This window comes from Haemaphysalis longicornis, unplaced genomic scaffold (assembly GCF_048455015.1).
Source record: "Haemaphysalis longicornis isolate Haplotype H1 unplaced genomic scaffold, Haemaphysalis longicornis Haplotype H1 scaffold_7, whole genome shotgun sequence".
Classification (NCBI taxonomy): domain Eukaryota; kingdom Metazoa; phylum Arthropoda; class Arachnida; order Ixodida; family Ixodidae; genus Haemaphysalis; species Haemaphysalis longicornis.
This window is the reverse complement of record NW_027526422.1, coordinates 108,978,176-109,122,354: the sequence shown is the minus strand read 5'-3', so window position 1 is coordinate 109,122,354 and position 144,179 is coordinate 108,978,176. Positions and strand designations below refer to the sequence as shown.

General features: G+C 46.0%; 1 long non-coding RNA gene across 1 annotated transcript; it reads left to right on the top strand.

Annotated features, from left to right (window-relative positions):
* The first annotated feature begins 71,700 nt into the window (after window positions 1-71,700).
* On the top strand, window positions 71,701-127,689 carry LOC144144823 (uncharacterized). Its single transcript, XR_013317343.1, has 5 exons — window positions 71,701-71,869; window positions 80,184-80,383; window positions 93,274-93,356; window positions 111,474-111,572; window positions 127,485-127,689. It is a non-coding gene; the product is annotated as an uncharacterized LOC144144823 (long non-coding RNA).
* The last annotated feature ends 16,490 nt before the right edge of the window (window positions 127,690-144,179 follow it).

Genomic DNA, 144,179 nt, shown 5'->3' with positions numbered 1-144,179 from the left:
TGTCAAGTTTTAGCGTGCCCCATCTGATGCTCCATGCCGTCGCACATACTGTGCAAGTTCTGGCGGGTGAGCTGATTCGCGTAGTCCTAAAGTTCTTTGTTTAAACCTCCTATTCTTCTGCGCAGGCTACGATTATGTTTCTGCTTACTGAGCCGTCTCTGTAGGCCATTCTTCGCTTCCCACATGTGCAGGAGCCTGCTGTCCGCCACTTTCAGTCCGGCTTCATCCGGGATGGTTTTAGTACCTTTTTCTACGCATTTGTGTATATTTGTGGGCCAAGACTTCATGTCATCAATTTTGTTACTCATGTTCTCTGCTCTTCTGATATCACGAAAAGAATCCAATTCTGTTCTTTTGACCTTGTTACCCTTTAATTTCGAAGGACCGGCCTTCACAGCGTGGCTGCAATATAGTGATCGCTTCCCAAATTTTCTTGAGTGTTTAGCCAATCAGGATCCGGCATGTTCTTGACAAAGGTTAAGTCGGGAGTGGTGTCGCGGCATACGCTGTTACCCCCACTAGTGGGATGAGCAGGATCGGTCACCAGAGTGAGACCGTGCTGCTGTGCGTCCATCCAGAGGTTTCGTCCTTTGGCGACCTGCCAACCATACCCCCCGGTCGGGTGAGGCGCGTAAAGTCACCTACTACGACGAGTGGCTGTCGCTTGACTATGTCTAAGACCTTACGGAATAGGGTTCCGAACCTGTGCCGTTTCCTGGGACTACTGTATACGTTTAGAACGAAAACGCTGCCTTCCCTTCCCTTTTTGTTCGGAATAATTTCAACGAGGACGTGTTCCATGGTGGCGACTCATCTCGTGTTCCATAACCTGTAAATTTCGTCTTACTAGAGTGGTGAATGGGCGTCTTATCGTCCGAGGCTTTACCGTAAGTTTTATGCCCGGATAATTTTGCCTGTGCCCCTGTCTCCTGCAGCGCTATTACGTCCGGCGCCTCTTGCATATTGGTGTCTATGAACTGCTGCAGCTTCACTCGTTTCCGGCGAAGCCCACGGCAGTTCCATTGCCAAATCACATATTTCTCGTTACTCCAGGCCATTGTTCGAGGTTGATTCTTCCTTGTTAAATTTGGCCATGTCTGCGGAAGTGGGTCTACTGTAAGGTTTTGAGGATTTGATCGGCCCAACGCCAGCCGGACGGGAATTCATAAGGGTAGCCTCTAAGGCTGTAAGCCGGGTTACCACCTTGTCAAATTAATCTTTATTGGCGTTGGTTAACTCAGAGATCGCCGCCTCGATCCTTGGGTCCATAGCTTCAAACCTGCAGTTAATACTCTGGTTCAATTGTTTTAGTTCTTCGGAGTCGTTATGTTCATTGGGTTGTTCACCCGCCTTTCTTTTGAAAGGTTCTGAAGAATCCCCATCACTCTGCATCGCAACTGCGACCGGCACAGTTTGCGATTCTTGTTCTCCAAATTCTATTGGCGCTGCAGCGGTTTGCGCACGAGTTTGCTTATCCGCTTTCAGCCTTACTATTTCTTCCTTTAAGATTCTGTTTTCATTGGTTACTTCCTCAAGAATTTTCCTGATCCTCACCAATTCCTGTTTTTGGGGGGAAGTCCCTGACTTTCTGTTGTCTCTGCTCGGAGCATTATGAGAGACCGCACCTGCCCAGCTCACCTTATTTGCATTGTCTTCTTTGTTCCTTTCCGAGGACTGCGAGCGACCCCTCCTGGTCTGGGGCCTGGAGCTACAGCAGGACCGCGATTGGGTCCACCTTGAATCCCTCTTGGTTTTTGGCTTCTACCGAGATCGATGACGCATGGAGTTCCGTTTTTCCGCTTCTTCTGGGGGAACGAGTCGGGGAAAGGAGCTGGACCGCTCTCTTCGGTCGTATCCCTTGTCTTTGATGGGATCTTGCTTGCTCGTAGCTCTGCTCACGTGAATTTCCCCGCGGAGAATCCCGGAGCTGGTTCTTTCGCCACCTTCTTTTTTCGAGCGCTGCTGGTGATCCCATTGCCGTTGCTTGAGCAAGTATGGTGTCCTGAAACGGTTGCGCCATTTTTGGTCGCCTGTGACGTGCGCTTGGCCGCAGATGGCGCATAATGGATGGCAATTGTGATCTGCCGGTGGGTCTTTATTCCTGCAGCCCTGGCAGTATGTTTCGCTTGGGCTGGGGCAGACGTCCGTGCGATGTCCGAGACGACCACAGGTGTTGCAGACTTCCACCTTCTTCTTGTGCAAGAAGCATCGATATTCCGCACCGCGGTAGTATACGTAGTGCAGAACCTTGGTACCTCCGAAGACGATAATAACTGATCTTGCCTTGCCCATTCGTCTCACCTGGAGGATCGCGGGGTTCTTCGAGTTGACCAGACTCTTTGTGATGTCTTCTCGCGTGTCATAGTTGGGTATATTGCGAATCACCCCTTTCGATGTGTCGTCCGCAGGTGCTACATACGCCGTCGTAGCATAGGTCTTGTTCCCGACTTGAATTTCTTTGATGGTGCAATACTTCTTGGCATTTTCCAAGGTTGGCGTACTCGCGACCATGATGTTCTGTCCGGGGTGAAGGCGAAAGATGTCGTTCCTCGCCCTCTCCGTCGACACTGCGGCGGCGCGTAACACACCGTCACGGAGCGGTGCGTAACTCACACGCGACGTGTTCAATCGGTCGCGTGGTTGAATAACTACCTTGATATCTTCTCTTGGAAGAGGCGGCAGTCACGGCTTCCGCACTCCCAGCTTGTTTTGGATCTTGTGCGCCTGCTCTCGGCGGGCGCCTTCCTGGGTTCGGGAGTCTCGATCAGTGAGCCTAGCCTTGGCTCGGCTGCTTCGTTGCTGCTGGCTGGTAATCCAGCCCGCGTCGTTTTCGTAGTCTTCGGGTAAAATTGGCTCGCCATCTACTTCCACGACTTCCATAATGCCTCCCTGGTTGTCGATTAGGCGGGGGCTGAGACTGCACTTTGGGCTGGAAAAGTCCCCGGCGGCTCGTACCAGCGCGCATCCAGTGTACACGCCAGTGCGCCCGAGCGTGCAACAGCGCGGGTCATGGCACGTGCCAGAGCGTGCCAGAACAGAGCGTTCGCCTCAGCGTGCGAGCCGTGGCCGTTGTAGGCCTTGTTGAGGTTAGCAGGCCTCGCCCGGCCGGCTGCAAACAAAGGCCGTACAATTTCGGGCGATTGTCCGTCCACCGAGTATTTGGTGTCCTCTGGGTTCGTCGACCTTCAGGAATACGCTGGAATACCTTTCGTGGGTCCACGTGTGGAATGTTGGCCACAGGAATGGAAAATCCACGGAGCTCATGTGGAGGACGTCAGATCTGCTTAGCCCCCTGGTGGCCGTCCCCACAAACGAGGAGTGAAGATTTTAGATACGGCGGTGCTTTCAGGCATTGTAAATTGAGAACTGCCGTTTTTGTCTGTAACTCGTACTTATTGTAGGTTACTGTACAACACAAATGTGTCATGTCAAAAAGGATGTCCTTAATGTCCAGGCTAGGTTCTTCTTCACCTGAACTGGTCGTGCAGAATTCGCTTGAGACGCCAAAGCTGCAACAACAAAGGCTTGTGCTTTTGCTTGATATCTTCTAGAAACGCTCCACAAGTTGGCGCCATGTAGACGGGTGCAGCCGCTTGAGCGGCATCAATCCTTTCGAAGCTAGGAGTGGGATTTCAAACCGTGGACTGACGCCAAGCTGCTGCCCAATAGCGGTTTTCAGTATGGAAGGTGACAACCCTTGCTGAGCGGCGTCCGTTATTCTAGACACACCTGTGTGCGAGACCTCAGCCAAGGGATTAGTCACCTTACCAACAGGAAAATAGAAAGTTAGGACCAACGGAACTGAAAGAACCGAGTGTTACTTCGTCTTCGCCGTGTCAACTCACCAATTTATCATACACCTTGTGAGCAATCTCGACACACGAACGAGGTTTCGTCCAATTGCCCTATCATACGAGTGCCATCAAACCAAAGCTCCAAAAAGAAAAGCGGGAAAGACAATACTTCTCTTTAGCCACCCTCCGCTGACGAGGGAAAAATGATTACGGCCTAGCTCGGCTACGCATAGTTATGCAAGTGAAAGCCTCCAAAGAACACTTCGCGTACGGAATCTTATATCTAATCTAATGTTGCGTACGGCGAGCTCTCACAACCGTCGTTTGGTCAGTTTCCGAAGCCGTCGTTCATCACTGTCGGCATTCTGCATTGTTCTCCCGATGGTAAGCTCGCCGGAGTTCCCGCTCTCCACTCCTTGCCGCCTGCCCCAGAAGCATGGTGCATTCGCCTCTTAAGAAGCCTGCATGCGCATAAAATTCAAAAGGAGCATGTCGCCAGCCAGACAATTTCATGCGCTGCGACCAGAAACGAAACAGAATTGTGACGCCGTAACTTATGCAACGACACAACGCAGGCAATAAATCAAAATAACAGCAAAATTCTTTGCGTGCCCTTGCCGAAGGTCCATCTCTTCATGTGCTCTCTACACTGCCCCGCTTTGTGGTGTTCCTCGTTCCTTCCATCCTGTCCGGTGCAGAAGCAGGTAGACAGCCACATTTTCACATACCAGCGGCCTCACAACATTCGCCCGCTTTTGACAGGCAGTCATCTCAACAGGTTCTCTCCTTTGTATCGTCATGAGCCTTTTTTTCAGACGCTCCATTGACACTCCAGAGAAATTCGACGCCAATTTTTTTCCGATATTGCTCATATACTCAGTCATAAATAATAGCTGGTATTCCTAGCGCTGTACGTCGCTTTCGTGACGCACTTAACAATTTACTCGTTTGTATTCAGCACTGCAACTTCCTTAGCTGAGCACTTTTTTTTTTCAACAACGCTTTTGCGTAAAGCGTTGTTCAAGTATTGCTAAAAGCATGGCTTTCCCCAACCACCAGGAATCAGTAATCTTGAGCGACTGCATTAATTTAAGAAGTAAAGGCGATGGTGAAGGTGTACTTCTCCCGCAGACATTAGGTTCACCTACCGTAAAAATGGCGTCTCGTACCCTGATTTTACGTTTTGCGAATAATGTTGCCGCTTATTATCATTTTACATGATTTTACAAACAGCTAACTGTTTTTCTCGCCCTTTTTTAACTTACCTAGTACTTACCACAAGCGCAGCAGTCGTTAGCCTATATGCACATTGCAGCCCCAATAAGTAGGTCAGCTACGAGGCGTAAACACAGAATAACCATCGCTGAGGCATATTTAGTAGTTATTTTAGCTGTATGACCCTACAAAGCCTTATAGATATTAGTGCCCAAATGTGGTTCCCGCTCACTTATCGCTTGCCCTTTTATTTCCGGCGACCTATCTTAAGGCTGGTAAGGCAGGTTATCCTGTCGGCGGTTTCGATCGACGGACCCCGAAATCAAGGCAATCCCTAAAAATTCTTGACTCGTCATAGGAAACTTCCAAAATGGGAAACGAGGAAGTCCTAAGCAGAATAGCAAAATCGAGTGCAGTTGATGTTTCACATAAAGAAATTCGCGCACGCACCCAGACTTGTCAAAATATGACCGAAAAACTCCTCAGTTTAATCTGTCCGAGTGATGATTCAGTCCGTCTCAATCATTTCAGTGTATCTTCGAACGGTGTTCATATGTTCAAGTGACATTTCACATTGCCCGCCATGTAACCCCTTAAATAAGTATGGAAAAATTCCTTAATATAAATGTATTCAGTGTCCGAATGCAGCCACTCAAATAATAAAGTCGGGTCTTACATAGGTTTGAGGATTACCTATTTCAGAATTAACCAACTGCCGTATTGTGTCTGATTACCTAACCTTTGAAAGCAGCTCGCACCATTCCAGACTGCCGGTGGAATTTTATTCATCCCTTTAACTGCTGAGTAGTATTTTGGGGGACACTTCGGTAAGAAAATCCCATTACACTGATGTATCGAGTATCCGTGGGGCTTTCTCTTCCTCTACACTGTTGCCTGTTTTAGTACAGGGAGAAAAGCTCTCACAGTAAATATTAGGGTCATTAAAAAGAGATGTTCACATCTCGCTTCCATGCTCTACATGCAGGTTTGCGTGAGGTAGGTTTGGGTTAACAAAAAAATGCTTATACAGCAGCCTAAATTGGTATACAATAAAGCTTCGTTCCCTTCCTGCTGTTTGCGAAGCCACAGGGCTAACAACCGTAAGAAAAAACAAGCAGAATGTCAACGAAGTCATTGTGCGAAGCTGGTAGTGCTTCTACCCTCTCTTTTGTGGCGAGCGTAAGAGGAGGCGTACGGAGGAGATGGTCAGGGCAACGGAATACTTGTAAGTGCTTGTCAGTTTGAGGGCCCATGTTTGTCTTGTCGTCGTCGCTGAGTCCTCTCCTTAGAACTATTTTTTGTAAGCATTACCAACGTGCCTGCCTTTATACTTCTGTTGCGCCGGCTGTGTTCTTAGTTGAAGCGGTGAATTTAAATATAAAAATACTTTTTTTTCTTAATCCTATGATATGAGTTATCTAGAGCTTGATGTTACTGGTAGCATGTCCCACACTCTATTATCGTTCAATTACTCGTTACTACAATAGCAAGCATTTAAACAACTTACAACGACCTACACTAGAACTACCCAGCACTTGTTTCTGCGCATGATGCTGTCGGCACTAATATTTCTGGAAAAATGCCTTTCTTAGCTCGAAATACGACCACTTCGCTGTGTGCGTTCAAAGAGATTATTACTATAAATGATCGTGCAAAACAGAAAAAAAGCAAGATTATTCGTAGCTCAAGACACACTAGACGACCACCATTTATAGGCAGTTATTTCCTCCGATATATGTCTCCAGGTCGCTCAAGTTGTTTCGTCAGGAGCCAATGCTATTTCGTCTCGTTCGGTAAATGGTTACCAATAAACATTTCAGATTAAGTGGAAAACGTTGGGAAACGATGCATGCGTAAATGTTTGCGGATTGTGCACAAAAAGTTGCTGACGGATGGTACATAAAATGGCAGAAACACGGACGACAAAAAGGCGCACTGTTCAATATAGAAAAGCTGTCCAATAATGCAACAAAATTCCTCATTTGAAAAAAAAAACTTCTGCACACACAGTACCGGAGTCGTAAAAAAAAAGTACAAAAAGTTTTGGCTGGTCGGTGCCCAGCCCAACGTTTTCCAGAATGCGAGGCGAACACAGAACAGCTGGATTATGCAAGGATGAAGGGTTAGCATAGTATTTTCGTACCAGAGGAACTTCATAACCGAAATATTTAATGGAGCATCTTCATGCTAATAGCGTGTATTTAGGGCGAACGACGGCGACTGGTTCAGCCAATCAGTCAAGGCAACCGCAAGAATACAAAAATGCCACAAAAAATATGACGACAATATTAGGGCGCAATATTACCGGCATACAAGCGGGCCTCTATGTACCACATCACTAGCATGCATGGAATGAATGCACGGCTTTCCACGGAACACCTGCAGTAAAGATTGTTGTGGTTTGTTTCCCCGAAGTCCGGTGTCGATCAGCAACCCAATCGCCCGGGCTCCGGTTGAATTGGCACGAGGCTCACAGGGCGATGGTGTTGAACTTCTAGGAGATGGTGACCGAATTGACCAACTCGAGGATTTTGTTGTTTTTGAAGGGAAACGAATAGTTTATAAACACCTGTTTACAGTAGGATAACTGGGTACATGAGTAATGAAAAGGGATCAACTTCAAGCTGCAGTTAGAAGCTAGCTCTAAGTGTGTACATGGAAGTCGACAGCCTAAACTACGTGTTACTATACTATGCTCGGAGCGTACACAAACGGCTCGAAAAACGACGGCCGGGACTCTGTTCCTGCTGCAGGACCCGTCTAGTTGACCGGTAAACAGCTGTACCCTAAACTTCCGACGCGATCCTCAAGACTAGCTCTCACTTAGGGGACTCACAAATCCCAACCTAGATTTAGCGGTCGAGACTCCTTGTCTCGCCAGGAACCTGCCTACCTGAGAGCTCAGACAAGAACACTTTCTAACGGCAAAGTTCGGCATTATAACACCTTTGTATTACTCTCTCGCGCGCGCGAACGCCCCTTTAGCTTGAAATCGTACATGCGTGAGGGAGGGCCCAAGTTTACATAGACAGCTGTCACTCAGCTATCTGCGGAATATTCAATAGGGCGCCACCGCATTCGGGTCCAAAGCCGGCTAGCGTGTGAGAAAGCATGCGGCGGCGAGTACGCGCTACTCCGAGGGGTGAGGGTGGAAAGCGGCGGCTGCGGAAAGCTGGCCCTTCCGACTACAGTGCGCAACAATGGGATCTCGCGGAAAAGCCGCCTTCGCCGCGCGGGCAGACGACGATAATTACTCCTTCGTTGCCCGCTACTTCAACAATTCTCGGAACTCGGCGGGGCCATCTGCATTCTCAAAGGGGATTATTCCCACGGCATTCCTCCGTCAGGACTAGCCGTCTCCCGAACGCACCCCGGGGAATTGACAACCACGAAGTATTGTCGGCATTGCTGTGCCGCTAGACTAAGCGGAGGGGATCTTTCCTTATACACGCGCGGTCCGGGCGCCTGGCCACTGACCCCATGAGTGGACCTTACACCTGCACTGTGAATTTCCTCAGTGCTGGGTGTGATTCGGTTGTCTCTGAACCGTTTTCACCAACGGCAACTTTGCATTATGACGCCACACTCAGTACCACTATTTCATTGCAGAAGCCAACACTATCGCTTTACGAATCATTATATAATAATTGCTCTAGTATCCTAAAAATTTTCAGTATCCTTTTGTGTGAAACACAAATACAAGCTAAGAAATTAACGTTAGTTTTATCACCACTTTAGTCCAAGTGACTCTCAGCAATTCAACCCATTTTCACGCCGTGTAAAATCTGCGAAAATCGCTGAACTGTGGTTATATTGTGTCGACTAGAGAGTGAAGCGTTGCATGCCCTGGAATGTCAGTTCCGTCGCTCGCAAGTTTTATGGTTTGCGAGAAGGAGTCGCATGCTAAACAGTTGTGGGCTCGGCGCTTCCTTTCTTACCGGGAGGGAGAGGAGCCCGCTCTGCCAGACAACTGCGTCCGGTATCGGTGGGGCTGGGAAGCGTTTTCTGTTTGGCCGCCGGCGGGTCTGGGGAGCTGCTTCTACCCTTGCTTGGCGCCCAACCTTTAGCAGACGGACGAAAATGCTCGACTTGCAATGTCTACGGTGTTAAAACATTAAAAAAGGTCAGTTTAGATATAATGTTGTTGCATTTAAATTTGCAACTTTTTTAAATCTAAAAATCTGACAAACCAGTCGTAAACTTAATGTAAAATTGAAAGTGGTGCTTGTATCCTACATGGTCGGTCTCTAGGATAACATCGTGTCCTTTCACTTGCATTATCGTACAAGGGTCACCTGACTACACTAGGATCTTTAACGCGAGTGTATTGAGAGCACCACAACTGTGCCATCAAGCGCCGCATATTGAGTTATTTTCCAAAGTTAAAGCTGCCGCACTTCACTGGGCAAAGGTTTTGTTTTGCCATTTCCCACTAGAATTATTCCCACCCCAATTCTTAAAAAAAGACGTTTATGATAGTGCTGGTACGACATCTTACGATTTACCTGAAGAGTGTTCGGCCGTCTACGTTGAACGCGAAATTCAGAACAACATTTTTTGAAAGAAAAGCTAAGCTTGGGCATGAAAAGGACGTGCCTCGAGGGTGCTTGAGGACTCAATGTGCACCAAATATTCACTAACTCCGTTTATTTTTGACTCGGTGGCTTTCATGCGCACCTGCCACAGGGTATAACGTCAGCGCCGCACACTAGACGACCTCGTGTTCCACCTCAGGTAACGCACTCATTGCCTGTCTTGGGTACCCGGGTTCAAGTATCCCGAGGAGAAAAATCCGCTTTCTGACTTTTTACAAGGGAGGCTATTTTCCATCCCGGACAACGACAATGGCGGTTATTCGAGGTATAGCAAAATCGAGGCTCCTCTGAAAACGTTTCCTTCAAGGCGCTCCCATGATGTAAAAAAATGCCACGTGGCCTAGTTCGTCACATGACCGCGGCCAGCGGAATCCAAACAGTGGCAAATAAGATTTCCGATATTCCCTTGCCCAAACAATCAACTTATTTCGTGGTATATAATCCATCCCCTCGTTCGATAACATAATAATAAGGAGGACCTAAAGTATAAATGCCAAAATAGCAGAAAAACAAAGCAAAAACTGCATTCAAAGTGAAAGTCTTAAAAATTGCCAAACAAAATAAGAAAGTTCATACAAACCCATGGCACTTTTATAGGATGACTAAAAAAGCCCCAGAAAAAAACAAAATTCCGCAAAATAAAATTCCGTGAATTCCGCAAACGCTGCATTAGGTTGACGTAAAGAAGATAGATAGCAAGAATCGCTACCCTTTTGGAGACAATTGTATAAAATTCTGCACATATTTTGTGTTCTGTTTAGTCGGCATAATAGATAAACCTAAGATATTCTCGAGAAGGCTAAAGGTTATTTTTGCTATATATAAGGGAGCGTTTTGAGTGCACTGTTAGCCAGTGACAGCCCTGCGTTCGGGTGATTATGTTACTCTTGTATACTTTAGCAAATTTTGCTTTTGTTGCAGCTGTTGGAGCAACGCATGAAATACCATGCAACTTCGACCATGTCCAGGATATTCTTGGAACAAAGTTAGATGGTTTGAGTGTGAGTAGCAGTCTTGCCAGCTACAGTGTTTCCGACTTGAATTGTGTGCCACTTGGGTGTAGGTCTTTTCGGTTCAGAGCGTTTCGGTACAGGGCGTTTCGGTACGGTCTTTTCGTTACACGGACTATTCGGGACAGGGGCGTTCCGGGACACGGGCGTTTCAGTACAGGACATTTGGGTACAGGACATTTCGTTACAGGGTGGTTCGGTACAGGTCGTTTCTGTACGAAAACAAATCCCAGCGATCGTTTGAGGCAACGAAATTCGCGTGCGTTTTTAACATGGGAGCTGCCACCACGCAAATCAAACCTGTTTATTATAGCGGTTGTTGCTCATATTTCTGCGTTATTTTAGGCCAGTAAAATTTCTGGCCATGCCAAAAAATGCCTACCTATTTAGGTAGCAGTAGCCAGAAAACTTATGCTCGTTCATTACTTCGTCTCTTTAGCTACAGTATAATCAGGTATTTCCAGATCAGGTATTTCCAGATCAGGTAATCAGGTACTTTCCAGAAACTACAATAACAGCATGTGTAAATAAGCGCCACCGTAGGGCCAACGAACCTGCATCTTTCCAACGTAATGACGAAGAATATTTTACAATATATTGGCATTCCGTATTTGTTGGCGTTGCTTTCTCCTGATAAGGCAATGCACATACCGAGTCATTATCAATTCATTACCGAAGGCACCTGTTGTACATTGTCGCATGCTTCCGTCCCGGCCTTATTGTCGTTAGCAGTTACTATGCTGGGTTTACTGTTTTTTTTTTTGTGAATTGCAAGTTGAAAGGTTCTTGCATGATATTCAAAGCTATCTATACAGGGTTTGGAAAAGAGGGGCTCGTTAGGAAATAGAGAAAGAAATGCCGGCAGTCTACAACGCCAAAGAAGGCATAGGGGAATGGTTAGACTATTTTTTACCGTTAGTGACGTTACATTATGTTTTTATTAACTACGTGAGAAAGAAAGAAAAACACGCGCCCAGAGTGGGGACAGAAACCATATATATATATATATATATATATATATATATATATATATATATATATATATATATCAAAGTTGCAGTCCTTATTGCCAGTGCTGTTTGGCGTTTTAACAGTGTTTTATAGTGCCGAATGAGATATGATTGCCTTTTTTTATGCAGGAATAAAAAATTGAAAATTGAAGTCGAGAAAAATGCGCCGTTTTTTCCGGAAGCGGGAATCGAACCCACAACCTCCGCATAACGCGTGCGGTGCTCTACCATTGAGCTAGTTCTGCGGCGACTCCTCTCTCGACTATACGGCAGGGTTTTGTATCTACGACTGCTCAGAGCCCAGTCAACTTGACCGGGCTCTGAGCAGTCGTAGATACAAAAGCCCGGTCAACTTGACCGGGCTCTGAGCAGTCGTAGATACAAAACCCTGCCGTATAGTCGAGAGAGGAGTCGCCGCAGAACTAGCTCAATGGTAGATCACCGCACGCGTTATGCGGAGGTTGTGGGTTCGATTCCCGCTTCCGGAAAAAAACGGCGCATTTTTTCTCGACTTGAATTTTCAATTATTTATTCCTGCATAAAAAAAAGGCAATCATATCTCATTCAGCACCATAAAACACTGTGAAAACGCCAAACAGCACTGGCAATAAGGACTGCAACTTTGATATGTGTCCTTACGGAATCTTTCGTCCCGTACGGCTCTGTTCTACTATATATATATATATATATATATATATATATATATATATTGCAAGGACTTGTCGCCTGTAATTTTCAGACGGTTCTGCCCGAAATTATACTTCTCATAATTTGGTCGGTTTTATTACTGTCAGAGATAAATGGCACCTGCAGCTCCCCACCAGCAGTATCTTTTACAGACGGTAGTCTTTCTTGGGCTCATTAAACGCTCCATGCATGCTCGATCCTTCCCTAGTTCCCGTTCGTCGAGCGGAAATCGGATAAAACAGGTGGCTGACCCCAGGGCGAACGCCCATCCAGACTCAGCAGCCCCTTCGGTCCAAAATCTCGGTCCAGAATAAAAAATTAACGGGTTTTAGGGAGTTTTGACTGCGTGAACATATCAGTTTTTTTTGTTTTCTTTTGTCTTTGGACGGAATCTCTAGGATTCATTTTTTTAAAGACGACACCTGTGCTTTTATTTGTGATTATTTAACGCCTACTTAATCCGCATACTTTTCAAGCGATTTCTTCTGTATATATTTGTTGAGGATAGTTCCTCGATCCCCTTTCATTTGTTTACTTTTCGCATAAATGTTTTTTGAATCGATAATTCAATTACGTAGACATTCTCTAAAAAAATTTCGGATAAGCGAAGTTCTTTTGCTCAAAAGTACCGAATGTGAACTTCAGAGGTACCAATGAGCCGCGATCCAACGTCGGTCCTATTCGGGGACGCTGCTTTGATGTGCATGATTTCTGCGGAAAATATTCTTTATGCACTAAGCGCTCTCCCGTGCTGGAAACACCCATCTTTACAACGCCTGCCCACCCTTAAAAAGAGTGGATTATATGCGGCTGGCCCGTGCAGCAGCATTAGCAACTGAAAATAGTGCTACGCAGCGGATGTGTTTCAATGTGGTGTGGGTACAGGTAACGGCACGGGTTGAATAAAAAGGGCATATCTCCCCTCAAGCACCCTGGATGAAAAAGGGAAGAACGAGGGGCTTTTTGACGGGCATGGTGCTCATATTCTTGTCCCCTAGACGATCCTGAACCCATGCCCGTGAATAAACCTTTCTTGATCTCCTCAATCATGTGCGCGTCATCGTAACATTCTTGGTCAAATACTGAGGGTTGTAGGCAACTAAAACCGCTGTCGCCGGCACCTATTGAACGTACCGCTAAACTGGAGTCTCACTCACGTTAGAAGCGATGGCTTCGACAGAACGCAACTTCCTGGCAACATGCTTGCAAGACGGTAACAACATTGAAAAGCGCGAACATAAGCAGGGAGGGCCGTAGAAGGCGTGGATGAAGAGATGACTCATTACAAAAGATCTTGTAACAAAATGTATCTGTTTGTACGCTGTGGCCATTGTCGTGAACATCACTTTCTTGCCGGCCGGGGAACCGCTGATGTATTGTGATGAGGAAGGGATGAGGAAGAGCTGATCCCATTAGCCTCGTTTCCCAAGGTAATAAGGAATCTCTTTTGCAACTCTGTAGAAAAAAACAGAGCTGAGCACATATCTTTTCAAACACCAGAAGTGCCCATGGTAGCATACACAACCTGCATTCAAGAAGAATGTTTGTTATCTCACTATATGACTTCAGTAGTTGGAGGTCGCAGTTTTAAAGTAAAGCTTTCTAGCTCTACCAGCCAGCGGTTCTTTCGTGACGTGCGGGACAACAAACTCCCAACGCGACGGAGATGGCGGTGGGAGGAAATGGGTGGGAGAGCGGAGGGTTTAACTCACGAAGCACGCTGTAGATGGCGCGGCGAATTCACCCAGCGTTGCCCTCCCGGAAGTGCCTGCTCAATGGCGGCGGCTTCGGCGGTACGGCTGTTTTGTCTACTTTAGCGACGGTTATTTTGGGCCTGTTTTAGCGCAGCGTAGCGCACATTGCACACTGCCTTCGCATGACTTTAATAACGTGTTAGACAGCACATCCAGGGTAACCTGCTCCCGACGAAATTAAGTGTTCGGACGGCAAACGTTTCAGGGCGGGAAAAGAAATCTGCAAACCACATACAGACATTTTGCCTATAGAGAAACTGATTGATTGATTGAAGGGTTTAACGCGCCGACGCAACGCAGGCGATGAGGCGCGCCGTAGTGGAGGGCTCCGGATTAATTTTGACCACCTGTGGATCTTTAACGTGCGCCAAAATCTCGTACACACGGGCGTTTTTGCTTTTCACCTCCATCAGAAAAGCGGCCGCCGCGGCCGGGAAACGAACCCGCGACCTCGTGCTCAACAGCGCAACGCCTTAGCCACTGAGCCACCGCGGCGGGTGCCTATAGAGAAACAATACGTCTTGCGCTCTGATTGCCACGAATGGGACTCCCTTTTTTAAATGGGTTAATGCCAAATTCGTTGTGTTTTAAGAGGTATTACGAAAGGTGAAAGTAGCAAGTGGTTGGGATAAATAGCGATCACAAAAGTTCCCTCAGCTTTAACGCAATTCTAAAACTTACTAAACTAACTAGTTTTAATCAACATAAATGGGAATCACAAAGCTTCCATGCCAAAGTGTTTCGGTGTCTGCGCTGGTGTTGCGTGGTGGGGTTTCCAAAGCTAGCACATCAGGATAGCTAGGTTCCGCTTTCCTTCGGTATACGCTCCTCTCCGTTTTCTTTCTCCCCACTCATGGCCGGGCTACAGCGGCTGCGTTGGCCGCTCTAGCCTGGCCGTGGCCGACACGGCTCCTGCGTTCGGGAGGCCTCCCCCGCGAATTCCATTTAACGGCTGTCAGAATCTCTGGTTCCACTCTCTCTAGAGCCACGTGTGAGAATTAAAGTGACGTCGCATGGGCAATTGTTGTTGGTGGCGTTTGAAGCTTTGCTGTCCCACCTTCTTCACAGCGCGGATTGGAGCTAATTTATTTTGAAAAATATATTTGCTCACTTCAAAAATTTAAATTAGCTTAAAACAAATAAAATAAACAGCATGAGTTTCAGCAGCACAAATTATAAATTTAGCGCAAGCTTTTTGTAAAGCTTCACTGTTTATAATCTCGTGAAATATCGCCACTATAGCAATCGCACATTTCAATCAATGCATCAACCTTAAAACTAAAATATTAATTAATAAAAATTACCGCATATCACTAGGCGATAGCGTTGCTTACAATGTAAAGATCAACCGAAAAAACCATGGGTAGACCAACTGGACCCGTCCAAGACAACATTTAACCATTCGGTTCCGAATGGGGCAATCGTGTTGTGGACGGGTCCAATTGGACTTCCCATGTGTTTTGTTCTATGGGCAGCGAAGTGCTAAGGGGCTACTTCTGTTTTACATAAGGTAGTGGAACTAGCCCTGTTTGATAAACATAAGAATGTCCCTGGAAGACGTGAGCAAAAACCCTTGCGATCCGGATGGGGAAAGTGCTATACTTGAAGGTGCATTTCTCAAAACGACAAGCAAATCTCTTTTCTTGTTGAGCGAGATGCATTAGCCAACTTTCTTTCAGGACGTGCATCGAGGTTTCACTTTCCCGAGATCACGCAAAGGTAAAACTCCCGCTTGTGTGACGGATCTCAGTATAAATAACAGACTCGCTATAACGGGCATATCGTAACCAGAAAACAACTAAAGCAAACAGCTTCAACGAAATGCTGTGTAAGCTTGTTCGCAGGAGTCGGCTAACTCATAATCAGCGCCAGCCGATATTTTAAGGAAGAAGGATGGCTCCGGGAAATTCTCTTTTGTGTACAGACGTGCGAACATTGTTGCAAACAGCATGTTTACAGGCTCCCACGCAAAGACGAGTTTGCCGATTCTCTCCACTTTGCGTCCTACTTGCAGTTCGGTACCCTGGGTTCCGCTTATATGACAATTCCCATAGGTACCCCCAGGGCGAAAAGAAGGCTCTTATGATTTGCGTTTGATTTTTTGGTGGAACGTATGCCGTTCGCTGTCCTTAATGCTCCCGTCCTGTTTGAGGTGTTGAGCGACACAATTTTGTAAGGTTGCATATCAGATATTGTTTTGTGTTACATTGAGAAGACAGTAGTTTTCCGCTGCACTTTAAATAGCACAAGCGTAACCTTTCAGTGTTCTGAGGAGCCCTTAAAAAGCCGGTGTTTCATAAATTCAAAGAAAGGCGTTTGAGCTAGGGCCCGCCCTACTTTTGGTATATGCAGTTGACAAACAAGATGTTAGACTTGACTAGCAGAAGATACCAGCTGTGAGAAATTTTAAGCTGCGCAGAATGCCCGCCACCCACAGAGCTTTTCGGGACTATGCTCCCACTTTCCTCAATTTGTGTTGAAGTACCAGGGCTGGCTGCTCTTCTATCCAATCTTTTACACCATAATGTGCCTTTCCGCAGGACACCACTATGCGGCGGCTTATATTCCCAACTAATTTTTCTACTCACGTCATGGTGAATACAACCGACAACTGGGGAAGGTAATATTCGTTGATAGCTTCTAAAAGCGCGCCCACACGAATGACGAAGAGAGGAGAAGCAAGACGATCACTTAATGGAAAACAGGGCGGGTTGATACTCGTTCATGCCCTCTAACACAGCGCACGGACTCGAGTTTAATTAGCGCGCGTCTGATTATTAGGCGGTAGTACAGTTGCTTCTTTTTGCGGCCCCGGACACTCCGTGCTTTGGAAGCATCTGGACCAGTACTCCAACATTTCGATCTTTGTGGTTCGACCGAAGTGGCCCGAACTCTGGTGCATCTAAGTTGGAGCTGTACTTCGACAAAGCCATCATCGCGGCAAAAGCACCTGCCGCTATGCCGGTCGCACACTCACCACGTCGGTGACAAATTATATAGTAACTGAGCAACAATGTTTAGATGTTAATGTTGCTCTGCACTACTTTTGCAATTACATATATAAATGCGCTTTCGCAATTGTCACAAACCATCACTATCTGTGTTTGATCTTTGTACTCTGTGGTATGCTCGCGTGGCCCTTACCCCAAAATAAAATACTTTGCTGTTTCCGACTAAAGGTGTCATCGCCATTCTGGCGCTGATCGCATAACCAGCGACCAGATTTATGTAACTGTAATTTCTAGGTCTATCCTGCAACAATTGTTAATACATCCATTTGCACTCAAGCCGTCCGGCGGCTTTTTGTGTGCCCACTGGCCACTTTGTTATCGCTGCCCACCAATCGACACCTGGTAAATGCTTTTCACTTCAGGGCGGCCCACTCTAAAAACCAAGTAGAGCTGGTACGCAACGTCTTCTGGATGTACCAGACCAGCCGAGTCCTTTTGTAGTGCGTGCTATGCATGACAACTTTTGTTCATACAGTGCACGGTACAAAAGATCGCGTCTCTCTGACCGAGAAGCGGGGCATGTGTGAAAAGAAAGTCGGCAATTACATAGTGTGTCACCGCTACACGCGTACTGCAACCACTCCACCCGGTCAAATTCAACCTGTGCAACCGCCTACAGCCACTTTGACAGGTTGTAATTTATCTGCTTGGCCCTTTTTATCCCAGGTCATGTGGGAACCCCTGTGTTACTGTCGCGTTGACCGTCTGACGTGTTACGCAGGACGTTACCCAGCTTGCTATTTTTATGTGCAGAGTACTTTATGCGCTCGCCTTGTACTCTGTAACAAACAAAGACTTACTCCCCAACAATGCACCTGCAACCTTGTACGTTGCTGTTCTCTGATCGCGTTGTCGCGGGGTAAATACCAACAAGGCATGTGCTGTCCTTCACTGATCGTGTTGGTGAGCTGATAAAAGCCATAAACGTTTGTCTTTCTGCTGGCTGACTATGCTTTCGGGCCCATAACTGTCGATAGAGCTTCGTATTGGCCTCGCACGAATGCAATTCGCACAACAAGACGCTCTCGTAGCAATATTTGGTCAGGTACTGTATGCAGTATCTTGATCTGAAGAATGCTGCTTCTTCCTCTTTCGGGATCATTGACCGTAATGCGGCAAGCACCGTATTTTAGCAGTAAAAGCCAGTGCACGGTGCTTGAGCAAAATCATCAGGAAATCCATTGAACCTTTTTTGTTAAAATGTACGTTCACTTTTTCTTCATCTTGGCACCTAATTAAAAAAACAAAATATCGGCCGTACACAGTTGCTGCTAAAAGGTTTTTATAAAGGGCACAGCAACGACTATACAATTATACAAGTTCGGTCATGGTTGTTCATTGATAGTGTGAAACTGCTCAAAGTACATCTTTTCCCTTTTTATGTACAAAACACTTCATTGTGGTACAAGCGGGAGCAAACACCGCAGTGGGCATACGGTTTTAGTGATGTATAATATTACAAAATCAAAATATATTCCTCCAGCCATGGACAAATTTATATTACGAAACAGTGTCATCAAGCATTGCTGGCTTTGGCTCGAAGAATCTAGCGACAACTCGCACGATTACGGATAAATTAAGGGGGTGGCTTTTAATCCCGTAGTAAACAAAATCAAGCAAAGCTGGTGGTCGTAAAGAATTTTATCACATATATAGTCTGTTCGCGCACTTCTTTTGCATTGCGACTTTTTTCTCATTAGCCAAACTTCGACATTTGCAGTTTTTTAACCGGACTGGAGAATATTGGTTGATGCAAGCAAACTACAATTTATCTGAAAAACTGAACGACTCAAGGTGTGTCAGGGCTCACCAAGCCAGACGAAAAAATCACGGGCCCATCATATGGAAGATCTTCGATTACAAACATATGAGCTCCCCTTACAGATTGCCTGAAGCAGTCACTAGGCACTGGTAAGAAGACACGTCATTGTGCTCAATTCACATGTTTTTCAAATGTAATCCTCAACAGCGCAAAAAATAAGCATAAAAATTGTCCTCACATGCAGATGTTGTAGGTTCCAAAATGGTTTATTATGCACAATGTGTAGAAATCTAAGCAGCATGAAAACAGGATTAAACACAAACAGTGGCCTATTTCGACGAAACATATATAACAGGAGTTTGCAGACCCCCTCGATTTGACATTTTGCCTAGAAATGTAACAAAATATTGATCAAGGTATTCTGCTTTGAAGAGAAATAAATTGGAGTTTTGTTTTTTTAAATACGCTCTGAGACAAATACGAAAAGCTACGTAAAATTTGGGGATTTTCGCTACTATTGTGAAGAACTTTACCCACCGATTCGTCGTCATCCTCATCGTACATAACTACTGTTCACGGCGAGATCCGCTCTTACAGACTTCTAATAATTGCTACATTTATAAAACGAATTACACTTACACCTGCGTATTTTTTATTCTATATTTCAATCCACTTTTTGGTACCACATGTTTACTTCGGCCTGTCAGCATTGTCGCAACTACTACGGGGATAAACATTCTACATTGACGGGGTAGCTTGGGTCTTTCTGCAAAAATCTAGCGCCCACGTATTCACCTTTCTGGATTAACACATGGTGTGACCGAGAATCTCATTGCTTTAGACGTTCACCTATCCCTACTTTTCTTTGGTAGCGGCAGTTGTCATAGTTACAATTTAGGGTATCCTCTAATTAATTGATGCATAAAAACTTGGGCTCCAGGTGCACCGCGGGGAAAAGAGATGTACAAAACAGAGGAACGTGTGAGCACATACGCATCACGTGGGAAAGGAAAATGTAAACAACAATGTCAGGACATCATTATACCATTTTCATAAAAACTTTCCTGTAAACTGTATGAACGATCAAATGAAGAGCAAGATTGGAGCAAGAAGAAACAGGTACAAAAGCAAAGTTATCGAGTAAGTGGAAAGTAAAGATACAAAACTGTATCAGAAAATATGCGCTTTTTTTCAGGGAATCTGTCCCGGTTCGGTATAGAAGCGATGGCGTGAGGAGAGTCATTCCAATCAAATATTGCATGAGGCGGAGCCCATGAATTGAGGCCAAGTGTTTTTTCATGGATACGCTTGAATCTGAATTGGTTGCTTACACGTGACATGAGTTAAGGCACTTCGAGGGGGACTTGGAATGGGATATTACTATGGACGTCTTTTTGAAACACACAGAACAGCGATCCCGCAAGGAATTTTTAATGACTATTATGTAATGCCCAGCTTTATCAGTGCTGTCATTGAATTACGATTATAGTTGCAACAAATGAAACGGGGGGCTTTCTGTCCGATGAGCTCGGTAAGTCTAATGAGTTCACCATAATTGATGAGGCGAATTTCAGCTGCGGTGGGCAGAATGCCAAGTACGACTATTTCAGCGTGGATATTTCCGCGTTTCGCAGGTTGCAGGGCACGTCTCGCAGTGTTTGAGATTCATTTGCGCAGAATGATATAATCTCAGTGAATCAAGAATGTATAGAGCTGAAACTGATGCCTAAATTTTTTTTAAATGTTGCTTGGGCACTGTCGGGGCAAAAACCCGCCCTGGTGGCTACACAACAACCATGGCAAAAGCCATGGTTGTTGTGTACCTTCACGAACCCCTGGCAGCGGCAACACGCCACTTTGGCAACTGCGTCTCGAACGCGATGCCCGTGTCTGACCCGCCCTGGGGGGAATCAGTCAGTCGCATATTCATCTCTTTTCAGTTTTTTTCCCTATCTCCGTTGTTAATCCTGTCTGGTGAAGTTCCGGCCTTACTTATACTACGGTATTTCACGCGGCGATGATTAACCCTGCGAAAATATTTCATTTCTGAGTCCAGGTATAGGGTTATGATGACAAGGAACGGTTAGCATATCCTGCAAAGGCATCTGGCCTTCTCGGTTGTTGTGGCGGGCGAGCGGTCTTGCCACTGAACTGATTCCATCTTCCTTGGCTACATTTTTATTCCACCAGAAAAAACTTTATGGACCTCCTAAAACTATTCGCACTTCGGGACTCGGTATCGAACCACATCAGGCAGCAATTAGCAAATATTTTGTTGTACACTGTGCCGACAAAAAGTCCCCAATCTGTGACCTCTCAGTCTTTTTTGTTGCCAAGTTAGTTATAAAACAAAGACAGGAAATATTACCATATCACACGGGTGTCTTCTTCAGACGTTCTTGTTAAACTATTGCAAAAAAACAAAAGCGATAACCTCCTGAAGCAAGAAAAAATCGCCGACTTGGCCGTGACCGTTACGCCGTATCACAGGGCAAACACTGCCCAAGGTTTTTTTCCGAAAAAGAACTCTGTCATGATGGAGAGCCAGATCTCCTTGTTGGGATGCGTGACCAAGGTGTTGGTGTTCGTAGAATGGGGCAGAAATCAACACCCGACACATCATTATAGCCTTTGCCAGCTCCGCCCTGCTGGAGACAATCAAGGCAACTATTATTACCTGTCGGGTACCTGCTGAAACTTAAACCCGGTGCGTTGCCTAAGTTCAACACTAGGGCAATGAAACACAATATTGCCCTGTTAAACTCACCTGTGCTACTTCTCTCCTCACTCCTCGATCACTCCTATGAATGCTGCCAAAATACAATCATGAAATGTCTGAACTGCAGTAGTTAGCACCCTACATATTAACGAGCGCACCTACCTTTGGAGAAACGAAACGAGATCATTCAGATGAATGTTACCGCAAACATCACTTTGCGGAGGCACACCAAAACCAAAAAATGTTTTCATCTTTTTAGGCTGACCAAATGCCGCCGGGCGGGGTTCCGGGCGGCATTTGGTCAGTACTCCGACACGCTGCAGCCTACTTTCTGACGTGTCGCTGTCTTCAGTCCCAGTTGAGCAGCCACCTCCACTTCGGCGACAGCTGCGGTGGCTGAGGTGGGCCCGCCACGACTGCCTTTGGCATCTGAGAATCTTGACGCTCCATCACCAGTGGCGACTTTGTGGAATCTGGTGACGACTGTCTCCGTCGGGAGTGGTTTAGCGCTTTCCGGTGCGGCTTCGCTGCTCCAAGCAAGCCTGAGGGCGGAGGGTGCATGGGCACAGGGAGCCTTTCAGCCACACACAACGCCTCACGGGCTCCTGTTGGGAAGCCTGCCACCACATCGGGAAGCGGTCGCCGTGGACCTTACAGAAACCCTACTACGTCCGCTCCTGAAGTACCTGATGAGGACATGAATACCGCATCTCCTTCGCGTGCCCTGAAAGGAGAGAGAGAGCAGGTGAAAATACTGCACGTCAAAAATATTCTCTTCCCCGAGAAACTAAGGCAAACCCTGACGGATCAGTGTAACTCGAAACATCCACTTTTAAACATTACAATTTAAGAAACACATACACATTCCAGACACTCATAGCAACAAATAATGGGTTACAAATGTATAATTTATCGGGACTGCAGGTGCCTTAGCAGAAAACTACACGATGAGTACAGGATACAGTTCTTCAATCATCGAAGTACAATGTTCTTACAATAAGCACAACTCAACAATAAACAAAACTCTCTGTACAGTTAGCTGGTATACTGAAACCAGACAGATTGTTACGCATACCATTTCATGGCACATCGCCCGAAAATCTTTGACTGGTAGCACCCTTTTATTACATACCATTGTTGACGCGGTGGCATTACGGAATGTATTGGCAATTAGGTTAACCACGATAAACTCGTTCGATATTTCACCCGACAATCGACTAACGAATGCTGAGTTTCAAGGTCTGGTAAATCAGCTACCCGAAGCCTACCCGAAGCCTACCCAGCTACCCGAATCAGCTACCCGAATTTTGCAACATTATTGCTTTCGCCGCGCTGTGGGGATCTCCTCGAAAACACGAGCAAGGTCGCCTCGTTGTGAAGTCTTTATTATCAGGAGCATGTTCGTATATCACAAAACAGCTTACATACTATATTATTGCACTAAACACCCACTCACACCTCGATATAGGAATTGGCTCTGCAGTTCTCTTTTTCTCTTTTGAGCAGGACGTGTGGACGAAAACATATGGCAGTAACCACACCGCTTCTCTACCTCGTCAACGTACCAGGCAAAGGCAAAAAACAGTTCTGCTTCCCATCAAAGGTATAATGATGCAACGGCTAACCGGAATACATTTACAGAAACACCTAAACTACCGTTTACAAATATACCATACATACACGTAGAAGAGGCTACCGAACTCCTCACGGCGCAGATCGTCGACTCCGCCGTAAATCCCGTTGCCCAGGTGAGAGGTGCGTCGCGCTACCCAAGGCTGCCTTGGTGGAACAAGGATTGTAGGTGCGCCCGAGACGCCCAGAACATGGCGTGCGGTATGCTTTGCCGGTGCCCCACTTCACAGAACCTCCTATCATTTAAACGCGCAAATGAGCATTGGAAGCTCGCTCGCCGTGAGACCAAACTAAATAGTTAATGCTCGTTCTTGACATCCATAAACCCACACACTGATACACACAATGTATGGACACAAATACTAAAGCTTAAAAGACATCGGACACATAACCTACCCCTGGTAAGCCCGACAGGGGACACACTACACGAAAATGTTCATGCAATACACAATATCCACAGAAGAAAGGCCTTGCGCGGCAATAGCAAGTCTAAAAGTGCTTACAGCTGTCAATTTGCAGTTCATGAGTTGAGGGCTACCATAGCATATGTAAGACTTCGTGCCCAGTTGCAGACACGATTACATACATGATAATAGAACAGCTATAGAACAAAATATGGCTTCCATGGAACCTTTCAAGGTCCTGGAGGGAGGCAATAGGTGTGGGGTTTCTGATGATTGAGAAAGAACCTTTGGTGTCTGCAAGTTGTCCCAACACACTGAAAAGCTGCCTGTGCAAGCTTTCGGAGAAGATATTTCACCGGAGCTCGAGTGTTTTTTGGAGTAGAATGGTCTTCTTTAGAGGGGCAGGCTGGATGTATGAGCGGGTGATCCAAGAACGTTGAGCTCCTGCCATTTCAGTGGTACATCAAAGATGCCTTCGTCCTCAGCTTTGTGTAACTGCCTTTCTTGCTATCGAGAAGACCCATGGCATCGCTTGGCATTACGGAATGCTCAGTGACGTGAGGTCACTGGGTGTTTTTGGCAACAAGTGAAATACCTTTTGTAGTTTCATTTCGGATTAAACATTTCGCGTTAGAATAGGTAGTGCACTATCAATGGTTCACCTGTAAGAAAATGGCTTGCTGCAAGGTAGAGTTTTAAGATGCACACTTTTTATAGTCAATATGAACCTTATTGGAAAGGCATTGCCACCAACAATATCTTAATAAGTAAATGAAAACGACGTCCAGGCATGTTTTAAATGGCGTGATTACTCAATATGTGAACGTCAAAACCTGCACAGCTCGCATAGAGTCTTCAAAAAACAGGGTCCAGAAGGTGCCAGTTCCCTCGAGTGAGGTGCTGAAACCGGGCTTCATAATACCAGCCGGCGTTGCTAGACCGATCGAACTATGATGCGTGCCATGCGGCTACACGTAACGCAATTCTTCTTGGATATCCGTAGGAAAATGTGCAGAGTCAATCAATCAATCAATCAACCTTTTATTTAGCCATCTTTTTATAAAAGAGTGCTGGGACAAGAACAAAAAGCCGCAGTACAGCAGCTTGACGAGGTCCTTGCCCCGTTGTCTTGGCAACGGGTACAGCGTATGGATTCGTCATAGATACAAAAAATACACTAAAACTACAACAAACGTGTACAGGTACAGCGTATGGACTCTCCTTTATAGATACAAGAAATACAGTAAAACTACAACAAACGTGTGACAGATACTACAGATATAGATACGTCATCGATGCTACGCTTTGCACACTAAGGGCAGAATTGAAAAGCACATACATTACCTATAATGCACAGCAATACTTAACGAAATATCAACCAGAGAAAATTGGGTGTTTGAAATTATACAAAGATACATAGGGCGCAGCCCGAGTCACAGGTATATAGGCTTGAAACGCCGAAATACAAGCCAATGACAAACACACAAAAGATTTTAGGCAAGGCCTCCATTTTTAATCATATGCGATTTCAATCGTTTCCTCGAAATACTACTTAAATCTACACCAATTCTGTGTAATTTGTTTAATAAACACGGTACACGATACTGCAATCTTGAAAATCCGTAGTTCGTACGCGAGAAAGGTTGTGACCACACGTTTCTCTCCCTAAAGCTATACGGTACTAGAGTTGGCTTATTTAGGTTACACAGGTCTATAAAGGCTTTGTTGTTATATTGGAAAAATTGTTTGCATTTGAGCATGAGGTTAGTTTCATATAAATGCTGAATCGGTACTACATTAAGGCTGCAAAAAATTTCGTAGGTATGCGCATGATATGGTACGTTAGCTATATTTCGGATTGCTCTTTTCTGCAGTACACCTAGCTTGTGTATGTTGGTTCGTGATGTTGTTCCCCATAGGCCTCCTGCGCTGCCCAGGGGGCGCTGCGCAAGTGGCTTCCGGGCAGTACTTCCGGGTAGTACAAAGCTGCGCGGGTCCCATAGGATCCCGTGTTGACAGAAGCAAAATGAGCTCGACGCTCCCGATTATTTTGCGACGTAGTCACCAGTTCATCCCCGACGCGTCCGATCTATTTCAGCGATCAACTTGGCATTAGGGGAAAAAGCTTTGCAGCGCTTAACACGTTTACAGCGCCGACGAAAGTGCCGGGACCGTGACGGCGTCTGCTACGCAGGTTCACCGATCGATCGTCGTACGAAGTGAAATTTTAAGTGAAATTTCTAGTTCAAACTAATACTCTAGGTGACAGAGACTTCTCAAAAACAGCCAAGAAGAGTGACGCAATCGGTGATGATCGCGCTTTAAAAAGCCAGCGAGTCGGCGGACCGCAGGCTAGCGGTGCGCCGCTCACTATGCGTGCACTATGCGTGCACTTTCATTCAACAGTGCTCGTTTGCGTCGCCGTTACGAATACACGGTGCAGCGTTAGCTTGCCGTTTTGTTGCGTGTCTCAGTGACAAATTGCCGCGACCGTCAGAAGCGTGAAATCTGTTTTGCGATTCCGAAATTAGTGGTCGGGCGAACTAAGAGGCCGCTCGCTTTCCTTCTTGTTTGCTCTCGCTTTACTTAATTACGCTCTTGCAGTATACATTCCCAGTTCGCACTTAATAGCCTAGAATGAGGGTCAGCAACGGCCGAGTTCCATGCACCCGACACGGCTGAGGGCTGGACGGCAAATCGGAAGGGGGGGGGGGAGGAGGGGGGCTTTGAATGCAAAGAGAAAAAATTCAGCGAATTTCTAATAATATTTGACAATAATCTGGCGAAGTGTGAAGATGGGGGTGCAATTCAACTGGAGGACGCCAAAAACTGGCGTGTCGGCGTTCAGATTCGACGAATCCTGCACTAGAAAACCAACACAGTCAGTGATGATCGTATGTAAATATTCGGGGCCCCGCGCCGTGTATGCGGCTGTGTTATGTTATGCTGTGTTATGTGGTGTTATAGAAGTACACATCTCTGCAGGCAGCGGGCGTGTGATTTGGTGCATGTTTTGCGTCCTTTAATAGCGCTTAATTTGTTTATTTGGCGCTATTGCCCCACCTACTCGCTAGTATACATGTACCCTCCCGTTCGTAAATCGTGCGGCGTAAAACGTTACGCAAGAATCATTTAGTTTGCGAAAATACGAAACAAAATTTCCACTCGTTTCAAAGGCGGTGCCAGGCCAGCAGTGTCAGCTGAGTCGGCTGCGCAATTCTTGCGTTCGCTTGCATGCTCCCGCTGAAGCAACCTTTTGCAGTTACCGCAGAATATAGGATGAGCAGCGTTCCGTGTTTATGCTACTCGTGAACTTTCCTTTGTCGACCGCACGTAAGAAGAAAAAACTCTAACTGTCGTCAAACAGCTAAACCACCCGACCTGGCGATACTGTCCCACGCCGTGACCATCGCGAAAGCTCGCTAAAAGAAAGCCGACAAATCGGCTTCTTTGAGCGGATAATATTTTGTTTAGCCTCTGCAACGACTTTAAGGGCTATTTCATACAATATGCAGTCATTTAAACTCGCCACAAAGCGCCACAACCAACTTTCACTCTGGCTTGTAATTGAAAACACATGGAGGGCGGCGAGGGTCGTCTGCTTTTGTACTACCCAGAGGCGTTGGCCGCTAGGGGCGCTGCATGTCGCCAAAACTCCAGCGCAGGAGGCCTATACAAGAGAACAATAACTTAAGTGAGAGGAAAATAATGCATGATAAATTAAAAGCTTAATCTTGGACGGTAACACCTGTCGTAATTTGCCCAATACACCACACGTCCTGGCCAAAAATCTAGCGGTGCGCTCAATATGGTCATCCCAAGTTAAATGGTTATTAAAAATTACCCCCAAAGTTTTAACTTCTGTCGACAACTGTATGTTCTCCGATCCAAGATAAATTGTAATATCTTTGTTAATACATTTTTGCGGTGGCGTAAATAGAAGAGCTTTTGTTTTTATTGCATTTATTTCCAGGGAATTGATTTTACTCCATTTTAATAATTTACTCAAGGCATCATTTGCTAGATTTTCAAGATAATTAATATCGCTAGACTGCAGAAACATACTTGTATCATCTGCATCAACTATGAAATGAGCATGCTCAGTAATATTGACAATATCATTTATGTAAATATTAAACAAAATTGGACCAAGAATGCTTCCCTGCGGAACACCTTGCGTTATTCTTTGCATGGTCGATTGTTCTGTTTTAATTGAAATGCATTGCTTTCTATGCATTAGATACGAACGTAAAAGGTCGAGTGAAACGCCGCGAAATCCGTAGTGTTGCAGTTTAGCAAATAGAGTTAAATGGTTGATCCGGTCAAATGCTTTTGAGAAATCCACAAAGATACCTAATGTTAGTTTTTTATCCTCAAAGCCGTTCAAAATTAATTCTTTTTGCGCCAACAAAGCTAACTCTGTCGACATTCCTTGCCTGAATCCGAATTGTTGCGCCGATATAACGCAGTGTTTTTCACAAAATGAAGTAATGAGCATACAAATAATTTTTTCTAAACCTTTGGATATAGCAGGTAGCACCGAAATTGGACGGTAATTTGATAGCTCATTTTTGTTTCCGGACTTAAATAAAACAACTACTTTTGCATGCTGCATTTTTTCAGGAAATACACCTGTGGATAAACTAAGATTAAAAACGTGGGTAAGAACCGGTAACAAAAGATCAAGCACGAACTTAATTGGTCTTATTTGGATCCCGTTTATATCACGTGCCTTACTGTTTTTCAATGACATAAAAGCGGTATAAACTTCTCCGGGAGTGGTTGGTTGAAAAAAGGCCGTGTGTGCGTTGGGTGTGTTTAAAAACGAAATTGCTTCTTCATTGTGATGGCTTGTTACTAAGGATGTGAAGTAATCATTAAACTTATCGGCTAATTCTTTTCCTTTGTGTAGTTTATTACCTATCGTTAACTCAAGCTCATCGTTATTGTAAGCGTTAGGTTTCAATAGCTTGTTTATTTCACGCGATAATAAATCACTGCGACGGCTCACTTCTGAGAACAGACCTTCGAAGTATGCATTTTTTGTATTTCTGAATAGCTTTGTCACTTGATTTCTATACTTTTTAAAAGCAGAGAAGTCAGCGGAATTCCTTGTTTTAAGAAACTTACGATACAACGCGTTTTTCTCGCGAATCGCTCTCAGACATTCATCCGAAAGCCACGGCTTCCGTTTTTTGTTGGACGTTCTAACCTTCTTGAACCGAAAACATTCCTCATATACAGTTATAAAAATACGCATAAAGGCATCGTAGGCTTCATTAGCGAATTGACAATGAAGGACCGAAGTCCAATCAATATTTCGTATTTTACCGCGAAAGTCAGCTAAAGTTCTACCATTAATTTCTTGAATAAGAAAAGTGCCGAAGTGCCGAATGCGCTTAGAAACCTGGTCACATTCCAGGAACATAAAGATAGGCAAGTGATCACCCAAGTTCGCAGCTATCACTCCGGACTCTAAACAATTTTCGGCCATGTTCGTTGCAAATAGGTCAATTAGGCTTTCAGATGAATCAGTAATGCGCGTGGGAGTCATTATCTTGTTTGCACAATGAAATGATTCTAGAAGCAATTGCAACTCTTGAGAAGTCTTGACAGTTTTGCCGTCTATGGAACGGATTCATAGAGCCATATACACAGAAGTGGCCAGTTCAACTCCTAGCGCTCGCATGGACGGCGTGGGATTAACGGCATGGCCTTTTAAGGTCAAGTTGAGGGGCGTCTGCAAAACATGGCGTGGGACCGTTCTATTTGGAATGGGCATAAATGTCGTCACTGAAGCCGATAGTCTCTAGTTGATCGTGGCTCTGCAATTCTCCGTTTAGTCTAGGGCCACCTGGAGGCCTGGCTGCTCTCGGTTTAGGTGTTTTATGTAGCGACCAGACTGTAATTTGGTCTGCAGATAAAAGAAAGAAAATGTCCAGAATGGTAGGTAACTGCCACGGTAGCGGAAGAAGTGCCACATAAACAATACTGGTGCAGACGTGGAGCCTTAAGGTGCATCCCGTTAAGCGCTGACATGGTGTACCCCTTATTTTGCGATTAGGATAGAAAACGTTCAACTTTCGGGAAAACACCGCTTCTTTTAATATCTTTTAATAACATAACATTTACAGCACCAGTTTACTAAAACATCATTAAAAAAAATTAACCCTTGTGTTGGCGCTCTTCGGCTATCATTGCCCTTGCGCCATAAAACAAATAGATACAATACAATACACTAACTGATGGTAGCCGAAAGTCCACCATCAGAAGTCCCACCATGGGAGAGCCAATGTGCCAATGTGGTTTAGAGTGTAAATTCTTATTAGACTAGTATTAACGACTCCTGCTCCGCTTTGTACCTTTCGGTATGGTGCGATCAGTAGCCACTTGTTCTTAACAGAAGCGGGAGGTATTTACATCAATTTCAATTACAATTAACGTTTATGTTGTAAATTAAGAAATCAAGAACAAGTCAGCGGCCTGCCTGTTTCCGCCTATAATTTTTTTTGCGCGCACACAACAATAATAACGCGTGTGCTCTAAACGCCTGAGTGATGTCTACGGTATATTTGTACGAGACATTTCACTACAGGGCGTTGCGGTACAGTATCTTCTGTGCACAAATCTTTCGGTACGCAAATGTTTTGGTACACGACCATTCCTTTACACCAAGATTTAAGCAGAGGAATAATTAACTTTCAAGCTTCTTCTGATTTGTTTCAACCCAATTCACCTGGGGAATATATTATATTTTTTACCAAATATATTAATTTCTGTATTGCTCGAGAACAGTTTCTTCTTCAAATGTTCAAATCTGATGGTTGGGAGCTGGGTCCAATTTTATGTATTTATTTTTGTATCTAATTTCTCTATTGGGATATTTTATTGAACGATTTTTTATTGTGCATGCAGCTATTTTTCTAGAAGTAGGGAATTCAATCCGGGCAGTCGGCTTAATTGGTGCATTTATAGTTTAAATCTTGCAGTATAGACTTGCCTCTGCATTATTAGCGGCTCTAGTGGGGCTTAGGTTGTCGCAGTTACAATGTCGTTGCGTAACTTTAAGCAACAATCACCAAGGGTTTGTGGTATTAAATCTTACGTCTGTTTCGCCACACTTATTTTTGAGCATTCATCTCTAGTGGACAAAGACTCTTCCCGCACGTTTCGCTCCTACTTTCCTACATTCTGATTTTCATTTCTGGGCCATTCTGGTCAAGTTGTTTTCTTTAGACGAATGTCACTAGAGCACAGGTGAGCTAGAACGCCAACCAGTGCCTTCCACGTTTTTATATGAAGGCGCGCAGTATAAATAGCGCATAAAGTAACGCAGCGCATCTAGAGCACGGGAATTACGCCCCCTTAGTAACTCACAAATATTATGCCCTTTTTTGTTCGGAGCGGTATCCAGGCAAACATTATCTTCTTCATTTATACGTGCAAAATAGGTAATGTCGTGTTCATTGTTCTGCAAACGTATAAAAATAAACAAGAGCTCTGCCAGGATTAGAACTCTGTTTCATATTCGATAAAGAACGTTTTTTGAACACAGGCGTAAGCTCTGCCATGACAGATCTACGCGTTTAAAAAATACGTATTTGATAAAAAGGTCCAATTCTTTCTCTGGAAGATAAAAGAAACCCCTCGAGCCGCAGTAGAGCAGTAATCACCATCATTCCTATCAGTTGCATCAGATATAAACATATTGTCTGTCGTTGCCAAGAACAAACAAAATACCTTTTCGAGCGCTTCACATAGCAGCGAACGTAGAGAAGTATATTTGCGGTCACCAATCACCGTCGCTTTCTCAAGTGAGACTACATTGTCATAGGGAAAAAACGCGACACGTTAGCCCACTACAAAAAAGAGCACAACGTGAAAAAACAGACACAATGTGAGCTCTTGAGTCTGTAGATTTGTCTCTGTGCTGCTCCAATTGAGGTCAACTTTTATGCGCCCTTACGACTCATGGTGCCGCAGAACGGACACCATCAACATTCTTACTGATCCTGCATTGAAGATGGTACATCCGCGGGCGCTTCGGCACACCCGCCCTCCTGCAACAAATGCCTTGCCGAGCGCTCGGCGGCAAGGCCTAGGTCGGCATTTCAAGATCCACGAACGCCGCCAAATGCCTTTCGCCGTTGCACGGCCTACTAGCTCTGCTGCTCGTTCGGACTGTTCTGGCGCGCCGGCAGAAGCTTTCTGGCTCGTTCCGCATTCGCTGACGTCTCCGCCTGCGCCTTGGCTTGCCCATGGGCATTGCCTCATCGACACCAAGTTCGCCCCCGAAGCCTTCTGAAACAGTCAAACTTGCCTCTTTGCATAACAGGCTGCTCTGAGGCACACGAACTTGTACGGCATCTACGCCGCGCCCTAGTGGGCAGAAAAAACGTCCGCTGGTATCACATTCTCACCGGAACGCCCAAAATAGAGGGGTCAACCACAAGCGCCCTACAATCCCGTCAACTGGCTTTCTGATCTTCTGCAGGTCTGAAAAAAGTACCGTAAACTTCTTAGAGAGAGCCCACCACGAAACTTCGCTCACCCGCTTTAAAGGGGAAATATTCAACATAATAAAAGATCCCCAAGATCGCTTACCCCATAAAATTTATGGGTTTAGCGTGGTTGAGTGAACAAAACAATAACGAATCGTCTTCATTCTGCACTTGACCCGAAATATCGCCCACTTCGTTTTGTTTCTTGATATCTCTGCAGTTTTGGTTGGCGGCGTGGCGAGTCTTTTCTACTTTTTTGCACTGACCCCAAACGTGTGCCCATTTTGTATGTTTCTTTTGATATCTTTGTGCTTTAGCTGCGCGTTGTTTCCGAACTTTACGGTAGTTGTGAAGGCAGGCTGCAGCTACGACATATTTAAACCGCCAAATCAGGTTACACAATGCACTCTTGACGTTTGTCTCGGCAGCACAGGCTTTAGTGGCTGCACGTACCCCCGTCCCACCAGAAAGACGTCTGCGTGGGTGCTACCCAGGAAGCCACCGCCAAGCTGCAGACCCTTGAATCAATACCGGTCACAAAAGCATTTACGTTTCCATTCCAAGCTAGCCACATTGCTGGAACCGATCTCAAAATCACGTTACGAGCGGAACTAATGTTGGCCAAGACCCAGCGACTCTAGGTGCAGACCTCCCCTGTCCAATTCAGAACATGGTGTCCGGCCGATGGGCAGGACGCAGCCGTAGATGACTCGAAACCTGACGTGAACCTTCTGAAATACCTGCCTGCGTGTCTTACTTTGGATGTATCCTTTGTGTTCGCGCGTAGCGCCCATTCGCGATATTCTGCTACAGGTGTTTACCTCGTGCATATATGACGGCCCCTTGTCCAACTCCTCTAAAGGACGCGGACATGGCGGCTGCGACTGCGCCAGAATATTGGTATTTATGATGCCACAGCAACGAACACGACATTACGTCAGTGGAGTGTCCAAAAAAGCCGTGAAAACGAGAAATCGCGGTAATCCGTCCCACACTCGCGTACAAAGAAAGCTACCCACAGACACGGCCACTGCGTTAACGCTGCCGAACGGATTGCAAGTTTTAGCGGATGAGCAGTAACAGACGAATCGACGGAATAAAATGGGTGCCAACCACTCGGCGTTCACACGTACACTAGTTCGGTGAAACACCGACGTCATCCGCCAGGCACTAACCGCGCAACAACCTCCTTTAACAACAAATTACGCAATATCGGGGCTACCCTCGTTCCTTGACCACCGATTCGCAGATCTAGAAGCAAAAATGCAGGATATCCGTCAATGTCGTGCAACCTTAGCGCGTAAAATACAAGGAAACACGTGACTCAGCATTTGCGACTTCAGTGAACGTCGCGTGAACTACGGTCTATGTGCACAACACCAAGATCGACTTGCTTCTCCACCTGCCGCTTCAGCGCCTCATTGACAACCATCTCCCGGTTCTTCTCACCTTGCGGCCACAACATTTCTCACATTTGTAACAGAAAAACTACAACATTTGGTAACGGTTTTTGTTGCACATCTGCGTCTATGATGTCTTCAGTGGTCCTTTCCGGTATGAATGCCTCTCCAATCCCACTAAGGCAAGAGTGGTGTACTTCAATAGAACTGCAGAGTTCTATCGACGTAGGTACGAGAGCTTGAAACTCGCCTCCACACAGGCGCGCTCCAAGTGTGGCTTTCCTCTTGCCGAAGACCAACTCAATGCCATGTATTACTGTATTCACTGCGTATTCTTTACCTACCATTTAGGATGGCCGTTGCAGCAATGCATATGGTCTATCTAGTGAAAAACGCCGCTAGGCGCCGCACGATGCAAACGCATCCCCAATCGGCTCCGACGTGAGGTCTTCGTCTCACTGTTTAACTCGCATTCACTTTGTCATTTCGCGCTCCGCGAGAACCGGCAAGTCGCAGAGATTACGAGGACACCAATATCGTGGCCATGGATCACAGGAACGGTTAGTTACAGCAATTTGTGAATTTGCCACGCTACCAGCTCTGCTAGGCCTGACAGGCCTAGCGAAGCCGCTGTCGCCGCCAGCGCAACATCTGCTAGCGGCCGCGCCAGATCCGGCGCATCGCCGCTCAGCGTAATACCTGTCATAGAAAACATCGCGGAAGGAGAGTACATGGACACCGAAGAACTCGAGCAGCCCGGGTGGGCTACAATCCGCCACCGCCAACATGCCTTACGAGACCAACCACGTACGTCTACTGAAGCCCTGAACACCTCGAGCGCCGCGCGAGCACCCAAGCAAGAGAAAAACCGACCCCCGCGTCGCCCGCCGCCTGCTTCGCTTCTCCTGGAGTCTGATGAGGAAATCGTCCTTCGCCCTCGAGGAGGACTTGCAGTGTCGCCTGTTGCGCAAGCCACTCTAGCCGACGCAATCCAGGCCCAGGCAGGAGTGGCGCTGAACCATGAAGACCAGATTCGGGTACATTATGTGGCTTAATATTACCTCATTATTAGTACACCGTCAGAAGACCGTGCCACCCGGTATGCCGGAATTAGGTTCGCGGTGCATCGCGGTCACCAATACGAAGTAGCCGCTCACGTGTCCGTGCCAGCTAACAACACCACGCGAGTTATCGTCAATGTTCCCGAAGACGACACCCCGGAAGAAGTGCACGACAGTATTTTGAATTATAACCCAGACTTACATATTCTTGACGTTAAATGTCTCAACACCTCCAACATTGTTCGAAATCATTCGACGGCCACCGAGTCCCTTTCTGGGTGCGATATAGGGCAACGACGTATAAGGTGCAAGCCATTTTGCCGCAAGACGGAAGCATGCCCAGCGTGCTGGCAACCTAGGCACCGGCAAGATGTGTGATAAAACATCAAATCCTCCCGCGCTGCACCAGTTGCGGCATCACGAAACCAACGGAGAACCACCGGTGCACTCCCCTGTGCATAGTGTGCGAGGGCCCTCACGTCGCGGGCTCTGCGGACTGTCCACGACGCTTTCAACCCCGCACGCGACGCCCATCGTACGCTCAGGAGGTCTCGGAACAAGGGAAATCAGCCAAGACTCAGAATTACCGCCCCACCCATTTCCTGGCCTCGACCGCGGAACCTGCGCCAACCACCCTAAATGCCACGCCTGGGGCACCAAAGAAAGAGAGAAACTTTCAGGGGGACAGTGCAAGCCTTGGAAGCAGCTGCCAAATGGACGGCTGACGAACTCATCGATACAACAGAGTACAAACGCTTCTGCCCTCATGACTAACCTACGCCACACGGCTACAACACCCACCGGCCCACCACAAACAGAGCAAGACCCTCAACATTTCCAGGTGAGCAGCCCACGTGTGGCTCCTAACAATCCCCCACCTCCAAATGCACCCCACTGTTCCCCAGACCTCCTTCGAGAACTACAGGTCATACTCGCCCAGATTCCACAGCTACGCCAAGAAAATATCAGCCTCAAACAGGACAACCTCGCTCTCGGCAACACTCTCGCCACAACAAAAAAAAAAAAACGCCCCTCCCGCACTCCCCACGCCTTTCGACACCGACATGGAGCTTGAAGCATCCCAAGCCCCTCCCCACAAATTTAAGGCCCCGCCACGAGAAAACCCCCAAACTCATAACGATAACGTAACAAATAACTGCCTCGGCTCCATTGAAGATAGTTTGACTAGTCAAAGGCCGGAATATCTTCAGTTACACCCCACTCTAGTAAGCACTCTACGCCTTAGAAGCTCCTGTAACAGACCACGGAGAAATATAGTCTTGTATGCGGGTGCTCAAAACAAACAATAGCCCAGCCCCGACTGCACAGGAAGTCCCTCTCCCCCGTTCTGATTTTGATAATGAGCAAATATAAACCTAATATTCTAGTCCGGCAGTGGAACTGCAGAGGGTTTGGTAAAAAACGCCAGAACCTGCAAATGCACATATCCACTCACGACCCGAGTCGCCCCATCATTGCGCTTCAGGAAAAAGGGCTCAAAGCAAAACTCACGGGCTACCAAGCAATACAATCCCCTACCAACATATTCACTCCTACCCTGGTGCACCGCAATGTCTCGGTTGAGTCCACCCTCATTGAGGGTACGGACATACCACATGATTTTATTATTCTATATCTTCCCCCTCGGCAAGCTCTACGCCTATACGTACTGAATGTTTACAGTAGCCCCAAAGCCACCACCCTCAATTTCAACTCTCTCTTTACTCATGCCATCCGAGCAGCACAGCACCACCCCCTCCTAATGCTTGGTGACAATAATGCTCCCCATCTCGTGTGGGGGTGCCATCGCACCACACCCAAACGCCGCCGTCTGTGGGACCTTGTCCAAACCAAACGCCTAACTATTGATACTGACCCGACCACCCCCACACGCATGGGAAACAGTGTGCAACACGATATTATGCCTGATCTCTCTCCCGCAACATCCGTTGCTTACGCTGGTAGAGCACACCGCATTCGCTCGGCCGCAATAACATTATTATTGCACTGGACCCCCAACCCATCCACGCGCTTGCATTGAAACCGCGTCAACAGTATCTTACTAACTAGCACCAGTTCCGCACAGAAAGTGAACAGATCCCACCGCAGCCTACCCCTAGTGCGTTCCTTCCCAGCGGGAAATTCTCAAAGCAATTTGAACCAGAGCTAGGCAAATCGTTCTTCGCAGCGTCTAACCAAGCCCTACCAGGATTCATGGCCAGGATTTCGGGACCCGGCCTCAAGCTTCGAAAGACTGACGCCACGTGGCGTACCGACATGCAAGAAGTTTTTTTTTTCTCTTGCTTTCTCCCCCCTCCCCCCTTCGACACGAGGAGCAGGGACTTCACACACTGTCCAGTCGCTTTCAACGCTTTTCCCCAAAGGGCAAGGTTTTTGCCGTTGAAATTCGCCGAAGCAGGACGGAAAGGAAAAGTGGGGAGCCCTCACAAAACGACCCAGGCATGGGCTCCAAGATGCGTAATTGTCACATGCACGCGCTATCACCAAGTGTGCCCGACCTTCCACCGCTACGAGCGAATGCATTCATACCAGGAGTGCGTCCTTCTTAACTTTGCCACTAGAACCGCAGCTATCCAAACGGCGGCCTACGAACTAGGCTCTATAGAACGTGATCTCCTCGATCAGCCGCTGGCGGCCCGCCGGCAGCCGATCACGGAACCCGCTTGTAGAACTCTACGCACCGGAATTTCAGGCTTTCTGGCACTTGGCTCGTACTAGAATCGATTTTTCATGTTTCTTTACAGATACATTCATTCATTCAGACGGTATCAAAGGCGATAATAGTTACAGATTACATGATTACTTCTACTATAGTATTGAAGTTCACTTTACGTCATGAACAAATTTCGCTTTTCTCACCATGAAAAAACACGTGTTCTGTTTTATTGGGTATTTCAGAAAAAAAAATAGAAAGTATATTTTTAATGTTGTATGGCTATTTTGAAGAGCTTGCCCCACAAGAACTATCAAAAAATGTCTGGTTATCTGAATAGGTTGTGAAGCGATGGTTCTCGCGGTGCTTGAAATACACAAAAACGATACTATAATTCTGTACAGCTTTACCCCCTTTGTTACCCATTTCATTTCGTTTCGTTTATTCATACTGTGAGCGCAGAAGTGTGCCATTACAGTGTGAAGTACAAAAAATTATTTGAGAAAAAATTACGTTACAGGTCATAGGACAATTTTTCGATGTTTTTGCGAGCAGCAGGTCGAAGTTATACATAACAAAAAAATGGAACACATATGGCGTGCAATGCACATGCGCAGAACAATACCATTTGGACGCATATTTGTATCTTGTAGAAAAGAAATGATTAGTTCCATAAGAATGAATGACGAGGGGTAGGAGGGGGCTGAACAGTTAAAGGAAAGCCCAGAAAGAGCTCGGAGGCCACAACCTCTGATTTCTTGAGGTAACCGCCGCCCCTCTATTCCGAATCGCACGAGACAAATACTGCGTTAACAAAAGAAGCCCTTTGGCAGAGCTCGTTATTCATCCGTCGCTATTGTGCTGTACATCTGAAAGCATCTTAGTTCGCTCCTCCAGCATCAAAAATGCGCAAACATTATAGAAAAATTGGAATCAACATCAATTTGAAGGAGAAAAGGTCGCGAGAATAGGAGGGTACTGTGGCTATCTTTACCTCGTATTTACACTTTAAAACAGTGTCTGTGAGAGCAGTTTCTACTAGGACTACGGTGGAGACAGCACCATGAACAGACATATATCATTAAAAAAAAAACAGGTGGCCTAAGCCAGAAAACAAAAAAACAGAAAATTGTGAGATGAAAACACGCGACATGCCGAGAAGCAAAGATGGGGAGAGAGATGAAGACGAACCAACCGGCAGCGTGGTGACGAACTTTCTAACTGAATTTTTTTTCTTTTTAATTTAATGAGGTAAGTCGGGAAGAACAGTAGGACGCGGCTTGGTAACCAACTAGAAATAAACGCCGTTCCGATAGAGTGCTGGAAATGCAGAAATCGGTGGATACTTTTATTAGCTGTCCATTTGTTGTTGTTTTTTCACATTGGATGCAGAAGCTCTGATTTTGTGGATTTTGGGGTTTAACGCATCGAAGCAATAGCTCGGCTATGGGGCACACCATAGTTAAGGGCTGCGCATAATTATGACCACCTGGGGATCTTTGACATGCGCTGCAATCTCGACACACGGGCGCTCTCGTTTTTCTCCGTCTTCGGAAAAGTAGCCACCGCGCCGGGAAAAAACCCGCGAACTTGGTATCAGCAGAACAACGTAGAGCCACTAACAGCGCCTCAGCCGCTGTGCCACCGCGGTGAGGTTGCACAAGCGCCAAAAAGCACCTGATAAGTAGACGCGGAAAAATGATTAATTATGTGCAGATACAAAAGCATAGTATAAAAAACCAAGCATATCATGGAATTCTCGCTTATGCGGCACAATGACGTGGTATGCTGCGAATCAGATGGGTAACAATTTCGAGGCGGAGCATCGCCATAGCAATTCCACCTGTTCAATGAACAGAACAAAAATTTACGGGGAGAAACGCTACGCATCACAAAAACACAGGAAATAAAAGGCGGTCTTTATAAGTGCTACAAGCTTGGTAAATAACAAAGAGCCGCCATGGAGACAAGCTTTTGAATTAAATAGCTTTGCGGAAACCAAAAAAAACGTAATACAAATTTTCCTAAATGAAAAGGTTAAGAAAAACAATTTTCGATTAAACGGCTTAAATAAAACGTACGTGGATAAAATGGCGTTTGATGAAAAGGCGTTGGATAAAAGGGCTTCCATGAAAAAGAGTTCGATAAAACGCTTTTGGGACCCCTTTGGGGGTTATCTTTATCGCCAGCACCACCGGCTCTGTGTTTTGCTAGCTGCCGCCGATGCGTCATTTAGTTTCTGCTTTGCTTTTGTGGCGCTTTTCTTTTAAGTAGCTATTGCTGCGCTAAATTACCTATTAGTAGCTATTAGCTAAAGTAGCTAGTAGTTTATTGCTGCGACTGAAAGGAAGCCGGTCAACAGCTGCGATATAGGTGAAGTGACGTCACTCATGTGGCCAAACATTGTACAGACCGAGAAAGACAAAAATATCTTGATGTAATTCCGAGCGTTATCTCATGGGTGTGGAGCAGCGGTATTTGTCTAGGGTACTATGTTGCCAACTTCTATGAGCACTGGTGGCACGCCATGAATCTTTGTGAACGCCACTTGCTGAAATAACCAATATTTTGGGGGTTGTAGGCCCAGCCTGTTGTGGTCAACGGTACTTTTAAATGCGAATGCATATCTTAGTCGGGGGTTGTCGTGCGTTGGCCGGCGTGCGCCTAGCAAAAGCTGTGGCGCGCATAGCAACTGGAGCACGTGGTAGCTCGGGCGGGAGTAGCGGAGGGCAAGGGGAGAGGAGGAGCGCGCTCGGCGTGTGAGGGCGCTCGCATCGCGGAGCTCGGGCGGAGTAGCGGAGAGTGAGTGGAGAGGAGGAGCGCGCTCGGGCATGTGAGGGCGCTCGCATCGCGGAGCTCGGCGGAGAGCGCTCGCGCGCGGGGCGGGCGTGTTGCGCGGGTCTCTCTCTCCTCTCCGCGTACCCTCTCTCCGCTCGCTGCGCTCGGAAAAATATATATAAATGCAGTGGAGCGCGCGCCTCTCTCCGTGACTGCTTTCCGCAGCGCACTCGTCGGTGCACCCAATGCATTCGCATTTCCGCACGATCACCTTCGGGGAGGTGGGGGGAGTTTTTTTACTTACGCCATTTTATCGAAGATATGCGCCTTTCATTGCTTGTTCACAGGTTTTAAATTTAGGGCCATCGTCCCTTTCTATATTGTCTTCTCGTTACTGTAAAATATGCCCCACTGATATCAGCTCTGGCGTGCCTTTCCCTTCTTTCGTGCGTGGGTGTTGGCGCTATTGTACCATATGTTTTTTTTCCACGAGAATGAGGATGAAATTTTTGTCTTATCCTCAATTTCCATGTTCATTATCCACTCAATTTGCTTCGAGTACGTATTTATACACAGATGTGTCTGGGACGTTTCGGTGCGCAAACGTCTTGGCTAACGGCATTGTGTGCTTCGTTGTTCAAAGCGGTCACTATTTATTTTCGCGGATTGTAGGTTATGGATGGAAATTTACTGCAGTAACTTAAATTTGTTGATTATTCATGCGTTTTGAAAGGTAATGTTTATAATTCCACCACTTGTATGTCTTTGTTTATTACTTTATATAGCTTAAATTAATACTTTTAATGTTCAGCCGACTGGTTGCACTTTTAGCTCTCCTTTTTTATTCCATTCTCGGGGACAGGAAGGGAAGGAGGGTTTTCGAGGTTTCAGGTTTTTTGTAGGTATTTGGGGAGAATTGGTCAGAAAATGCTAAAAAGAGTAGCTCCTAATCGTGTTCTGTAGAGTCTCGTGATTTGCTGACAAACAATATTATAGGAGCCGCAAAAAAAATGGCCCAGGAAGAAGTAATCTCCAAAAGAGGGTCCCGCAGCTGAGGCAGGGAAAAAAGGATCTCGACCAAATAACAATTTTGTTGAGGTTCCAGTGCGTATCTTTTTACACTAAAGCATTTGTTTGTCTATGCTTGTTTTTATATAGTGCGTTTTTTTACTAACGGCGTCAACCAAAGGAATTGATTGTAGCGTTTAACGCGCCGACGCAGCGCAGGCGATGAGGCGCGCTGTAGTGGAGGCCTCCGGATTAATTTTGACCACTTGGGGGCCTCTAAAGTGCGCCGAAATCAACTACGCCCGGCCGTTCTTGCTTCTAGCCTCCATCAGGAAAGCGACCGCCCCTGCTGGGGATCGCACCCGCGTCCTCGCGCTCAGGAGCACAACGCCTCAGCCACTGAGCCAACGCGCCGGGTGTTAAAGTAAGGAAACATGTGAAAATTAACGTTTATTTTGGCCTGACCCGAAACGAACACACTCGCGAACGGTATTAAAGGCTTGCGCGGTAGTCCCACCGACGTGTTTCAGACACCACCACGGCTAAACTTGTCTCAGCAGGCGACGTAGAAATTAGCGTTAGTATCAGGAATATAGCGAGCGACAATATTTCATTTCATTTATTGCATCCTTAAAGGCCCCAGGGCATTACATAAGGGGGGGCAACAAATACGATGTGAGGGTGTACAATTCAATATGAACAAATTATTATAAACAATACAGTTCTAAATACGCATGTGGTAGTTTGGTCAAGAATGACAACAAAAACAAATCAAACAACAAACAAAAGAAACGATTTGACTGGGAATTAGAGTACAAACTTGGCAAAAAAAGTTATACATACAGTACGCTGGTAGGATATATCTACAGCCACGGGTTATTGGGTGGAATCCAAGTGGGATTCCAATTTTGCGCGGAATGATGTGCGGTCAGGAGTGGCAACAATGGTGTCGGGGAGGTGATTCCAAAGTGTAATTGCTTGGGGGAAAAAGGAGTCGTTCATTGAGGATGTACGGCCGTTGATTCGTGCAATAGGGTTAGAATGGTTAATGCGAGAAGTTCTGTTAGGGGGCTGTGAAAGTTCGTGTCTTGATTTCGGGCGGAAAAAGAAACTGTGCAGGAGGCATAGGCGTGAGATGAGGCGCCTATGCCTCCTGCACAGAAGGCATATATTAAATGAAGTGGGTAAGATAATATCAAGGTCAACATGAGCTCGAAAGAGGGTTTTATAAAACGGCTTTTAAATTAGGCTTGTTTATTTACATGTTTATTAAATTTCTATTTTTGCTACCTACTTGTTGCTGCATTATTATATTTGCGTTATTTGTGTGTCCACTTTGCCGGTATAGTGTTTTTTCTTACGATGGAGGCTGTGAGCAGCCAACATATGGACATAAATTTACATATATAGCCTTTTTTGGTAATTTTTCGCCCTCAAATTCCCGCTTAAGAGTATAGTTTCTTTTGTATTGCCTTAGCTAATGCGTCATTTAAATGCAATTCAAAAACCACGAGAGCTTTCAATCTGAATGGAACGGAAACACCTTTCCCGGTGCACAGCAATAGATAACGCGCTAACCCGGCTATCTGGCCAAATACGATTGCTGCTTGTCGAGATAGGCAGCGAAATGTACGAGGGGGACTAAAGGCTGCGGGCGTCGCGCTGCTCCAGACCAATATACAGTGAGCGCACAAGTCGCACATGTCGCGCACATGTCGCGAGGTGGGGCCCCCAGCTGAACCTGGATCACGCAAATGTAACTGACTTCGAGACAGTTTGTGCCTTGTTGCCAAGGCAACCGATGTTTGAGATTGTCAAAGAAATTGCGCTCGCGCCAGCGCTAGAACGCTCAGAGCTGCGGTGGAGCATCTTTTAAGCATCTTTTGCCAACGTTGCCGCTCTCCACCACGCGTGCCCCAACTGAACTGGTCACATGATTGAAGGGCTTGGAAGGCTACCGATTGGGCGAGAGTGGCCAGAGTAAAAGGAGAGGGTTTTGTTGGCCGGTCCTGGCTGATGTGCCTACAGGAGGCGATGCACACACACACAGGTTCGATTGCTGACTCGGCTTAGCTGCAAGGTTCCTTCGGACAGTCAGCGATGTTACGACAATACAGACCTGCGGGAGGGCGACGTGCAAACCACTCGAAGTAAGTAAAAACACAGGGGCAAAGAACTTGGTTAATTAGAAGCAAATTACTGTCCACAGTAGAGCGCAACCGTGGTTGGTTGTCGCGCTACTTGCCGCCATGTTAGAAACAGCGGCCTCACGTACGCACGCTATTTTGCTAAAATAGCGTCCGCTATACTTCCGTCCGCTAAACGCGAAAGCTTCTTACCGTACGGCGCATGCACAGTGCAAACGATGCAAAAAATAGTGCTCGCTAACTGGTTGCGTACTGCTGCGAACGTCATGTTAAAATTCCCTTTTACTACCGTTCACATGCTATGGGTGCAGCTTGTCAGAACACGAGTGCACGCGGCTCGAGTGCGGCTCTGGTTTCCTCTGCGCCTTACCGTTCATCGCCACTCATGAAGCGATCCGAACAGGCGCGTTTTGTGCACGGGTTCTGTATCAATTTAAAATATATTTTTTCACCTTCCGCCGGTAGGAATTGTCACCGCCGCAATAAGACCCGGCACCAGCGGGCCCACATGTGAGACGGAGCTTGTAGGGGAGAAGCTCCTCTTGCTCGGGCCCTGTCCCGGTCGTACACGGCAGTATGATAATGATTGTGGCAGGATCCCCCTAGGGATTGGCCAGCCAAAGATTGGCCGAAGAGGCCAAAACGTTCAACGCGTTCGTTGCTACCCAACAAGGAGGAGAGGAAGAAGAAGAGGTTGTCGTTCGTCGCCCGCGAGCTCAAGATACCTCCGCATGTACGAAGCCCCCTCTGGGGCTGCCAAGCCTGTATTTATTTGTGAACTGAGTATATTTTTTACATCTCCGCGGCATCTCCCCCCAAGTGCTATTCGTTCAATCATGCCTGGATTGTATTTCTGTTAAGTTAAATGAGGTCATTCCGGTATCCACAATCGAGCGAGAAATTGAGTTTTACTTTTAAAACCCCTTCCCTTCCACTGCAAAACTTCTACCACGCTCGCTATTAGCCGCTATTTTAAATTAATATTTATCCAAGTATCCTGCTGCTGTGATTTATACTGATGCATCTCAAAATGTCGAGAATCTGGAATTGGTATTTTTTCACAATCTTTAGACTGGAGTTATTCGCTGCGAATCCCGGATTACACACCCATTTTTATGGCCGAATTTTTAGCAATAGCTCTCGCTCTATGCTAAGTACCGCAGCATGTATCAAAAATCATCATATTATCTGATTCGATGGCAGTTATATCGGCGTTAACTTCCTCTTCGGACTCTCCATTGTACCGCACACTATTATTTTTTGTTCCCAGGCACGTGAAGGAGGTACGCTTGTCTTGGGTCCCTGGCCATACGGACATCAGGGACAACGAGCAAGCGGACCATTTAGCTAATCTCGCCGTCACAGATCCCATTCAATTCGGAATTCCTAATCTGGCTCTATTTGCATCTGCGAGACTAAGACGATATTGGCATTTAGACGCCACCCGTTCCGATTCACTTTTATCATTTGAAGAGTTCCAACATTTAAAGTACGGGTGGAATATTCATTTTTGTGGCTCTCGGCAATGCGAGGTGACTTCACCGAGCTGCGCTGCAGAGTTCCAAGGCTTAATGTTTATCTGTTCAGATCAGAACTTTCACCTACAGAACTATGTGTGCGGCGCCAGGTCCCCGAAACAATCGAACATTTTTTCCTCGACTGTCGCCGTTTCTCAACAGCTAGACAACTGTTTTTGAAGGAGCCGATTGAGCGGTTGGGGTTGACTTTATCGATAACACTTATATTATCTATTGGCGCATCAAAGCTGGGGTTTGCAAGAAGGGATATATATAATTGCATTCAAAATTTTCTTTCTGCCTCAGGTCGTTTGAATTGCTAAACGGTGCTGATTAATGGGTAATTCGGGTTTCATTCACAACTAAGTTTCCTTTTACAGCCTCTTTCCGGAAATAAGTATTTTGAAGTCCCCACGTTTTTAACCGGTTTAGCCCTGGCCAATCCCCCCTTGAGGGTACGTGCCAAAAAATTTGAGGACATCATCATCATCATCAAGACTCTTGCTCCGGCCATGTCCCGTCCCTCGTTGCTGCCATACACGGCGGAATGATGATCATTGTGGCAGGATTCTCCTAGAGATTGGTCAACCAAAGATTGGCCGAAGAGGTCAAAACATTCAACGCGTTCGTTGCTACCCAACAAGGAGGAGAGGAAGACGAAGAAGTTGTCGTTCGTCGCCTGCGCGCTCAAGACGCGTACCGGGGGTACGCGACACAAGACGCTCTGCAGAAGGTGACGGCCAAGGTGGCTAAAATGTCACACACTGAATTTGCCAACTTATCCATGGAGATTCTCATCGTCCCAAACAAGCCCTACATAATCACCACAAACATCGACATCGTCGACGGGCTTGTCAACAGGGCGGTGGAAAGCTTAATGTGTCGAGTCTTTATATGATGTGTGGGCGAAAGTTTTACGGTTTTACCGATAAGCATTTTAGCTTCGCCCCTCTCATCATTCACTTCGTGGAGATGGGATTTTTCAACGTGTTTGAGATTCGCTTGGAGATAACAATATGACTAATGTTGAACGATCGCCAGTGGGTCAAATTAAATGGGCTAAATGGAAAATATCAAATTACCTATATTATAAACATTCTGTTTGCATGTCTCAAATAACAATAAAAAACGGTAAATCGTAATTTTTTTCCTTTCAGTTATCATTGGCTTTTATTTTACTATTTTATGTACAATTGCGGGACCTGAATTACTGTAATTATTATTTTATTTTGTGATAGGCCATATGCAAGAGTTGAAATGAAGTTCTCTGTAAACGCAAGTAGCGAAGGTTACAATCATGTGTCTTCTCGGATTGACAAAAGTAAGTACACGTATCTGAAATACGTATATTTTTCTTGGGGTTTTATAAATACTTCCTATATTTCTGGCACTAATTTTACGGCCATGCATTCGCACCAATAAAAAAATTATTTGAGCTAGCGAGACTCGTTTATTAAAACCACAGGGCCCCATTAGCTTGACCTTCCTCAAGAGGAGGGGTCACACTTAGTCACCCGAGACCCCATACGTAAACTGTGAAAAAGCTTCGTACGAGCTACTACGTGAAGCGCAGAATCATAGAACTTTGGCAGCCAAGACGTTTGCAAAATCTCTGGTCGATTTGCTTCTTTCTATGTGCTCCAGTGCTGTGCTGAACGCTATGTCAAATGAACTGGGTATGCGACCCGCTGCATTGGTTTATTATGCCCCACGTGACTATCTAACTCTCCCCTTTGAATTGATTGGGCCACAAAACAGTCCGCATAAATATAATTTCTGAAACGCTCTGCTAAGTGTCCATCACTTTCAAATGCCACCTGATCAATAAAACCAAAACCGATCTCTTCAATTCAATGTGTGACAACAATAGTCACAGCACCCCGCCAAAACCCCATGAACTGACACGGCAAGTAGACCGGACATAGACACATTACACGAACAGTTAAGGGAAGTCCCTACCAGAATTAGTCACCGCAGGATTTCTCCGGCGACAGACTTGCGTAAATCGTAACCCCATGCACTTTTCTATAATGTAGCGGTATCTGCATGACATTACAACGTGCAACCAAAACATGAAATATGCAAATTCCTCAAAGAACCGACTACACGTATAATGGTTTCATTAAGCACTTCGCACCCGTCTACTGCAATGAGCCCTGCTCAACCATAATGAAAATGCTTGACGTTTAAGCTCGAGCGGTAACTGTAAAAGCGAAAGTGAGCGGGAACGTCAGCTTTCCAAAAAAAGTGTTCCCGCTCTTTAAAGTTGAGGCCGACGCCTCTAGCAGGGAAACGCAGCATGATCTGGTTTTGGCAGTAGCGCAATAGACTGAAGGTGACGTATTCCTCCCGAAGCTCCCTTTCGGGTCTTCTCCTTCAACCAAATCACCCACCACAACTCGTTCGGTGCCTACTGCGTTAGCGTTGCGGTTAACAAACTCAGTTTTCCCAAACTAGCCTGCAGAAATACTGAGGGAGTGAGAACAACTGAGTACGCACAACGCAACACTTTTGAGAAAACACGATGGTCCGCAGCATAGCTCCCATTTACGTCCCACCACTTGTGCAAGCCCACCTCGGCATGGACCTCGTCAGGACGCCAACCATCATCGCTACAGGTGTCCGAAGGCACTATAAAAGTCGCACTGCCTCTATCTTCTCTAAAGGCACAGAGGTGGCGCCGTAACATTGAGTCCGAAAAGAATGGTCACATTTGTCGTGTCAATGACATAAACACAACTTCCTCGTACCAACATGAGCGACACTCGCGCACCTACCCAAAAAAATATCTAAAAATACGGCTGTACAAAATCAGGCACAACGAAATAAATGCGTGAGCCTTGTCCCAGATGGAGACAATCTATTCCACAAACATCAAACAATTATACTCGGAGTGAAAGCGCCGCGTCAAAAAGATGTACACACAGATATCCCAAAATATTCGGCTACAAAAGGATCAGAGTGTCGACCCATAACTGAACCGAATTGAAAACCGAAACCGAAGCAGTGTTTTCGCGAAACTGAAGCAGAGAACAAAATGGGATTTTTTAATCACGCTGAACCCGAAGTGACATGTAAACAAAACAAAATACCCGTTACCGATTCACAAAAAGATGTGGCGACCATCCACTTCGACTACTTCGTTAACTATTGTACCAGTAGGGTAGTAGGTGACTATCCTATGACTATGCTCTTTGCACCCACTAATGAAATGCGAGATACTTTGCGTCTTTCAATGCCTAAAAACACACACTCCCGTAACGCCGACCGCTTGTAGATAAGGCCTGTAAATGACAGTTTAGACAACATCGCACCTCTTTTGACTCACATTTATAATCTATAACAATAATCCGGGTTTTTTTCGGGCAACGTGCGAATTGTAAAGGCCATGGCGCTATTAAAAAATCAGGGAACCGCCATGTTTAACTGAAGGACACTTGCAATACTACCAATACTCTTTAACAGTTTAGAAAAGCTTCATTTTTATTCGCACATCAACATTATTTCTTAAAAGAAAAAACATCTTTAAACAAGATTCCCATATGTTTTTAAAAAATGAGAACAACAAAAACTGCAGGGTTAAACAACACACTTTATGATTAGACCAAACTGCATGATCATATCCTTATCAGATTTACGTACATACTTGATGTAGTTACATGTCTATACAAATGCTTACACTTTTCTATTCTTTCGCATCTCGTCTAAAATTTATCATGTCCTTTCGTTTGCAGGGAACCTATTCTTTTTGATTCTCATGTTTATTTTTCTTGTACCGTTCTCTTGTCACACCACATCTAATTTTCTTCCCATTATCTAGCGGTATACCAACCTGACTTTTAGAGTCTTGCAATACGTAAACTGTAGTTTTACTGTTTTATAATATTGTTTATTTCTTTGGTGCTGTATTGCTCCTATGTTGATTTTGTTTTCTGCTTGTTGCAAGCTTGAACACTGTGGGACTTTGGTTTGAGTCGTGCCGGTTCTTTTTATGGAAGTTATCTCTTTTCTTCCTTTCTTCTTTATACTTTCTCATCTAAAGGTTTATTTCTTGTTCTTTTTCTGTTTCCGCTCCACCGTGCTTCTTGTGTGCTTATGGATTTCAGGGCTTGTCAAATTGCCTTGAGCAGCTTTTTCCTTAAGAAACAGACTTTAAAATGAGGTATAATTTATTGAAAGAAAGCAATTTCAATTGCGTTTTTTGAGAAAGCGCGGGCAGTATCCTTCGTGGCTTTTCTTTTTCACGCAAGGTAAACTTCCTGTCCCCTCACTTACTCTTCCCTGCAGACCTGCAGAACACTAACAACAATATTAGCCGCTCTATACGTAGTTGCAACATGAGGTAAGGTGCGCACCTATGTGGCAGTGGAATGTGGTTGCAGGTCGCGCGTGCAGAGTGCAAGTTTGAGCGAAAGAAACCACGCAATTGTGGCATCCTTCAGGCGATACGAAACATCGAGTTAGGCCTCACTTTTCGGCGGATGTATAGGGACAATCAGGCAGCGCGATTCCTACACTGTGACACGGCACAGGCCCACGTCATCAACCTGCTGTCTTGTTCGGTTTTATAATTTGTCTCAGGCAGTCAACGGTTTGAAGGATACCCGTCTGATAGGAAGGTACCATTGAAACAGAAAGAGGGCACTGACCAAGTAATAAAAAAGAAAAACTTTAAAGACGTTTCATCTCCCGCACGTGATCCCTGTTCTACAAGGCTCCCGTGTTTGTGAACAAGGATACGGGAACAAGGGTTTGTGAACAAGGCTGCCGTGCGGGAACCGAAACGTCTTTTAAGTTTTTTTTTTTCGTTTTCATGACTTTGTCGGGGCCCTCTTTCTCTCTCAAAAATTTTGTATTAAAATGACAACACCGGAAATGTGTTATACGCAATAGTGGTTCAGTGGCTAACCCACTGCCAAGTATATATGTTTTATCACCGCCCGCCGGCCGTTTTTCTGAAGTGGGCAAAAAACATTGAACTTCATGCGTCGATGTTTTGAAGCTCCTTCGCGATTGGCAGGTGGTCAAAATTTTTCCAACGCACTTCACTATATGCGGTTAGCTTCATTATCAGGGGTAGTTCTGGAGCATCCAGAAAACCAATATAATCCGGGAGGTGTTTTAGTAAGAAAACAGGGAAGAAAAAGCCATATACTTTGTTTTAGGTCATTCAGCTGGCGTTCACGTGCAAAGAACTTCTCTTTTTGGTAGCTTTAGCTACGAAATAGGCACAAAACCAAGAATACAATTTTCTCTACAGGTGTCTTCTTTTGTGCAACATTTCAAATGCCCCAACTCGTTTCCCCTGCGAATGCAGCGCGCGAGATACTGGTATATTAAAAACCTTCTCTGTACGTGCAGAGCGGGATATTTTGTACGTGCAATCTCTCGGCCTACACTAACGACACAGATTCGTTACAAAGGTTTCCATTATATTCCTGCAATGTAGCTTACAGGGTCCTATTTCGTGCTTTATGGTTGCAAAAGTCCAGAAATGAAAGAACTTGCTTTTGAGGAAAGTCATAAACAACACCTGCGTTTCAATTTGTGAAATTAAAAAAAAATCTAAAATGGCCTTTTTACGTTGGCTTTTAACTTAGAACAAAAAGCCATACTTACCTGCCATGCAGTATGTATTATATCAAATCATCTGTTCTTCATGAAACAAATTCGAAAGAAGAACAGCAAATATGGAACAATACCGCTTGAAAAATTATATCCATAGCCTGTTGGGATTCAGAAAAACAGGACCCGATATTTGGCAATTCTTGCGCATCTCTCAGTGTAGTAATCTTTTATGGGATAGAAATGATTCCGCAAAAGAAACTGTGTAGCGATAGCTTGAATAGTTGGTATTACAGTTGCTAAAATTTCCATTTTGGTAGAATTCGTCCAATGCGCCAGTGACCTGAAGCCACTTCGGATTTTCTTTTCAAAATAGGTTGTTTCCTTTCACACTAGCTTTAGATATCTGAAATCCTGTGCACAGAACTCTACATATAATTTTTTTGTTTAAAGAGAAACTGTTGAGCGGACATGCCTGTACTATCTCTCAGGAAAACATCTTAACTTAGTCCCTAGGACTATTTCATTGCTCGCGGTGGAAGTGGCTGGTGAATCGTCACGACTTCATCTGGTTTTCTTATGATCTGCCCTAGTCGTTAGTAGTTACTTCGGAAATTGCACCACGGCGTTTGGTAAGAACCCTATTTCTCATTATTGTTTGTATTTTGCTTTATTGATCGATCTAAACTAATAATTATTTTTTCGCCTTGGCTGATAATTGAAGTCATTGATACGGTTTTCGGACCGTTTCAAAGCTTTCCAACCGTCTCGTGAACACGTTTGAAATGTGATTTAGTCGCACGGGAACTGAACAAAATCAAAATAAATTCTCCAAACCGAGGCCTTATCGAACCCGTATTCTTTCGGTTCAACGCAGTGAAAAGCACACAAACAATGCTATTGTGTCCCCAATCGTTAGAACTGGCCTCGGAAATTGTACCACTTCTATTGGAAAGAAGCAGTATTTCAAATTCTTGTTTGTATATTGGTTTTGTGGTTGCTTTAAACTAATAATAATTTTTTCACACCGTGATAATTCAATTCATTGAAACGGTTTGTGAACTGGTTAAAAGTTTCCGAACCGGTTAGTGAACCGATTTGGTACGTTATTTAGCTGAACCGGAAATGAACAGGAACAAAATGAATGCTCCCAAACCGGAGCCATAATCTAACCCGTATTATTTTTTTCAACGCAGTGAAAAGCACGCAAACATTTGCGCCGTCTTCGGTACTGGGGGAGTAGCAATCCTTCATCAGGTGTCTATCACGGACAGCATCCTTTTGGTACTAACGGTGATTGAAGCGTTCGCGGCCTGGGCAGTTGTTTTCAAGGGGCCTATTACTCTTCTGTATCTACGTTCTGTTTGGGTACCGCTTATCACTCTCAGAATTCCAATCCATCTATACGCCTGAAGGTTTTAGAAGGCTGTCAATAAGGCTTTATAAGGCTGTCTATTTTAGGAAGCGTAACAAAGAATGCAAGTCTGTCTGCTCCGTTTCGTGGGTCTCTACGTTGCAATTTTTTGTGGTCTCCACAGCATATCTATTTAAAAATAGCAACGGCTATATTATAGCGTCTCAAGCAACACACACTGATACTTCTGTTTGTCAGTTGGCTTTGGTGTTCTTTCCGCTCTTTTTGAGCGGGAAGGTTACGCGAATCCCTGCGGAAACAAATCCATTCAAGTAGTTCATAAAGACCTGAAAAACGTCTCGCATCTTCCATTTCGTATAAGGGGATGAAAGTTGCAGGTGCACGACGCAAGAGGTGCCAAAAATAAAACCGATAGTACTTGCAAATAAATCACCTAGGTGTCAAAAATGCTTGCAGCACAGATTCGCCCCATACCGCATACACAACTGAAGGCTCTGTCAAGGACACTTCTGGCCACAAACACACGTCTCTAGTAGGGCTTGGTAAAATAAAATGTAGACAATACCGTTATGCCCAGCAAAAGGCCAGGTGACGTTTCGGCTAGGTATAATAAAGTTCTAGTAGACACAGGGTGGTGTGAATGAATAAGCACCATCAGTCCAAGCTGGCGATCAAGGTACTGACGATGTAGACCGGAACCTGTTCCTAGCCACACTGTCATGTAAATGCGCGCTGTGTGCAGTTGTGACGGCTGTGCCGGAGAATATGGTTCTGGGTAGAAAGCGCAACACAATGGGTACATATTGAAACCTGGGCGTTTGGTATGCTGTGAATTAGGTGGAGCCGTGTGGTTGTGTATAGTGTGTACTTTCGTTCAGGTAAAATTTGGGTTTTGTGCAAGGGAGGTAATAGCAACGCAGAGAGCTGTTTACAGGGTAAGGTAGGGTGGGGATGCGAGCGGAGGACCACAATCATGGACACGGGGGCGGTATTAGGGTCACGAAGTCCTGGTGGGCTCCAGCAGATGAACGGGTTCATTACCTGCAATACCTGCGTGGCGACGGGTCTACTACACATGAAAAAGTCATTTAGCATTTTTTTAGAAGAAAAGTGCGGAACGAAAGTCGACGCCCTCAGCAAGGTCGTGGCCTGATCTGTTACAATCTCTATACAAATGGGTGTTTGTATCAGAGGAAGACATTTTAGCCGTCACAAAAGCGATAGCAAGAACTTGAGGTTCATCTAGAGAACATAAGGTGTTTGTAAAACGTTAGGGCGTACCTTCTGAAGTGGTGAAGGAGATCAATGAGTTTAGCTTGAAATGCCGCAAGCGTTAGCACTCAGAAGCTACCGCTACGTGTGTTCCCTTTATAGACGAATGCAACCGGAAACATACGACGCAATGAATAACGCTCCATATGTATACCTAGCGAGGAATCGGGTCCACGTTGATAAGGTAGAGAGTTTTGTGACCTGGGGCGGTATCATCGTGTTTTGTCCTTTTTTGTTCTATTTAAAAGTGTCCCTTTTGAGCGAGCCCTGATTGGCTAAATACAAACAACCGGATGTGACGTAACGCAAGCGCGGCGGACCTACTGCATTTGACCGCAGCTTCTTCGAGCAGGCGATTTTAATTTCAAACAGGCGGTTTTTGGAAGCAGTCATGAATGCGCCGATCATCGCCTTGTTGTTGGCTCGCCGGAACAAGCAGCCGAGAAGCAATTCAGACTCGTTCGATATGCCCCGAGAAGCATTCCGCCAGCATTCCCGCCTCCCATAGAGGACCGTGCGGTGGCTGTGCGACCAGCTCCGGGACGAACTCTGTCGGCGGACGTGCGGGCTCAGCGTCGAGGAGTAAGTGTTATGCGCCGTTCGTTTCTTCGGTACCGGTGGCTTTCAGTCAGCGGTCGTTAACGAAGAAACGATAATGCTGTCACAGCCCTCCGTTGGCATGTGCAACTACGCCACCACCATCACACAGTGAAATAAACTATCGTCTGCGAGCTAACTAGCGGTCATCAGGTGCAGTAGAATAAACGATCGTCTGCGACCTTGATAGCTGTTGAGCAGACGACCAAAATTACACAGGCACTCGGCAGGACATTTATAACCTTTTTTTGGTACTTTACACGTACACATACCAGCATAACGTTCGTAGACTTCACGCGCAACAGGTGCGTCGTTAAGAAACAAAAATCACCCCCATACACGTTTTTCGCTCATAGAGCACCACGAAAATGTCAACGACTTAACGCACCATTGCAGGTTCCTGAAAAAGCCCGCGTCAGCATGCCGATAGTGCGTTGATGCCAAAACACGTAACGGGAGGGTTATCTTGATGCACGGTCAGTCACCGACCTCAAAACGGAGTCCAACCGGGAAAACCTGAGTAGCCGCCGCATTGTTTACACTTCACTGTCACAAGGAAACAGGTGACCGAAGCTGACATCTTTGGACGTTCCTCCCCTTGCGGTGAAAACTTTCAAAGTTGTGACAAAATATTTCTACGTGTTTTGTTTTCACAATACGTTCAACTACAGATAAAAGATAGTCTGATATGGTTTTAGCTCTTTAAAATGCGTTTGCAAGAACCGTTACGTTACTTGTATCAAAGGCCCACTGCTTAACTGGAAGTACGTCACGATGAAAGGGACGCAAAACGGGTGTTTTCAAAAGGGACAGTTACGAGAATACCACCCCTGGAGGAATAATATAGGGGGGAGGGGAGGGCGGACATGGTCGGAAGTGTAGTTACTCGGAATTAAGGCGAACGCGCAGTGTCGAGTGTCGTTGTTTGATGGCTGTGGTTGGCGTTTATTACGTCGGAAAGCATACAAGGAAGACCAGCTTGGGCAAGCGAAACTGTTGTTAGATCGGAAGATGGAAGGAAACCTTCTTCCCCTTACGGATAAGAGCGTTAAGCTTGCCTGACTAGATGAGCGTTAGGACGACGTATGGCTCAGTAGAAAATTCCGGAGATTATGAGCTCATCGCTAGTTTGAGGGAGGCCGTGTTTTCAAGACAAACTAGCCTGCCCAACCAGCAGCATGAAGATGCGTCCAAACCATTATAAACAAAAGCCTTTACAGGCACTTTCACTGAGAAACTTGTGACGGTAAATCCGACCACTGGCACACCTTTACAGTCCGGCACAGATTTTCTGGGAATGCCCCCCTATTCAGAGTAGAGGCATAAGTAATGCAAAACATTTATTATCACCAGAAAAAGAAGACGCTGTCACCCAGCAGTGGTCCGGCCAGAGGGTCGAAGACTCCGCTAGGAGCCAAGGCATTCTGGCCGCCGTTTCGAAAACCACCAGCCATTATTACGTATTTTCTCTGGACAAAATAAAGAATAAAGTTACTTCTTGCTCCTACAAAACAGCCACGTAGACAGATCATAAGAACCACTTCATCAACGGAGTTTAGGGCAGCCTTACGCGAATCTAAATGAGTCACGGTTTGAAATAGTGACGTCACCCGCACAAAACAAGAACCTTGCACCGGTTAGACGCTTTGAAGCAGTAAAATTGCGAATCACGGTTGCGTTTCATAATATAAAAGAAAAAAAGTTTCTGAGGAATGCCTGCTTTTGGATGACATTGTGTCGATCTCCTGGGCTCCTTATTTTGCTGTTTAACAGATGTAGCTCACCAAAGGAAATACTTGGTGAAATTATTGTTGACTGGTTCATAATGCACGTCACGCAACTTTGAGAGCATAACATAGTGATTCACATACCTGACAAACTAAAGGTCTCTTTTGCGATTCGTACGAAACTGCAATAACTGACCTCATGCAGTTTTAGTATGTTACCTCTTTTTTGCAACATGCCCTGCAGAGAGATCGGAAAGAGATGCTTCAAGAAAGAAGATTTCCCAATAATTTTTATTTCTGATAGAGACGTAAGACACTAAACCTTTTAAGCAAGCACCGCCATGTCTTCTCGTAGTGCATAATATGCCCTTCATGGCCCTAAATTTGAATAAAGATGTCTGAATTTCTCGTACTGAAACACAAATATTTTGAAAAGAAAAATACAATTCAGTATATATACTTCATGAGCAAACTGCAGTCATAAAAAGAAACGTGAATACAAAATATAAACTACACGTAAAATTAAAGAACTACTATTTTCCAAGGTCCAGTAACGGTGCACTATTGGTAAACAATAAAAGGTCGTTGATTTGAACTCTGTTTATTCGCAGTTACAGTTAATTCGAACTGAATTTTGGTACCGCACAGCCCTGTATATTTCAATGGGGGAAAACTCCCGATAATTCCATGTCGGTATCCACAACGGTTAATTGGAATTTGGATCACCAATGTTTCCATCCTCCTCGCAGAATACGTCGGCTCAGGGTGATTACTATGTGTTGTAAATGCAAACCAAACCAAATTAACGAGAGATGCAAAACAACCAAACAAAAAAAAAAATAACAGCAGCACAGTGCGCGCGCTACGCGGTTCAACAGCTTATTTCGCTTCCGCACCGGGCGGAGCGCCGCCGGCGCCAGTTATCCGCTGCATGCCGTTGCAGATTTTGTGTGCCGCGGTTTCTTTTCTGGGCCTGCGAACCTGTACTGGGCCAAAATTGTGTAGTACGGCCTAATTCGCGATAACGAGTCTAGAGGTGGCTTATTTGTGTTTTGGCCGCGCAGTGTGGCGCGATATTCATTCATTCTAGTGCCCGCCCGCTAATTCGAACTCCGCCTAATTCAACAATTTTATGGTTCACTTACAGTTGTAATGAGCAAACTTTTAGTGTATTTGAAAAGCAACATTTCAAACCTTTGTCGCTGTAATTAGGCCAAGCGTCCACTTGACTTGCATGGAAAGAAATCACGGAATTTTTGTGTCCTAATTTTGTGTCCTAGACAAAGCATTTGTGGACACGAATAACAAAGCGTTTAAACCTTGCGGCCATGCCCCGACAATGTTAATTATTATAATGGTCATAGGAATACTGCAACTTGTTTAATTTGATACTTTTTGTCATTTTATGCACTCTAATTTAGGCACTGATACTACAACTATTTCGTATCATCAATTGCATACAACTACCCACCTCCAGCAATGACAAACTACTAACTAGCGGTAGGGCCACCTCCTGATTTCTCTTTACGCCTTATACAGGATGTTGTTACGGTAATTGGAACGCTTCAAAATTGCTTCTGAGTGATCCGCTGCTGGGGTGGCGGTGAAGCTTCACGCGAAGGTCGTATTTTGTGGTCTATTTTGTTTGACACCGGGAGCAACGAATGTAATTACCTCTGCTGTAGCTAAATATTCGTGGCGTCAAGAATAAGATGACCAATTTGATTATCGTGATCTCAGCTATTTAAAAGGTTTTGGTTATAAAATAATTGCCTGTCCTTTTTCTTTTGTTGACAGGCTGGTATGGATTCAACTTACCGCCGCCATCTTGGAATTTTATGTACACACAAGCTGGCTGTACTGTTGTAGAAGTTCTTTCAGAGGGCTCACGGGACCTTGGTACGTACCCCCGATAATCTCTGCTTTTCTAAGCACTCTGTTCGCCGCCTATAAATGCAATTTGAAATTCCAGTCAGTGCTATCTCAAGGCAAGTCACTAACTAAGGGTAGGGCCACCTTCTTATTTGTCTTCACGCCTTATACAGGGTGTTACTACGATAATTGGAACACTTCAAAAATTTTCCTGAGCCATCCGCTGCTTGGTTCACGCTCCAGCTTCACGCGAAGGTCTTATTTTGTAGACTATTTTGTTTGACACAGGGGAGCAACAACGGTACTTACCTGGTTATTACAAAACCAAAGAAAGATATTTTCCCCCTGTAGGAAAATGGCGGCTGATCTGAACGTGCGAGCCAGTGCAGGGTGATTTTGGTAAGACGGCGCTACATAGGGTCTGCAAAGGGTAACATACAAGGGGGATGCACGGTAGACAAGACCCAATTGAGGTGTCGTGCCTTCAGAAACTCAATTTCGTCCCTAGTTGGAGATGATCCAATAGGGTTGTTTAACAGCTTATACCAAACACAATAAATTATTCACACGGTTCATTGTTACCATGAGACGTTGGATTTGTTTCTTCACCTGCTTTCACAATTTCTGTTCGTCAGCTACCACATTTGGCTACTTGTTACCATGGGAAAAGCCAAATGAGGTAGCAGACAATCAGAAAACCAGGCGGTAAAAGCAAAACATAAATAAACCAAATACATGGTTCGCGGCAATACTTTTTGATCGTCTGCTACCACATTTGGCTTCTTCCTGCCTTGAAAGGAGCATGAATCCCCATTGTCCGTGTCACTCTGCATACCCCAGGTGCCACCGTTTTTCCAAGATCAGCTTGCACTGGCTCCCACGTCCAGATCGGCCGCCGTCGTCCAATAGGTGAAAATTGTTTTATTTATATTCACAATAAGCAGGGAAGTATCGTCGTTGTTCCTAGAATCAAACCAAATTTACCACAAAATACGACTTCATCTGAAGTTTGAGCCCGAACCGTGGTGCAATTCACTCAGGACAAAAAATTAGTGTTCGATTTCTCGTCGTAACGCCCTGCACAAAGGATATTTACCGCACGCCTTTCGTCTTACGCGTATCAATATTCACTTACCATCTTAACCAGAAATATAGAGCATTCTCATTGTGTTCCGGCGTAGGCACTATGGTTATTTATTAGGCAAGAACGTGGGGCGCTCCATGAGCGAAAAAGGCAGTGTGCGAAGTCACCTCAGTGAAAGAATTCTGAATATGCAAAAAAAAGGTTAGCACACGTTTACGTTGATACGCAAGCTTACAATGGACGCATGTGCTCTCGCGCTAGCTGTATGCAATCCGATTGGAGTCACAACATGTCCTGCTGAACGCATGTCGTGAACATTCTCTCGTGGCTACACTTCATAGATTGCGGAGGAAATTTTGACAGATAACAGAAAAGTCTGCGCCCTCTCTTGATCATCGTCGTGTAGTGGCCGCCGACAACAATACAGGTTGTCTTCAACGTCACGAAGGAAAACCAATCAGTTGACTCTCCATTGTTTGTGCATAGACATTTTCATGTTCGTGGAGATTTAAAGCGACTGAAAGTTGCGCAAGTTGGTGATACATTCTGGAAGTAAGCGCGAAAACACGACCCGTAAAACAAAATGCACAGGGTAGCGTGCCGTCCTATGTGTTCTTTTTTGCGTGTCATATTTTAGCGCTCATTAGTACCACCTCCCGGCACCACCTCCCGGCATAGCACCACCTCCCGGCATAGCGGCGGGTAATTTTTCTTGACGCACACGTGGAAAGTTTATTATCTGTGTCTCACACAGACAGATGGTGAGACGGAGGGAGAGGGGTACGTGGGCGGCAATGCAAAGTGAGCGAGAACTGTTAAATGGGACCGGTAATGGCGGTACTAGATACCTGATCTACTATTCGGGTTTACTCCAACAAAACGCTCACGTATAAAATTGAGATTTCTCTGCGGACATTTTTCCGAATATGCTAATGGGTTTAGGCAGCCTGAAACTGTGAAAATGTTATCGAAAAATCCTGCGTACAGCTCTGCAGTCGCACTTAAGAAGCACTGCTAAAATTGTCAACAAATTGACACACAATAATGAAATTCGCAAATCTAAGTTTATGAGCCGTAGCTGGTCCAAATATCACAACACGTCAGCTCTAAGCGACGTAGTAAAAAACGGCCCTTTGTAGAACCATTGCATAAAGCTTTTCACGCCACTCAGCTTTTAATGCGCACTCAAAACCGATGTAGCGTGTTGCATAGCAAAAGGTACGTCTGCTGAAATAGCAAGCTTTTCAACCCTGTTTTCTTAGCTTTTAGAAAGAAAATCTGTTTCAGATGGCCCGGTGCAATAGGTTCTGTTCGCATAAGAACAATGCAACGTCCAGAAAGACATTATTGGTCATCTCTATAACCCTGCACTGAACGCGGGTAACCACTGATCGCTCGTCTGCGAGAACTACGGCCACCGGGGGGCCGAGCTGATCGAACGTCGTTCACATGAGATCCGTGGATGTTCTTTTAATGTGGCTGATATTCCACACGTGGACCCACGAAAAGTATTCCACAGTCTTCCTGAGGGTCGACGCCCCCTGAGGACACCAAATCCTCGGTGGACAGACCATCGCACGAAATTCTACAGCCTTTGTTTGCAGCCGACCGGGCAAGGCCTGCTAACCTCAAAGAGGCCTACAACGGCCACGGATAGCACGCTGAGGCGAACGCTCTGTTCTGGCACGCTCTGGCACTTGCCGTGACCCGTGCTCTTGCATGCTCGGGCGCACTGTTGTGCACACTGGATACGCGCTGGCACGCGCCGCCGGGGACTTTTCCAGCCCGCAGTGCAGTCTCAGCCCCCGCCTAATCGACACCCAGCGAGGCATTATGGAAGTTGTGGAAGTGGATGGTGAGCCAATCTCACCCGAAGACTACGAAAACGATGCGGACTGGATTACCAGCCACCAGCAATGAAGCAGCCGAGCCAAGGCTATGCTCACTGATCTATACTCCCGAAACCAGGAAGGCGCCCGCCGACAGCAGGCGCACAAGATCCGCACAAGAGGGGGCAGGCCGCGCCTGCCTCCTCTTCCAAGAGAAGATATCAAGGTAGTATATGACCACGCGATGGCTTGAACACGTCGCCTGTCAGTTAAGCACAGCTTCTTGACGGTGTGTTACGCGCCGCCGCAGTGTCGACGGAAAGAGCGAGTGACATCTTTCGCCGTCACCCCGGACAGAACATCGTGGTCGTGAGTACGCCAACGATGGAAAATGCCAAGAAGTATTGCAGCACCAAAGAAATTCAACTCAGGAACCAGACCTATGCTAAGACGGCGTATGTAACGTCCCCGGACGACACATCCAAAGGCGTGATTCGCAGAACTCCCACCTCTCCTCGCGAGAACGCCTGTGTAGATGCGACGGATAGGGGGTTCACGTTGCAGCGTTGGACAACGGAGGAACGGCGCTGGAACGATGAAGCGGAGCGGCGCAGGCACCGCATTTTATAGCGCGCAGAACAGTGAGGGGACGCGCCGGCGCCAGTGCGTCTTCCGCGGCTATGACGCAACACAATCCACTTTATTCCAATCCAATCCAAATCCAATCCAATCCAAACGAAGCCAAGCCAAGCCAATCCAATCCAATCCAAGCCAATCCAATCCAATCCAATCCAATGCCCCTGGCGAGAGAGTGTGAGCGAGAGAGGGGGCGAGCGGCGAGAGAGGGGGTGGAAGGGGTGGAGTGGGTAGAGCACCATGTACCTTGCGTTCCTCCCGCAGGGTCGTGGGATCGAAACCAGGCGCCGGTAAGTATTATTTTTTTATATAGTGTAGGGGGAGGGGTGCGGACCTGTTGTTGAGAGCGAGGAGGGTAGCGTGATGCGGGAGAGGAGGAGTGGGGGAGAGGGCGCAACTGGATCGGCTGTTGCGGACGCCGAGGCACGCCGACAACGCCGGGTGACATCGTGAGTTAAAGAAATGCTCTGAATTTAAAACGAGAAGGGATCCAAGGCAGGCGCAATCGCGGTCCTGCTCTAGCTCCAGGCCCCAGACCGGAAGGGGTCGCTCGCAGTCCTCGGAAAGGAACAAAGACAATGCAAATAAGGTGAGCTGGGCAGATGCGGTCTCTCATAATGCTCCTAGCAGAGACAACAAAAGTCAGGGCCTTCCCCCAAGAACAGGAATTGGTGAGGATTAGGAAAATTCTTGTGCAAGTAACCAAGGAAAACATAATCTTAAAGGAAGAAATAGTAAGGCCCAAAGCGCATGAGCAAACTCATGCGCAAACCGCTGCAGCGCCAATAGAAATTGGAGAACCACAAACGGAAACCGTGCCGGTCGCAGTTGCGATGCAGAGTGATGGGGATTCTTCACCACCTTTGAAAAGAAAGGCGGGTGAACAACCCAAAGAACATGACGACTCCGAAGAACTAAAGAATTAAACCAGAGTATTAACTGCAGGTTTGAAGCTATGGACCGAAGGATCAAGGCTGCAATCTCTGAGTTAACCAACGCCATTAAAGATCAATTTGACAAGGTGGTAACCCGGCTTACAGCCTTAGAGGTTACCCTTATGGACTCGCGCCCGGCTGGCGTTGAGCCGATCAAATCCTCAAAACCTTACAGTAGACTCGATTCGGCGGACATGGCAAAATTTAACAAGAAAGAATAAAACTCGAATAATGGCCCGGAGTAACGAGAAATACGTGATTTGGCAATGGAACTGCCGTTGGTTTCGCCGGAAACGAGGGAACCTGCGGCAGTTCATAGACACCAATGTGCAAGATGCGCCGGACGTAATAGCGCTGCAGGAGACAGGGCACAAGCAAAATTACCCGGTTATAAAACCTAAGAAAAGCCTCGGACGATAAGACGCCCGTCACCAATCTAGTAAGACGAAATTTACCAGTTATGGAACACGAAACTGGAGTCGCCACCGTGGACCACGTTCTCGTCGAAATTATTCAGACCAAAAAGGTAAGGGAAGGCAGCGTTTTCGTTCTAAACGTATACAGTAGTCACAGGAAAAGGCACAGGTTTGGAACCCTGTTCCCTAAGGTGTTAGACATAGTCAAACGATAACCACTCGTCGTAGTAGGCGAATTTAACACGCCTCACCCAGCCTGGAGGTGCAGTAGGCAGGTCGCCAAAGGGCGAAACCTCTGGATGGACGCACAGCAGCAGCGTCTCACTCTGGTAACCGATCCCGCTCATCCCACTAGGGTGGGTAAGAGCGTATGCCTCGACACCACTCCCGACTTACCCTCGCCAAGGACATGCCGGATCCTGATTGGCTAAACACTTAAGAAAATATGGGAAGCGATCACTATATTGTAGCCACCACTGTGAAGTCCGGTCCTACGAAACTAAAGGGTAACAATATCAAAATAACAGAATGGGATTCTTTTTGTGATATTAGAAGAGCGGAAAACTTGAGTAGCGAAATTGATGACATCGAGTCTTGGACCAAGAATATACACAAATGCGTAGAAAAAGATACTAAAACCATCCCCAAGGAAGCCGAACTTAAAGTGGCTGACAGCAGGCTCCTGCACATGTTGGAAGTGAAGAATGGCCTGCAGAGACGGCTCAGTAAGCAGACACATAATCGTAGCCTGCGCAGAAGAATAGCAGTTTTAAACAAAGAAATTGAGAACTACGCGAATCAGCTCACCCGCCAGAAATGGCACAGCAAGTGCGACAGCATGCAGCATCAGATAGGGCTCGCTAAAACTTAGCACATCCTCAGATACCTAATCCATCCATAAAAGTAGTAAAACTACCCAGAAACACAACCTGAGTAAGATTATTCACACGTAACAGGGAATGGAGCAGGACTTGCTCAAAGAAATTAAAGATAGGTACATTGGATCTACCCAAAAGAATGCGCTAAAACGGTATACCGATAAAAAAAACACAGACCTTGACCGACCCCTTATGATATCTGAGATTCCGGCAGCTTTGGACAATCTCCGGACAAGGTCCACCCCCGGCCCTGACGGTATATCGAACAAAAGTTTAAGAAATCTAGATGACGGATCTATAGAAGCCTTGACGAAAAACATTAATGTATGCTGGGAAAGGGGTAGGATCACGGCAATGGAAGACTGCCCAAGTGGTCATGATTCCAAAGCCTGGAAAGAAATTTCAATTGGAAAACTTGAGACCCATCTCACTGACGTCGTGCGTCGGGAAGCTGATGGACCACGTCATCCTCAATTGACTGAACGCCTACATGGAGGACAGAGGGCTCTTCCCTCACACCATGATAGGTTTTAGTCTCAAATTGTCTACCCAGGACATAATGCTACGTCTAAAACATCAGATCCTAGACGGAGACGAGAGCTCGTCCTTAGACACTGAAGCAATTTTGGGATTGGACTTAACGAAGGCCTTCGATAACATCCCTCACGAGACCGTCCTAGAAAACTTTAAAAAACTGGAAGTGGGTAGCAGAACTTACGATTACATAAAAGACTTTCTCTCCGACCGGAAAGCTCATGTAACTATCAGAGGGGTCAGATGAGAGGACATAGAATTGGGTAGGCGGAAAACACATCAAGGTTCCGTCCTGTCGCCATTTATTTTTAATGTCGCCATGATTGGGCTGCCTGAAATACTAGATCGGATAGAAGGCTTGAAACACAGCCTTTACGCTGATGACATCACGCTCTGGGTCACCGGAGGTAGTGATGGTTGAATTCAGGATATTCTCCAGACAGCGATCGACGCAATCGATACATAAGTGAAGCCAAGAGGTCTAGCGCTCTCTCCGCAAAAATTCGAGTTGTTGCTCTACCAATCCGCGATGAGGCGTTGCAACCGTGCCTTGGAAGTCCCCTAAAATGAGGTTTTCCCTGATGGTAATCTTATTCCAGTTGTGACGAGTATCACGATTCTCGGCTTCAGAATTCAGCCCAAACGACAAAATACTGAAACCGTTAAAGCTTTGCAAAAAAGCGTCCATCAAACCTCCAGACTGATTTCCAGGATATCAAGCAGACATCTTGAAATGAAAGACGATAATTTTATCAGGCTAGTACAAGTGTTCGTCCTGAGTCCCATAGCGTACGTGACACCTTTCCTGAGACTAAGGTGGACGAAAAGATCAAAATTAATACCATGATAAGGAAATCACACAAACAAGCTCTCGGGATACCAGATACCACGTCCAACGAACGTTTTGAGGCGTTAGGAGTTGACTACACATTGGAGGAACTAATATAGGCGTAGAGAGTTGCCCAGCTAGAGAGACTCACAAAGACCTGGACTGGCCGTCATATTTTAATGACTCTAGGCATTCGGTACGAATCTCAATTGGGCCCCAAACGCGAGATTTTATGTGAAGTATGGGAATGCATACACGTCCCTTCTATAAGGAGGAATATGCATCGCGAACACAATAAAGAAAAAGTCGCGAAACAGCGAAAGCCTTACAAAAGAGATTCAAAAACTCCGAGAACGTGGTCTACGTTGACGCCGAGGAATACGCAGCCCGCGATGCCATGTCCGTGGTAGCTATCGATTGCAACGGCAATTCCGTAACTAGCGGCACGATACTGACGTCGTCGCCGGATGCGGCAGAAGAGGCGGTCATTGCGATGGCGATGGCCTCCACGATAGCTAAATTTATTGTCACCGACTCTAAAACTGCAATTCGGAATTTCGCAAAAGGACGGCTCTGCTCCGAGGCAATGAGAATTCTTGTAGACTTCAACGACCGGAGACAGGTCCAAATTGTGTGGACGCCGGCACACTCTTCTCTTCCGGTAACGAGAACGCTCAGGACGCGGCTCGAGTTTTGGCTAACCGAGCCGATCACGCCGAGGAAACATCTAAGCACTTCTCGGGCGCTGGGATGGGAAGGGACCGCATGGTATCGTACAGAGACATAAATAATCATTACAGATTGGAACGGGTTAAGCATTCTCCTCCTCACTGTACTCTCAACAAATGTCAGTCTGTAGCACAGTGCATCTTAGAGGTAAATACATTCCCCAATGCGGTCCTGTACAGAAATTGTTACCCGGGTCTCTACACGAGCGAGTGTTAGTTATGCACGGGCAGGACAGACCTGCGCCATATTATTTGGGAATGCCCCCACAAGAAGAATTCGTTAGGGGCTTTGCTGCTATTAATTTAGACCAAGGAGCAGTGGGAGATCGTTCTGTGCAGCTCTGATCCGGACGTACAGATCCGGGTTGTCCAAATGGCCGAAGACGCCGCCGAAGCCCAAGGGCTTCTGGGCGCCGACTGAGGGGGGTGAAGAGGCTCCGCCTCAGTTGCTTCAAAACCATGTTGGAAAAATAAATGTTGTTTCTCTCTCTCTCTACACCCTGTATTTGTCGGCGTTTCAAGTAAAAGGAGTTCTACGAGGCGGCTACCATTGGAGAGCGAAGTTTCCTCCTGCCGCGTGAGGTGTCTGGTTTCAAAAGGTGGATTCGCACGCCAGTGTATTATTCAGACTGCGCTCCCTTGTTTTCTAAAAAAATTCTCCTAAAATGCTTTAAAGCATTTCTTTGGCCATATTCTTCCCGTGCTCCTCCTCACTCATCACAGGTTTTGAACCGCTACACGAAGTCTACAAAACGGTGCGGCGTGGTCGTCGGAATGTTTAGAGGCTCGGTTGGTGGGCAGGAGTAGATGTAAGAAAATTTAAACGGCTCCTTTAAAAGCTGTGAAGGTGTAATGATATCTTACCGAATGAATGATGCGAAGTACTCACGTGTGTTTCCGGTTTGTGAGATATAGATTTTAAGGCGTATTCTGATATCCACGGTGTCTATTATCAGTTCTCAGAAACCAGCAGCAGGTTACCGTAGACATAAATCTACTTAACCGAGGCGGTAAGTTAACGGAGACGATGTCTTTATGTTTTGGATATTTTGCTGCAAAATAAGCGAAACACATTAAACAGAAATGCCACCCAATTTGAGGAATTTTATGCAAAACACATACTTTCTCATATACGTGCATGCATCTTACAGTTAGCGTTCTGTAGTTTTCAACAGACGAGTAAACTTTTTTGTATTTGTTTTTTTTTCCTTCAAGCAGCAAGCCCGAATATGGATTCAAAACAAGGTATCCTAAAAAAGCCTCGATGTCAATTGTGGCAAAAATGGAGCAATGGGGAGTACGAGCAAGGGTTTATGCAGAGCAAAGCAAGGAGAAACAAATGTTGCTACACTTTCTTCTTGAAATACTGCGACAACTCAACCATCAATCCTATATACGATCCGTACATCTGTAAATTGAAATATCATGAAAGAAGTTAATAATAAAGTATAAAATATCTGCACTGTCTCAACTCACCTGCGTTTATTCATCCATGACAATAAAGTTTTGAAATCGCCATTGCAACCTACAATAAAATATTGGTTTGGGGGTGCTGCGGGAAATTGGTGCCGCAGTGCTGCTCGCTAAGCGTCGTGTGTGCCATGTAACGAAGAATTTGTTATGCGAACAAAATCAATGGTTCTGAACTGAAATCCAAAAATATGCGCGCTGTCTCCTACGAAACACATAGGCAGTCGAATGTTCCTTCTATATCAAGTAGTGACAGTGGTGGAAGCAAAATGGATAGATAGACGCCAAGCCAGTGCTCCTCGTATGCTTTCTTCATCTGTCCTTCGCCTTTTTGCACGGTACCACTTCAACGTGGACAATAATTCGGACAGGCAATTTAGGATAATCGTTATTTGGGAAAGGGACAGGCAAGAACGGCCAATTTATTATAGCAGCTGGCCATGTAATCTCACACCGAACGGCAACAGTAATGGCCCTCAAGATTTGAATGCCGAAACCCGGATATCAAACACTGAGGTTAGTTCAACGGCCGCTCATCAACACAATGGCATAGCAGGCCGTGCAATCGATAGCTTTTGATTCTCCTTTGAAGCGCTGGCGCTTGTTTTCAAGCTTTATCTTGGCCTATCAGCAGATTTTTTTCTGAATTCTCAACATCGCCTTTTGTCTTCTTCAAGGTCTTCCAGGTAACATATACCTTTTCTCTTCCTGACGCTTTGTGTATTGGTAAAGTTTCCCTTACTGCATAAACGCCGCCCTCATTTGATATACAGAAACAAATACGTAGAAAGGGCTAAGGAATGGCTCCCGTATCCTTGCCGCAAAATCTGGCGGATTGCCTTGGCATCGGCCTAAGGAGGCTCTCTGCATGATGCCTGCGTTTTGTAGGCTTGTTCACATGGACAAAAATTTTAACACGAAAGTGTTTGATGCCGGGGCACACAAATCTCACCGATGTCATATCCGTCACGGAAATGACATCACCAGAAAAAGTTCTATTGCCGAGGTAGCGCTAGGTTTCGAGCCACGATCACTCTGGCCGCAACGGAAGGTGTGTAACGCTCTACCGACTCAGCCATGTAGTTTTTTTTCTTGATACCTGCTTGGTACAATAGAACAAAACAAAATGCATGCTTACAAACAGTACAAGGTGAAATAACACCAACCAATACACTGTGACCGGTGCCACTCAATTAAAACTGTCTCATGGTTACACGATAATCCAATACGTGCATCCACTTGGGCACAGCTTCCTCGAGTTTGCACACGTCTCGGATGTAGGCCACACTCTCAGTGAAGTAGTCCTTTGCAGCCTGCCCTTTTGCGTTAGCTTGCCTGGCATCCATACGGGGCTTCTATAAAATATGCAGCATCAGCACCATGAACCTGTCCAAAGGGACACCGTCTTCATTATCGGTAGGCAAGAATCGTATACCAAACGGTATGATTGGTAATGCCTTTGTAAGTGTTCTTTGAAGTATGTCCCAATGTAAAACGGCATCCGAACAATCCAAAAATATGTGCTGAACTGTTTCCGGCCTGTGGCAAAACACAGAATTTACGCCCCAAGGAACAAAAATGCCTCTTTCCTGCAACCGTTGTTTCACCGGCAGTGTTCTAGTGTCCAGCCGGAAAACCAAACTTTTGGCTGGTGCCTTCACCGGCATTTTTTTACTCGGTTTAGAACATTTATTGCAGTTCAATCATGACTATGGTTTGGTAGAAGGGAACCGGTAGGAATATTTGAAAAACATCTTTATACAGTTTTCTACGTGGTACACACCGGAGGAACTCAAGGAAAAACCACGCCTTTAAAAATTTGTATGGCCAGGCAACTTCACGCAGAAATCCTTGGCTGGTCCTTGGTACACCGCTTGCAGAAACAATGAACTATGGTAGTGCCTCTCGCTGTCTTATCTGTATCATTGTCCGTATGAAGCTGTTACTTTGGTCTCTTAGAAACAAAACCCTGAAACCACTAGTCTTAGAAATAAATGCACAAGTCGCAGACCCTCCGATTTCACAGAAAGAAACAAATTGTAACTCATGCCTGGGTAGCTATACGAAAACTCCTGATGTCCTTTCCTCTAACTTGTACATTCAGGTTGTGCTGCCTTCTAGGGGAGGTGAAGTGAAGTAGTGCGTCATGATGCTAATGAGAGCCGATAGTTGGCACGTCGATGGAGCAGCGTGTAGAAGCGGACGCTGCTGCATTAACCTGTCTGCCGCCTATGTGGAACGTCGCTTACCTTGCCGAGCACCGCCGCCACGTTTCACAAGCTGAGCTTGTCACAACGTAGGCGTCTGGCGAACACGCCACGGAGCAGGACCAATGTGGTCGAATCTTTGCCTTAGTGACCCGCCAGCTGGACGTCGCTCGCCAAGCACTCCCACAAGACTGCTTCCGACCCGCAAAACATGCTCCTTTCGCGGTAGCATGCTGTGACCACCAGACCATAGGTGGAAAACCGGTTCGGTTAGATTCGCATGGTTTGCAAGCGCTTCAGCTTTCAATCGGATTTACGCAATGCCCCGGCGCGTGTAATCCATTGTTTATTGTTGACGGGTGTAATGGTGCCATACCAACGAAATATAATTTCCGATGTGCAAGTTTAGATCAATGCACAATATACATTCAAATGCTTCGGCGAACGCACCTTCCAATGCTTCGGTAAACGCACGTATAATATTGCAACTTGTTTTCTAGGGGAAAGTGTCCTAATTGTTCTTGCGACTGCAGTTTAGTCGCAGTTAGTTTTGGTTTCTGGATTTTTCTTATATATAGTAAAATCCGCGACGGTCGGCCATCATTGTACTGTTTCTAGCTACCCACCACCCACAAGCTTCGTCCTCTTTGCTTTCCATATGGTGGCAAGAACGTTACTGAAAAATACAAAAACACATCGCGCCAGCCCTAATTTTATGGCACTGTTCTAAGCTCAGCACTAACAAAATGTTCTAACAAATTACGCGAACAGTGCAACGCGTGAATTGAGTTTAGCAAACCCCCTGCGTGTTTATTATTATTCTTAGATTGAAAGCGAGACCAAGAGCAAAATGACTAACCGGGGGATAGAGGGAAGGCATTTACGTGGAAGAGGTGGCAGAAGACAATCGTCTTTTGATGGCATTTGCAGCGAAGTGGGCAGATACAGTAACACTCTTTTTGTTCATCAAAATACACATTTCAAGGTAAAAAACTGCGTTTGTGTCAAATGAACGACACCTAAGGGTAACTGAGGAAAAATGTAGGGTAAAGTGAAACCGGTGCATTTTTTTCCCTGTGCAGTGAATGCCACCACTCAACAGAGAACCATAACGTTGTGAGATAATTTCGCTTTATGGCGGGGCCCCAGAAAAAGGAATCATTTATCAAAGGAAACCTGCAACAGCGTTGGTAAACCTTGGCCCTTTTTCTTCACCCAGTATATTTAAAATATATATTTAAAGGCCCCATAATTTAAAAAAACATCAAATAGCGGCTAATCAACTTGTCTGACGTTATTCAAGCGCACAATTAGCCAGAAAAAGCAAAGGTAAATGTTTGAGCCAGTATCTGGTTTTCGGAAAGCTGTACTGCAATATTATTTCACTAGCGCACCCTGTGATCAGCTATTCTGAATAATAGATGGGTGTGTTGACTAAATTCTGAAAAAAAATAAAATTCGAACTTAGTTTATAATTGTTTTAACGCCTTTAAAAGTGATGATACTCGTAATTCGTAAATGAGAGGACCGTAAACACTGATATGGCTTGTAAAAGAAAATTGTGATCTAGCGCCCTCAAAATATGATAGTAATTGCGTTCTTACCCAGCAATTGTATTTACTGGGACATCCCGTCCATCCGCACAAGTTAAACAAAACACGACTTCTTTTTAATATTATCTGTGCTACGTGTACACCAGGAAGGACAGAATGTATAGCTGCAGAGAAAGTGCAGTAAATTCAGGTAATGGCAAACAAAAGACTTCACAACTACGTATGAATTTGACATGTCATTTCTGGGAAGAAATGAAGCCAATTTTATGTGTGCACTTGTAAACATTGATAGCCTTCAAGCAGGAATTAGAGCGCAAGGAGGGCCTTCAATATAAAGGGTAAGCTGACAACGCACAACTAATCAAAATGTGTGGTGTGGCTTCCGAATGGAGAAGGAGCAATAAATGTCATGGCCAGAACTTGACGACACGAGAGAACAACCCCTTCGTACACGTGTCGACATGGATTGTTTCAAAAGAACAGCCCGGTGCTATAGAGCATTTGTCGAATTTCAGTGTCAATACTTGCTCAGTTCCCACAGCGGCGAGATTGTTTAGCTTGATACCTATACTAAAGTTTCTTCAATCCTGCAACCTAGCCCTATACGGCTTATCGAAAAAATGTGTTCACAGAGAGAAAGCTTCAAACTACAAGGCTGAAATATTGTAGCTGTAAACACCAGAGAGTGTGCTGATACAGACGTTCAGTTTGGGGAGCGCGGGAGTAAATTAACCCGAACATTTATGGAGATTTAAAAAAGACTTGCAAAATTACAAGTTACAAAATTGCAACACAGTGCGCCCACACGGACAGAACCACACACGCTGCTTAGAAAATCCCCGCATTCATTTTATCTTCACCCTACTGTACAGCTGTACTGTACAGCTGTACTGTACAGCTGTTCACTTTTCTGTACAGCTGGTTTAAATATCCGGCTAAACCAATGTACCCTTCACAGGCCAAACAAAATCAGCGTATAGTTACGCAGCGAGCAAAGTAGGAACGTGCCGGTATATTTACCTTTTCGTAATAAGCACTCTCTTTTTATTGTTTTCAGTGATTTGGGGGAACTGCAATTCAAAGCATTTTTACCAAACGTACTAGGGCCTTGTGGTTTAACAAAATAAATCAAGAAAATTAGCGCAGTCCTCGAAAACAAGACGCCGCGATGGCAGTCATATACTAATCTGTCCATATGTTCTTAGCATTTTTGGTCTAAGGTAAATACTGCACTAAAACTGCCTAAATCATGCACATGGGAGTCAGTACCTTTGCACATTTGTTTGGCTGTACAAATTGTTTTTCGCGGCGTTCGTAAACACTTCGGAAAGGTTCTGCGGATTTCATTTAATTTTTTATTGTGTTGATTTATGCAACATGACAATAGCGCCCGTACATTTTATGCCGACTTGAAATGTCAAATGACTCATGCAGAGATCGCCACATTGTCTTCCTTTCTGCTGATTGTGCATATTGACACAAATTTTAACATAATGGTTCACTTCAAACAGGCCTACCGTCGTGAGACAGACTTTCTGACCAGAAGAGCAATCTTAACGTACCTGGAGAAGGATGGAGGAGCTTTCAATCTTATTTTTAGCCGGCTTATTCGCCCCAGTTGTACCCATCGCTGGGGAACAAGAGAGCCAGTGCGCCAGCACTGAAAACATGGATGGATGGACCGTAAGTTGGTTTTTATTCCGATAAACGTGTTGGTGGGAAAACTCAAGAATGAATTAGATTATTAGATGCTCCTTGCTCGAGTTTTAATTGAACGTCAAAGAAGGTCCTCGCATTTCGAAGATTTTATCTGTAATAAAAGGTAGCTTTGTTTTGCGGCATTGCGGAGGTATAGCAAGTCTCTTGGACATATTTGTACTTTCTTGAATAACGAAGATATAAATTAAGTTTAGGCGTTTCTCTTCGGAAAGTATCTCTTGTAATCAGTTTATTTTTGTGCGGTCTGCTAAGGTTGAAATATTGTCACAGATCATATGCATCCTGCCATTTAGTGTAATTATATTTTTCAGAACCGCAGTGCACTCGTTTGCTTCATGACTGAACCGAGAACTGAGCACAGTAACACGTATCTGCTCAAAATTTTATAACATTAAAAAAAGTTGATGAAAAGTAGGCACCGTGCATTTTTCTTACATATTTTTACCTGTGCGCCAACCAAAGCAATGGGTGTTTCCTGGAAGCGACGTTGGTCATGTTGGTCATTCCCCCCCCCCCCCCCCGCCCCCCTGTTTACCATAATTTCAGTAGACATAGCCCGATAGTTTGAAGCATGATGAAGTTCGTATTTACGACCAACTTGCTAAGCGTCAATATATCAGTACCTGTAAAGATTGTTAGACATGAAAGAAGGCACCGCCTATATAAAGCAAACCCTGGAAATCTTTCGCCAAATTTTCTCAGCGCTTCCGTGGTCCTCTTCGTATATACTTGGATAATTATGAGCTATTTATACTGCGACGGATTCCCGGCACCAGCGTTTTCGCTGCATGAACAATGAAAGCTTTCGAAGTCCTATATCTGTTGAACAAACAATTTCCGAACTGACAAAATCACTGAATTTATTATTTGTAGCTACGTTGTTCATTGCACAAAAAAAAATTCCGAAATCGTAAGTTTATTGAATGAAGCGGTATTTCTATTGTCGGTGACACGCGCATTCGTTTAGTCCAAAAAGAAGGCAGGATTCAAGATACTAACGAGCACAACAGCTACATATGCACGTTCTGCCCTCTTTTTTTTTTTGCTGAAGAACGCCATAGTTTTGGGAAACCAACTAGCCTAAACTAACGCCCGTTGCTGATGTTTGCAAACATATAGTTACCCAAAAGTACATATAGCCTTAACACTAAAGTAATGTTACTCTGAGTCTTAGCTGGCCCACGGACTACGTAGTCCGCACGTGTAACCCTTAAAGTACGATTTTACAATAGTTGTTACCTGATTAAGCCGATTCCTATTACGGGTGTTGCGCTGTATGAACCGATATCGGGCACGTTTTCTATTCAAGCCTGGTTTCATGAGAGCCTAGACATTAACTTTGAAGCTCAATAATATGTCATTTGAACAAACAGCGCAAGGACGCTGGCGTACACCCGGTGTAGTAAAGTACGCCCGGTAAAGTACGCCGAGTTGCTAGTCAGCGCTTGTACGGTCTTCTTTCCCTTCTTTTGTCCGCGTCCTTGCGCTATTTGTTCAAATGATATATAGCCACGTATCCCAAACCCAAGCCTTAAATGGATAACATGCCCACTCCTGATTTTAATTGTTGAGGGTAATAAAATGAGCAGGCAGTCACATAATGTAGCAGCGTCATTTTCTCAGTGCCTGAAGCACAAGGGCAATTAAGCGCACGATTTGTGTTCAGGGTAGCATTCTGGGCTCGTTGGTACTCCATAATTACCTTAATTACACGCAAAGTTTTGCAGAACAGGTGGAACACTGACGAAGTGAAGACGGATAGACACGGCGCGTTAGAATGTTCGCCGTGTTTGCCGTCTTTACTTCTTCCGTGTCTCCCCTTTTTTGCGCAATTATTTCGAGTATTGGTGTTAACATGTTCAAAAATTCTGTTAAGGGCCTAAAGACAGTTTTTCACAATCGGGAATGTGGGCCTTGGAATTAAGTTCGTATATAAGCCGCAGCACGATCGGCGAGCAGAATAAAAACCTACCTAAAATGCGAACTACCACCTACCAAAAGAAAAGGAAGAATGCGTGGAAACAACCTGTGTTGAAGCAACCTACTTGCTCCTGAGGATATCGTGAAAACTGGAGCGAAATTTAGAATAGCACGAAATCTTTCACGACTCTCTATTCTCCACCCATGCCCAAGTAAACCCGTGTACACCCTCACACCACAGCGCTAAGACAATATAGGAAACACTTACGACAAGATGTAGGATTGTTTTCTGCTTGTTACCGGGCGAAAGGCCTACCTGAACCATGCTCCGCCGCCTTCATCGTGTGGTGTAGTATTGTAAATAGCGGCCAGAAAAAAGTTGCTGCATTGTTGTTGACCTTAAAAAGCCCAAGGCAAATAAAGGGACACTGAAGTGATTTGTCAACATTGCGGGATTACTAGCGCAAATTGTAGTCCGGAGTCCATAGGCCATTGTTTCGGCCACTCTGAGCACGTTTACGCGAATTTATTTAGTAGAAAAATCAATTCCAGTATGCTGTACTCCTCTCTGCACCCTCGCCCATTTTCTGTGGCGTTTTCATCTGAAGTCAGGAGGAGATGAGCTGGCAATCGGATGCGCCACTGCATGGCTCGCCGACCTTCCGACAGATTCAGTCGGCCCAGCGTTTAGTCCACCGGCCGGCGACGGGTCGTCGCAATTCGCTCGCTCAGTGGAAACTAAGCCACAATACGTTTGTGAATCGAAGAATGTGCCTTTTCTTACTTTTTTAGTTCGTACACAGTATGAATCTCCGAGTCCGGGTCGCTGCATACAAGCGCTGCACAAGTGCACATGCGGCAATTCGCTGACTGGTACGCTAATAGGAAAATCAAAGGCCACTTGAAGGCGGGAGAAGAGTCAGCGAAGTCAATATATGTACTAAGGAAATAAAATCAACTGAACCTTTTACCGTACGGCGTGAAACTAGGGGGTAGGAAGCCCTTTTTAGCTTTGGGTGAACAATCGCAGAGGTCAGCAGCACGAACACACATCTGCGAATGCTTTTCCATCTAAGAAATGCAATTGCTAGAACGTGAGATATTGTGGAAGTGTGGGAGACGCTTACTGCAGGAGCGCTATACAACAAATAGTCACCTAAAGTACTTGAAATGGTCAAATTATATAAAAGTGCAAACTTGTTGTACATTATATACCTTATATATCCAACCTCGGCAGCGCTCGCTCGTGGCCGAGTGGTTTGAATTGCTAGGATTATTGTTTTGCAAGTCGCAAGTGCAAATCCCCGCGGGTGCATGCTTTTTTTGTGAAGTTGATTTTTTCAGTTGCGGCCGATGTTTTCCAAACTGAGTTAACCATGTTTGGGCCGTAACCTTTACTGCTCCACGAGCGAGTTCGCAGAACGCGCGCAGACTGACACTGACGCGCTAGCGAGTTCTCGTTGGCGTGCTGTTGCCACGCAGTGGGCACAGGCCAGAATCAGCAGACGCTTGGCCTGGTGCGAACACGCTTTTTACGATACAGGCATGAGTGAGGCAAGCTCCGAATATGCGGGAAAAGCGCATGGCATTTCAGCGTCTGCGATGATGCGGAGGGGGTCATCCACTGCGTAGGCCTCGGCTAGTGATTGCTACGATTACACGCGGTCCTGGGAGGCTTATCTTAGGCATTTTACAGCAGACAACACGACAGAAGCGCGGTACGAGGATTTCTGTGATATCGGGAATGCCCATCTAACGATGCCGTCGGATGTCAAGCATGCTTTTTTTACAGAACCGAAACCGAAACTTGTTTGAATGCTAACCTTGGACATCGTCCAATCAAGGTCCATTTCCTCCTGTCGTCACAGCCTGTAGTTGGTGCGGCCGCCACAGACCGCACATGGTAGTTTTAGATGCGAAGTATCTCATGGTCGGGGCTATGTCCCTCCCTTGTTGTTGTCGTTGTTGTAGCGCCGTCCACACCCCCACTGCGCATGCTCGGCTTGCTGAGCGCCCGCTCCCTTCTATGGCTCCTGGAGCGACAGTGTTGCCGATGTCTTCCTGGGCCGGCACGAGACGAGTACGCTTCCCCTTTAAGGGCTCCTGGAGCGACAGTATTGCGAGTGTCTTCCTGGGCCGGGATGAGACGAGCACGCTTCACGCGCCTTCGACGTTTCATTGTCGTCGGCAGCGGCGTGCGTCGGCGAGTCTCGGCGGGCCGGGATTACAAGCAGCCCACAACCATCCGGGGAACGTACATCGACCTCATCTTCAGCAACTTTAGGGTTCATCTACAACAGTCCTTGAGTCTGAATTGCACAGACCATAAGGCGGTCATAATCAAAGCCGAACGCCAACCACAGTTCGACGTCACCTACGTTGAACATGATGAGGATAATGCTTAAATAAAGACAAACTCATACCACGTACAACGTTTCTCTCTCTTTCTTTCTCTCTCTCTCTCTCTCTCTCTCTTTAGTGCCTCTCCACTCTAACACCCGCCACCCCCCTCCAAGAAAATTACACCTTCTTTCCATAGGGGAACCCTGAGTGGTATGCTTAACAGCCATGGGGTCAATGCAGTTTCCCATTTCCTAGTTCCGGTAAGTGAAAAGTGTGGTAGTTACAATGGAAACTAAACGGTAAATTTACGGCAGCTATGTACCTCAACCTCACGGAAACGACGAACTGAAAACTAATGGGCACTTGAATCGACCCCATGCCTGCTTCGCATACTACTCAAGGTTCCCCTACAGGAAGATGGTGTAATTTTTTTCTTCTTTCCCGCTTTATAAAACAATTACTGCCTTATCAACCAGATAAACGATGAAATGTGTGGTAATTTGAGCCAGTCTACGCAGTGCCAGCAAAACCGGGAGCTTGACAAATTCCCTTCAGTGTCTCTTTAACTGGTTTACTGCATGGTTAGAGATGAGCCGAAGTAATATAGGAGCAATACCCTTAGGGCAAGGTTACAGCGCGACTCCACAGGGCGACATCATGGCTTCGTGCTCAACAACGAATGCGAGGTATCCACTTGAAGGATGATTTTATAAACTAAAGCCGTAACGGCTGCGCGGATTTTTCCATACTACTGCACACGGCCCTAAATTATTACATACACACACAACACTTTATCCACAGTTCGCGAGGGGCCGGCAGCAACGCCGATCTTTGAGTCTGAGAGAGAGGGGGCGGGAGGCGAACATCTATGCTGCGCCGTCCGCCCAGCCGGGACAGGTTTCTACATGAAGATCCGTTTGCAGCCGCCGAAATTCTCTGGCAAGTTGCGACCTGTCCGAGGCAGGCTTTTTTACACACTCGGACACTCCGCAAAACTTGAAGCACGCGCAAAAAAGGTATCGGCGCGCAAAATCGTAACAGCTTAACCGACGTGGGTCCGGCATACCGATAGGTAAAGGTCTTTAACCGCTGTCCGGGGGGATGCTCTTGAAGGGAAGTGCAAGGCAGACGCTCGACTGCTGTCCTTGGCCGAAGAAGACAGTGCTGCAGCTTCACCGGGCCGATCCTTGGACGAAACGTTGCTCCCAAGGACCGTCTCTGGCTTGGTGAAACAAGCAACAGATCAACACAAAAACGCTCACGCATCGCCGGCAAGTGCCGCGACCATTGCACACTGAAGCTTTAATAGCATTTTAGTTGCGACTAAATTACCCAATTAACTTACTAAACTTGCTCAGTTTGGATACAGCAGTAGAGTATGCAGGCACACGAACTTCAATGGTGACATTTTGCGTGATTGAAAATGTCCCACACATAAAAAATGTACACGCAAAGGGGAAATAAGCTTCCAGAAAAACAAGGCAAACAGTAAAGTTGGTTGTGTATATGCCACTTCTGCCCCTGAGAGCGGCAATTGTAGCTCTCGGCATCCTACTGAGATTTCCCTTTTTGAATTGCAACTTAGGTGTGCCCGTTCTCTGAAGGCTGCTACGACCGGTTGAGAGGACATCGGTCATTTTCCGAAACACAATCTCGAGACCGCGGAGTAGCTGCTCTACTTTCTAAGGGCACGAGCAAGGCGCACATTTTCTGGTTCTTCGAAGGCCATACGTTCCGCCAAAGCATGGCGCAATGTGGGCCTACTGCGCTGCCACTCGGCGTGCTAAAGCGATGAACAGGCGCCGCCAGAATGCAAGGACGCATTTCGTCTCGTTTGGTGTACCGCCTTTTTCGCTACACCGTCGGTGAGAAAACAGCTGTTTCCTTTCTCTTTCCCGGCTGCCAATGCTACGCTAGATCTGTGCTGCCCTGTCTGGGGAGACAGCTCAGCCACACGTGGCATCGGAACAGCTGGGAGCTCCGCTGGCCGTTGCTTGACTAATCTGTAGGTAGGACGCAATCTCCTGGCCAGCAGTAGCGGCACTCGTTGAGTCTGAGTGAGGGGGAGAGAAAACATTGGCTGCGGCGTTGGCCATGCCGGGATGGGTCCCTACATGAATACCCGTTTGCAGCAGCCGAAGTTGAGTCACCGCCATCGAGGCGCCTCGCGCCGCCCGTTCTGTGGCACGTAGTGTGACCTGACCAGACGCCACCTCTTTTACACGCCGGGGTACTCCGAAAAACTTGCAGCACGCGCAGACATGGTAGCGTTGCGCAGAATCGTAACAAGCTTACTTTACACTCAGAAATTAATTTGCGATGACGAAGCGATTGGCAAATATTCCGTAAACTGTCTTTGGTCCCTGGATCACTGACGACTGCTGTGGTGTATAAGTTTGAGGCCGTACAAGTCCGGTGTAAATGTTCGTACTTGTCAACATTCTGAACAAGAACAAGACAATGCGTACATATAAGGCAGAAAATCAATACGTAAGTGATATTTCCAGGGTTCATTTCTTTAAAAAATCATGTATGCTTAGTTTTTGCCATAGCAAATTAAATATTATAAAATGAAATAAAGCACTGTTTATCGTCCACACAATGTGCTACAAACGTCGCCAGCTCTTTTATTAAAATCAGCGAAAACGCCCTACGATATGCTGTAAAACTGTGGAAGCCTGTCAAGTCTTTTATTTGAACTAAACATTTTCGTGGAAAAATCAGCGAAGCGAATACTGGGTATGTCAGGTTGTGGATTTTGCATGAATAAGTCTTTACTCGCTGCGTTCCCACACAAACGTCCACATACATACCGCCCGGCAAGACAGCCTCCCTCATACGATCGCCGGGAAACGCAGTACGCCTCTGTGTCTGTGATCGACCCATCAAATAACGCCACGGAGGTTATTCCTGTGAGAATTCAGCTCCGTCCCGAAACTGTGAGATGAATCTGCATTCGTATCTCCACTACGAAACATCAGGTTGACGTACTCCTTGCGGCTTTACGCAATTTTCACAGCGCTCTTTGCGCAATTTTAAACAATCACAGGGCGAGTGTTGTTAAATTTGGGGATGTGTTCTACTTTTACTCGGCAGCGGTTGTACAAGAGGTGCAGGCTCTGTGTGGAGGAGGGGGGGTTGTGGGGACCCTTGTTTCCCTACGCATCACTTGCACATGTTTTCGTGAGCTGGTAGCCGCATTTTTGGGCAGACGGTGCGTCACGTAAGTCGTGTCCTCTTCATGACCCCGCGCGACGCGCCGAACCGGCTCGCCACGAACGTGTGCGCGAGGGCGCGAGGGAAGGAGGACCAGTTTGTCAGCTTCGTTTGCGCCACCCTCTCCCCGACCTGGGGACGACCTCTTCTCCCCTCCGAGCTGACCTGCGGGACGAACGAGCGCTCTGCCGGGGACTCGACTGGGCGATTTGGTGGAATCGGTTGACTCGGCAGTGCCTACTCCGAACGCCCCGATGATGGTAAACACAGTTGGCTCCACAGAATCTGCCGAGAGATTCTGCCCTGATCGGTCGCGCGGGATGCCTACCCTGCTCCCGAGGCCGTGATGACGGATATCGAGGTCTGAGTCCCGCGGCTTGAGCGAGCGACAGGAGCCACTGCCTCCCCGCAAGCGATAGTCGTGTTGTCTAGTATATGCCCCGTATCTGCCAGGCAATAAAGCCTCACTTTGGATTGCCGGAGCCTGTCTAGCGCATGTGAGTACCCGAACCCGTGCGTGAGTCTTCGGATTCCGCAGGGCAAGTGTACGTCGCATAGCGTTCTCTAGCAAAGATAGCCGGGGTCCTCTGCTATCCCGTACGTTAGACTACACAGTCGAGGACGTCATAGAAACTACATAGAAAGAGCTCATCTAGCCACATGCTGCCAAAGTACTGTAGGCAGTATTTCCTTCGAGTTGTAGAAATTTATAAATAATTCCAACGGTAAGAAATGCACGTGTTCATATGTTTTCGAAGTTAAGGCAGAGTGCAACAACTGTATGCTCATATATGTCAAGTTTTTTGCAGGCACGTTCCAGTTGCACCTGATTGAGAGAACATACGGTTTGCCAGGTGGTCCTACGGACGCTATATGCATGAAGGCAATATTTATCCCAAAATTCATCGACGAGAGTCAACACATTTTAGTCAAAGGATTTACTTACCGAAATATGAGCTCTACAATAACAATGCAAGAAAACAGCGATGTTAAACTATGGTAAGCACGTGCAGCTTTCACACTAACGAAATGTTGGTATTTTAATTTGACGCAATTGTTTCAATAACGACAATAAGAAATACACGTTTGCTAAGCTGCAAATCTCCCCACGTGAGAAGTGGAAATGTTGCATGCAATGTGTTTGAATTAAGAGGGCACAGTTATTGGAGTAGGTCCACTTTACAGTGAGCAGCATGGTCATTTCCTTGAAATTATTCTAGTCAGTCTTCAGAAGCAGCAACGGCCGTGGATAATGATTGTTTTCTGTTTAGGCAAGTTATGGTTCCTGGTGAATGTAACAATGGTCGTGCACAGTGCAACGTAGTACAGTAAAAAGCGGGGATAATTTGGGACGATTTGGGATTTTGTAACAGTTGGGAAACTTCTTTCGAGTTCTCGGCACAACACTTCTCTTCGTCGTTTAAAAATGCTCTAGATACACTGTGTGAAGAAATTTGGAAAGGGATAATGCGGAGAGCGATAATTCTTGCCTCGGCATTGTGGAATCCACTGGGAGCGCCGGGTCATGCTGAGAGTGTGCATAGGCGAATTACCCCAGCCCATCGGCATTATCTGACAAAACAAACTTTGTAATAAAGACAACGCTCGTGACACTCGTATTGCTCGCGTCGGAATACCACCGGCTCTTCGGTTGCCCTGCAAGCGCCTCAGCAAGCACGGTGCCCTGTTGCGTTTAGGTCTGCCTTACAGAGAAGAACCCTGCCGTTATCTACACAAATTCCACATTGCCCAGCCATGGCTTTTCTTTGCTGCGAAAAGAATTCGAGAGTCCTCGTAGCCAATCAAAGTGTTCTGTTGTGCACTCTTTGTCTAAAAAGATACAAGAAATGCAGCATTGACAGGTTGCCCGTTCAGAGACAATAGCAGGGCAATTTGGTGTTAAAAAAATCACCTATGCCCCACTGTTTCCCCAAAAAGCATGTCATGCAGTTTTGATCGGCGCACTTCATTGATATCAATGTACAAATGCATAGTTTCGAATCTTGTCCGTCCCAGAGGTAGAAGAGTATTGCAAAGTATCTTGTAGCGTTTCCCAGAAATTGATAACGGCGTTAAGTACGTATATATGCAGGCTCCTCCGTTCAATATAGTGTCACCCGCTCCAGGCTCATACCTGCACCCACTTACTCTATAACTATTTAGGTGATTAGCAAGAAGTAAACACGATTGAGTACTCGATCCGTACGCAAGGATATCATTTGTTACTAACATTACTCTATGCGAAAACAACACACTAAACATAAACCAAACAAAGTGTACATTTGAACAACATACGTGGGAGCTGTCTGCCCCATGCTAGGAATGCCATGAATCTTGCTCGTTACAGCAGCTTGGCGGTTGCTATGATCTGGATAAGCCCTGGAGTCCTGGATTTGCTTCTCCGAAAGACATAACCTCCGTTTTTTAAAGTTTTGGCTTCGTAAATGTAAAAGTGTCATTTGTGTGCGTATGGGGCGTCCGTGTGTGCGAGAAAAAATAGGAACGGAAACATTTATTGATAAGCAGAGACGATCCTAGCAGCGAGCTTGGCTTGCTACTTCCGCATGAAAATAAGAACAACAAAACTGGGGGAAAAGAGCGAATGCACAAACAGACGCATATATTTCAACAAACACAGAAACGTGAACGAAACCTTACAAACACAGAAACGCTCTAAAGATAGGCACTGACTATGGTTAAGAAACAATTACACAGAATTTTGTGTTTTTCTTTATGTGTATGACTAAGGGAGAGGGTAGGGTGTTCTTTATTCTCACATGTCTTGAAACTTTAAAAAAATTCAGTATTTTGTAAAAGTTGTTACTTACCTCACGTTTATCTTTGTCGTGCAGTAATTTCCGAAAACATTATTACAAAATATTATATATTGCACCACATGCTTGCTGATGATAAGCACAAGCAATACCTTACACATGGTCCTAGAAAGAGGCCAATATTTCCCTTTAGGGCAAAAGTCTAAAATTGCCCATTACGGCAAGAAGCCGCCGTCTTGTGTCTGCAACAAAAGCGGCTGCAATTGCGAAGCGTTCCCCGCCATCGGCCGTTCTAAACTTCTATAGCGCAAGCTTACACCTTCAGAAATGTTCTATTCAACGAAGCCTATCACACCACGAACTCAAACTCAGCAGTAGGAGATGTGGCCGAATTAACCCAAACAAGAGAATACAAAAGTTGATCACTCCGCAATCGTTGTCTTCTGCACCGTTACCCCAGGGCAGAGGAGCGCTCCTCTGCCAGCGCTCTGCCAGTAGAGGAGCGCTGGCGCAAACAAACACCGACGCAACCTTCGCCTTACACTACAAACCCTCCGTACTAAGATTGAGGCATGCGCACGCACTGCATTAGCCTAGAACCCATAGAACAACCCTTGTGACGAAATCCGAGGAAAGCTCTCCACTACGAATGTTTGGCACATCCTCCGTGCCTTACTCGACCCCCGCACTGCTAAGATCAGAATCTCACCACCAAACCACTAACTACACCTTTCACCAAGCCCTTTCACTAGCTAAACGTCATTCTCTCATAACTTTACGTGACTTCAGCGCCCCAAGTATAGAGTGGAGCTACTCTCACACCACTCGCAAACGTCGTTTACTATCTGAATTTATCCACTCCCTTCAAGTCACATTCCGCACCGACCCTTCCTCCCCCACATAAATTAACAGTGCCCAGCGTGATAAGACACCCGCCCTCACCTTTAGCACAGCACAACTCACCCATCACAGCTCCAGGACACCAGACACAATCGGAAGCAATCAATACATTATAAGCACATCTGTTTCCCTGACGCGCATCACCACAACGCCCCCACTCCACCACAAACATGCACAGATTGGAATATCTTCCGTACCGAATGCCCCCTCCGTTTAACTACCATCTGTGCCTCCAACCTGGAACAATGGACGACCCACCTTCTCTCAGCTAAACAATTTACAACAAAAACCATTGCCCTGCTCCTCCAGATATCTAGATAGGCACCTCCGTAACATTTGGGAGGCTTACACAAGCAGAGGAGCGCTGGCGCAAACAAACACCGACGCAAACTTCGCCTTACACTACAAACCCTCCGTACTAAGATCGAGGCATACGCACTCCATTAGCCTAGAACCCATAGAACAACCCTTGCGACGAAATCCGAGGAAAGGTCTCCACTACGAATGTTTGGCACATCCTCCGTGCCTTACTCGACCACCGCACTGCTAAGACCAGAGTCTCACCACCAAACCACTAACTGATAGCGGACACTCAAATCTCACCCAGCGCCCTATGCGACCGTCTCCGCTGCACACCCTCTTGGTTCTCCAAAATACACTGGCAACCCCAACCCACACCTCGGTGCTCCTATCACATTTGCAGAACTACACGGGGCGACCCAAGCACTGAAATGTAACTTCGTGCTAGGACATGACATCATCACAAACACCCTCTTACGACACCTAGATGAGGAGGCCCTCGAACACACTGTGGAATTCTTCAACCAACACTAGCTTAACCCCACCCTCCTCTCCACCTGTAAAAATTTCCTCCATACACAACCTTCGCGTGATCTCTCTCATCAACTGCCTTGGCAAACTTCTTAAACATGTCCTACACAAAATTATCACTGCACACCTTGAACACACAAAAACGTAGCACCTCAAAATGATCTGCTTTCGGCCCAACCTATCCACTCAAGACGCCCTAAAACAGTACCATCAAGATTTCCACCAACACCCCCCGCAACGAGACCACACCTCTATAGTCTCACTGGACCTCCAAAAAGCCTTTGGCAATGTCTGACATCATAGCATCCTTCAGGCAATTTCATCCGAAAACCCAGGCCTACACCTATGCCACTATGATTATAACTTTCTCACCCAACGTACTGCTACTATCCGATTGGGCCATGTTCAATCTAATCTTTTCCACGTGCCAGACTGCGGAACGCCACAAGGAGCGGTCCTCTCACTCCCGCTCTTACACCTCGCCCTAATCCCACTTGCCCGCACTTTCCTTACCATGCCCACACTACGCACACTGCGTGCAGATGACATTGCCCTGTGGGTTCACTCTGGCTCCGACCAACACATTGAAACAACACTCCATCACGGCCTCAACCAAGTCTAAGACCACATCGAACCTTTAGCGCTCCACTGCTCTCCACAAAAATCCGCTCTCCTGACTTTATGCCCCCTCGCAACGAACCCCCTTAAGCCCTCCCATCCCACTTTTTAAACACTCTGAACCAATACCCCCCACGCAGCAGCTTAGTCTTAGGCCTCACCCTAATACACAACAGCTCACCCGCACCAACCCTCCAGCAATAAAGAAATACGTTACTCGAACCACGCATCTCAATAAACGGATCGCTACCAAACGCCACGGCATCATCAACAGGACCGCCAACGCCTCGTACAAGGTGTTCTACTCAACCATATCTTGTACCGATTACCGCACCTTAACCTTACATCCACCCAACTCGACTTCCTTGATGCCCTCCTCGGGAAGACGTATAGGCATGGGAGATCCCAAATCACGCCTTGCATCCTCCCCTACAGAGCACTACGTTCTCAACGCTATAAACGTACTACCACCCGCCATCCCAATCACCCCACTTCCTATTCCACCTCACATCTCTAGCAGCATCAAAATACGCCCAATTCCTCGCCATATGCTCCCAACTTTCCATGCAGCCGGGCGACTAGCACCAGCCAACGCCCATACCAAACGATACCCACCATCACTATGCACACTATGCACTGATTCCACCCCCTACCCCCACAAACCTGCTCCCTGTGTAGCTGTTGTTGGCCAACACACACCCCCAAACGTCACAGCGGCTACCATTCTAACTACCAACACAGCCACGGCGGAGGAGGCACCCATGTGCCTCGCGCTCACCCAGCGCCTCACCCGGGAATTTTTCCTATGTGACTCTTAGCAGGTCATCAGAACTTTTCTGCGCGGTGGCGTCTCTCCTATAGCCTTGCAAATTATCTCCAAAAATTCTCCATCCGACGTCGTGATCCTGCTGTGGACACAACCCCACACAGGCGTAGACTATAATGAAGTGGTGCACGTACGTGCTCGCAAACTAATTTATCGGGTCGCCATTTTCACTACGCCTACACTCGATGCCCATACAGGCAAGCCAATCTCCCTCCTGCAATATAGGGATGTTGTCCTGTGCTACCACCTTCACCACCGCCAATACCCACTCCCGCACCCACACCTCTCACCGGAGGCAGACCACATGCTCCGCATCCTCCAAGGACCTTCCCACAGAGAACACAGTTGGTACACAGTCATCAACACCTCTTTACTGATCCTACATGTCCAGCCTAAAGGGCCCTCGACAGTTACGGCGATTTCGTCTGCGCATGCCCCGCAGACCCATGCCCCCCGTTCCCTCCCCTCACCTCTGGGAGCTGATGTTGCCCGACCCAGAGTAGTCAGGCCAAGTCATAATACCCCTAATACCTGATGCCGACAGACTAAAAAATGTATTCCTTCCTTCCTTCCTTCCTTCCTTCCTTCCTTCCTTCCTTCCTTCCTTCTGCAGCCACTTGCACCGCGTTCTGCGAGCGCAGGGATGCGTTCGCCGGGGTTTCTCTGCTACAACACCATGCTGTACCGTCGTATACGCATCGCATGTTTAAACTAACTGCGTAGGTAGCAATTATTTTTTAAAGCAATAAAAGAGGTTAGAAGCCTATTAACTATACGCGTGCCTGCGTGGTTTCTGGGGTTAGAAAAACGTTTTTTGCTGGAAAATTATATTTTCCCTAAAAAAGTGTGAAACGCACACTTGCCTAGGCATTGATTATTCCGATTGCCCGTGTCATAGAAACAAAGACCCATTAAAAACGTTTTGACCACTTGCAATCCTGTGTGCCGTACTTTGGCTGGCCCGGCGCCACTTTCACCGCTTAGGCCTCTACAAACGTTTCACGACCTAAGTAGAGTGGTTCTACGCGCGGATATAAAGATGAAAATGAGGCTTGCTCATGGTAAGAAATACGTCCGCACGAATACCGGTTGTTGCTTTCGCGAAGTGTGAAAGCTAGCAAAACTCCTCCTCTCCCTAATGATGAACTCCATTTTTTGTTCATTGCCAACATAAAATTTTTATTTTTTCAGAGTTTAAATTAAGTTTACTTGAAAGTAAAATCTTATCTACTGCATCCACGTCTCTCGTGAAAGTAAAAAACGGCTAGATATGTAACATTTTCGTCTTTTAGTGCATGATCTAGCTGTGGAGGCTGACACGAGGTTTTAGACCATGTTTACAGTTCGATCCTCGATGTGTAGTGAGGGGAAAATTACTGTTTGCAGGTAATGACTAGTAAAAATAGTTAGTAATTGATCTCAGCCCGTGCGTGGTTTTTTTTCTTCAAGAAGAGCGATATGATAGCCGAGCCACCGGCTAACCAAGCCTGCTTTTAGACATCGTAAGGGCAAGTAGCTTTTTAAATATGGACCCGCTTTTTCTTTTCCTGGCAATGCCAATGATTTCTACTCCAGCAGTTATTACTATGTAAAAAGAACTTTCGGACGGGCTACTTCATTTTGATTGATGGCAACCAGATGTCGAAATTGCGCTTATCTCCATTATCCTGAGGAAACTTTAGTGAAAGTACTTCTGTGGAAATAACAATGGCAAGCGCGACGCCACCCCGCGCATTTGAACGCTGCTATGAGCGGACGCCGGTACTTGCGCACCTGCTATCGTTGCATCACCTACGTTATGTCCGGCCCACAGTAATAGCAGCATTTTTTTAAGTTCCGGGTGCAGGGACGCCAATATTCACAACCCGTTTGCGTTCCCAGACTGATGTTTGAAATTCATTATTTCACATTTCCATTCTTTTTTATGTGTGCTTTTTGATTAAATTATTTTTACGTAGTCGAGAATTTCAGAACAGTTGGCCTTTAAACCTTCGTGATGATCGTGAGTGCTGCGAACCGATTCGCTACCTCAATTTTTACGCGTTAGTGTTAGCTTCTTTCATTTTTTCCACAGGCCACTCCACGAGAATTTTTGAAACCGTGGATCTAGTGTTCTATTTGCTACCGTAAAAATTAAGCATTCATGTTTTTTATAAAGAAACACTGCGAATATCCCTATGTATTGATGTTTTGCCTCAGATATGAGTAATGTTTTGTTCTCGCTCAACAAAGTTGACAAGTTTGAACAGTGCCATTGGCCTTAAATGTATACATATGGCTTCTTTACCGCGCTTTACGGCTTACGTGGCTTTTGTTTCTACGCTGCACCTGAAACTGCTGTAATTGTTGCCTGCTATAGACCTCCCGATAACATTCCTGATTTCGCAAGTACACTCACCTAAATGTTAAATGATTTAATTACTGCCTACCCCAACGCACGCATTCTTATTTTGAAGGATTTTAGTTATGCTGATATTGACCTGCTAAACCAAGTTACTGTGACATCAGGAGAGGCCTAAGCGCACGACTTTTTTGGTGTGTGCCTCAAATTTATCATAACAGAACTTGTGTCAGAAATAACCTGCGTAAGCAGAGTGCGATTTAATTTTATTTTATTATTTAATGATTTAATACAAACGGGTCACCCTGAAAGCCTTTCTTACATTTCTTATGTTCCAGAAATTAGTGATAAGAAGGTAATTCATGTTGAGATCTTCGAACTCAGGTCTTGTCTGAAAATTAACAAAAAACCATTCGTCTTTATGGCAAAGAAAATTACAAAGCAATAATTGACGCACTCCGCTCTTTCTTTCCGGCTTTTGAAACATTCTTCCAGAGAAGATCGGTGAAAGAAAAGTAAAACTATTTCCGGATAAAGTCCATATCTTGCGAACGATTATATACCCTAATTGATTTTCCACGCCGATACTCAAAAGCCCTTCTTCATCTGGACTTTAAAGCGCCTAGAAAAGTCAATCACCCTCCTCTTTTGGTAATCCAAACAGAAAAGAAGCCGGTGCGCGTAGGAAAATACCATGTCGCGAAGTATGACTACATACAAAAATACGCGATGCAAAACACTCTTTCTATAGATTTAACGAGACGAACATTCTAAAAAAAAAGTCACCCACAAAAGTTTATCGAAATCATAAAACCTCGTCCTACACGGTTTACTAACTTCACCGGTGATGCTGGCCGACCGGTCAGCTACGTTGACTGAGCGAACATCTTTAAACATGCATTTGTATCAGTGTTCACAAAAGGAGCGCACGCTTCCTTTTTCGTGGTGACTTCAAGAATCAAAGTTTTCATGCCATACATCACATTTTCCATATCTGGTATATTAGCCATAAAAAATTTAAAGCGGTCGTCCGCCACCGGTACAGATAATGTTAACTCAAACTCCTAAAAAAACACTGGAGGTGTCTCTGCCGAATATTTGCTTATTGTTTTCGCAGTCACTCGCATCAGGCCAACTACCCCAAGATTCGAAAAAGAGTAGTTCGCTCCAGTCTTCAAAGGCTGTAACTGGAACTCGTCTCTAAGTTTTCGTCCCATCTCTCTGACTACAGTACCCTGAAAAATCATAGAACACGTCACATTCAGTCACACTACGTATTTTTAGACAAGGTTATTTTTTTCAGCCTGCACAGCATGGCTTCCGCAAAGGGTTGTCATGCGATCATGCGAAACTCACATAGCACGTTTCTTTAGTGACCTTGATTGCAATCTCGGATAATAACCTTGAAACCAACGCCATATTTTCAGGTTTCACCAAAGGAGTCTTTACCGGGGTCCAAGAATTTTTACATCCCCGTTCTCAATCAGTCCAGTCCTTGTAAATGATGAGGTCTCTAATTATCTCCCAGTTACATCCGGTGACCTTCATGAGTCTGTTTTTTGGTCCCTTGGTATTTCTAATGTGCATTAACAACCTACTAACAAACTTTGCTTGTAATATCGCATGTTCGCAGATGACTGAGTTTTGCGTCCCACAGTAGCTAATGTTTCCGATAAAATTGGTCTCCAAAGAAACCTTAACTAAGTGCAGTGTTGTTATAAACACTGGCAAACAGAACTTAATTTTAACAGCAGTGAACTTATCTCCTTTGTTATAACGCGCATGTTAAACGCTGCATTAATACAAATACCTAGGCGTTACTTTGTGCTATGACCTAACTTGAACTCAGCATATCCGGACTACTGTCGCAGCAGCTAATCGGACTATCGGTTTCCTCAAACGTCACCTGCGCAACACACCTCATCATACAAAACAACAAGCTTATCAATCTTTAGCAAGCAGCAAGCTGGGTTATGCGCCGTCAATTTGGAACCCAGAACACGGGTACCTCATTACCGTCCTCGAGTCACTTCAAAACCGTGCAACTATATTCATTCACTCTTCACGTGCTTAGAACATCAGAATATCATCAGTACAAGTAGAAATCGGCATTTCACTTCCGTCTTCCCGCCACCGCAATGCTACTTTTTGCTTGTTCCAGAAAATTTTTTAACAGTCGTATTGCAATACAACAATAAATATCCCGACCATTTCGCAGATCCTATCGCATTGGCCCTGTCTTTCAAGTTGCGAGTCAACGTTCCCGCACCGTTACTTTTGCTGCCTCATTTTTTTTCTTCGTGCAGCACACGACTGGAATTACCGCCCTCACTGGATTGCAGTTGTCACTTGTCAATAACTTTTATGCAGAACGTCACAAGCCATCTTTCAAGCTGACTCATGGCTTTTTAGTATGTTTTTGTAACTACACCCATTATGTATTGTCCCTCCCGGAACCTTAAAAGGGACATTGACGTGAATTGTTCAGACTCCTGTTTTTGTTTCACTACGTTGACTGCCTCAGATAAACACGCTTCTCATTGTTTATCCGGGCGATCAGGTGGTATTTATTTGTTATGGTCTGAAAGAACCAACTAACAGCAGTGACGAAAACGAGGGGCTATTGGACTAGACAATGTGTAAGAATAAAATTATAACCAGTTTCGGTTTCGGTTCCGTGAAACAATTCTTGACATCCAAAGTTATTGTTATACGGGCATTCTCGATATCTCAGTAATCGGCATACCGCGTTTCTGCCTTGTTGGTGACTCAAAACAATCACTTGCCGAGGTATACGCAGTGGATGAACGCCCTCCGCGTCACTGGAGAAGATCAAATGCGATACCCTTTTCCCCCACCTTTGGTGCATGTCTGGCTCGTGCCGGTATCGTAAGAGGCGTGTTCGCACCTGGCCAAAGGTTGGCCAATTCGGGACTGTGCCCGCAAGCAGTCGGTGCTCATGGCAACACCACGCCAACGCGAACTCGCCAGCGCGTCCGTGTCAGTCTACACGTGTTGTGCGAACGCGCTCCTGGAACAATGAACGCTACAGCGCAAAAATGCCAAATTTCGTATAGAAAATCGTGCCCAGAAACAAATAAATCAACTTTAAAAAAGCACTATGGAGGATTCTAACTTGAAACTTGCAATACGAAACTGATGCAACAGACCACTAGGCCATGATCCTGCTGCAAGAACGCCGGAAGTATGGCGTATATAATGTATAGCTAGTTTACATTTTCATTTATTTTAGTACTTCAAGCAGTTTATATGACTATTCCTCGCATTGCATTCCAGCAGTAAACGACCCTCAAATTCCCACAGCGCCTCTTGTCTACCTTCGGCATTCCTTAGACGGAAACGCCGAAGTAATACTAGTTCACCCAGCGCAAAAATGTGCTACCCGCACCCTGATGTTACGCTGTATGACAAAAGTTTTGGTTTAATTTAATTCTTCAATACCTATATCAACTTCGCTGGCTCTTCTACCGCCTTCAATAGGCCTGAAATGTTTCTACTAGTGTACCACTGAGAGAAGCGTCACACGTGATCTTGTGTGGAGCGACTTGGACTTAGAGCTTTATACAGTCTACAAACTAACACGCTAAGGGCCCACATTTCGTCGCACAAACGTTCCGTAGCTTAGTTTCAACTGAGCGAAGGAATTGCGACGACCCGCAGGGGAAGGGGGGGGGGGGGGCGACTAAACGCTGTGCTGTCTGGTTTTGTGGAAGGGTTGGGTAGCCGTGCAGTAGCGCAGTCAAGCCAAGGCATCTGAGTTTGATGATAAGTAACGTTACCGGGAATAGTCAAGGAGGGTGCAGAGAGGAGGACAGCACTTTTTACTTGATTTTTATGCTGAATAAATTCGCGCAAAAGCAGCGAGAATGGTCGAAACATGGCCTAGAAACCCCAGACTACAATTTTCGCCAGTGATATTTACGAATCCCTTTAGTGTCCCTTTAAGGTAATGAAATTCAAATAAAGTAAATGGCTCTGGCTGTATGAACGTATCGCTGAAGCTCCTCATTAACTTTGGCTGAATTTATGGTGAATCGGGGGAAAAGACAGATAGATAGACACAGACAGACAGACAGACAAAAAGTTCCCCCTAAAAATAGGCCAAACAGAGTATTTTTTTATATTAAAGCAGCCAGACAAAAATATTTGATAAAGTGGTGATTCCCTAGCCACTTTCCGGCAGCTTGTGTATGACGTCGCAGAACGTTGTTTGTGCAATTGGTGGCCGAAGAACTAAGCCATCGCTAGGACACATGACTGGAGAATTGTAGCGGGGCCTCTTAGTGACGTTTGCTTGTGTCATCTGTATGCTTACATGCAGTTAGCACACTAAACATTTTTTTTTTCATTCTGACCCTTACGACGTCACTCCTGCTCACAACGACTTACTGTTGCGCAAACGTTGAACGTTTATACACATTTCTTGCGTTCTTTTTGTGTGTAAAAACGTCATTCGTGGCGGGTATGGAGCCTAATGAGGTAGTGAAGCCTAGTTCTTTCAAATTTAACATCGTTTTATTTTGTCTACATTGCCTATATAGGGCGAAGAACTATGAAACCTCAATTGGGTTCAACTTAAATTCAGGACGACTCAGTGAGCAATGGAAGGGAGAATGATAGGTGTAACATTAAGAGACAAGAAGCGAGCGGAGTGGTTCAGGTAACAAACGCGTGTTAGGGATATATTAGAAGAAACTCAAAAGAGAAAACGGGTGCGGTAAGGGCATGCAGTGTGAAGGCAAGGTAACCGTTGGTCATTAAGGGTAACAAGAGTGGATCCCTACAGAAGGCAAGCGTGGCAGGTAGCGGCCGAAAGTTCGATGGGCAGATGAGATCAAGAAGTTTGCGGTGATAAACTGGTCGAAGTTAGCACAGGACCGGGACAATTGGAGATTAATGGGAAAGGCATTTGCCCTGCAGTGGGGTAGATGGGATGGTGATGATGATGATAATGAAGATGAAACTGGAGAGGCCTAAACAGCGCGCGTGGTGAGCAGCAGATAACCATAAAATTTTCCCTGTTTGGTTCTATGGGAAAAAATGTTGGCAGGCACGATAATAGAAGCCGCCAGTGGAGCGGGAATAAGGCAAGTCAATAAAATTAATCAGTATCTTACTTCAGTCACCTACGAGAGCTGCTGAGGTCTAGTAGACGACAATGGTCCCACGAGTTGATTTCGCTAAATTTTCTAGCCAAAGCTGATATACAGGGACTCCTACTAGATTTACGTGCCAGAATACTCTCCTTCGTTACGCGTCTGCTTCCCATGCAAAGATTGACAGCCCTCTTCCTCAGCAATGCCCTGTTACCTATTAATTGTCGCAGGACACGGGGTTCACGTATCCATCGACCCTTATATGATTTTCCAGTTGTTAAGCTTGTGAAAATATCTTTGGGAGGCGTTTTTACTGTCTAATCCCAATGGGCAATGAGCTGTTAAAATATGCTGCAAATATTTTTAAATTTGAAACGATTTTGTGTTGCCAAAATGCGTGGCATTAGTGTTTGCTTTTCTAGTGATGAGGTTATACAAACTTAGTTTACTGAAATATTGCTTGCCCTTGTCGTTTTTTCTAGGCCTGTCGCACAAGTCAAAATGGTCTTTAAGCAGACTGAAGACACAACCGGTTATAATATTGTTCAATCAGAGTTTAAGCACAGTAAGTATATTTCAACGTAATTGACCAGATTTAGGGGAAATCCTCGAGGTAGAGTAAGATTTTCAGTAGGGAATTCTGACATCCACGTCAAATGCAACCCTATGGCTGCAAATGAATGCTGTAGTGCTTTCCTCCGCAGGTGAAGAAAAATTTGTCTAGGACCAAGAAGAAGGTTTTCTTCGACTGCAATGTACTTGAGAAAGTTGTACAGCATTCTTTTGTGGCCCTACAGCTGCATTTGAGCTGGATCTCACACTGTCGTTCACATTTCGAGTTAGCTGAGAACCACGCATGGTTGCTTTAATAATGGAATTTAACAAAGTAAAGTTGTGCCTCGCAATGCAATAAAAAAAACGCAAAAGTCAAAGAAACAGATGACACAGCACGTGCGAAGTCATCCGTCGGCGAATAGCATGCTGCGACCGTCTGTCTTCATGCATGTACCTCATAACGCTGTATTTGTACAACCATCCAATTGTATCGAGAACATTTACGACGTAAGTAAAAGGAAACAAACCAGTGTAGACAGTGTGACACCTATTATCTTTCAGAGAAGACTGCCGGGCGGGCCACCTAACAGAATGAGAAAAACGATGACCCGATTGAAATGGCGGAACAATTTTAAAATACCGCAGAGCACATGCACCATCATACCCACGTAAAGAAAAATTCCAAGGCATTGTTCATGGCTTTAACACTCACACTGTATTGATCCGCCGACACACACTTCTAAAAACAATTGAAGGCCTTGTATATGAAGGGGTACAGCTCGAGGCGAACTACCGGCAAAGTGCACTCCCTTTCAAAATGCGGTCAATCTTGCCTTACCAAAACATCGCGCTGTGTACCTTGATGAGTTGAGGGAGCAAGCCCGCAATGATCGCCAAGCACGCCGCATGCCTGGCTGTCTGAGTACGTGTAAAAAGTTGCTGCTTGGCGTTTAAGTAACTGCGAATGGTCTTAAAAACAGCTGCCCTAGTTTTTCTTGCAGGCTTCCCAGGCTGTCATTTGATTTATAGTCAAGAGTTCGACGAAAGTTCGTCTGGTCAGGTATCCCTTTCGTTAAACAGAGCTACACCCGTTCGTTACGTCACATTTTAGAATAAGAAGCGACTTACGGCTCTTGCCTGCTTAGTGTGATCAAGGAACCCGTAGGGGTTCCGAAACGTCTCTGTGTTTTCACCTTGACTTGGTCAGTGACCGCATCTTCGTCCTGTCATTTGATGGTAGTCTACCTCAAAGCAAAGGCACGCTGTTTTTGTTTTTCAATATAAAACCAGCTCTGCTAGCGTAAGTGTGGGGTCCCATGGAAAATACGTACTCGAAAGCTCGTACACTGCGAACCCAGTGCCCACGTTGCCGTTTTCAGTTCCACAGAAATTTCTAGGAACCCGAGGTTGTGACAATAGAATTGATGAAGCCGCAGCTACTAAAGCTGCAGCCACACGGAAATGACCATGCCACCTGTAGGGAGGAAGATAAGTAACATTTACAGTATTTAGAAATAGTTAGCAAACACTCCGGCGTTCATAGACCGTCTTAGCAAGCCTCAGTATGTTATAACGTCGACACGGATTCTGGTCCTTCTCAAGCTGGGACGTCTCTGCGCAACTGGAAAGTTGACGACCGACTAGGTGACGTTACCTCCGCTGTGTCTATAGCCTTGCACCTCCAGTGCAAGCTGTGCCCAATTTTTTGTTAGTAGCTCACGCCTCCCGGCTACAAATCCTCACTACCACTTTCTAGTGCGCTGTGGGCGATGCTGTACTCGATACACACACAGGGTTTCCATAAAGGTTTCGGGGATCTGGACGTTGAAATACGGCGCAGATATAGAACACAACTTTGCACTTTCATCTCCTTCCCGAACGTTTTTCTTCCAGAGAGCTCTAACTTAAGGCGTAAATTCTGGATGGCTGTTACGCTGTATAAAGTTTGTGTTAAAGATGAACCTGAAAAACAATCCATTGACGCCATGAACTGTCAAATACCCTTACGGAGATTTAGGCGGTCTTCAACGGCGTCCGTTCTTGTTCTTTCATGCTGAACTACGTGTCAGTGCGTGTCACAGCGTTACTCCTGAACGACGTGTCAGTGAATGTTACAGCGTTACTCGTGTGTCTTGTGGTTGGTTAAAGGCTCACTGGCCTACCGCTCTGAGGCGATATAATTAACAAGGGAACCTTGCTAGCCTCAGTAGGTGAAAAAATGGAAACAGCTCTAAACAAGCTCCAAATTCATTTGTCCCGCATTCAGCGGTCGGCTCCAAGTTACTGAATCGAAATATTCTCATGTCTCATCCATTGCTGGTTTGCCGAATGCCAGCTGCAAAGCAACGCGTCGTGCATTCTTGGGAGGGGAACGAATCCAGTTTCTGAAGGGTTAGCGTTGACTAGGTTGATGCCTTTGCTGCGTTCCCTCTGGGCCGCGACCAAAAACGGCTTCCGTACTTCACCTATCGTTACGCGCGCACGAAGTCGAAAGTTAAGTTGGACGAATTACGGACGGGGTCTTGCAAGAGGAATCCCTGGTTCACGCTGCTCCTGGAACCTGGAGTTCGCCGTGAGAGACCAGCGCCACTTTTTGCCGTAGCGTCGAAAAACGCAAGTTGGGGACGGAAGCCGTCTCGCTCACAGCTGGCGGCACGTTTTTTCGTTTTTTTTCTTTTTTTTTTTTTTGCGCGAGCGAGGTCTTCGCTCGCCCGGAGTTTTTGCCGTGGCAGTAGGGCCCGAACGTTTGACAGGTGGCCCTGCTGCTGATGATGATGATGATTAGAGGCGCTGACAGCGCCACCCGTGAAAGAAAATCGCAAAACTGGGCGGGACTTGCCCTGCTTGTGCATGTGGTGCACGCGTGTTGCCATGTTGTTTAAAAGCGCAACCGCTCGTTACCGAATGTTGGTAGTCATATGACACACACTTTCTTTGCGAGAAAATAAGTTCGTGCGAGGTGCGTCTAGTTTTATTAATTACCCTAATATGTTGATTTGTTCATTATTGATTATTCACAGATTGGCTTAAAAGTGGAAGTAATCCCACTGGGGCTTGCGAGAAATAAAATTAAAGGCATCGATGAGGAGAATCACGTGGGACAAATAAATATTGCTTACAGGTTATAATGCTGAGATGGTCACGTGAGTCATAGATTGGCCTAAAGTCAAAGTGATGCTACAAAAGCTTGTGAGGTATAGGGTCTCGATGAGGGAGATCACGTGGGACAAATTAAAAATCGCTTCCAGGTGATAGTCATGAGATAGTCAAGTGAGTCATAGATTGGGTTAGTAGTCCAGTGATGCCCTAGGTATTGTTACCACTTGCCCGAACGTAAGAAAAAAGTTAGACCTGCAAGAAAGGGGCTGATGGTGTGTTGATTAATTGTGCTAGGAATGTGTATTCGCACTGGTAGTGAAAGCGACGATCCAATCTGCACAAGATTGCTGCATCTGGAAGTCCAAAGTCGGCCACAAGTCACTTGGGGAAAGCTCCTATTTAAAGCTCGCCGCGAGCAGGCTTTTTCAGTTCATGCTTCCTTTAAGCTAACCTATTCTAAGGAAAGATTTTGTGCGTCTTCCATTTTCCTGGGGACTTTCTGGCCGGCATCTGAATAGCAACAGGATGAACTCTTCAGGACGATGGGCCACAGCAGCTCCAGGGCTTCGGAATAAGACTTTATCTACCGCTGCCCGATCACGAAAGGTAGCCAGAGCTCTGACCGCACCACCGGCAGGGGTCGTTTGTTTTCACGAAAAAGGGCTCTTTGGGTGTACTTTCACAAGAAATAAACATTTTTCCGAATTCAGTGTCAAAAAACTACAAAGAAATGCCCCCGATTAGTTTTTTTTTTTTAAAGCTCTTCTCCAGCCCTTTAAGAGCATGTCAAGTTTTTGATGTTCGGAATCATTTTCTTTTTTAATTTTCGATATTTTTCTTATAATATAAAACACGTTTTTCACGCCCTTCACCTTTTCATGGAAAGTTACGCCTCTACTGAGGTGGCATCTCCTTGCAATTTGAAGTAACGCTTTTTCTTTATATACAAATTAAATTCATTCAATTGTTTTACCCATTTATTGCTACTGTGTTACTCGTGGTTGATGTGCGATGTGGAACAATGTAGCCCCAACACAATAATGTACCAGGATGTTAAACATATCTATGGTGCTTCACCTTTTTATGGTAGTAAACAAATATATACATAACGAACCAGCGGGCTTCGGAAGCAGCTTTACATCCCCAACCAGTCTTGCAGCAGTAACTTAAAATACCACCCGCTCCAGTGTCTCAGTTATGCTGCTGAGCTCAAGGACGTGGGTTAGATCCCGGGCGCGGTGGCTGCTTTCACATGGAGGAGAAAAAAAGACGCGTTTATGTCGAGATTTCGTCGTGCGTTAAAGATAACCAGTGGGTCAAAAGTAATCCAGAGCCCTCGAGGCCCTGGTGCACAGCCGCGGCGCGTTAAATCCCCATAATTTGAATTTTGAACAGAAATAATAGAATAAGGCAGCGTAACTGCTTCCCTTGCAGCAAATGTCATAGGAAGACAGTAGTTTTCTGCCGCCCGTGCTTGTAACACCCCTTCTCTCCCCCCAACGTTGCTCCCGTGCGCTCACCCTCCCCATCATAGATGTAGTCGAAGTTTGCTCAATTCAATGCCATTTTCCAGCGTTCTCTCCATCTGTTCAGACCTTTTCTTTCTATGGCTCTTCTCCGCGAATTAACAACAGCCCAAAAAAAGCAACACACAGCGTCTCAAGAAAGCAAGCAGTGCTTGCTCCAAAGTAGTGCATAGCAAGCGTCGGGCTGCTAAGAGGAAAATAAACTCGAGCCATCATAGGGAATCTGAAAGGCAGGTGGAGTAAAAATGTAACCTTTTCCAGCAGTTCCATGACGGCACCTGATAGCACTGCAATACTTTCCTGTAGTGAAATTTGGTATAAACGACTTCATGCTGTAGAGAGTATGTTGCCAGCCGCCGACGGAGCGAGTGACGCCACAGTCACGTGATGCGCCGTTCAGGATGACTGTCACCAAGAATACCCGTGGCAACGTCACCCTTTTCTTAGGTAATACGCGGCGGAACAGCGCCGTGATGCGCCCTTCAAGACCTTTCGCGGGGTTACTTTTTTTAGGTAAGAGCACTATACTTTTTTTCTACTTCTTACTAGTGTAATGAATAAATCGGCATACATATATGTCAGTAGTGAGATACCAGTTTGTGTCGTCTCGGTATGACTATTCATAACCATCTGAATACTGGCGCCATCGCACCATAAAGATAAGGAAGGTTTAGGGGAGGATGTGACCACCTCTTTTGTGCAACAGGTAAAGCCATCCATCTTAGGCGTGTTCACTTCTTGTATTTTGAGCCCATTTTCTATTTTGTTCTCCTTTAGTCCCTTCTCGCTTCGTCTTCTCCAACTGCGCCTCTCAACCTGTGGACAATGGTTGGAATTGCTGTGACGTCTTCGATGATGTCTTCGATTGGTCGGTGCTTTCCCACACGACCATTACCACCTACAACACCACTACTGTCGATGCCCGGGCGCGTGAAAATAGGCGCAAATACCTCCACATTTCCAGCAATACGCCGGATGGATGGGAACTCTCCTAAGCGTTTCTCGATGACACTTTAAAGGAACACTGAAGTGCATTTGTCAAGCTCCTGTTTTTGCTTGCACTGCGTAGACAGGCTCAAATTACCACTCTTTTCATCGTTTGTGCGGTTGACAGGTTGCTAATTATTTTATAAAGCCCTAAAGAAGAAAACCTTCCATGCGCGGTCTGCGGAGGCCGCACACACTAAAGGCTGTGACATTGGGAGCAGGAGGACCGTGATTTGACGATGTCCAAAATTAGCATTCAATCAAGATTCGGTTTCGGTTCTGTAAAACAACATGCTTGTCATCCGATGTTATTGTTGGGTGGGCAGTCTCAATATCTGAATATTCGCCATACCGCGCTTCTGCCATTTTGTCGACTGTAAAATGCCTAAGATATTCGCCATACCGCGCTTCTGCCATTTTGTCGACTGTAAAACGCCTAAGATAAGCCTCGCAGGATGGCTTGGAAACAGAAATCACTAGCCGAGGCCTCGCAGTGGTTGAACGCCCTCCGCCTCACCGCAGACGCTAAATGCCATGCGCCTTTCCCCCATATCTGGAGCTTGCCTCCCTCACGCCTGTATCGTAAAACGCGTGTTCGCACCAGGCCAAAGGTCTGCTGATTCTTGCCTGTGCCCACTGCCCTCAAGCAGTCGGTGCTTACGGCAACCGCCCTCCAACGTGAACTCGCTAGCGCGTCAGTGTCAGTCTGCGCGGGTTCTGCGAACTCGCTCGCGGAGCAGTGAACGTTACGGCCCAAAAATGGTAAACTCAGTATAGAAAACATCCGCAGAAAACATGAAAATCAACATACAAAAAAAGAACGTACCCTCCGGGATTCGAGCTTGCCCCTTGAAAAATAATAAACCAAGCGCTCCAGACCGCTCGGCTAAGGCCCAGCGCTGCGAGCAATAGAAATATAGTGTATATGATGTATAACCACTTTACACTTTTATTTAGTTTTAGCGTTCCAAGCAGCTTAGGTGACCATTTGTTGTATAGCGCTCGTGCAGTAAGTGTCATCCAAATTTCCACAATATCTCAGGTCTACCAATTTCATTTCTTAGGCTGAAAAGCGTTCGCAGATGCGTGATCGTGCTGCTGACCGCTGTGCTTGTTCACTTAGCGCAAAAAAGTGCTTTCTGCTCCCTAGTTTTACGCTGTACGGTAAAGGTTTCGGTTGATTTTATTACATTAGTACCTATTTTGACTTCGCTGACTCTTCTCCCGCCTTCAAGTGGCCTTTAGATTTTACTGCAAGCGTACCAGTCAACGAAGCGTCGCATGTCCGCTTGTGCAGCGCTTGTGTGGAGTGACGTGGACTTGGAGCGTGATACAGTGTACAAACTAACGAAGTAAAGAACAGCACATTCTTCCATTCACCAACGTGTCGTGGCTTAGTTATAACTCAGCGAACGAATTTTGACAACCCGTTGGCGCTGCCTAATGAACTCATACTTCCAGCGAACATCAGCACAGGACGAAGAAAGAAAAGACGAAGCACACGGCGGAATAATCGCTGGGCTGACTGACTCTGTCCGAAGGTCGGCGAGCCGTGCAATAGCGCAGTCAAGCCAAATCATTTCCTCCTGACGTCACACGAAAACGCCGCAGAAATTGGCCGAGGATGCAGAGAGGAGGACAGCATTTTCGAATGGATTTTTCAAATAAACTCATGTAAACGCACTGACAGTGATCCAATCATGGTTTATGGACTACCGACAACAATTTGCGCTTGTAATTCCGCAATGTTTCCAAATCAGTTCAGTGTCCCTTTAATAGCCTATAGCCCGTGCTGCATGGTGCGAATTCACTTGCGAATTCGCATTTGCACACTGCTGGAACAGCAAAACGATCTACGGTATTTATTCGCATCAGGATTTTACTCGCGTAATGATAGCACACCTGAAGTTTGTCGTTCAAACTCGGTTCTTTTTATTTCCCACGCAATGAACGCACCCTGACCTTGACGCAGCAGTATGTCGTATGTGTGCCAAGTCTCGTTGATGATGACCGTGCTTACATCTGTTTCCTTCCCTTTCAAACCGGACATGGCTACGTTATTGCGGCAGATTTGCCGATATTAGCGATATCCGCAAGCATGCGTTCAATATAGTTGAGGAAGAACCTCTCACTAAATGTACATGATGTGCTCACAAGACAAAGAAAAGAATGCGCTCAGCTTGTGGCGTCGACCACCATGTCTGTGTTGATACCCGCACTGTGAAATCGGCAGCCACTTATTGGTAACCCTGTTGTCACCTCGCAGCAAACTCGTTCCGGGGCGTTCCGTAAATTATGAAAACACTGCAGTCTGAGTCACTTTGCAAAGCGGCTGGTGCCGTTGTGCGGAGTTTTTATGTTTTTATTTATTATTTTGATAACGTTCATGAGACCTATTCTAAAAATTTTAACCCGAAACTTGCTTGCCTTTTCTGTGCTGAAATGGTTTTCGTGAAAAAATTACCCCCCCCCCCCCCCCTTATGAACGCCGCACTAGATTTGCATCAAATGTTCTGGAAAAAAAGTGGGTGCATTACGCGAGTAAATACGGTATTTTGTAGCTTAGACATCAACGACAATCAATAGTTTGGATTATGTTATCTTGTGCAGCCAAACGACTTACTGCTGCACTAGCGACGCCGCGGCTGCGAACTCGCAGGTACATTCGCACCGTGTAAAGCTAGATTATAGCTTATTACGCAAAGATAGCAGATCAATTATTCCCCCATGTGCGGTTCAAGAACGTGAATATTCATTCCAATACTGTATGAATTCGAGGCGTCGACAAAGAACTGGTTAAGATTATCATTGTGACATCCGCTCTTGTCCAGCACATTAGCTAGACAGATTGTATTTCATCAGATAGCTTAGCTTTGAGGCCCACTTCATTCGACTGTTACAGTATTTATATCCAAACCCGACTTCCTTTTTTCAGTGGCTGAGAAAACATGAGCCCGTATTTAGAAATAACCCCGTAGAAATGTTTACCGGGGTGGACGGAGAGCAACACATGTGAGGCTCTCACTGTGTTCCCGCCTCGCGCTTTTGTTACTTTACCATCGCGCCCTTAGTGGGCAAGCTACATCATGTAGAAAGCCAGTGCGACCGTTGTGCAAGCAGTGTATTGGCACGGAGTTTTCTGCGAAGGCCGCATTACTATGGGTACAAAAGCGGCTGCCCCAGAAAGGTTTCGACTGATCATTAATACTTTATTTTATGAGCAACAATATGAGATTACGATCCCAAGTGCGTACCATATGTAATACCACTCTCAGACGGCCGGTCAAATGATATTTAGAGTGAAATACATTTGTCTTAAATGTCAATAATTCAGTGCTACGCGACAACACCGAAGTACATTTGAGGCGAATAACAATTATCAGCTAACTGAGATTCGGGGGCTCATTTAGCGCCGAAATAAGTAGCCTTGAAAGCAGTGGCACGTCACTGGAGAAGAAAGTTCAGTAATAAACCAAAAAATACGGTTGCTAAGAACTGCCGCCAAACATGTTTTCACCATCCTGTTATTTTTATAATCAAGACGAACAAGTACTAGCTAAAAAGAAAGCCTCCTTCACAATGCGCGCTATACCCTAATAGGAATTTTTCGTGGACATGTCTTCGCTTGGGATGTCTACTGATGTCACCTAAACTGTTATTTTTTCTTAGTTTTATTTTAAAAATATTCCTTCGTTATCTTTTAACAAAATAGTTTGCATGAAAACATTCTCGATCGAGAACTTGAATTTGATGCCTCACAAGCATACTGGCATAAGATTTACTTTTAACCCAATCTATGCCTCCCGTGACTATCTGATCACTATAGCGAGGAAGCAATTTTTGTTTGTCCCACGTGATTCCCCTCATCGAGACCTTTAATTTGATACCTAACAAGCCCAAGCGGCATCTATTTGACATTTTATCCCGCTCTATGACTCACGGGACTATCTGGTGAGTATACCCAGGAAGCGAGTTTTAATTTGTCCGACGTGATTCCCCTCATCGAGATCTCTAATTGGACACCTCGCAAGCGCTAGTGGCATCAATTTGACATTTAACCCGAACTACGACTCATGTGACTGTCTCATGACTATAACCAGAAAGAGATTTGTAATGTGTCCAACGTGATTCTCCATCTCGAGAGCTTTATTATGATATCTCACAAGCCCTAGGGGCATCAATTTCACATTTAACCCAATTTATTACTCACGTGAGTATCTCATGACTATAACAAGAAAGCAATTTTTAATTTCTTCCTCCCTATTCCCCTCGTCGAGACCTTTAATTTCATTGCTCACATGCCCTAGTGGCATCAATTTGACATTTAACCCGATCTATGACTCACGTGACTTTCTCATGTCCATCATCATCATCATCACCATATCTACGCTCACTTCAGGGCAAAGGCCTCTCCCATTAATCTCCAGTTACTCCTGTCCTGTGGTAACTGCCACCAATTTATCCCCGCAAACTTCCTTATCTCATCTGCCGATCTAACTTTCTGCCGCCCTCTGCCACGCTTGCCTTCTCTAGCAATCCACTCTGTTGCCCTTAATGACCACCAGTTACCTTGCCGTCGCATTACATGCCCTGCTCACGTCCATTTCTTCTGAATTTCTACTAATATGTCCTTAACATGCGTTTGTTCCCGGATCCACTCCGCTCTTTTCTTGTCCCTTAATCTTACACCTATCATCTTCCGTTCCATTGCTCGCTGAGTCGTCCTCAATTTAAGTAGAACCCTTATAGTGAGCCTTCAAGTCTCTGCCCCGTAGGTAATTACAGGTAAGGTGCTGCTGTCATACAGTTTCTTCTTCAGGGACAATGGTAGGCTGCTGGTCATTATCTGAGAATGCCTGCCGAATGCATTGCACCCCATTCTTATCATTCTAATTATTTCTGCCTCATGGCTGGGATCCGGGGTCACAACTTTGCATAAGTAGATATATTCGCTTACCACTTCTACTGCCTCCCAACCTATTTCAAATCACTGTGTTGTCCCGAGGTTATTGATAATTACTTCAGTTTTCTGCATATTAATTTTCAGGCCTACGGATCTACTATGTTTGTCCAATGCGGTAAGCATGCTTTGCAATTCGTCCCCCAAGTTACTTAGCAAGGTGAGGTCATCAGTAAATCTGGGGTAACTGAGGTATTCGCCATTAGGACTTACTCCCACCTATTCCCAATCTAATGTTCTGAATACTTCTTACAAACATGCTGTGAATAACATTGGCGATATTGTGTCTCCTTGCCTGACGCGCTTCCCTATAGGTATTTTACTGCTCTCTTTATGGAGGATGATGGTAGCTGTGGACCCATTGTAAATATCCTCTAGAATTCTTGCTTCATGCTCGTCTCCATCCTTGTTCCGTGATGCATGAATGACCGCTGAGATTTCGACAGAGTGAAATGTTTTCTCATAATCCATCAGGGCTATATGTAGAGGTTCAGTATACTCTGCCCACTTCTCTATCACCTGATTGATGGTGTGAATATGATCCATTGTTGAATAGCCTTTACGAAACACTGCTTGTTTTAGGTTGACTGAAATGTAAGGTGGCAGTCATTCTGTTAACAATTACCTTGGTAAGTACCTTGTAGACAACGGACAGTAAGCTGATCGACCTGTAATTTTTCAAGTCCTTCATATCCCCTTTTTTGTGAATTGGCATGATGTTCGCGTTCTTCCAAGATTCTGGTAAACTCGCGGTCATTAGGCTTTCGTGTACAGGTTTGCCAGTGTTACTAGTACAATTTGCCCACCCTCATTCAAGAGGTCTGCTGTTATCTGATTTTCACCAGGTTCTTTTCCCCCTTTAATTTCTTTCATAGCCTTCCTTAATTCTTCGTTCGTTATTGGTGGGATGTCTATCTCCTCTGAGCTACTTTCTCCTTCGGAATTATCCTGGATGTCCTGGCTACTGTACCGGTCCCCATAGAACTCCTCGGCTACTATGATTTTTTTTATCCCTATTTGTGATGACATTGCCTTGCTTGTCTTGAAGTGCATACATCTGGTTTCTCCCCACAACTTAACGCCTCTTAACTGCTTTCAGGCTGCCTCCGTTCTCTACAGCATATTCCATCCTGTTCATATTATACTTCTGTTTGTCAGCTGTCTTACGCTTATTAATTAACTTCGAAAGCTCCGCTAGATCTATTCTGTCAGCTGCTGTGCAGATTGTCATGCTTTGACGTTTTATAATGAGATATTTCGGCTCCTGTGAAAGTTTACCAGTATCCAGTCTAGCCATCGTGCCCCCGACTTCTACTGCACAGTCCGTGATAATGCGTGTAAGATTGTCACTGTCGTCCGGTGTCGTTAACTCTGCTCCCTGGGTAAGGGGTGAATATCGGTTCTGTAGCGCGATCCTGAATTCTTCAACTTTACGTCTTACCGCTAGCTCATTGATCGGCTTCTTACGTACTAGCTTGTTGCGGTTCCTCCTCAAGTCTAGCCTAATTCGAGATCTTGTCATACGGTGGTCACTACACCTTACCCTTCCGAACACTTACACATCCTGCACGACTCCAGGGTTTTCGCATAATACGAAGTCTATTTCATTTTTATGTGCTGTTCATTCGGGCTCCTCCACGTGCACTTCCGGCTCTCCCGTTTGCAGAAGGTGTTCATGATGCGTAGATTATACCATTCTGCGAACTCGGCTAGTAAGTCCCCCCTGGTATTTCTACAGCCCAGACCATAGTTACCAACTGTCTCGTCTTCAGCCCGAGTCTTACCTACTTTAGCATTGAAGTCTCCCATAACTACGGTATACAGTGTTTCTACTTTAGCAATGCCGCTTCCCCATCTTCAAGAAGCGTTCCGCTAGCTGGTCGTCGTGGCTGGATGTGGGCGCGTAGCCCTGTACCACCTTGTTTTGTACCTCTTATTAAGCCTAAGTATAGTATTCGTCTATGTTGCCAGCTATGCTTTTATTGACTAGAAATTCGAATCCCAGTTCTCTTCGTTGCGCCAGACCACGGTAAAATAGAACGTGTCCAATTTTCAGCACCGTAAGCACTTCCCCTGTCCTCCTAACCTCCCTAAACCCTGTTACATCCCATTTAATGCCCTCTAATTCATCGAACACCTGTACACTCGCTTCGATACATAAGTTTGAGCGTTAAACGTTGCCAGGTTCAGACTCCATTGGCGGCCTGTCCGGATTCAGGAATTCTTCGCACCCTCTCCTGCGTCACAGCTCTGGCCGCCACCGTGGTCAGTTGCTTTGCAGCCACTGGAGACTGAGAGCAGTGGTTTAATTGGTCTATTCATGGGAGGTTGCGGCCATTACTACACCAGGGCAGCCAATCCTGCTCTGGTGAGGGAGTGCATTGCCGGTGATGGTCACAGGGGTCAGGCCGCACCCCAAGACTCATTCTGCAATTCCATCAACACACCGATTTGTTTTTAATCCGGTGGGAATTGTCCGGCACCGGGATTCGAACCACATTCCTTCTGGACGCGAGGCGGATGCTCTGCGTCTATGCCACCGCTGCTCCTCCAATGACTATACCCAGGAACAATTTTTACTTTGTCCCACGTGATTCCCTCATCGGGACCTTTAATGTGATACCTCACAAGCCTTGTGGCACACATTTGACTTTTTAACCCAATCTGTTACTCACGTGACTATGCCATGAATATAACCAGGAAGCAATATTTAATATGTCCCACGTGATTCCGCTTATTGAGACTTTTATTTGATACCTCACACGCCCTAGTGGCATCACTCTGACTTTGAACCCAATCCATGACTCACGTGACTATCTCATGACTATAACCAGCAAGCGATCTTTAATTTGTCCCACGTGGTTCCCTTCATCGAGGCCTTTGATTTGATACTTCAAAGCCGTACTCCCATCTATTTGACATTTAATCAAATCTATCCCTCACGTCACTATCTCATGATTGTGCCCAGAAAGCAATTTTTAGTTTGTGCCATGTCATTCGCCTCATCGAGACCTTTAATTTGATACCTCACAAGCCCTGGTGGCATCACTTTGACTTTTAACCAAATCGATGACTCACGTGACTGTGATGACTAACAAGGAAGCAATTTTTAATTTGTCTCATGTCATTCCCCTCATCGAGACCTTTAATTTGATAACTCACAAGTCCTAGTGGCACCCATTTGACTTTTTAACCTAATATATTACTCACGTGACTATGCCATGAATATAACCATGAAGCAATATTTAATTTGTCCCACGTGATTCCCCTCATCGAGACCATTAAATTGATTCCTCACAAACCTTGTGTCATCAATTTGACATTAAACCCGATAAATGACCTACGTGACTATCTTATGACTATAACCAGGAAGCAATATTTAATTTGTCCCACTTTATTCCCCTCATTGACTGTCACAAACTGCAGGCCAGACCCTCCATTTTTTTTATTTTCGGACGGCCGACATGACGGCCTCCGGGACGGAGTCGGCCATTTTGTGCCTCGCGGAGGAATTCGGGGTCCCCCCTTCGGCTTTGTGCTCACCTCCTTTGTTTCGCCCTACCTGCTACAAGGACAAAAGCGGGCTGCCACATTCCAGCGGGTATGCAAGTGCGCGGGGTGACGTCACGATCGCTGGCTCGGGCGCGCGCGGACGATCGAGGCGAGTTGCCGAGGGCTCCGAGAGGGGGAAAAGAGGAGCAATGGGAAGACGTGAGATCAGGACTTCAGCGGCCGGCGAAGGTTATTTAAGGGAGCGCGTGCGGTCGCTTGTGGCTGTCGGCTGGAGATTCGAGAACGTGCTACGCGGGGAAGAGTCCGGGGGTGACGCGCTTTAGCGAAAGTTCATCGGTAGGCCCGCGACGGAGCGGTCCACGCCTCGGCTCAGCGCTCGTGTTCGCCCGTCGCCACGGGTCACATGGCCGACCAGCTTCTGCACCCCGGACCCCCGAAACACGTGAGCTGCTGCAGGGCGAGGCCGTCTCCACCTCGTCGTGACTTTCTGCCGTTGAACAGGCGGGTTCTCCTTGCCTCGTAGAGACTTTCTCTTCCCGCGCTCCCTCCTTCGTAATTGTTTGTTGTATCGGATTAAGATATCCGCCTTCGGTTTTTTTTTTCTACCGTCACTTGTAACTAACGATGTTTGCCCTCTAGAGGGTTTTGCGTGTTGCGTAATTGTTAGTATTTTTTTGGTAGTTGCCTTGTCGAGGTTTAAACAAGTGTTTGCCTCTAGAGTGTTTCGCGTGTCGCGTACAGCTGTCTCAGTTATGTTTTCGAGGTAGAAGGTTAAGTCGTAGGCCACGGCGGATTAGTGCCTGCGCGCACAGGCCGATGGCAGTGTGAAGGTTTCTTTTTCTTGTGTCGGGCGTTGCCCTGTAGTTTTTTTTGTTTGTACAGTAAACCTATATAGTTTAAAACGTAGTCGAGCATCTCCGTTGTGATTTCATTCACCCTAGCAATCTCGGAACACGTGAAAACTCACGGGCGGACCACCCTGCTAAAATATAAATAACTGTTGTCTCGCGCCCTTCTTTGGTATTTGCAAGCGGACGCAATTGTCCGGGGGAGGCGTTTGTAACATTGAGACCTTTAATTTGATACATCACAAGCCTGGTGGCATCACTTTGACTTGTAACCCAATTTATGACTCACGTGACTCTGATGACTATAACCAGAAAGCATTTTTTTATTTTTGTTCCAAGGGATTCCCTTTATCGATACCTATAATTTGATACCTCACAAGCCCTAGTGACATCAATTTGACTTTTAACCCAATTAATTACTAATGAATAATTAATAATTTAACCTATACTAGCTAATTAGTTACAATGAACGCGCGTCACCAGAACCTAATTTCTGGCAAAAATATTGTGCGTGTCATACGACGAACATCATCACGGTAACGAGCGGTTGCACTTTTAAACAACGCGGAAACAAGTGTGCTAAACGTGGGCGCGCGAGGCCATGTGCCGACCATTTTTGCGATTTTCTTCCGCGGGTGGCGCTGTTGAACGGCGCCAGCAGCGCCATCTGTCCCACGTTTGGGTGCCGAATACATCCGGCGGTGAGTGAGAGGAATGGCGGCTGCACGTGGTGGTGAACTGCGCTCCTGTATTTTATCGGTGAGACGAACAATATCGAACTTGTCGTTGATGTCTATTGCTTCTCTCTAACTTTTTGTTCTGGCTTACAAATATCTTGTGTGAGGCTACCTTGTTTCGACGGGCGGTGAACGCTGCCCGTGATTTGTGCAACCCTGTCTGTCACAACCTGCTCTTTTATTCTGAATTCGTAAGCAATGGATGTGCTGCCGCAACCGATCGCCCGGCTAAATTGCGAGGTTCAGATCGCTCCGTAGTGGGAATATCTATTGTGAATATTTTAGCTATGTTGGGAGCAAATTGTTCGTTGTTGCACGAGTGGCACTTTCAATAAACCAAAACCTTCGTAAATACAGCAAGTATATCCAATCTCATATACCTAAAATATAGAAAATTAAAAAAGAACAATTATTTTCGTTAGACTTTACCAAACGCAATGATTTCTTCGCCCACAGTGCAGAATAGCTAGAACAAGGATGAATTTCAGAGGTCGACAAAGTTGTACCAAGCATCAACTCTTTTGAATTCGCGATGGTGGTTTGATGGACCTTACCAATTAGCCGGCATGGTGGGAATAGTCCTTTGTGTGCATTTTTAAATTTGTCAGTTATTCTCTTTAAACACAGTATGGGTATGCCCAGAAACACCTTCTTTTCTCTTCTTTCCCGGCAACTATAAGGTTCGTCTGCTAATGCTTCAGAATAATTTCTTGTGACGCCTCTAATTTTGTTATTCATAATTTACTCTTCAAACGAATTTCTCGCGTTTCGATATAGATCATGTGCTGTAAAGTTTGTTTTTTAGACACCGTTAACGTAACTTCAGCGAGTTACTGTAGATGACGGTATAAATGATGAAATCCATTATGCGTGTACGGTCATTTGCTCTGTTAATAAAGTACTCAGGCTGTGCATTTACTATTTCTGAAAGATGTCTAATAATAACGAACTAAAAAATCACGCAACAGGATTGCCAATAAATATATAGTGCGTTGTAGTCGCAGGAACAAGGCAATATAAAGAACGTGCGATGTAATGCAGGTCTCGGTCGGTGTCTAAGTGGTACGTTGTCGAGAGCGTGTGGTTTACCAAATATATAGCCAGTAGGGAAATTTGCACGCATGCTTTATTTATGAACAAAATCCTAATTGTAGCACCTATGACCTGAAATAAATTACTCCTATTTCTGTTGCAATAACTCGCCATTGACAGCGGCCAGTAGTAAATGTTAAATGGAAGCCTCAAGTTCTCTTACAATGCTCGGCGGGTTGACAAAATGCCTATGGTATTAACGGCACTGAATTACATTGTTCAGCCTTGTGCCAGCATTGTCTCTTTGGTGGTAGTGCAGCTTGATGAAGAGTGACGCTGTTTCTTTTCAGTGTGTTCCGTTAGGCGGGTGGAGTGGCAACGCCATTGAAGTGAGCCTGGCCGCCATACTTTTGGGCAACCAAGCAAGCCAGATAGCGCATGATAAACTAGGGTCCCTAAGTTTCACAGACGACGTTTACCGCAGCGTCTGGTGCACGTGCGCTCGTAGGAGGACAGTCATACATGTTTGCAACGAAATGCGTTGTGTCACAGGTGCTGATTTGTAGCAACTCCAATCTATGCAGGTGAAAACAAATCCAACAGCAATGGCAGGATAACATTAAACTGGAGACGAATCGCGTTGGAGAGCTTCTCAAAATAAGTGGCCGCAGAAACCAGCCGCACCAAGATGCAAGCAGCTGGAGTTGTGGCAACGTCTGGCAATCTTAGCACCGACTACGCTCCACCAAATATTTTCTGAAATGCATCCTACAGGCGCTTCAGCCGTCGGTTGCAAAGTACGCAGAGAAATCACGCGCTGCACCAGGCTCCTGTGCTCACTGAAGGGCCCCAGAACGCACTCCTAACATTATCACATACGCTTACGCAAAACGGCCTACTCGAAGAGACAAGACAAATCCAGGCGTCGTTTGTTTTCAGAAACGCTTTGAGGTTGGCGTAGAAGTGCACAGGGCCACAAGCAACGTATGACTTATTCGCTCTTGCTCTAAGGGTCTCTTGTCACGTCGTGGAATTGTCACCGTGGCCACAGCATTGATATGTCCTGAAAAGACGAATTTGTTCCCACAGCGTGTCGCCTACCTGTCTTTCACCGCCGCGAGAACCACCACTACGCTGCACTAAACACCCCTGCCGACAATGGCAAAGCGCTCAGCTTATAGCTGTACATACAAACAGATCTAGTAAGGACTCAGTGCGACGACTGCCGTTGAATAGAGGAGGAAAGTTGTGCTTAAAATATGCTTCGATACGAAATTACTGAAAAACGCTTTCACTTCTTCAGAACACAAATCTCAATAATTCTGTGTTCTCCCGTGCAGTGATCCCGAAAGCAAGCTGGAGTTAAAGCAGAAAATAAGGAGCTTGGGGTCTGCATACGTTTATGTCAAATGTGATTTTTTTCAGCATGGAAGGGCTATTACTATCCAGAGCCAGACTGGAAATTTCTGTACTTCGGACCTGACTGCACTGTTGTTGAGGTACTTTCACTGGATGCAACCACTGGTAAGTACAGTTAACATCCCGTGGAAATATATATGAAAGCTGATATTCAGAGTGCACCTATTGAAAAGCTTTAAAAAAGAAGTTTTAATGTTTCTGTCGAATAAAGGCAGTTATTTATGAATAAGTTATCAAAGGCGCCATAAAAAGCGAAGCAGTAGGCGCGATGCCTTTATTGGCAGTCTACCTGTGTTTACAAGAATTTTTTGGTTGTACTCCGTCGTTTTTACATTGTAGCAATGGGAAACATCAATTTATAAAGGGCGTGAGCACCACTGTCTTTGTAGATGCGCTGCCATTTTGCTTGCATAAATGTTACGGAAATAACTATTCCCTTGCTAAGCCTTCGCAACAAACGTCACAAATATAAAAAATGGCAGTTTTATGCTTCGACGTTATTTTTACGTTTATTCATACTAACAAGAAAAGACAGCACCAGGTAATGTAAAATAATTCCACCATCTCCGCTAAAGCACATTTAAAACTGAAAAAAACTTTCTTTAAAGCATGTAAAGGCACACAAGTAAAGGAACTAGGCGATTTTTTGACCCATCTCGTTGCGTTTACGCGACATTATTTAGTCGGAAATGAATTCGAAAATGCTTTCCTCTTTCCACATTCCTTGCCAATTGCCTGTGACCTCTTGTACGACGTGAAAGCGAGATGGGCTGGCTTGACTGAGTTAGTGCACTGCTCGCCGACCCTCCGATAGAATCAGTCCGCACAAAGTATAGTCGCAGGACGTTGCCAGGGCGTAACAATTCATTCGCTAATGTGAAAGTAAGCCACAACACGATTTGTGGCTGGAAAAATATGCCCTTTGTGTGTTATTTTTTAGACTGCATCCTCCTCTAAGTCCAAAGAGCTTCACACAAGCGTACATGCGACGCTTCGCTGACCGGCACGCTAGAAGCAAGATCTAAGGCCAAATGTAGGCGGCAGAGGAGTCACTGATGTTAAAGTCCAACTGAAACAAAATTTTCGCCCGCCTTAAAGCACTATTTTCCGGTAGTGTTGTTTAGAAGCTGCTACGCGCAATGTTTGGAGGCCAAAATACGAGTCCCTGCATCTTAAGCCAAGATGAGGACGGACGGGTCTTTTTCAACCGGACGGCCATTACGACCGGACCGAAGTGACCTATGAGTCAGGAAGTGACCTATGAGACAGACAGCCGACGCGTTCTCCCATGGCTGCTTGCTAGGAGTCGGCGGGCATTTGTGTGTTTCGGATCGTCCGTTTCTTCAGAAAATTACTGCCCTTAGACTCTGTGAAGAAGGACGACCTGCGACGCTGGGCTCAGTCCACGGTGTGCACGAAACCAACAACTTTTTTGTAATTTGAGGCCGAGCATTGTTTCGAGCCAATTAACTGAATTACACTTGGAATGACACGAGCTTTATTCTTGCGGGCAAAAATGGAACCGTCTGTTTTGCTCCGCGTCATTGGTGTGACACACCAATCGAATGCGCTGCACCGTTAAGGACAACGGACAGGTAAGATTGGGAGGTGTCACGTCCATGTTTAAATTTCCCGCCTTCACGACAGAAAGTCGTCAGAAAGGGCATAAAACCTGTAAGTGGGCGTACACGCCCCGCCCCTGTACGCCCCCACCCCTCCCTCTGCTCCCGACCCGTGCCGCATAAACCGGCAACCATTAATGCGCACGTACTTAGAAGTGAAAGACACCATGGAAAATGTCGCTCTGAATGCTCTTTGCGCTGAGCATTTAATATTGGATCATGTCGGCGTTACAAGCTGGCAAGTTCCCCTTCATCCGGGAAGGAGTCGCAGTTACTATAGTTGATGACAGGGTAAGAGTGCAGCAGGAGCTCCGCCCACAAGCGTTGTGTGGCCGCTACCTGACTCTCCGCGGTTAGAAAAAATAGTTCGTTATATTGCAGCTGTTTATACCCATGATTACTAATATGAGCGGCTGACAGTATAACCATTTGATTATGAAGTTGTTGACATAGGTTTCATTCCGAAGAATGAATGATTTTCACAGGAAAAAGAAAAGACCGTCCTCATTGAAAATTGGCTCGGGAGAAAAAAAAATTACTCACTGAAACAAAGGTTATTCTTGATAGAAACTATTCCCGGTGCATTTTATACTTAAATCAAGGCTATCTGTGATTGTTTTACTGTTAGATAACAGAAATAAACATATAAACAACGCGCACACGATTTTTCGGTCTGAATAGTTCGAATTTCGACCGTTGCACGTCACTTAGCCGTCGTCTGCTTGGAGAAAAATAATCAACATAATGGTCGTCGTTATATTTGGTCGGGCTCCTCGCAGTGTTTTACTGTTAGATAACAGAAATAAACATATAAACAACGCGCACACGATTTTTCGGTCTGAATAGTTCGAATTTCGACCGTTGCACGTCACTTAGCCGTCGTCTGCTTGGAGAAAAATAATCAACATAATGGTCGTCGTTATATTTGGTCGGGCTCCTCGCAGTGCGACTATTTCTTCACTTTGCGTGTGCACTCATTGTCAAGAAATGTAGTCGGTACAATAACTTCCACAGAAATCATCGCCAAATCAATCGTCGTAAACGCAGGGTGGAAGAAAGGGGCGGTTCGTCCCCAGGGTGAAAAGGAAACCAGCGGCGAAAATTCATCGGTTTCTTTCAGAGATCGGCCGCGATATCAACGGGCCGCGTATTGTTCTATGCGACCGTTTCGAACGCAGTGACGCCCTGCAAACACCTATCGCGGCGACGCACGCAACGGTGGAGTTTGGGATGCCGCATAAGGTGTCGTGCCTTGCAAAATCAGCTGTACGTGCGAAGAAACATGCGTTATTTTATTCCGCTTAAACGAGACGATAACACCGTATGGCGCGAGCAGAGAACTGCGGGATGTGAAACGTTACAAGTCTAATCAATTCTACTTCACGAGACACGCGAGTGGCAAGACGCTCTACGTCAGTTGGTTAGATTGACAGTATACGGTGTCATGCTTTCAATCCAGGCGACGATCTCCGAGGTGTTTCTCGCCGATGTAATAAAACAGCTGCTGCCGTTTTTTTAGTGTATTATCACCACCCCGCAGTTTACAGTGGAATGATAAGGCAGAGAACCCTGACTGGCGGTGAAAATTGATAGAAAAACACCCTTAAACACTAGCAGCCGCCTAAAAAATTACTGTTGCGAGCTTTTATCGAAAAAATGAATAGTGACCTACAAATGCATCCTTCCGAAGTTATACTTTCCAAGTTGTGCTACATTAATCTTTCATTGGCTTTACACTGATGCAGCAGCCTACCGTGAAGATATTTTTATTGCTGATGAGGCTTTTGAAATAGCATACATAAAGAAAATATTCGGTTCAACATATAGTTCCTTTGCAGCCATGTCAAGCTTTTGTGGAAGCATTCTTGTTTCTGATAATCTTCCCGAAGCCAATAATCTTCCCTTATGTGCACCAAACAGTGACGTTGAACACTGACTGCCCCATACGAAACTTGGAACGAACGGCTATACAAGTGAATTCAATTCTTACTGCACCTATTTAGACAACTATACTCAACAGGCCCAATAATATGAGTATGAAAATGAGATCTAAGTGACCTATTTAAAAATGTGCCGACATCTCCATGCAAGCATTTCAATTTTGTCCACTTCTGCAACCAATCAGAGCACCGAACTGGAACAGGGAGAAGAAATATTTAATTCTCACTGCCTCTTGTCAAGGTGTCATGGGCTGCTGCACAAGCATTTTCTATTCTTACCACACTTTCCAGCCAGCAGCAGCAAAGTGGCACCCTGAAAGCCTGACGAATCCATTTTGATTTGCTGCACCAGTGTTTTCAATGCTTAATGCAGCTTTAAATCCGAGAGCAACAGTGTGTACGTGAAAAGCAGTGACTTCACAGCGTGAAGGTGTGGCATGAATTCCTTCTAACGTATTACATAAGCATCTTCAACTCTCACCACAACTTCATGGCCAGAAACTACAATGTGTGCCTGAGAGAAGCAGCGACTTCATAGCCTGAAAGTGTGGCATGAATTTATTCTAACGTACTATGTAATTGTCTTCAACTCTCACCGCAGCTTCATGGCTAGAAACTACAATGTGTGCATAAAAAGCAGCGATATCACAGCTTGAAGGCCTGGCATAAACACATTCCAACGTATTTTATTAGAGTTTTTACTTCTTACCATAGCTTTCTAGTCAGAAACAACAGTTCAACCTTGCAAAGGAGTTACATACCATATTGAAGAAGTGACGTAAAACCATTGCGACCTGCTGAGCAAGTTTTTTCAATTTTTACTGCGTCTGAAACAGCCGGAAGCAACAGTGCGCTCAAAAAGCAGCGACATGACACTCTGGAGGCCTGAAGTTAAACCATTTTGATATTCCGCATCGCTGTTTGCTATTATTCTTGCAGCTGTATAACTAGGAGCAACAGTGCATGCTTGAAAAGTATGAACATAGCATTCTGAAGGGGTGATATACCCCATTTCTCCCTGATACACAAGCGTTAGCAATTATTACTGCAGCTCTTCAACCTGAACCACCTGGAGTCACTGTTTGAAGGCTCTCCAACTCTTGTCACAGTTGCTGGAACAATAAAAACATCTAAAAGTGGGAAGCGGTGTTGAATCTAAATTAAAGTATGCTGCATGGGAAGACGCTCAAACATGTCCTCCACCCTGTATAATAACAACAGTCTATCATGACGGAGACACTGGAAATCTGAATGTCTGCCAATACACTATGTAACCCCTTTGGTGAAACAAACTGCACAAGCACCAGAATGCAATAATTAAACTACAGCCATCACTATGAAACACAGCTGCAATCGACAAATTTTTATAACTCATAAAGCCCATCACTCAAACTTTGCATGAACATAAAGGGAAGATAAACTGTAAGTTCATTCCTACGAAACGCATTCAGCTATTCCAAAACAACTTTAACAGTTCACGACACTTCTGAGAAATTCCACACTGCACACAAAATATGCAGCCTCAGTCCATGCATAAGCAGTTTCTCTGATGCCACTTTGTGTAGCGATAAGAACATACGCACCATAAGCTTAGCAGGCATAATAAAAAGCTGCGCACATGTGTATTTTTGGCAATGTATAAAAAAAAATATGTGGTCATGTCGCGCGACCACACACTTCCGGCTTTCTTCAACGGCGTGGTTCAATATCCAGCAATCATAGTTTCGATGTTTATTTACACCTCTTATACGTTTTAAAAATGCTACTGATGATTACGACTAACCAATGACAGTCAAGAAACGAAACGCCACCACATTTGATTACCTCAACAATACTCGCACTCGTTCATACTTTTGAATGTGCGATAATATGCCCATTGGTATAAACAGAACGCCATAGGCACCCGTCTCTCGCAGGAAGGCAGGTTCATACCGATTTTCTTAAAGCTACCCAGTCTCGGATTATTGTGCACGAACGTTAATTTCTCCGCGAGTCTCTGCAATAATTCTTAATACTTGTACGCCACGGGAAAAAAGAAAAAAAAAACGCCACACCGCTGCTCTGTTCGTACCCCGGCAAGCTAAATCAATGCGCGAATCAGTGAGGAAAGATACCTTACACTGTAAGATTTGGCAATCGTCTTAAGTAAAGCTGTACGAGCGGCCATATCCGGCCAAAAAACACGCCACACACGTTTGGACAATCCGCGTCGGGCCAGACGGACACCACGTAGGCCTGCGCTCAACATCGGGCGCAGCCTACACTCACAGCAACAAACGAAAACGCTTGCAACTTGTCACCGCTACTGCCGTAGACGAAAGCAAATCGTATTATTTCTTAACACAGGTTGCGTTACACCGACACAATTTCTACAATCACACCAGCAACAGATGCAGCTTCGACGCTTCGCCGTTCTCAGATCGAGTTCGGTGACGACGTTCCGCGTAAAAACAGCCACCACGATTTCCTCACGTACGTACGTACAAACCACGACGCGGCAAGACACACACGGGACAGATGACGATAAGCGGCTTCTTGATGCACTACAGCACATTCGTAACAGAAATCGCATACAGAGCTTTTGGTTCTCGGCAACCTCGTTGTCGCTCGACGGCGCAGCAGCGGTCGGCTAGCGAGCGCAGCCATATTGGAAGTAGTTCTCCTTTCAAACGTACGTCGCAGGCGTCACAGAAACGGCGAGACGCCATTGGTTGCGGATGGACACAAAATCCCTTTGATCTTGAAAAGCCGCTGCAGAGTTAAGCTGTCACCAACTATAGCCGAGCTGGAACCTGAGGCGGCAACGGCAGCGGCTGCGGAGTTGCGTAGTTCCCGTGCCCGTAGGGGAGATCCTTCGTCAATTCTCGCTCTTCCTCCTACAAGCGAACAGCATGCGTCCCGCCCATAGCGAATTAAAATCTGTAAGGCCTCGAGTCTTATGCGAGCGGACAAACATGCCGCTCTCCGTTTTCCTCCAGCATTGTAGGCATATTACTGTCTGTGTGACACACGAACCAGACCCAAACCGCTTCATTCCGGACGACACCGGACAGTGAACCTTGAGCCATGATAATTCCGCGTTTAAATCTCCCACCAGCACAACCCGCTTGTTGTCGGTAGCGGCATGAATCCCAGCTGGGCGTTCAAGCCGCTGCTCTTCCGACCCCGAACTGGGCACACATAAGCCGGGAACCGGTAATGGGCGCACAGTTAGGCGTGATGTACAACGGTGACAATGCCGCTCGGAAAGCATTTCCAGCTGAAGAACATTCATGGGCTCACTCTGGAGTTCCAACCAGTCAAACTGCACTTGTACCCGAAGGGATTCGGGCTACTCGGCGATGTGAAATTTGAGGAGGCAAATGCGCCGGCTGCACGTTGAGCAGCGGCGCCTTTCGGTCGTTCATACGCCCATGCGCTCTTTTGTTGATTCTCCGTAATCAACTGATAACGGCACTACCGCAGTTGTCAGCCTATTTCGCAACTTGCGGAAGAGGCATCGGTGGTGGCAAGTAGAATAAAAGTTGTGAAGAAGGGGTCAGCGGTGGTGAGGAAAATCGGCTTCACCAGAATGAAAACTGGGGGAGGGGGGGTTAGACACACTGTTTTGCAGTAAAACCTAAAACACGCGCGTAAAGGCATTAGTAACCAATATTGCTCACCTATAAGCGGCTGAGACACCTCTATAGTGCTCCGGTAAAAGGTCAGCACGGGAATCGCGAGGAAAAATGCGCAAGAAAAATTCGGCGAAGCTGGGAGCTTAGAAATAGGTACACCAAAGGCAGTCTTCAGCCCACACGGGTGCCAGCATAGAACACCTTGGCTGTACTGATCGAACGATCCTGCGTTTGTATGAGTAAAAACAAAAAACAAAAAAACTGTGGTTGTTTCCTCTGTCATGGGAATCGGTAAAACAAGAAAGTGAAATCTGGAGCAAATTCTGCAGTGAAAGCAACATGATTTTAAGGTCGGCGGATAACATGCGCGTGTGCTTGGAGGGTGCAGTCCTGCTAGCGGGTCCTGCTGGGTGGCGTGTGCGACCGACGGTTGAGTTGCGACGAGCCCAGCTTATGGAACGCGGAAGGCAGAGTTCGTATCTTGAAACGTTAATGCGCGAACGTGTTCCTCTTCCCTCTGGCGTTTCTCCTCGCACAAAATCAGTCACGTTCGCGGGATTCGCCCGTCGGCTTCGTTGGTTTTTTGCGGCGCGTGGGTTCACGGCACTGAGAAACTACGCAGCTTCCGCTGCCCGATCAAGGGGCCAACTGTAGCCGCTCGTTTCCGTCATGATGCACTGTCTCGCTTCATCTCTACTAGATGGCAGCACCATCCGCGTCAATCAAACTTTTTCTGAGTTTCTGGTGTGCTTGTTGTACAGACATTATTTACGCGACGGATATGACGTAAGTGAAATCTTCCGGTATCCAGACATAAAACGCTTTCGTATCAAAAATTAGTGTCTTTCCACTCTGTGAAAACAGATGAACTTCGTGCGAAGCTGCACGCTCTCCACGGACCGCGCGAAAAAAATACGTTTGTTTGGAATTCACGACTGAGCTTACTTCCTAGCCAAATACCTGAATGTAATTTCTAAAGACCCGAGCTCTATCCTAGCGGACAAACTTAGAGCAGCTTCTTTCCCTCCAGAGTCGTAGGCATCTTACAGTTTGGGTAAGATGTCAATTCAATCCCCTTTATCACTGGGGGCACCGGACCGCTCGCATTCGGCTGTTTGACGGCGACACCTAAACCTCACGCCAACACAATGAACGTGTTATCAGTAAGGAGACGAACACTTTAGCTGCTGCACGTGCACCCCCCCCCCACCCCCCCCCCCACCCCCCACGCCTGCACTCCCAACTCGGGTGCGCATAAACCGGCAACCGGTCATACGCAGGTGCTTAGAAGTGAACGACACTGTCTGACATCTCGCTATGAAAGCTCTATAAGGTGAACAAGTGATATTAGCCCACTTCGGGGTTCCAAGAGGGCCAGTTGCTGTTCATCCGGAGAAATTCGCAGCTACTCGACCAACTGGAACTTCAGGTGGCAATGGCAGTGGCAGCGGATTTTCATTGGTTTCGCCCCATTCACGGTTCTGTTCAAGCAAACACTTCTTCACTTTCAGATTTTGTTCTTCCGAGCCGACGGCGTGCGTCCGTCTTATGGCGAGTTAACACCGCATAGTGCTCGACCGTTATCGTAGCGAACACTCACGTGAGTGTCCATTACGTTGCCCAATCCTAGGAGTCTCATTCTCTGTACAACGCACCAACCCATAACCAAACTGCCCGATGGCGAGGACGGACATATTGCTTCGCAGAAAGAAAGCTCCTGTGGGACGAAAGTGCCAGAACATGCTGGCTAGCGTGTAAGATTTTTGTTTCAGCGCCTGTTACCGAAGTTCAAATCCAGAATTTTATTAGTTTTCTTTAAACGGGCAGTTTTATTTTTTTAGCAGGGTGCGTGAGTCCAATCCTTAGATACTGATGCCACTGAGCGACGAAAGAACTGCAGGGTCGTAGTGGGCGTCGTGAAACAGTGACCTTTTCCGAGTCTCAATTCGGCAAAATGTGCCATCCTTTAGGATATTTTACACCAAAGATGTTTAGCAAATCGTAATTTTTCGCGTCTACAGTCGAAAATACCAAAACATTGCTGAGCACCCCCACGTGAGCACTTGCCTCGCGGTAACCACCCTACAGTTAACAAAACGAAGAAAATTTCTAATGCTCGTGTGAGTGCTTCGGGACAACCGCACAGCGCATGCTGCGCACGTCTAATCCCCATGCTCAGCACCCATACACCCAAAATCCCCATACTCAGCGCGCCTAACTAAACGTGAAGGCGCCTTGAAGGGTCATCTACGTCGCCCCTCTGGGCAGGTGCAACCGCGGTTCCCATGGCCTATTTTCAGTTTCCCTCACGGTGAGTGAGGAGCCCTCGGTGGGCGGACTGTTGTCCCCAATGTAGCCTCCACAGTGCTGAATGAAATTTTCAATGCACTATAGGGTAGTGAGAGATCTCTATGACGTATTGTAAATGTGGCGAGCGTATGTTTTTCTGCAAGATTTTACTGCCTTACAGGCTAGAGGTGATGAATTTTCTGATACAGGTTCACAGTAGTTTAATGAGAAAAAAGCAATTTATACCCAGGCAATGTATTGCATGTTCACAGTTTGTTTTACTCTCCTTCAATACCTGTGATATTATCAGATATATTTAGTTTCTACAACCTTACGCAGCTCGAAACAGGAGCTACTTAGTCATTTGGTGATTTAGGCCCCTTAGGTGGGAACATGTCCCTGTCCTCCAGACGCTAAGGGGATTGCATCAAGTAATAAAAGAAATACGTCGCTCCGAGCTCGGCTAGAGGGGCCCTGTGCCACAATGTTGTCGCTGTATCCGTGATCTGCGCTGGTTACAACGTCTTGTGAGCATTCCCACATGTCATATTTCGAGAGGTTACAACCTGTCTCATGTACATCTCATCTGTGCGGCTCGATCACGCCACGGAGCTTTGAACTGGGCGTCACGTTCATCAACAAGGGACGCGTGCCAATGAACTCCGATCCATTTCTCCGCCCGTCATTGGGTCCCAGTCTCATAAACCATTTTTTTCTTCTGTACGGAAGATGCTTATGTGGAATTATGGCTTTATGTTTGGCACCGACAAACGGGACCCCACCAGTTGCGACGTTTGCGAACAGGCGGAATTTAACTAACTACTGGTTCGCCCGCAAGATCTGATGAACAAGAATCAGGCTTCCCATCCTTTAGCAAGTGTTACATGAAAAAAATACAGGACATCTTGGCGCTTTTATGGTATGTCGCTTCGAAAATGTCGGATGCCGACGATGGGGCCGAATCCTCAAGGGCATCGCAGACGACGCATTTCATCTCATTTGCGAGGAAGGCGCAAACCACTGCTGAATCGTCAACAAGTGCCGACAACCAAAACATGTGAAGCCATATAAATCACCAATTCGCCTGGCTCTCTCAGACGGTGGCGGCACCTACGTGCGATAATTTCTTTTCTACCGCTTCTGTATTATACAGACAAGATGCTGTAGTACCATCTTCCAGTATTGTTATGTGGTGGAAGGGCATAGATGAGATAAACCATGCTTTATGTGAAGTGATGTATTTACGAGACGATGAGATCTATGTACAAGCGTTTATGGTTGTTCCAGCCAGGCTGCGTGCGGGACGACTCTGTCGTCATCAACGGTGGGTTAAGATGGCCTTGGGCAATATTTTTGACACCTTTTTTGTGACATAATCCACCAGCTGAAAGCGCGCGTCCTAATCAAAGCCGCTGCATAAAAATTGGTTCGATACGGTTCAGCGATGTGATGCCCGCAAGGCATTGATGAGCTCCTACCGCCACTGATGCTGATGTCTTTGATGATGCCTGGTCCCGTAACACCGATGTCAAGGCAGCATTACAACGCTTGGGGTATAGTATCCACGCCGGACGACAAGGCTAGGGACATGGCTTCTTGTGTTCGTCTCTTCTCGTCTCGTCACGGCTGGCTTTCATGAGCTAGTCACTGGTTGGGGACGCGGGCCGGTGGACGTGATTAAGTGAGGATCGTGGGTGGGGCTGGGGCTGTCAAACGCGGCCGAAATACGATCCATGCTTGCTGAGAACGTGACACGGTGCGGGGCAGGGTACAAGGTGGGGATGGCGACGCAGTCTCCACCAGACCTGTTAAGGGGCGGCACGGCATAGATAAGACTAACCATGCGGGAAGGTGAAGCAAAGCATTTACAACAGGATGAGATCTGCGTGTAAATGGTCATGGCAGCCCCAGTCATGCGGCTTGCCGCCCACCCCGTCGTCCTCGTCATTGGTGGGTAAACATTGCGCTATGCAATACCTTTGACTTTTTTCTTCGGGTGAGAGTATTAACAACATGATGTTAGGAGAGCTAGATGCCATAGCCTCCACAACAACGGTGCCTCAGGTGGACGATCGCGGGTAATTACCCATCTTCTCAGTGATGCCGGTCGTTGTACATAGCATGGGTGTCCACCCAGTCTGCAGCATCGGGCATCCTGCTTTCCGCGAAGGGTTTTAACCTCCCATGCACAGGTCCCACTTTGGCAATACGCTCCGCAAGCCTGCTAAATGGGCAACACCGAATGACAAACCAATTCGCTGCAGTTGCGCCAGGGTTGGCGACATCACTCGCTACTGTCCGAACCGCCAGGCCTCGCCACCTCGCGATATGTTTCATGATTACGGTACCTGGTCGCTCCCGCCTACTAACTCTGCTGACACACATTGCGGCTTTTCTCCTGGTTTTCAACAGACACCCGCCAATGTCGACCATATCAATGTACCAGACACAACTGCCAACGATTTCTCGAATGCCTTGAGCCCAGCTCGCTGCAACCGAGAGGCACTTACCCAATTGCTTGTATTCACTGGCGAGGCACGCATGCAGGGAACCATGTGAGTGCGCCGTCACTGGCTCCGTCGCTCTCTGGTAGGAAATATATTTACGGGTTCTCGGGTAGGGAATATATCTAGGAGTAGCTTTAGGGAATCTCGAGACAATAAGGAAAAGGAAACTCTAGACAATAAAGATCAATCAAGTGCAGATTACACGCCTGCTTAATTCGCAACTTCGATAAGGAAACTGGGGCACAGCGAAACGGATGCGCACATCCATAGCCGTCTTTCGAATATGACGCTACTTCCGGTCACTGACTCTCGGTCTGTCGCTCTCAGGGCGATGCGGAAGCGAGGAGTGGGCGGAACGTAGGGTCAACTTTAACGACGAATACCGGTGCTCCCAATTTAAAAATGTCGAAAAAAAGTTGAAATCCTTCAACTGACCAATGTAATAATTGTTCAAAACAGAATTTTGCCCAATTCTACAAGCATTTAGGTAGCCCTTTAAAGGGCACCCTAACGACAGCTGTTTCGTATTTCGGCGGTTCCTGTTGAAAAATACACCCTATCCAGCACCCTTAGCCAGTATTTCAATGACTGAGGCAGCTGGCTCATGTGCGAAATGCTTGATCGAGTGCTTAGCCTGAAGGACTCTTGGCTGCATCTCTATGCCTGCAGCTATTACAGCGAGTTTAAAGTACAATCGAATTCCGCTAGAATATACTGAAGGAAGATACTGCATATGCTGTGTCCAGTCGTACTATCTGTACCCCACCTCGTAAGCCCAGCATAATATAAATACCATGCTGACAAGCTTTCATTTCTGAACCGGGCGTTCACAAAGGCCGACGTTTGCAAGGCCATAACCAAATATACAGACTAGAGCCCGCGTGCAAGAAATACCGCAGGTACGACATAGCTACTACGATGTCTCCATCGCCGAAACCCGAAGTGTAGGTTATCTATTTATCACCTGGCTCATCACGCAGCGCAGTGTTACCAATTTTCATGACTGTGCACTTCGAACACAGCAAAGATAGCATCTAGTAGTGCGTTGGAGCGGCCTAACAGAGCTTTTCAATGGCTTCATGTGGTAACAGCTTGCGATTTCCTTTAAGGACACATTACAAATTTTTCATTAACCACGTAGAGACTATCGCATCAGAAAATGTTTGCAAGGTTGGCCTTTGACGAACGTTAGTGAACCGCGATAAAAAAAGCTCGAATACCTTTTCAAAACTGGGACACGTCGGGAAAAACGAACAAGCAACAAGCTTTATTGAATACCTTCAGACGTTCAGGAGCAGAGTATGCGCACTGGTCCTATACATAGGCGTCGTCCATGCCCTTATCCAAGGCATGGCCAGATGCTTTGTGTGGTACCATTTGCAATCAGGCAGACGGCGTTGGTAAGACCGTGAATGGGGTTTCAAACATATAGGAACTCCTGCCACTAAGCATTGACAAATGGTACCGGTTACTATATCCCCTGATAAATTCTGTAGCTACCGCTTCAGCGCTGGGGATGGAAAGCCCGTACAAAAGCTCCTTCGGAGAGGCCGTTCCCTGGGTACTTCAGAAAGCGCTGCAGGAGCAGTTTCAAGCAATTTAACGGCCAAACTACATATTGGTCTGTTAGGCTACCAGATACGATCAGTCGGACTTGGGTCAGAGCACTCCCATGGCAACTGCGACATTTTTCCTCAGTGTATGCTTACTGTAATACATTTTTCTTTAAAAGTCACAATGCCTAAACACGAGTGGCGCCATCCTGGTAAGGACTGGTGGAAGCTGCACGCAGTAGAAAGTCACATATATTTTCCGCCACATATGTGAACACATGACATTAGGCAGACCGCCTTCTGGGTTCCGTGAAGGCACCAGGGGCACTCGCAGCTTTCCATGTGCAGCTTTCCCGCTCATGGCAGTCCGTTCAACAGCGATTAATCTGTAGTTATTTAGCGTAATGTAAAGTTCTTTCGCGCTGCTAATAGTGGGGGTGAAAACTTGCTTTGCGCACAGTTTCAAGTCTTGCACGTTTTGCGGCTAGGGTCCTGAGCCATGGAAACTATCCCATAGAAATGCATGGGGAGTAACATTTGATCGCGAATTACACATAAACTATTGAGAAACCTGAAATATTTTTCTAGTGTTTCTATCTTCCCGTTGAAGTCTTGCTTTGGGCCAAATATCACTTTCCTGAAATAATTTTCCTAGGTTCCTGCGAGGTTAGAATTTTGAGCGGGAAAGCTGGGTATGCATTCTCAATGTTCTGGCGGTATCACAATTTTTAAAATTTTTGTACAGTGTTTCCACATGCGCCGACGTTAGAAAGAAATAAAATTCAAGCGGCAGCCACGTTGGCAGCATGTGTGCGTCTGAAAGCACGTATGTTGCAATATACACTGGTATTAAAGCCGCAGCTGCGAGCAGCCCACAATCTTTTGCGAGAGGAGTCGTGTCTTGTGTGATAAAACTAGGTGCCAGTAAGCGGACATACGTGCTGGGTGCGTAATTTGCAAAATAAAAATAAATTACGTCTCCTGCTGCAAACGTTTATTGAAATAAGGGGGTTATGAAATGGGAGAAGAAAGGGATGTCTCCAGGATGGCAAAAAACCATAATGGTGTTCAAGAGTACATTTGTATTTTTTGTTATCTGCACAAGCTGATGAAGAGCACAAGAAATCTTTACTGCCAAGGACTGCCTATGACTGCCTATAATTCATAGAAGCTGATAATTCCCTAAAACGTGTTTGAAGCCACATACGCTTGTTGTGACGACACACTTTATTATTTTTGACATTATCAGATAACTACGCGTTCACGTTAAATACCTCCCGCCACACAGATTACTGATCAGTTTATCCACTATTCCGAGGTAAACTAAAACTTGAGGTTATTTTTGTTTCCGAAGTAGATCGCAGTGTGGCAGACATGATAAATGACTCTATAGAGTATGCACTGTTGCGATCTCAACTAAAACGTCAGTTCATCATTGAAGCTCAACACAAATGGTGGTTTGCTTCATCACTAACTTAAAATATCTACTTCTGCAAGGAATATTTTCTCTGAGGTACGTTGACATATTAATAAAATTAGGGGGGAAAGACATCATTTTACTGAGTGAAGGCAACATAGGTCGCCTGTGTGCAGCCGACGTATATAACTGGAGTTTCAGCCCACCAAAAGCTTCAGCCTCCAAGCCACTACGCTTTAGAGAAAAGAGGTTGGGGGACAGGAAATAGGACGTTAATACGGAGGAGCAAGCCTATATTCTGTGTTGGCAAATCCACTTTTCGAGCAGCAAACCTACATTATAGAGACGGCATCAGATGAATGGGAAAATCCCAAGTTTATGAGGCTCTGTACCCGCCCCAACGTCAGAGAGTACTTGAATTTGCGGTTTTATAAGATATAAGAATATTGCTTCAACCATTAATATGCGGATATCCACTTGCTTATCACGTGGTTCAAAACAGTGCAAGGCTAAATTACTTTTCAAGCTTTGTTTTTCCGCCCGCATGTTTGCAATGAACGTTTCCATGACGTTTGAGGTTCTTACTACGATTATTTACTTTGCTATAGCACATACGCAGTTGGTTTGAAGAGGAATGCTGTTTTGGCCTGAAAATATAGGGTCCGAAATGAGGCGACCATCTTTATGACAGGAGAGTTTCGTTCGGTTTTATGCAGCGGTGCGGTGCGGTCGAAATGCCAAAAAGCACCTCAACTGATGTTGCCGTCGGAAAAAATTACCCGCATTTTGTTTTACATAAGCAACAAAAGACATGCACGACAATTACCTTGAGCGCTATAAAATTCAAGTTGCGTGCTTCTTTCACCGAAGCTGTGGTATACCCACCAATTGCTTTGGCGACATCGTGTGTACTGTGTTTTGTTTCACTTGCTGAAAATGTCGGCTCGTGGAAATTGCAGGCATAGCCCTATTCAAAACACGTCCTGTCTACAAATTGTCCCAGCAAATGTATACGAAGTACCATTTGGAGTTTTTTTTATTTATCTGAATACATGTTTCTTATTTTATTCAGAACAAGCGGCTGGCAAAGAGAAACCTGACTGTGACTTGTGGGAAAGGTGGGGATCAACAGATAACCTTTCCTTACCCAGGCCTGAAGGAATGAGCGGCTGTTGCAAATCCTACATGAGCAATAACTGTAGACCTCTGCAATGCCAAGTTTACTATGAAGAGTTTTGTAACTGACTTGAAAAAAAGACATAAAATTGATTCTTCTGGCCTGTGAAACGCCATGTTATTTTACTATGCTATAGCCATTATCAATCAGCCTTACTCTGTACCCCGGGCGCATTTAAAATAGCTGCGAAAGAAGATACACTGTATGCATGCTGTTCGAAGTTTACAGGGAACTCAAGCTCTGCAGAGGACTTCGTCTTGAAAAACAAATTCTGTAATAAATCAACTCTTCAGTATTCGTGTGATAACAAATTTCTACGGGGAATGCACTAGTATTGATAACCGTTCATACTGCTTGCAAGTATTTTTCAACCAGTTACGCGTCTGTTTCGTGCGGAGCAACATTTCGTAATTACACGCGTGGTTTTGAGAGGCGGCGGAACAGTTCAAACGTGATTATGTGTAACCGTTTCGGATGCCCTTGTTTCTATAGATTACCACCAACACACACAGCGGGGTTTTCCAACCATTCTTCTAATACATGTTTCGCGGTACAAAATGTTCACATGGTTTACAGGAACTGCGCATTTGTTTCAGGTACCTTGCTGAAAATGCGACGCCCCCGCTCACCATTGAAAACTAAAATTGTAACCGACGCAGCTTGCAACAACAACCACCAGCAAAAAGTCCAAACACTTCCTCACGGCTTCTCCTAACTTGTCAATAAATGGCACCACCCTGAAATGTTTTTAGAAACAGCTCACAACTAGGAGCCCAACCTTGCAGGGGTGTATTCATGCTCCTTAAACGAAGCGAGGAATATAATATAATGTATTTTTCCGCAGGAAAAATATAGTTCAGCCCCTGTGTTTCATCGGTACGGGGGTGCTTGGTCGTGCTGCTCAGCAAAATTAGTTCTTACCAAATGAATTCATTGTAAAAGTGCGTTGTGCGCATGCCACCGTATACTTGATCTGAACCCTAATGGAGTAAAAGCATACCAATATTTTGCACCACAAAGCTTTCCGTTTACGCTTATATCTAGAGGTCACCAGTCCGGCGGGGACTGAAATCCACTCTGCTATCTAAGCCTAAGGGCAATTTGGGTAAATATTCTTTCCCCTGTATAAAAATAGGACAGATGGCTACCATTGACGCCACATGACTCTTTGTGAGTGAAAGAGGCCATAAATAAACAACGCCTCTCAGGCGCGGTTGCAAAACAATCGAGAAGGGATTTTCTAAATAGGATAATAGTTCCAAATAAGGCAACACTCTCATCAATGGGTTCGGCGCGTACGAAGATAATATTTTGGGTTATAGCCCAGTAGGGCTTTCGCATATCTTACCTTGGCGCCAATTTTGGTGTGCTGTTGTCCAAACGAACCGAACATTTCACAAGAGCATCGGAATACAGCTGCAGCGGAGACACCAAGCAACATTTACTCCTTTGAGGAGGAGTGCCTTGTAGCTATTGCTAGTGAGATGTTTGAGTGGCGCCCCTGGCTCTGACGTCGGCTTAGGGGCTCGCGCCGCTGTCGACTGCTGCACTGCGCTTGTGAGAGGCAACCGTGCCTGCAATAAAAATCGCCCACTCTGGTGCTTTAGTGCATTAAAAAGCCTATTTTTAATAAGTAATGCATTTTGTAGCTTCTGACACCTCTGAATAATTTCAAGCTGTATCCCGTACACGTTAGCAACACTCGAGGGGAGTGAGAACAACTTTCTTCGGAGCATCGGTAAGATGATTGTGGGCTACTCGTCCTCACCCTCGTGCTCAGGGCCTAATAGTACTGGCCAAGCTGGGCTGGCAAGAGACCGACCACAAGGAAACGGGACATTTACACAAGCTTTGGGCGCAGAAAATGGGACGCAAACCACTGGCCGACAGCATGAGACCGGGTCGCAACGACGGGCGCAAAGCGTCCAGGGTCAAGGCCCTCATCGAAACGCTAAGACAAGCGGAAGAGCGAGAAGACGCAACGGGGGTCACCCTCTACACAGACACCTCTCTACCCAAGTTTTCGACGCGAGCCGCGATATCGGTCCCGACGCAAGACACGCTGGTGGCGTGCGCCACTGTCAAAACGGCGTTCCCGGAAGAAGCGGAAGAGGCGCCCATAGCCTTGGCGCTCCCGCTGCCTTACGTGACCAAAATAACCACGGACTCGCAGAAAGCGTATGGTAACTATAGAAAAGATCAGGAGTCTCTGGCGTCACTGAGAATACCACAGAGACGAAAACGCCGCTTACGCAAGCAGAAAGTCTAACTGATATGAACACCGGCTTACTCAGGTCTGGAGGACAATGAACTCGCGCACCAGCTCGCCCGAGATCTTGAACACCGGGCAGACGAGCACGAGCAGCAGGCCATAACACATCACGAACCACTACAGGGAAGGCAGGCGGCGGTACCCTGAACCACTTAAATCACGCATGAGAGTATAGCAAACGATCGATTGGCAAATACAAGCAGGATCCTTTCCGCACCCCTATCTCCAAGGCAGAATGTGCCGCCAGAGATACGAGAAAGAGTGCAGCTTTTGTGGACAATTGGGAACGCTCCGGCACGTCATCGAAGAGTGTGATTTCACCGAGACCATCCTTCACCCCATACCCAATCCTCTAATACCCTTCCCATACCCCTTACCGAGCGATGGGAGACTTTGCTAACCAGCCCCACCTTAGAAGACAAGCTCTTCCTCATCTCCAGGGGCCCGCCAGCCGCGAAAACACATAGGTCCCGTGAAGAGGGAACCACCAAATCCAGCATGTAGTCGCCGCAATTTTGTTTGGCTCAATAAAGTTGTTCTCTCTCTTTTCCGTCCTTTTTAGCTCATTCAGGAGGACCAGTGCTCTGAACTCCTCGATAGGTATGCATATGCGTCGGCTTCCCTCAAGTATTTTTGACGTGCTCTTATGACGATTCAGCAGTCTAATGATAGCACACCAAGCTGTGGGCCCTTACACGTGCATCACACAGCTGGAAATAAAACGACTGCCTTCTATTTCTTTTGTTGTTGTCGACTTGGCTGTTTTTTCTGCCCACAACGCATTAGTTTTCCGCACCCGCATAAGAGACCAATTAGGAAGTTTGGGGGTGTTTGCGAGGCTCACAGCGTTCATGTGGATATTTTCTTCGGGCTCTAAGGCATACAGTAGTACCTTCTTCAAAAATGCCTTTCATTGTGGCTGCGTGCGAGAAGGTGCATATGCGCAGCGTGCTTTCTTTATTGACATGCAACTGTCATGAAGAGCCTTCTGCTGCGCCAGTGCGAAACGGCACCGACAAATTTGTCCAGAAAACGCGAAGGCTTCTTTTGTGCCCCGAATTTCTATCCTAACCATCAATGTCATAACAAACTGGCTCTCAACCCGCACAGTTATGACATGAATACTGTGTTGAAGTATTGATAAACTCGCTAACGAACGCATTAAATAGTACACGTGCCCGTTTCCAGTACAACATGAATCGAAACCGATGAATATGTACAAGCAGCTCTGTATTGCTTCCATGCCTTTCGGCCGTCAAGGAGAAATTCTGCCCAACTCGGGATGTGTTTGTATAGATTGAAGAAAGTTACTCTTACTGTCGTGTCCTGGACTGCGGACCCTGCCCACTAATCAGCTCGATTTCACTGTTAAGTGAAGTTTTCTCCTCCTCCTACTGTTCCGTTTGTGCTCAGATTTACTGTAACGCATGTCCGAATATTGAGAAGATATTGCTTTCTGAATTGTGCGGCAAGGCGTTTCTAGGTCTGAACAAACATAATGTTACTGTATTTTTACCGTACAGGCGACTCGTTTTGTTCACAAAGGCTCCGTACTGGTTATAAGCCAGGTATAGAAACAGCACGCGCCAATACACACAGTAGGTTATATGGAACTCAACCTGCATTTTTTTGCGGCCCATAGGCCATGTTGGCCTACTTTCTGCTATGAAAACGTACAGTGATGTGATTCAATACTTTCGAACGTTCGGCAAGGTTGCAAAAACTCTGTTACCTTGAATATGATTACCGCGAATCGCAATGCCTTCTGCCACAGCCGACAGCCCCGAAGGCTTGGGAATTTGTTTCGGTCTTACATTTTCGCTGCTGTCGGTTATTAGCAGCTGACTGTTCTCTTTGTTCGAAGTATTGCTGGATACAGGAGTTGATGCTTAGATCCGACTCTTCGTGTTCCGCACAGGACCGGCTGTGCAAAAAATGGAGTGACGCCAGCATTGCTTCATACGAAGCGGTATCAAAAACGATACTTTGAGTGATGGCCTCAGGTACAATAGGCGAGGTTGGGTATCTTATTATGAAAATTATATAAAAATTAAGGCCAAAAGAAGCCGCAGGGAGAGCGAGCGCGAGTGAAGCAGACGACAAATGCGCGAATCCCTAAGCCAACGTCACGAAGACGCGCTTCGCACTGCCGGTGGTGGCGTTCACCGCCAATTGAATGAGTGAGAAATTCTATTCAGTCGAGGTATTGATACAGCTTTTTAAAGATTAGAATTGTAGCTGTAGTTCCCACTGATACTACCAGATTTCTTTTGTGGGAATTATTCGAATGGCGCTGCAGGCGGTAGAGAGCTTTTCGTACAAGCTACACAAGCACCATTAAGGTACGATTGGCTTTGCTAATACGTATAAAAAGGCAGTTTTCCTTAAGAAAATAGATGCGACTTCCCTCCCGGAACGCGCATGTCTGTACACTAGCAATCTTCGTTTGTTAAAACAGTATTTTCACAAATGCATTTAAATGTATGCCGGCATCAATAAATACAAGCAGACCCGCCGCGGTGGCTCAGTGGCTAAGGCGTTGCGCTGGTGAGCACGAGGTCGCGGGTTCGATTCCCGGCCGCGGCGGCCGCTTTTCTGATGGAGGCGAAAAGCAAAAACGCCCGTGTGTACGAGATTTCGGCGCACGTTAAATATTCCCAGGTGGTGGAAATTCATCCGGAGCCCTCCACTACGGCGCTCCTCATCGCCTGCGTTGCGTCGGCGCGTTAAACCCTACAATCAATCAATAAATACAAGCAGTGTGATTGCACCTGGCTACGCTGTGTGCGAACAATTACCTTACCATCTCTGAAGCCTTTTAGCGCATGCGAGAGGTTCTCTTCCGCCTCGCAAATACTTTCTTGGGATGTATTCCTTTTCAAGCATCTTGGTGGCCATTCGCGTTTTTAGATGAGGGTCTGTTTCTGCACTCAAATGGGTTTTTAACCACAAGGGCTTAAACTGGAGTTCCGTCCGTGTCTGGAGTCTCTCAAAACTTGGCGCATCGAAGTGGATAGGAGGCAAATGCTCGGCGAATGAGTGTGAGGGGAAGTGGCGACGAGGCAAGAAGCCGACGAGCAGGAGTGGGGAGTGCGCGCCTCAAACAAACACACTTCCCGTGGTAGCAATCGAAACTGGGCCCCTCGCGTTACGCAACAGCGTCAATTGGATTGCGCTATCATAGCACTGCGGGGTGGGGGGAGGGGGGGGGTTATGTTTAGTTTGTTATTTCGTTTTCAGGGACGGCGCAATCTAGGGACGACATTCCGGTGGTAAGTGGCGGGACTGCGCCACCCCTGCGAAACGCTCACCGACGACGCGCAGGTGGTGCGTGGAAGGGTGCAAAGCAGCTATGTATATCTTTATCCATGCTACACGGGTGCTTGGCTTACGGTATCATAGATCAACTAGAAACTAGCGTATAACAGCTCCACTGTAAAGCAGTCAAACAGCTTCATCGAAAAAAGATCGCAAACAGGTATACGTCGCATAGCCGAAGCTTTTCCTCCCAGGGTGCGCCTGGTTCTGTTTGCGTGCATTTTAAGTGAGCGCCAGTTTGCTGCTTCTGTCATGTGCTGCGCGCAGCAGTTATGTTTTGTAGGGAAAGAGTGAAGCCATGTTGTAATCACCAACCTAGGCTATCCTTGTTCACTGGGCAATGCTGTAAATCCAATTTGAACTTCAATAAAGACAGGGCTTTATGCCATAAATACACACGGAACAATCTTGATTGATTGATTGATTGTAGGGTTTAACGCGCCGACGCACTTCAGGCGATGAGACGCGCCGTAGTGGAGGGCTCCGGATTAATCTTGACCACCTGGGGATCTTTAACGTGCGCCGAAATATCGTACACAAGGGCATTTTTGCTTTTAGGCTCCATCAGAAAAGCGGCCGCCGCAGCAAGGAAACTAACCCACGACCCAGCGCTCAGCAACAACACGCGCAACAAGAACTGGGGCATTGTATTTGCCGGTACACGATGATGCACGAATATTTGCTGACCCCTTATTACACGTTTCTGGATTCTTCTAGTTTATTGGTCATTATCGCCAACATCAGCTTGCTCAGTTCTACTGCAGGATGAAGGACTCTTCCATTGGCCTCCAACAGCTCCTGTCCTGCTCTACTCGAGTCCATGATTTACCCCGAAGTTCCGTATTTTTTCCGTCCATCGTCTTATTGGCCTCCCCCTTCTTTCATACCCAACTCTTGGTATACTTTCTGTTACCGTAATTGTCCACCGGTCGTACGTTCATCTCCCTACTTGGCCAGCAAAAGTCCATTTCTTTTTATTTGTTTGAACTATGGTATTGTCAACTTTAGTTCGTTTTCTGATCCAGGTAGCTCGTTTATTGTCACTGAGTGTTATTCCTAACATCACTCGTTCCATGGCCCATTGAACTGGCCTAAGATTGCTTTCTAGTTGCTTAGTAAGTCGCCAAGTTTCAGCGCCGTACGTCATCACAGGGAACACGCCCAACTTGTATATTTTTTTTCGCTTGACAGAAGTAGCTTAGTTTTTATTATTTGGGAGTGCTCTCCTAGTGCTGCCTGCCCATACATATTCTACGTCGGATTTCTCTCTCGCGATTGGGTTCAGCACTGATCGTCTGTTCAAGATAGTTATATTCGGTTACTTCTTTTAACATGTCGCTTCCTAAGCTGAAGAGGTCGTTATTGTTAGGTCTATTTGTTTCTTTAAATTTATTCATATTTATTTATAGCAGGCCCTTTTTTCTGGTTGTAGTTCCTCAAGCATTGTTTACATGTGTTCTGTAGGCTCACTCAGCGCTGCTATGTCGTCCGCAAACCTCAAAAGGCTCAAATACTCTGTTTAATCTTACTCCTATGAGGTCCCAGTGAAGCTTTATAAATACCGACTCCAGACATGCTTTGAATAGTTTTGGAGATATGGTAACTCCCTGTCCTACTCCCTTTCGGATCAGAAATTCATCTCTGCTTTTTTTTTTTGGGGGGGGGGGTTATCTGGCTCGTGCATCCGTCGTATATGTGTTCTAGAATCATATGCAGGTTTCCTCTATTCCCTGTTTTTTTTAGTGCGTCCAAAATGGCTACGATGAGTGCGGAATCAAACGCTTTGTCGTAATCAATGAATGCATGTAAATGAGTTTAGTGTACTCTGAGCGTTTTTCGATTATGTGGTTGACGACATGGATGTGGTCCATGTTTGAGTGCCCTTTTCTAATGTAAGCTTGCTCTAAGGTTGATGTGAATCCAGGAGGCCACCTATGCGTAACTATAACTTTGGTAAACAGCTTCTCAACAACTGAGAGTAGGCTGATTGGTCTGTAATTCTTGAGGTCATGGGAATCCTTCTTTTTATGTTGGCATTCTTCCAGGGTAGTGGCACATTTTCAGTCATGGAGCATTCGTAAAATGCTATTGCAAGCTTTTCGAGTACAATACCTCGTCGCTCCTAGCAAAGATCTACGGTTATGCAAACCATCACATGCGGCTTTACCTATTTTCATGCCTTTGAGAGCCTTTCCATCTTCCTCTTTAGTTGCTAGGGGGACATCGCAAGTTAAACTTATATTCTCAGTAGTTTCCCTGTTCAAACGTCGCTGGCATACAGCCTGATGTAGAATCGTTCTGCTTTCTCAATTATCTCGTCCATGTTGTACGTATTGTTCCCCTTCTCATCTCTGAGTGCGTACATCCTGTCTTTGGCGACGGCTTGCCTTCTGTTAGTCGCTTTCAAGCTTTTCCCTATTTGAAGCGTTTCGCCGATTCCTGCCATGGTATATGCACAAATGACTTTTGTTTTATTTTGACAGAACGGCTATTTGTTAGTTTTGACAGCACGGCTAATTCAATCTGATCCGCCATACTGGCACATTTATCTTTTTGCGTTTCGCAATTAATTCCTTCGTTTCCTTAGTTCTTTTAAGTTTGTACTCTTCATGTCGCTTTTCCCACAGCTGCTGCTGATTCACTGAGGGCCGATGTTAGGTTGTTATTTAGTCTGTCTACACTGACTTCGTTCTGCTCGTTAAAATGTAAGAATTTGTTTTGAAGAGTTGTTATAAACTCCAGCGATCACGCTCTGACTGATTTTATGCGGGATTGCTTAGTCTTAAGGAGTTTCGTTCATTACCTTCTAAGATTCAGCCTTACTTTGCATCTAGCCATCCTATAATCGGTGCTCCAAATCTTACTTAGCACCTCTACATCTTGTGTGATCCTGAGCTTGTTACTTAAAATAAAGTCAATTTTGCTTTTGGTTGTAATTGTGACTTTTTATACCCATTTTCTGTTCCTTCTTTTATAGAAAAAAGTTTTATTAACATCAAATCATTTCTCTATGCAAGTCCGACAAGAGCATTCCACGACCGTTGCGACTGTCTTTTCGGAAGTTTCCCGCTGACCTTTCTCGCTTTCTCTATTTACCTGCTTTCTCTATTTCTCTAGGACTCTCCCACCGCATTCGTGAACTACGTTTTCTACTTCGTCATTGCTGATTCGACGTCTTAGTAGGAGTTATCTATGGCTTCATCATCATAGCTGGTTGTTGGCGAATAGGCCTGAAACTATCTCTAACCGTTATCGCTTGTTTAGCTTCATCGTAACAGCCCTGACACTTCGCTAATGGTGAAAAAGACGTGTTTCTGCTATTTCGCTTAGGATTAAAAATTTCACCCTGTGTTCTAGTTTATTCCGGGGAGAAAATTAAATGCGACAATCGTTGTTTCGATTGGAACCTTTGTTCGTTCTTTACTGTGTAGTTTGGAACGAAATGCCACGCGGGCGTGTCCTTTTTGTCTCCTTCGTCCACGGGAAGCCATGAGGGCTGCGCGTCTCGTACCATCGGCTGTCAGGAGGATCTTCCAACAAAATTGCACCCGTTGTACGACAGTTTCAAAACGAGGACCCCTTCACTACCACACTGAAGAACGCCGCAACGGCAATCAAATTTGGCAGGTCACACATACATCCTAAGCTATCCCAAGGGCCACCACCTTTCCATGGGTCACCCAGGAAAGACGGTTGGGGCGGGTCAAACAGATCAGGCTGTCTATCCGCTGCGACAACACAAAGGCACTGAGGCGGATGTTCTACCTCGAACATCCATATATAATTTAGTTTGAATATTATTAGGGTCTTCTGCCGTTCTCGGGACTGTTCAGGGCTGAGTTCGTGAAGACATCCTCTAATATCGCAATCACGAAACCCGCAAAGCAACTGAAAGAATCTAAGGCCCAAGCGAAGACTAGTGGTTGCAACCATAAAGTGTAGGTCTGTTCTAAAGCACAGGCCCAGCTTCCTACCACCACCAGGTTCTTAAATCAGCTTCTTCGCCAAATCCGACATACACTTTTAAAAATGATGCGGAAGACCGAAACGCGTTGTAACGTAAACATTCCTCGAGAAAGTACAAGACAAGGGCCGTTATACCATAAAATATTTCAGTCAGAAATCGGCTGTACAAGGTACTGGGATGCTCTCATGAACAGCTGCTCTTTGCTGCCCCGAAAAAAATGCGGAGGACCCTGCAGAAGAGTAAACAGATGGAACGCATATTGCCGAGGGGCGGGAGAAAAGCCGCCAACTCGTGGAGGAAGGGTGAAGAAGTCTTCGTAAACAATATCCCCTCGTTTTTGCGGCATATCATATGATGGTCACAAGGGTAAATGCACTCCAACTCATTCGAGACTGGCAACGCCATCATGCGTTCTATATACTCCCATATACATGCCCCCTATAGACATGTAATGAAATATAAGTGTGCAGGTTTACGCACAAGGAAATGGAGTACAGGTGTGGGGACCGAGCGGCAGGGCTGCACCGCCATTCAAGGTCTACAAGAAAGAACAGGCGGCGTTCTGGGGTTGGGTCCGCATGGTAACCAGTACTTAACACGATACGTTTACTCTTCGCTCTGCCACCGGACTTGAAACTCATAATTAGGTAGCGGTACGCTGTGTACTGGAACTGGTTACGTTTCCACTGGCAGCCATCAACAGCGGCCGAATTCTCCAGGTACGCATTCGAGGAAGTAAAGGGCTCCTAAACTTGCCTCGTGGTGCACTGTAGAGGGCGACCAGCCGGCTGCTCTAAGCGCACGTCCCTTTCTTGTCGGTCCACTCATCGGTCTCTACCAGAAGCAGAAATTATAGACCTAGCATCAACTGCGTCACATCCTCGGAGCCTTTCTGGGTGGTAGATGAGAGCAGTGTAATGTGCCTTAGCCGACACGGAATCGGCAGTGCCAGAGCAGCTCTGATTTTGAGTAGAAATCTGGACCAATAAGGTCGGTAAAAACTGATACCTTTTCGGCAACCACAATTGCCATGCGCGCGAAGGAGCTGGCAGAACAGAGGTCCACTTCGGTGATGTCATAATCTCATGGGTATTTCTCCAATGAAATGTTTCATCATATGAATAACATTACAAGGACATAAAGAGACAAGGACTTAAACTTAAGAAGAATAAACTGATGAACATGAGTGAGTGAGTGAGTGAGTGAGTGAGTGAGTGAGTGAGTGAGTGAGTGAGTGAGTGAGTGAGTGAGTGAGTGAGTGAGTGAGTGAGTGAGTGAGTGAGTGAGTACGACACTACTTCAATGAGAAAAGGCCTCTGGTTGCAGCTGTCCGACCAGGGCGCCACTAGAAAGACCCTCCCTATTCTCCCCTTTAATCAGCTGCGGCCGTCTAATGGGGCAACATCTCGCGAGTCCTCTGTCCCACTGTTCTCAGCAGGGGTTTGTAGGTAGAGTAAATGTCAGCGGTATTTTGACATTTGCATATCATGTGGTGAAACACGGCAGGAAGGCCGCAGTGTCTGCTTAGGGTAACGTAGAGGGTGGAGGATAGCATGTAGCCTCGTTGGGTGTGAGTGATAAGTAGACGGAGACCAATGTTGGGGCCCGGAATATAGCTCAGCGACTGGATACGCTTTTGGCCGAGCCGGCAATGCTCCGTGATTTACTTGTAAGTATGACGCGGGTACCTGCCCTTTCCTTCTCGCTAAGCAGTGCTCGCCTGGCGAAATCTCGAGCGAAAACGTGCGCCGCCTTCTTTCCAGAGAGCGAGAAACGAGCTGGGCCCAGATTGTTATTTTTTTCTCCTATGTGGACAATACAGGATGATGCTTAGAGTGGCGTGGAAATTATTCCTGTCACATATTTTAAGTGCAATGCACTTCTTAAGCGACCCTGAACCTGCGTCCACCGGCGATGTCCGCATCACATACCCACGTGGGGGATTGGCCAGGAATCTTCTCGTCTTCCTTGGCAACGGGGGGAGATGGGCGCGCGCTGCCCTGGCCGCTGACATGGCACATACCCACGTGGGAGATTGGCAAGGAATCGGGCGTGAGAAGGGCTAATGCACCCGCCTAATTAAACGAGTACTGACACGAAATTTCAAAGCTGAGATCCGCTCTAGCAATCAAGTACAACGACAACACAAATAGGTGTCTGTGAATAAATGCATCTTTCTTTCTTTGTAGTTGTGTGTGTGTGTGTGATCCCTCTTTCGCGAACATTACCGAACCGCGCAAATTCAACTCGTGCATTAGCACTTTCACATTCTTCCCCTCGGGGAAATGCGGGGAATTTTTTGTTTGCAGCTTGACAATTTGTGATAATACTGGATTCTTGCTGTTGAGAGATGGTCGTCTCTTCTGTTTTTAAAGTTGTGGCCTTCCGTAGTGTTAAGCTAATGAGAACTAAATTGGGTGTGGTGAATAAAGTTGTGGCCTCCCGTAGTGTTAAGCTAATGAGAACGAAATTGGGTGTGGTGATTACCGCAGTTTCATATGCGAAGCAGCTTATGGTGGCGCCTGTTTCCTCCGCCGTTGTGTGGGATCCGTTCTGCGGCGTCCATACCCCCACTGCGCATGCCTGGCCAGGCACCGTTGATGATGATTGTGGCAGGATGCCCCTGGGGATTGGCCAATCAAAGAATTCATCACGAGATAGCTTCGCGTTCAACTACCGTCATTGTGTTCCCGTAGGGGAACCTTGTTCCGCAACGCCGCGATGAGTGCCACGGGGAACGCCGCCGGTAACGCCAGCGTTAGCGCCAGTGTCAGCGCTGCGAACAGCGCTGCGGAGAAGACGGCTCGAGCCGCTGCCACGAAACGGCAGCGATCCCGAACTTCGGGCTTGCGAAGACGAAAAAATAATTCCAACGGCATTGCATCGCTATATTGGTGCTACGTGACAATACAGGCCTTTTGTAACTTTTACAGAAGGCTTTTCTGGGTCCTTTTAAATGCGGCCAGTCGCAGTTTCGGTTTCAGCGAGTACCACGAAACGATGGATTTTGTGGATTTTGTGTGAACAAAGCTGACCACGTGACCGTCGGAGGGATATCACAGAGCAGAGCCGCCGTAGCACTGTCGAATCCGCATCGACAGCAGTTTCTCCGAATGACCTCACGTACTGATCTCGTGAGGCGCTTAATTAAACAAATCTCTCTTGCCGGCGGAAACGGTTTCGTCAAACTGAAACCTGTCAGTTTCCGTCGCCCCGCCCTCTTCTCTACGAAATTTCGTTTTTCTTTTTTTTTTTCGCTGCTGTTACGAAAACCGTTTCAATGTAATGCAACTTTCTGTCGCTATGCGTTCTTTTAAAAAAAAGACATCCCCCTCGCGAGGGGCACGATCAAATGCACAGCATTTCCGAGGGGTGTGCGCCGGCAAGTCGTATCTCTTGATTGCGGGACCCGTGTCGCCATCTTTTGGTGGCGCGGGACAACTTGTGGCGCTTTCGAAACAAACGAGAAATGAGTGAAGGATATAAGGCGCGTTCGGTGCGTCGAAATGTGTGTCGGTTTCGTGGCTCGGTCGGTAGGGCGCCGGGCACCTTGCGTTCCGCCCGCGGCGTCATGGGTTCGAAACCGGGCGCCGGAAACTGTTATTTTATTTCTTCCTGGCTGCGGACTACGACAAGGCGCGCATGCGGACTACGACAAGACGCGCATGCGGACTACGACAAGGCACGCCAACGCCGCGTGACATTGTGAGTTACTAAAATGCTATGCATTTAAAATGTCAACGCCACCAAGAAGCTGCTACTGATGCAAGGAGGACTGGCGCAGCTAAAGCCGCACGTCAACGCCGGCAAGCAGATCCTGAACTTCGGGCTCGGGAAGCTTAAGCGGCACGTCAACGTCGCGAAGACGATCCTGAGCTCCGGGTTCGGGAACCTGAATGGCGCCGTAAACACTGTCAAGAAGCTACGGATGCAACGAAGGCTCGCGAAGCCGGATCGAAACGTCAACGACGAGCAGGGGATCCAGAACCGGCGCTGCATTTCGTAGTTCCGGTAACTGAAAAGTTTGATAGTTACCATGGAAACCAAACGGTAAATATAACAGTAGCTACGAACCTCAACTTAACGGAAACGACAAATTGAAAACTAATGGGAACTTCAGTCGACCCCATGGTTGCTTCGCATACTACTCAGGGTTCCTTTACGGGAAGATGGTGAAATATTTTTATTTCATACTAGCATAGTCCGCGGCTTCGGTGTATACCACTTCCTGGTATTTCCAGTACTGGCGTTCGGGAGATGCCCTAGCTATTCTGCCTGCTTGTTGGTTTGATGTGCATATTTCTTGATAATATTGGAAGTTTCAGACTTGTACTGATTTCTAGGGGCAGCATGGCGGCGTGTGTCGTTTCTTTTAGAGGGTTAGGCTTCAGAGAGGCCTTAAAGCTATTGACAGGTGATCGTGAAGCGTAGTACGACTTGCTGCGCCATTAGATGGGCTTTGAGAATTTCTTTTTTGGAAATGCCTATCCTTAGAGCTCCAATACGCTACACGGATGTGAAAGATGGAAGGTTTAAGCCTTGTTTGCATGCTTTTATAGCGACGGTGTTGAGTTTTTGTTGAGGACTGGATTAGCGGTTACGTAGCAAATCGTGGAAAGATAAATGTTCGGACCAGCGTTTGTATCCCTTCTTGTTTGATTCCATACCTTTGAGTTGATATCCGGTGAATTGTACTCGTTATTTGAGCAGTGGATGCGGCCTGTTAGTGATGTTGGCGTTTTTTCAGTCTTCTTGAGAATTCTTACAGAAAATTTAATGTACCAGGTGGTTTCTATGCGTATACAGTTCAGCATGATGTACAAATAGGTTTCTGGATCATGGCAGCGTGTTGCGCCTTAAGGAATTCGCAATTTTGTGGAGCAACGAGAGTCCCTATTGTTTCGGGTACCCGTGTACTATATTTTAGGTGTGTTGTAAGTTTCTCTGCATTTCTACGGCCAACATTTTGCTGTACAAATTGAGAGGTCGTTTACATATAGAGTGGAATGCTTCGAAGTTTCGGGAGCGATTTATTACCGCAATATTATAAAGTGTAAGAAATAACAGCCCTGCTTGCGTTTTACCTGAGATTCAGTACCTGTGAGTGTTAGAATGCAAATCACCTCTTCAGAGCGTAGCGTATCGCGATGTTGAGTTATTTTGAACTTAGCCGGATGTCCGTTCTCTGCAGTCGAAGGGGGGGGGGGGGGCGAGAGATTTCTGAGTACAGCAGTAAGGGATACGCAATCAAATGCCTATTTATATCAAGCACAGTGATAACCTTGTCTGTATACTGGTTACGCTCTCTAGACTTATTTTTAATTGTAGCACAGCGTCGAAGGATTTGGGCGCAATCCCAACATCGGGTGTGGTGTCCGATCCGTGTTCTCGAGGTAAACTTAAGGTTGCTTTATATCTACGTGCTTGATATATTTAAAGTCGAAAGGGGTTACAGAAACTGGATGTAGCTTTTCTACGAAGGTGTTTGAACTTTTTTCGGTGGGAGCCTCAATTCCGCCCCGTTTCCTTCTTTAGGGAGGCGACGGTTCGTCCAGCACTCAAATTGCGCGTGGACGGGAAACTGCGACAAAAGACCTCGACACTTTGCGGAATGTCGCCTCTTTCACATTGCAGATCGCACCACCTGACAGAGGTTCCTACTGGATACCAGGGCATGGTTTGGCGCTTTGACCGCTGTGCACTGGGATTGTGTTACCCGTGTCATTATGCAATTGCAAACAGTGAACGGAAAGCCCACACCATTCTACAGGTAGCACTCACTGAAGCAGAACGGAAAGTTGGGCTAGTTGGTATGAGTTAATTTTGGTGGAATACAGAAGCGCTCAAACAAACAAGAACGAAGTGCTGTCTACTTCTTCCTTCGTCCTTGTTTGTTTGAGCGCTTCTGTATTCCACCAAAATGAGCACTCACTGATCCTGAACGTGGGGCGCCGCCGATATTTGCGGCAGTTATTTTTCGTCGCCGGTGTTCGCACCGCAATTCTAAATGCCGACCTCCTCGCAAAACACGGGCTTCTCGTTGATCTGAAGCGGCAGGGGATACTATATAGTAGGACGTTCCTTTCAGTAAAACATGTATCTGTAGAGCCAGCTATTATTGTAATACCATTCTGCACTACAGATGCCCATAGACCGTTCGCCACCTTGTTGCGTGACTTCCCAACCATGACAATGCCACCTGACAGGACTCACCCTGTTTTAACGATGTATTGCATCGCACTATCACTCCTGCACACTTGTTTCCTTTTGACAACTGCGACTTGCGCCTGAGAAGTGCAAATTCTTCTGTGTGAAATTTGAGACACACAGATAGAGATAAAACTTTATTTGAAGCGGCCCATGTTGCGGAAGGTGACAATGTGGTTCTGGTGAGACCGGAATGCGCTCAGACGGGTACTCGTCACGTGTCACGGCGCCGCACGTGGGCAATGTGCCGCGCGAGGCGAGGCCGCGGGATCGGGCTAAGGTGCAGTGGAGAAGCGGCCCAGCTTTCCCGCGAGTACAGAATGTCGGACGGTAAATTGTATCGTTTTGAGCATATTCTGGCACTACTCATCCTCCGCACATCATACAGTCATCACGCATCACCACTGCAAATGGTGTCAAAGAAAACTATTGGCTGGCGTCCCTCCGAAAATTGGTGGTCTTCGAACACGATGTCTGTTCCTGGCCCCAATCCGCCACCCAGCCTCCATCCCTCCACCGCCACTCTGCACGCGACCACAATATTCATAAAAAAAGACATCTTTTCGCATATCCCCAGAGAATCGTCACAGAAGAAGGCATACACAAGTCTACCATCACGACCCAGTCGGCTTGCTTAAGTTTCTGCGCGTGCCCATTTGGAATTCGCAACCCTGCATAAACATTTTGACATTTCAATGATGCCCTAACGCGAAGACTGAGGTTAGTTTACGCCATTGTTAATTATATTCTTGGGCCCCGCACATCACGGGAAAAGCCTCTTAAGTAGCTTACTTTTCTTTAGAGCGTCTCGCTGCTGATGTTATTC